Source organism: Osmia bicornis, chromosome 1 (assembly GCF_907164935.1).
Source record: "Osmia bicornis bicornis chromosome 1, iOsmBic2.1, whole genome shotgun sequence".
NCBI classification, from domain to species: Eukaryota; Metazoa; Arthropoda; class Insecta; order Hymenoptera; family Megachilidae; genus Osmia; species Osmia bicornis.
In genome coordinates, this window is record NC_060216.1 from 3691611 (window position 1) to 3835789 (window position 144179).

Sequence of the window (144179 nt, forward strand, 5' to 3'; positions counted from 1 at the left end):
TTAAGCCCGCGTTCTGCAACTTAGACAATTTTACTCTTCCTTTCTTATTTGCCCAGAAGTATACGAAAATCCCGTACTCTAGAACCGAACGAACCAAACCTTTGAAGAGTACGATCATCGTCCTTGGGTTAACCTCTTTTTTAACATTGGCCACGTAGCGTAAAATGTCCAAGCGTTTCTTCGCTTTGTTACAAGTATATTCCACCTGACTATTAAACGACAGTCCCTCATCTAACACCACCCCCAGGAAGCGAACTTCCCTACTACTTTCCACTATCTCCTCCCCAACTTGTATCGAGGACACGAGTCCTTTCCTAGCTCGGTTTTTTGTAAAAGTCATCCATTGTGTCTTATCCATGGCCAAATCCAGGCCTATACCCCTCAGATTTTCTATGGTTTGTTCTATGGCAGCACATAGTCTGCGCTCTCTTTCCAGTCTATCCCGTCCCCAAACATAAATCACTATGTCATCCGCATATAATAGTATTTTTAAATTTTCCGGAATCACCCCCTCACAAATATCTGATGAGTATATGTTGTACAGCAAGGGACTCAAAACCGAACCTTGAGGTAATCCTCTATTAACATTACCCTCCCTTTCCTCGTCGTATGTTCTTTTACATACCGCCCATCTATTCTTCAACCAGTCCCCTATATATCTTTTAATAAGTGTGGGGCAACCCTTTTTTTCCAATATTTCCAGCATTATCCTAGGCACTACTTTATCGTATGCAGATTTCACATCCACAAATGCAGCAGAAATCTCTTCCTTACGAAGGAAGGCTGCTTTTACATCTAAGGTCAAAATCATAATATTATCTATCGTTGATCTACCTTTCATGAAACCACTGTGACGCCGCGCCGGTCCACTATCCTATCCCTTTCTACCCACTCTTGGATTCGCTCCTTTACAAGTTTCTCTAATAATTTGCCTAAACAGTCTATTAAGGAAATCGGTCTAACCGCTTTTTTCCCCGGTTTATCTAGAAATCTTATTGTTACTTTTTTCCACCGGCTTGGGATGCACCCATTGGACCAGATCCAATTGTACATCTCCAGCAGTAACATTTTCATGTTTTCATGCAGTTTTTTCAAGCAAGCATAAGAGATCCCATCCTCACCCGGGGCTGACGTTACTCTTACCCCTTTTAGAGCAAAATCCAACTCCTGCATAACAAATTCCTGGCCATTATTTCTATTTCCATCTAACAATTCCAAGTTCGATTCCTCACAGCCCCCTTCCCTTAGAGTAACCGTATCATTTTCTTCGTCGAAGATTTTACGAACTTCGTCGTCTTCTAATTTCCTTCTTTCATCTATCGAGATAACGTACGCACCCTCTCTCGACACCCCATTTTTAATATTTTTTATTTTCCTCCAGCTTCTTTCGCGCTGGTAAAACAATCTATTGATCCCGCAAAATCGTCCCACGCTTTGCTTTTTTTAGAGTTTACAAGAGTCTTCATATGCTTTTCAGCACCTCAAAGTCTTTCCCAGTTTTCCTGACATGGGCTCCTAATATAATTTCTAGTAGCCACCCTGCGACTACTTTTAGCTGTTTCACATTCTTGATCCCACCACACCTGTTTTTTCCTGCATCTAGTACCCACGGCTACCCCTTTTTGGGGGTTGGGGGCCTTCTTCCCACCTCCTGCCCTAACTATAGCCCTACCTATCGCATCGGTAAGTTCATCGCATCTAGTATCTAAGTTTTCTCCGGACCACGGACTCCCAGCCCAACGCTCCCTTAACTTATTCGCCTCGTCCCCTGAGAAGACTCCAAACATAGCCCAGTTTACATCTTTATCTCGGAATTTCCTAGTCCCTACTCTATTTCCTTCCCTGATCGATACAATGTCCTCTTGCAGATGGAGGATTATCGCTTGGTGATCCGAACCAAGCGTTTCGTCCTCTTGCTCGATAGTCCCTTTCGTCATAAGCAAATGTGAGCCGATGAACAGATCCAGGTTTGACGGGGGGCGCCCCCCCGTCCTTATTCTTGATGACGTATATCTATTCAGCACGAAAAGATCCGCTTCTCTTACTACTTCCTCTAATAACCTCCCCTCCCTACTTTCCACCACGCAATTCCAATTTTTACTTCTAGCGTTAAAGTCCCCTGCGAACAAAACAGGTACGTTAGGCCTTCTATTTTCAAATAGATTTTCCCACTCCCTCTTGCTCCATGGCATCCCCGGTCTCCTATACACTACCAGGATGTCTAACTCACCTAAGTTCAAGAACAGTGTTACCCCCAAAACCTGTCTACCCACCCCATTCCATACTACATCATTCCTAATCCTGTAGACAATATCGTCATGTATTAGCAAAGCAACACCCCCTCCCTGTCTATCCTCATCTAAGTCCACTCTAGTAACGTTATAACCGGGTAATTTAAAATTATCTGATGGCTTAAGCCACGTCTCGGTAATCCCAAATATATGAAACTTTGAAATATATTCTTTTAATTCAGCTGTTTTCCCTCTCACGCTTCTAGCATTCCAAATTCCTATCAAGGTTGAGTTATCGAATTTACCTTAAGGGGATGGTTAACATCCCTGCCTTCCCTTCGACAGGTGATCCTGTCATATATTAAACCGCCCCTCTCTTCCGTCCTGGCGAATGCAAGGTAAAGGTAAACAGCACTCCTACAAAATAATATATCCTTTATTATAATTATAAGAGTTTCTTTTTCACATAGAACAACCTTCCACCTTCATAACCCCAATAAATACACAAAGTAAAACAAAAAGGTGTTACCCTCTTCTCTCCTATAGTATTCTTTAATCGTAGTCTCTAAGTCTTTACGGACCTGTACATCCATCGGTTTTGTGGCAACTTTCATCCTCCAATGCTGCCACTCCTCTAATACATACCAAATCTTATCCATACTCTCGTATTCTAAACAACATTTTATAAAAGTTTCATTAATATAATTTCTTATAAGATTCCAAAACCATTCTTGTTCCATCCATCCAATAAGCAAACATACATTACATTCCACTAACAAGATCTTATACAAAAATTTCCAAGTTCTAACAAACCAATTTTTAAGCCTAAGGAGTAATAAAATTTTCCAAAACAATTGCGCTAGTCCTTTTAAGGGCCAACACTTCAAACCACATTGCCCACTATTCGCCACCCTTATCTGCGTGATTTTCGCCATCCTGACGGAAAATCCAACCCATCGGGCCCTTCTTCATTTCTCTGAGTCTTTCCAGGCACCTTTCCTCTTCTTTCTCCTCCGCGGCTTGCTCCCTTTCTCTTTCACGCCTGGCATACGATGGCCCAGGCAGACTGTTTTCCCATTCCTCTTGTTGTTTCCTTTTTTCCTCCTCCCTTGCCTTATACAAGGCCTTTTTCCTGTGAATTTTGGCCTGCGTTTTGGCCGGGATTGTGATACTCCATGGTGGTTGTTGCGGGGTATTCCACTCCGCAAACTCTTCCTCTTCAGATTTCTTGCTTCCATATTTTTTCTTTCTCAGATGCTGTTCTACCTCTTTTTCAAAGCCTATATCTTCAATGAGGCTTAGCAGCTCTGACAAGAATTCCTCCTCTCTTCTTTTCCTTAGTTTATCTATGAGCTCTCTGTTGGCTCTTTGCTCCATTTTGCTTATGCAATTGATCGCGGCTTCTTCCAATTCCCCGTGTCCGTATGTATATTCCGCCTCCCCATCTTCCAAGTCAGATTCCTGTTGTAATGTACTATATCTATTTTCCCATGTTCTTTTTTCCATTTCTATTAACTTTCTGCGAATTAAACCCTCTCTCGTCTTTATCGGGTCATTTTCTACCACCAAGTTCAATCTACCTTTACCTCTGCCCTTCGGGGGGGCATCCGGGTCCTTTCTGATCCCCATTGCTACTTCCCATCCTCTAGGGTTGTGCGTTGGGGTAGGTGCCAGGGGGACTTCCCCCTTCTCCCAGTATTCAGGATTCCTGGCCTTATTACGTCTGGCCAGGGCAGGGAAGTCTCTATATCTTTCAATTCCATTTGTGTCATCGTCCACAAAGCCTTTCTCTCCCATTTGTTTAGCTACGAAGTCTCTTGCTGTGGCGTAAGCCCCGTTTCTATATGCCATCACTTTTTTAACCGCCTTTTCCCTCTGGTATTTCCAGCATCCTTTTGACAAGCTGGTGTGATCTCCACCGCAATTCATACATCTTACCGGTCTGTCACACTGACCGTGTTCATTCTCGAGGCACTTGATACATCTTCTATATTTGTTCCTACATTGTCTCTGTTCGTGTCCAAAACCGAAGCACTTATAACATTGCTTAACTGATTCCACATATGGGAACACCCTAACACTGACGTGTCCGTATCCAATCCATAACTTTTTCGGTAGTTGGTCCCCCTTGAAGGTCGCCAAGATGGCGACTCCCTCAACCCATTCTATTTTGCCATCCTTATTTATCTTTCTCTTTAATCTCTCGAAAGTTGCTTCGGGTTGTCCTGGCATCAAAGCCTCTTCAAGGGCCTCGACCGGTTCCTCCCAATCTGTGATAACTCCTTTCCTTATTCTTTTCCGTTGTGGTAGATAGGCGTCGAAGCATACATTTCCGGCGTCCGCTCTCCTCAAGATTACATTAGCTGCCGCCATTTCACTGAACACCAGCTCCGCCCTATTAAAAGCAACCATTTTAAACCCTCTCAAAGCCCTTCCCTTGTTCTTAATTTGTCTATATATTTTAATCACATTTCTGCGCTTCATTTTACTCGTTGCCTCTTTTTTTAGCACCACCGTGACCATGTATTCTTTACTGGCTAATTCTTCACTGTAATAAAGCTTTTTTGACTTCACACCTTTTGTCGTGCTAGTCGATACTAGCGGGACAATGGCAGATTCTTTACCTTCAGCGATCCGTTCCCCTCAAAAACTTCCACGTTCTCGATGTCCTTTATAGATTCTAGTCCTTCTTTTTCCACGTTCGTATTGTCCTTATCTATATCATTTAGAGTATTAGGTAAACCTTCCTCCTCCATAGGATGTTTATCATCCTTCTTTTTACCTTGTATAACTTCCTCAGTGTCTTCTTCACTCGTTATCCTCAGTCTTTTCCTACTCGATTCTACCTTTGTTCGTTCAGTTCTTTCCAATACGATTCCATGTGCGACGTTTCCAATTCCTAACGGTTTTCCTTTTTCATTCTCATTGCTGCCAACTTCTGTATCCAATAGTTCCACAGTCCTTTCCATCGGTGCCATGCGTGGCTCCTTTTGATTGGTTGATTCTCCAACTAGTTCTCTATGTTCAAACTCCGCAACGATTTCCGCCACCTTCAGCTCCCACTGAGGTGTTTTTGCATTAACCGTTTTTCCCGCAAAAAATTCTCTTGCTTCAACGTCTTCTTCCAAAAATTCAATTTCCCACTCACCATCACTATTCGGCTTTTCCATGTTTATATTTTTGTCCATGTGCACATCCTCATTTTCACCACAACTCTTGCTTTTACTTCTCTGTCCTTCTTTTGTTTTTCGCCTTCTACTCCCAAGCATGTGGCATGGCCCTGCCACTTGGGAGGGACCCCTCCCTCCGCTGATCTATCCCTGGACCGAGAAAACTCAGCCCAGGAGAGAAAACGCACCACTATCGACCACTCTCCTCCTCTCAAAGTTCGATTATCAACTTTTCCACTAATAAAACACTTTTCTCACTTTTAGGTCAAAATTTCCCCTATGGAAAACCCTATATAAGGCGAAATCCACAGCCGACTCTAGTACTAACCGAGCTGAAGTAAAAATGGCAACACCGCGGGAATCCGGTCTGAATATATCAACATCTAACCCTACTCTATCTACCTCCCGGACTCCCAGACTCCCAGCCAATCAACGTCGTCAGACTCTCGGCTACTCTCTGGACTTCACATAACCTCTTTGGTTTCGTTCCAATAATTTCGCTTATTTCAAGGTTTTTATTCACTTATATACACGTTTATCAATTCTTAAATGTTTCAATTTGATCCAAAGATGGTTTTATTTTGCTTCATACCTAAATTTTCTTGAAACCACTGTAAATATTTCAAATATCATGCTTCACAACACCAAACTACTTCGAAGGAACTTTATATCACATTTATAACAATTTTATACTACCACATCACTTCTACTTGCCATAGTTGCAACGTTTATGTCTTGTTTATACATAATTAATACAAAATAGCGTATATTACTACAGCTTTTAATTAAAAAAGACGGTAATTACAATTCCGAGCACAGGACTCTGTTTTTGAAAATAGGACTCCCGATTGTCACGTGAGCGGTGTTGCCACGTTGTTCAGCATGGCTAGTACTATACTCTGTTCAACGAGACGAGTCACCAAGTATAAACACGTGCACGTGAGCAGAACAGGGCCGACTTACGGGTTCCGGATCCCCAAATCGCATCGTAAGATAAGCCTGAGATTGCATACAAGAGCCCTCGGCAAGGGACCACCATAACTTGGCCCTGAGTTGTAGCATGTGGCAGCCAATGACCGCAGTCGTAGAGCCGATTACGTGAAAACCGAGGGAGTTGTTTGTTTTGACTTGGTGACTCGTCTCGTTGAACGGAGTATAGAGTCGGCTGTGCGAAATCCCAGCTCTCTCACGCTCACCCAACCGCTCCGCTCGACCGCAGAAGCGGAAGTCACAAGCGAGGTTCCCAACAACGGAAAAATCCGTAGAGGTGGCAACACTGAGTCAACATGTCAAGGATGAACAAAAACGTATCGGACGAAAGGTCTGTTCTTACGTGAACACAAATCGTTCATTATCTTTTATTATTGTTTTAAGAAATGACATTAAGTCGTATCCAAAAATATTTCGTGAAAATTAATTTAGTTTGTTTTACAATCTTACAAACTACAATTTGTGAAACGATAAACGCTAATGTTGAATCAAGAATAGAAGGAGAAGGATTTCATAGGTTAGGTATAGTAAAATATTGTATATACACAGAATCTCCATTATTTAATTTAATCATAATTTGATAGATTCTACAATCAATGAATGCGATTTACTACAAAGCAAGTCATTTGATTTATTGGTGTAACTATGATTTTTGTCTGGGTTACGCAGAGTCCCTTTAGTGTTAGCTAAAATATTGTCTAGTGTTATTTAATTCTGCTATAATTTGTATTCAGTGTTTCATGTAGTAATAATATTATTGTATATTTTGTATTTAGTTCCATTATATATTGCACCTTGATTCAAATATTTATTTTGACTAAAGTTTTCTTTGGGAGATCTATAATTATTGACCGTTCCATATATATTCTGATCGTATTTGATAAAAGAAATTTAAATATTATTTTATTTGAACTTTGTAGCACCTAATATCTTAGATAGTGTCTGGAATATATTTTCTCTATATTTTACTGACCTTCAATACTTTTTATGTGAGTAACAGTCAGAGCTAGATAAGTTTTAAGTAAAAAGTATTGGAAATAGTAATTGAAATACTTTTAATTACATAAGATAGTATTTGGAAATTTATAATTACACATGTGAATTTCACCACGAATTGGAACTATAATTTGGGATAATAAATTTCTTAAAATGTAGTAGAAATAATTCTTTTATGCTTCTGAACTTGCATTGATTATTTCATATATTATGTTTCATTATTATTATGTATTAAAAGTGCAGAGAACAATTATGAATGGCAGGACATATTAACAGTAAAGAGAATTTAACACGTTGAATGCCATGGTGGTCATTGGTGACAGATACTGCAAATTACACATGCTTGAATAATTAAAAGAAAACAATAGAAAAACATTATTTTAAGGAATATTGTTATGGTACACATAATGTAAAATGGTAAATAGAGAGCTTGAAATTTGAAAATTAGCTATTTTTATTCTTAATATTTAGAGCTTTAATAAGTCATATAACAAATGGCCATTTTCACAGTGGCATTCAATGTGTTAATTTATATATGAGAATGAACAATGCATCAGGTATGGCTTCATGAAACTAATACTCTAATATTTCATTATGTGTACAATGAAAAAAATATTCATTTCAAATAACTATTACCAGTTCTTGTTAAAAAATACATACTGTGTATACTTGTAATATAAAATAAATATTTCAAACAATATTTCACTTAGTATTCAAATTAATCAATATTATAGTTTAAAAAGTAATCTCTCTAAGTATTATTATCACTATATATGAATAGGGAAATATGATTTCCAATAAGAACAAAAGCTATAAAACAATATATAAGCAGTAAATTTAGGTATATATGTTTATGTTGTTTTTAAATATACTGAACTGTTATTAATGAAGATGAATAAGAAATAAAGAAACAATATAAAAATCTAACATTAAGTTAGATTTGCAATCCATTTTAATTACATCAGATAGCGTCCAAAATAATTTAATAAAATTACATGTTATAAGTATCGGCTCAACCTTTTTAACAGAAAAAACTATAACCTTTTAGTTAAAATTATTTGAAAATGACATGTACCTATAAGTATTTTTAAGTAATAACCTATTCTAAATATTTATTATGATTTCAAATTTTCTTGCAGTAATAAATATTTACTTTAACGTAATTCATATGCAGTGTGGAATTTTGGAAGTTTTGCAGTATGCATTTTGGAATTTGAGACAGCATTATGGATTTTCAGAACCATTATTATGGAATTTAAGAACCTTGGAACCTTAGAATTTTAGAATTAAAAAATTTTGGAATTTTTAAATTTTATAATTCCTTAATCTTAGAACTTTGGAATTTTAGAATGGTAAGGGGGCAGTTCACATTTTTAGTGGACCAAACTCAGCTCTGTCCTTATCTAGTTATGCCAATGCATACATTTTAACTCAAAAAGTGAAAATTTGCACCGTTGTAAGTTTGACATAAGAGGAGCGGTATATTTTATTCTGCCATCATTGTCTACTCAATTATATAAATAAATAGCATAAAGTTGAATAGAATGGATAATGAAGATTCAGATAACACTGCTAAATTATATTTCATAAAATGTTGTAATTTATTTTTAAAAATATTATTTACAGATCCTTAAAATATCAAATAAATTTCGATAATCAAATATTGGGATGTTATGTTTCTATTTATTTGGAACTTCCATCTGGTTTGTACGTCAATGTTAATGAATTAAGTAATTTAAGAAGCCTCAGAGTTGTAAGTTAATAGTACAAAAGTATATTTTACTATACAAATCAATTCAAGCAGAAGCAATGATTCATCACAGTTGAAACTTACTTTATACTTCAGTTTTTAAAGAATGAGAATTTAATTATTAAATCTTTCTGCCCCTTTTTTAGAATACAGCTTGTTTGATTGGAGAAACCAATATTGACATGTTCAGTGAAAAAGCAGAAATTCAGAAAGTTACTGTTTGTTCGTTTTTAAATGATATACAATGTATTATGAAACTACCAGTACATCAACGCTATCAATATGCCAGTAAAAATAATAGATACGTGAATATCACTTTACCAAAACCCAAATTACTTTTAGGATGTAGAAAAAGGATTAAGGAATACAGAATTTCTAAGATAGATCTATGTTCTCCATGTACAAAACTTATACCCAAATGGAGAGAAATTCCCTATATTATGGTATATATTAAATTGCATTAATGATAAAGATATTTTTTTTAATGATTCTGAATAGGAATATATTTTTATTTTATAGCATACAGAACATGTATGGATAATACCAGCTGGTGATACAATGATTCTACCTACAGTAACTTATACCACATTATTATTAACAATTTTATGTACAATTTATCTCATGCAAACAATTTTGAAATCTATGTCGAAACAACATCAAAAGAAAGAATAATACGTTTGAAATATAATGACACCAACATTTTCTATAAAATTCTAACGAAGTAATATTTACTCATTATGTTACATTTTTATAATAAATATTAAATATAATACACACATTATGAGTATTAAATATAATACATAAACATTTATATACAATCATCACACTTTTAAAACATTTTTTATCTACTCAGAAGTTTGAATGAATAGATATAATATTCATATTAATGAATAAGAAATAGGGAAATCTGTATACTTTTTAGTCATATTACAGCAACTACATAATCAATAATTCCTTATTTTGGGCAGTAGAAATGTTACTGTACTTATGATAGTTGTAATGATTTTCATAATGTTACTTATTTTATTGTCATGGTACTATGAATCTCTTTCTATGTCTGTATTTTTATTATCTTTTCGTGTCTCTTCTTTTTCTCTTACATGTTCATTTTCCATTGATGATGTATCTACTGTATTCGAAGATGAGTTTTTTATTTTATTCTGGGGATCATTCCATGGTTGAATTGTACTTGTACCAAATAAGATAAATAATAAATTTCCGACTATGTATATTATAGCTGATAAGAAAAAAATACTCTTCCATTGCGACAGATCAGTCTAAAAAATAAAAAGAATATAAAAAGCAATTATCGTTTACTTTTACTACATTTTCATAATCTTCTATTAACAAATTATTGATGAATATATAAAAAATATAAAAAAATCGAAATCATATCAAAGGCATTGGCGCAACTAGGATCATTGCTTGGAGTGGGCGATATACATTACCACCATCTTTAACCCTTTCGTAGGCGGTGGACATTGTTTTTCCCACCCTCACTAATTTCGCCCCTAAAGGGGCCGGCGTTTTTTGGGGACTAATCTGTCCCCATATTGCCCAATGAACGCTATCATCCACGCGCCTCGGGGATAGGCTGGCAGTACCGCCAATCCCAAACCCCGCGCATTTTTTAAATTTCTCCCTCTTTTCCTTTCCATACTTTTACTTCTATATCCCTGTCCATACTTTTAGAGTCTCATCTTAATCGGTATGTGTGTGTGTGCGCGTTCGTGCGTGTGTAAATGTATGTGTTTGTGTGACCCCCTTTTAGTTGCCTCTTACGGCAGGCAGAGGATACCGTGGCCGTATTCTAAACCCCCCGAGCCACAGGGGGTATTGTTTGTTTTTCCCACGAATTGAAGTCATTAATACACGCAGTTTCAAAGTACAAAACATTGGATTAGGTAATTATAACATCTACCAACCCTAATTGCAAAATACAATACAAAAAAGAATGAATTGATTTTATTGAAGTCAATATATATTTAACTTAATATTCTTTATGTTGAAATTTTTACTTTCTCACGTCCATGAAAGGGTTAAATCTAACTTAATCAGAATATTAATTAATACATTTTGTTCATAGTTTCATGTAATGAGAATATTTATCGTATATATTGTTTTTAATTACATTACCTACATATTGTTTTGTGGCAGGATTGTAAATCTTAATATTTTAGGGTTTTTCAACTTTAGAATTTTAGAACTTTTCAACTTTGGAATTCTAGAATTTCTGAATTCTTAAATTTTAGATATTTAGAATTATGAAATTCTAAAATCTTGAAAAGGTATCGCAGGATAAGATAGTCAAAAGTGCCCTTGAGCCGATTTTACTTCACAATGCACCGTTCGATAGCTTATCCCAAAAAACCATGGTACACCAAGTTTCAACCCTGTACCTCAACCGGGAGGGTAGTTACAGGGTAAGAAAGCAAAAGTAGTTTTTGCCAGATTTATCCTATTTAACAATATGCAAAAAATCTGCAAAAATTCTAAAATATTCTAGACATGTTTCTTTATGATTGTGAATTTTTTCAGATTTTTCGGTTGCAAATCCCAGGCGTGAAAAATCAAAAACGCAAAGAAAAGTCGAAAAATTGAGATTTCGGGTAGAAGCTTTCGAGCGACTAGATTTTTACTTTCACAGTAGTTAGATATTAGCATGACTATTATCACCAATTTTTTTCACATTTTTAGGTATGGTGCATCGTACTTACAAAAATCAAAAACCGTCATTTTCGGAATATTTAGTGCGATAACTTGAGAAATATCTTCAATTTTTACATTTCCTTTATATAGTTAGTGGATTGTGTTATTTTTTATATTTTTGCGTTGGATGGAGCAAGATCTGAATGGAGAGAATAAAGTTATTGTAAATAATTGAAAATCACGCACCTTATCTTCTGAAATATTAGAAAGTTTTTCAACGATGACGGTGGGTGAATGGGTAACCTGTGGAACCGCCTCCGAAAAGGTTGAAATATATTTATTATTCTATTTAACGATTCGGTAGACTGTATTAATAATAGCTGTGGAATACAGATATAAATGAAATAGAAATTATTTTATACTTTTTAGTGCATATCGAAGTCGGATTTTTTTTTTGTTAAAAATTATGTTATTTCACACCTTTTAGTGGAACGACCAGTATTCGAAGGATACAGTATTAGCAACCAATTGGCAAAGAAACTGACGAAGTTTACTTACAGGGACAACTTTGAAAAATCGCGATCGGTATATTCCTTGGAGGGTAACCCTAAAGAATAGGCTTTCTATTATAATAACAATAGTTATTATCAATAAGAAGTTACATAAATTTTGGGAAATGGAATCATCGTGGAATGATCTACGAAATGTGAAAACTTTCATCGCAATCGGTGCATTCCTTGAACCAGAACGTATTTTGCAATAATGAAAACCGTTCGAAATAAAAAAGTGCGAAATGTTTTTATAACGGGACCAATGGGGAGTTGTACTGTACAAGATGCAAAAAGTTTCATTCCGATTGGTCCATCCGTCTCGGAGTAATCAGCGAACGTACATTTAGAAAAAAAAGTCGTTAGGAATAAAAAAAACAATGCAAAATATTTTTTTACGGGACCAATGGGGAGTTGTACTGTACAAGATGCAAAATGTTTCATTCGGATTGGTCCATCCGTCTCAGAATAATCGGTGAACATACACCGCACGTACATGAAATAGTACGTTTTTTGCAATAAAAACCGTTCGGAATGAAAAAATATAGAATGTTTTTTTGACGGGACCAATGGAGAGACATACTTTAGAAGATGCAAAAGGTTTCGTTCCAATTGGTCCATCCGTCTCGAAATATTCGGCGAACAAAGGCAGAAAAAATAACAATAGTTTTTCATGAATATCTCGAAAACTAAAGGTTTCCTTTAATTATGCATAATGAAAAAGTTGTTCAGAATCATGCCCCCGACAATATATTAAAAGATCATTGAAGTCATTCTATGTTGAGATTAGAAACTTCCCGTTTTTTTGCAATAAAAACCGTTCGGAATAAAAAAATGCGAAATGTTTTTATAACGGGACCAATCGGAAGACATATCCTACAAGATGCAAAAGATTTCATTCCGTTTGGTCCATCCATCTCGGAGTAATCGGTGAACAAAGCCAGGAAAAAAAAAATACTGATCGAATTGAGTATCCTCCTCCTTTTCGAAGTCGGATAATAAAATATTTTAAAAACATTTTTCATGCGTTATTAAACGATTATTGTGTATTCTTATGAAATTAATAATTTAAAAAAAATGATTTTATGAAAAAAAAAATTGAACCTGCATGGGGCACGAATCTGCGACAAAAAGTTCCCATACGCTTCGTAGTCGCAGACCTTACCGACTTATCCACCGGCGACGTTGAAAAACTCTTTAATATTTTAGGAGATAAGGTGGGTAATTTTCAATTATTTACAATAACTTCAATTTTTCCATTCAGATCTTACTCCATCCAACGCAAAAATATTAAAAATCACACAACCCACTAATTATATAAAGGAAATGTAAAAATTGAAGGTATTTCTCAAGTTATCGCACAAGATACGCCGAAAATGTCGGTTTTTGATTCTTTTAAATACGATGCACCATACCTAAAAATTAGAAAAAAATTGGAGATAATAGTTATGCTAATATCTAACTATTGTGAGAGTAAAAATCTATTCGCTCGAAATCTTCTACCAGAAATCTGCATTTTTCGACATTTTTTGAAGTTTTTGATTTTTCACGCCTAGGATTTACAACCAAAAAATGTGAAAAAATTCACAGCGATAAATAAGCATGTCTAGAATATTCTAGAATTTTTTCAGATCTTTTGCATAATGTTAAATAAGAGAAATATGGCAAAAACGGTCATTTCTATCTTATCCTATAACAACCCTGCTGGTTGAGGTACAGGGTTGAAACTTAGTGTACCATGTTTTTTTGGATTAAGCTATCGAATGATGCATTGCTAAGTAAAATCGGCTCAAGGGCACTTTTGACCATCTTATCCTGCTGTACCCTTTGGATTTTAGTAATATGGAATTTCGACATTTTTAGATCCCGGAATTGTGAAGTCTTAGAATTTTTGGTGAACTTGTAGGAAAGCTACTTCCCTACTGATTTTGATGATTTTTAAATATATTGTAAAATTCATCATTTTAAGCAACTTTGTTCTTCTATAAGCTACATATCGAACTCAATTAGTTTACAAGATATTCGCGAAAAATTATGAGTACTACTACATTGAATTTCGTCTGTACGTATACGTCCGCGGCTCTGTGTGCGTCGCCAATCGAATCTTATCTACTGTTTTTGTCAACAGCACCACGTGTTCCGGCTACCGCCCATATAACAGGTCAGCTTAAAATCAAAGTTAACTACTAATTTCAATAATTTTGACATTGGACTTGCGTGGCCGGCCGCCCAAAGGCGGCTGGAATATTAATATAACCGTTAATTATCGATATCTCGTTAACCCTACCGATTTGGCTCGTTTTTTAATATATTGTTGGGATGATAATTCTGAGCAACTTTTTCCTATACATATAACCGCCGCTCGGCTTTAGTTTTCGAGATATTTGCAAAAGAAAGCTGCTACTATTTAGTGAATTCTGCGTATACCTACATGTCCGTGGCAGTGTATGCGTCAGTATGGGATAGCTGGGTACTGTAAACACAGCATGGTCAAGCCCGTCAAGCAGTATACATTACGTGTGCAACTTAAAAATCCAATATTAATTTAACCTAACCTAATTTAACCTAATCTAATACAAAATTAAATTGGTGAATTAGGTTAGATTAGTAGATCCCAAATATAAAATGATATTTTCATTAGGTTATTAGCTTTCGAGATATTAATTAAACACTTTTGACATAATACATAAAATTCTGCCTATATAGATGTAATTAATACAATCGTTTCCGTTGTAAGCAGTAGCTGTCATCGTCGAATGTCGAGCAGCTACTGATTCTAGTGATATCGGCTTTTGCATTTATAGGGTATCCCATGTAAAATACATTTTTATAAATTCTTTATAGTTTTTTAAATTAAGCACATTTGATTTATGTCCAAGCTTTCGGGTTAGGTTAGGTTAGGATAGATAAAGGGTCTAGCCGTATAAGCATAGTGAATCGGCCCCAGCAACACTTTCGGTTGATATTTATACCACATAATGCTTTTTGCCTAAACAACAACTGTGTGCAATTTCAACCCCCTACCCCCTCTGATAAGGGAGATATGAGGGTAAAACTCAAAACCTTTATCATTTTTTTTCTCGGAAACTATTTAAGATATATGATCACATTAAAGTGCAAATAGTAGGTATTCATTAGCTGTATATCATATTTTTTTTTCAAAATTTTTATTCGATGATTAAGGGTTGAAAATTAATAAATAAATTTTTGAAAATGATTTTTATAAACAATCCCTTGGATGACACCCACCGAAAAAATTAAGAATAATCCTTTACTATTTAACTATTATCTGTAAAAATTTCAAGAGTGTCGGATTGGTACATCATAGTTAAAAAAAAATAAAACCAATGCAACGCCCTTTCATAAGGCAAAGCCGGCCTGAACGTTAGAGGCGCTCAACCTAACCGACCTACAGGGGAATACGTAGCGCCGACCCGCCACGTTTCTCGTACCAGAAACAGCTCTCAGAAAAGTATGAGTTTTTCTTTCCCTAAACTGTGTGTTACTTAACAGTCATTTATTTAAATAATATATTAACAATTTAAATTTTTTAATTAAGTTTTCTGGTCCTAACTTTTAACGTCCGTGTTTTCACGGTGTTTCTCGTTTTAAGTACGTGGGAGCCCTAAAAAGAACTGATTATGTTGTACGTTACAAATGGCACCCTTTGATAAATGCAACTAAGGTGTTCCTCGTTTTAAGTATGTGGGAGCCCTGAAAAGGGCTGATTATTAAGCCCTAAAAAGAGCTGATTGTGTTATGTATTGTCAGGTTGAAGTATATGATTTGAAACAGAACACTCAAAAACTTTTTTAAAAAAAACACGCTTGTAAATAAGTTTTAATCTTCGTCGCTATTTTCATCAATAACTGGAATAATGTTAGTACATTTCCAGATAGTACTGGTACGCTATAATATAATTAACCCTTTTCAGGGCGACCATATACTTAAAACGAGGAAAACCTTAGTTACAACTATTCACAGGTACCAGCTACAATTTAATTAAAAGTAATACGTACGTGAAAAGGTAAAGACGGAAATAGTTATAGAAGTCTATGTTCTTTACAGCGTTGAATAGAATGATATTGCAGTTATACCTGTGATACCTTCTTCGACTATTAAAAGGACAACTAATGGCATCTAACACAGTGCCATTGTTCAAGACATGATATAAATCTGTGATTTAGGGCTCCCACATACTTATAACGAGAAACACCGTAAAAACACGGACGTTAACAGTTAGGACCAGAAAACTTAATTAAAAAATTTAAATTGTTAATATATTATTTAAATAAATGACTGTTAAGTAACACACAGTTTAGGGAAAGAAAAACTCATACTTTTCTGAGAGCTGTTTCTGGTACGAGAAACGTGGCGGGTCGGCGCTACGTATTCCCCTGTAGGTCGGTTAGATTGAGCGCCTCTAACGTTCAGGCCGGCTTTGCCTTATGAAAGGGCGTTGCATTGGTTTTATTTTTTTTTAACTATGATGTACCAATCCGACACTCTTGAAATTTTTACAGATAATAGTTAAATAGTAAAGGATTATTCTTAATTTTTTCGGTGGGTGTCATCCAAGGGATTGTTTATAAAAATCATTTTCAAAAATTTATTTATTAATTTTCAACCCTTAATCATCGAATAAAAATTTTGAAAAAAAAATATGATATACAGCTAATGAATACCTACTATTTGCACTTTAATGTGATCAAATATCTTAAATAGTTTGCGAGAAAAAAAATGATAAAGGTTTTGAGTTTTACCCTCATATCTCCCTTATCAGAGGGGGTAGGGGGTTGAAATTGCACACAGTTGTTGTTTAGGCAAAAAGCATTATGTGGTATAAATATCAACCGAAAGTGTTACTGGGGCCGATTCACTATGCTTATACGGCTAGACCCTTTATGGCTGTTGGCGGGCGGCTGGCAACGCTATGATAGTCGTCGCATCGTCGAAATTTTGAATTAGGCATCGTATAAATATTCAGGTTCGATCTCCATTGCGTCTTTGGCTAGTCGACACGTCAACATTTGGCGACCAAGACGATTATTCTAGTTACGTGTTGTATAGGCAGGATTCTATATATTATGTCGAAAGTTTTTCATTGATATCTCAGAAACTAATAGGTCGATGAAGATATCCTTTTATATTTGGGATTCTGTATCCCCTCCCCGCCCCCAAATTCCGTATCGATCGGCAATCAAGGACGCATCAGGAAGGGGGCAGACCCACCCTGGACTCTACCCGGCCACGCCAATGGATAAAAGTATGTTTATACGTACCGAATCTGTAACTATAATGCTATGAACCAATGGCGCCAGAATACTGCAGAAATTAGCGATAGTGTTTGTGATGCCCATTAAAGTACCAGCAAAATTCGGGCTAAGATCCATATGATTTATATTATGGCCACAATAAATAGCGATATTACTGGCAACAGCGATTACTAGAACTGCAACTGCTATTTCTGGTTGTTTTTTATCAACGTATGCAAGACCGATTAATGCACCAGCCGGAATCCATTGACCTATGGTATTGCAAATTTTCCTCGACGTCTCAACGTTCAAAACACTCCGCTTGATAAGGAGATCGGAAACATAACTGACGGGGAAACTAAGAATCCATGCAGTCAGATAGGGCAGTGAACTCGTAATACCATTCTGAAACAAATAAAGTGGATAGGTACTTAGAATGAATATAACAATATAAAGCATATACACGCATTCAAAACAGTAATGACAGAGTTTTAATGTAAAATGTTTACTGCTCTACTTGTTGTTAGATATAAAGATGAACTTATAGAAAAGGCGCTCCCTTTCTGATTGTGATGATTTTTAAATATGTTGTTAAATTCGACATTTTAAGCAACTTTTTTCCTCTAACCTATATTGGACTCGCTTAGTTTCCGAGATACTTGCAAAAAAATATCGTTACCACAACAATGAATTCTGTCTATATGTATGCGTCTACAACAGTGTATGTGACCTTCATTTGATTACTATGTATAAATGTAACCTAATGATAGATTCTAAATTAACAAACCAAATGGAATAAATTTTAGTGCCTCCTATTTTGCAGTTATAGTTTGTTGTATGATCCTTCTTGTATGATCAGTCAATTAATAATACATCAACTCCGAATATAATTGATTATTAATTTAATTTTTCCTCTGAGATAATTATTTAAAACTGACACAAAATTCGCACAAAAAATTTATGTCGAATACCGGACAGAAGTCGTATACCGAGCAAAATTTGTCACGTCCAAACAGGACGTATTCCAAAGCAGACGTATACCGAGGTACCACTGTATTACCGATTAAACATAATTCAGTTCAATATCATAATTTATTATAAAATTGTTACAATTACTTCAATTATTTTAAGCGAAAACAATAATTCTGAAACTAACAATAAGTTGTCTGTGGGACGTTACAATAGAACAGGTGTGGATTATTGTTTTGGCTCGGGGGCCATTTTGTGGAAGCGGAGGTTAGCGGAGCGCCGCATCTTTTAAAATGATTAGTTAACTTTGCATTTCAGAAAGGTATCAATTGTACCATAAAAATCAATAAATACAAATTCAATAAAATAGTGGCAGTTTTATTCAATTTATTTAAATACGAGTCGAATCCTCTTTCGCGCACAGGAAGGAAATCTCGGTTCAAGACGGATTTTTCTGACTGTCTTGGCGGGCCACAAAAAAACTCTTAGCGGGCCGCTATTTGCTCACCCCTGGTATAGCCGGATAAGGTGGTCAAAAGTGGCCCTTAACCAAACTGGACTTGCGATGGCTCATTCAGTAGCTTATAAAAAAAACCTGTCCATGCTAAGTTTCAGCCCAATATTTCGGGGGGGGGGGATTTAAAATCATGTTATTGGTTAATTTCTTATATGTTAGTGCATGATAAATTCTGAATTTGTTGAGATTCTTACTGAAAACTCAAGCTGTAAAAAAATTAAAAATCTCCACAAATGCTGAAAAGGCGATTTTATATTGAAGGAGTCGCAGACCTAGATTCATATTATTTTTGTAAGTGTATATTACTGATATTATTATTATCAATTGTTTTGAAATGTTTTTATTAAGTGTGCTGTAGTTAAAAAAATTAAAAGTTACTTTTCTCGCCGGTTTTTCCATGTCAGAGTTACTAATACGGTAAATTTACGTCTGATCTTTATCAAATAAGTATTTTATTCAATGTGTTTACAAGCCTTCAAACTAAATAAACGGGATCGATTAAAAGTACGTCATATGCTATATCCCAAAGTAAGGAAAGAGTTTTCAACGGTGTCGATGGTCCAGCGGTGAAGTGTCTAACTTGTAATACGCTGCAAACTCTTTTCGTAGGTTTGAGTTCACTTAGGTTCGCCTTCTCTTTTTTTTAAACATAAATTATAGTTTCTTTTTCATTTTCAACTATTGTACTACAGTAGATGTTTGTTATATCGTCACGACTTTCATTTGAAGAGAAGAAGGGAGATAAATATTATCATCCTCGTAGGTTATGCGATGATGGAAGGAACAGCACTGGTATGTTTGAAAATTCGTGTGAAGGTCAAATCATTCACGTGACAATATGAGAGTCTACTGTATACTAATTACTTCTTTCAATTGCATTTCTTACTTTAATAAAATTTCTTCTAAAATCAACTTTTTTATTAAAATGAATCATTAATACTTACATGAATTAAATGAATTTATAATACTTACTTGTGTGATATCAAATCGTAAGACAGATGTCATATAGGACGGAATTTTAGTCAAAAGCATCCAGAAACCCCAGGTTTGAGCAGATTGGGCAGCTAGTAGTGCCCATGTTGGAATACTAGTTAACATCGCAATCCATGGTATCGATAGTTTCTGAAGAAGGATAATGAATGTAAACCGGATTGAACGAAGAAAAGGAATTAATATTATATTTGTTTTGGTATGCAACAAGATTATAATTAAATACTATATGAAATTCAATATTGTATTATCAGACATTAGGATAACTCATTTATCTTTGATGAAAATCTTTTTTTAGAGCCCCCCCTCCATCTGATTTTTGCAATGAAAAATACAAGAGTTTTGTATCACATTAAATCCCAATTAGATAAAAGGAAAAAGAACCTTAGGACCAGTAAACACTTTTTTTAATTTTGAAAATTGAAATATGTTACATATTTCTTATTTATGAGGACTAAAAACATGTTTCTTGTAATTTACTTTAAACGCTTGTTTTTAAAAATTTTACGAATTTCATGAAAAATCAGAAAACTGCATGACTTTTGTCACTGATTGTAGTGTTTTAAGAAAACTAATTAAAAAAAAATTGTATTTTTATGTGCAATATACGAATCAAATGGGTGTAAATTAACACAACACAATAATATATATGTATATATGTACACAGTGGGTGATCAAATTATTAGAGCCACAGTATGAAAAATAGGTTTTTCGTGTTTGTGTAGAAATACAGCCACAGTTTTAAGGGTTTTACATTGTAACTTTTAATTAATAATCCTTCACTAATAATATACAAAAAAATACTTATAAAAATAAACAAGTATATCTAAAAGATTATATTTACATATGTATATTAGTATTTCGTAACGCCGTCTTTTGCTGCAATTAGTACCTCAATTCTTTTCGGCATACTTTCGATGCATTTTAAGCAATTCATTTTGATTGTTTCATTTCTGGCCTATACTTCTATCAAACGTTCAACCAATTGACAGTTATTACTAATATTAAGTGTTTCCACAAATTTTCGATGGGGTTGAAGTCCGGAGAATTGCCAGGTCAGTCAGGAACTTTCATTTTTTTCAACTGTGTATCATAATTTTACAAGCATCAATACATCATAAAAAAATAACAAAACCTGTGTTTAACTCGGTTTTTATTTAAGAATTAATGATTTTTATGTAAAATCATCAATTTATGCTAGTGGATCTAATAATTTGATCACCTACTGTATACAGGGTGTCCCAGAACTCATTTTCACTCTATGAAGGGATGGTAGTTGGGGTGATTTTGACCAACTTTTTTCTCTGCGAAAATGTTGTTTGAAGCTTTGATTTTGAATTATTACGGAAAAACACTGACCAATCCGAGCGTGCGAGCTCAGGGACGGCAGCGTCGGCTACGAAAAATGTGCTTGGCCTAGGTCCCGAACGAACACTTTCGGCACCCTGCTGGTATAGTAGGAGTCGTTGGAAAAATAAATAAATTGAACTGATTAAACATTTTTAATCGTTGCTTAAAATGAATACATCACCTAATCTCTCATCACCTGTCATAAAAACGTAGAAAACGAAATTCTAAGCATTTTAAGTAACAGATAAAAATGATTGAAATGGAACAATTAATAAACGTTTGAACTGAAAGGTTCGTTAATGATAAAAAGTTTGCGAAAAAATTGAAACGAAACTTACTCATACGTCCCTTAATTAACCTGCTGTGTTGAAAGCAGGTAACTGCCACTGGGTCACTGTGTCGTTCCCCACCACTTAAGTGGCAGCGCAGAATCACTATCACTGGCCACTAGAGATGTGCGGCCCGACTAATGTGCCGAGTTCCCCACTAATCGGGTCGGTTCGGATGCATTTTTAAATCAACACAATGTAGTTTACAACGAAGTTTTTAATTAAGAATTTCATTTGGTTTAATATCATGGAATTGGAATTTGGGGTGGATGGTGGGCAAAGTCAAATTTATATTTTAACTGATTAATTCCCCGTGCATGAAATGAATTTCATTCCATGTCACCTGTATATTCATTTTATACAAAATAGAGTTTGCACATCCTTATATTAAGTATGTATTAACAAGTGCATGAGAGTTGGGCCGCGGTCCGCGGGAGCTCGTCGAATCAGCCCGACTGAGTCCGACCGAACCCGAAAAAGTCGGGCTACCCGACTGCATGGATGTATCGGACGACCGCCTGAGACCGCCCGATTTTTTCCAAGCCCACCCGAGCCCGTAATATCGGTTTCTCGAACATCCCTACTGTCCACATACTTGAACCTTATTACCTGAATAATAATAAACCATTGTTTGATCTACGTTAGAGAAATTAGTGGCCCCGAAAGGACCGACTTTTTTGATAGAGAAGAGGTTAAAGTACCCCCTTGTGCCTCAAGCCAAACTGATACGAGTTTTAATACACTGGTTTCTTCGCTCCGACACCAGCGATCCGCTGACTAAGTCCGTGTAGCTAGTCTCCGAAAACACTGAGCACTTGGTGTATTCGCAGTGCCACCGTAGGTCTGACCATTCAACGAAACCTTCACAGATTGGAGTACCGTTATGTATTTACGGATTGCTATTTGACCCTTTGGAAAAACCCAGTTTGGGGACGAAATGGGCCCTACGGTGTCACGGTAAATGCAACAAGTGCTCAGTGTTTCTGAAGGCTAGCTACACGAATCCAGCGGCTCGTTGGTGCCAGAGCGAATAAAGCAGTGTAACAAAACGTATATCAGTTTTCCTAGAGGATCAAGGGGGTATGTGCAACTTTAACCCCTCCTCTATCAAAAAAATTGACCCCTTTCGGGGCCATCAATTTCTTTAACGTAGATCAATTCATATATATGAATTGGTTCATTAAAACAATCGGCCCCTTTCGGAGCCACCAATTGTTCAAACGTAAGTGTAACAATGTAAAGTGATAGTGAAAGTCCCGTGAGAGTTTATTGTTCCGACTTTTAAATCAACTGTTCTATCTACACGTGTTTCCTCGTCGAATGGTTGAGATCGATACAGTGGCAGTTACCTGCTTTCAGCATAGTATTTAGGAATGAATGGGTAAGTTTCGATTCAATATTTTCACAAACTTTTCATGATTAACCCTTCAGTTCAAACGTTTATTAATTATTCCGTGTCAATCATTTTTATTTGTTGCTTAGAATGCTTAGAATTTCATTTTCTACGTTTTTATGACAGACAACAAGAGATTAAGTTGTGTAATCATTTTAAGCAACAAATAAAAAACAAACACGATAGCAACAATAAAAATTCAATTAGTTGGATTCATTTATTTTTCCAACATCTCCTGCTATACCGGCAGGGTGTCGAAAGTGTTCGTTCGGGACTCAGATCAAGCCCAGTTTTCGTAGTCAAGGCTGCCGCGCTTGAGCCCGCGCGCTATGCACCTGTATGAAGTTAGCACCCCATTTTGAAAATTTTAGAATTCCAAAAGTTGTTCCAGGTTGTTCTGTGCTCATTTGATATTGTTCTCCATTTTGGTGGCGCTGACGTACTGTCATCGGTCAAAAATGACAAAAAAAGGGAAAAAATATGTTTACTTCCAAGAATAAAGTGCCCTTAAAATATTTGTTCTGGCAAAAATCAAAATTGTTTCAAGTTGTTACGTTAATTATTAGCTTATATATGCAATTCGGTATTCAGAAGACGATACTGATAGCCGTAGATGTAAAAATACTGTTTGCGCGCTCGATATCGTTTTTTTATTATATCTTTTTAAATTCTTTGTTTGGAGAATTACTACTTTGGAACAATGTTTGGAACAACTAGAACAATTTGGAACAACCACCAAAGATTTGATTTTCGAAAAATGGGGTGCCAGGTCAAAAAACTGTTTTTTTTTTATTTTCCGCTAAAATATTTGTTATAAAAATGTTATCTTCTGGAACAATTTAGAACAACTCTAAAACAACCTGGAACAACTTTTAGAATTCTAAAATTTTCAAAATGGTGTGCTAACTTCATACAGGTGCGCTATGCGCGCTCTGATTGCTCAGTGTTTTTTCTTAATAATTCAAAAATGAAGCTTCAAACAACATTTTCACAAAGGAAAATGTTCAGAATCACCCCAGCTACCACCCTCTTAAAGGACTAACACTCTTTTTGGGACACCCTGTATACATAGTACCGAGCATAGATTATTAAGGATAATGGCGCACTAGGCACAGGAGATCCTACCACAAAAAAATTTCGATTTTAGTACTCAATTTGAAATTAAAATTTGAAAGCTTTGAATTTTTAAATTTTGGAGCTTTAAAAATGGATTTTAAAATATTTAAATATAAATTTTTGAATCTTGAAATTTGAAATTAAAATTTAAGAACCTGGAATTTATTGTACATATTAAATTGTATAATATTTAATAACTGAAAATTATAATCATTTTTTCTATATTAATCTTAATCTTAATATCTTCAAAATTAGGAATTTTGGGGGATTTCCATGCCCTACATCGCTATTCTTCCTTAGATAACCTTTTATGCTATTGTAACATGAAAGGAATATAACACATCTTTAGAAGAATTTTCTTCATTGCTTACATACACGCTGTATACTATTGAAGTAAACAATATTATTTTGTTAATGTGTGCAAATTAAAAACTTATCGTTAAACAGACTTTACCACTCTTACAAAAAGATTTTTACCTCATCCGTCTCTACTATTCCAAGGCTAGTTTCAATGTATTCCTTCTCGTCCAGAGGTATACTGGAATGTTCAGTTGGCGAATCTCTTGCAATAATGAAGAAAAGAATACTAGAAATAATAGTTAGAGCTCCCCAAATGTAGAAGCAACTAGGCCATCCTAATGTGGAGGCCGACAGTAGGCCGGAACTCAGTAAACAAATCACGTTTCCGATCCAACCACCGGCATAAACGAAGGTCGCTGTATTACATGTAAGAAACATACAAAATAGCTTTAGTAATTGATAGTATAAAAGTGTTCCTATTGCTACTATCTGTTAAATTTGTACAGAGTGATCAATAAATTCTCGATAAAGATTCGAAATGAAAAGGTAACACTAAAAGATATCAAGATTTGATTAAAAAATGTTTAATAACGTTTAAGAAAATATTCAATTAAAGCAGTTTTCAATGTGTTCATATTCAAAAGTAAATAGTCTAGCCTCAAAATTATAGATTATAGCTGCATTACCCGGCTCTGCCCGGGAATTTTAATGAACTATTATTTTCTATATAACATAAAAATGTGATGTTATATGTTAATACTTGTACATATACTGGAGATGTTAGCGAGAACACTAAGCTACATTATATTTTAATTTTTGGATGCTTGGGGTTTAGATATCCATAATAGAATTTGCTTATATGTAGAAGGGAAGGGGGTCATATTTCGGTGGACTAACAGCAGCGACGTTTGAAGAGTGTTCGGCGGCGTTCTCGTAACGTCGCCAACAATTAAATAGCGTTCTCATAAATTCGCTAATCAACGCTTCGAGAATATTCGACAGCGTTCTCGTAAATTCGCCAACAGTTCTTTTTAAATTGAATGTTAAAAATTAAAAGAAATCAGCTAAAATACACTTTAATACAAATAGAAATACTATTAAATACAAGGCGCAATTTTTTTTTTAAATGACAGATATTTCTTTGTCATCTAATACGACGTGAATAAGGAACGAATGCCAAGAAAACAAAATACTGATTAATCTATATTATGAGTGTAGCATACTGAGGGGGCTTGGTGGTAATGCCGAGTATTACCAAACCAATTCTTTAATGCTTCCTTGTTAATCAAAAACACAATCAATCGCAATATGACATAGCCTATGTCCATCTTGAAAGAATAAGCTGTCCAATAGTGCAAATTTCATTAAAATCCGTTTAGCCGTTTAAACGTGAAAGAGGAACAAACGATCAGACATTTTCACTTTTACATATTAGTACGGATAGGGATATCATGCAAACTTTGCGAGTTCTCTTTTGGGTAGGTACGAACGCGCAGTCATCTAGCGGTTGGAAGCGGTAGTCAGGGAAAAGCGGGCATAGGCATATTATGCGGATGTAATATAATTTTTATTAAACTAATATAGCCTATGTCACTCCAGAGAAGGCAAGGAAGCTACTGTTACAAGGATCTAGCCGTATAAGCATAGTGAATCGGCCCCAACAACAATTTCGGTTGATATTTATACTACATATGTAATGCTTTTTGCCTAAATAACAATTGTGTGCAATTTCAACTCCCTACCCCTTCTGATAAGGGTAAAACCCCAAAACTTTACTATTTCTTTTCTCGGAAACTATTTAAGATATTTGAACACATTAAAGTGCAAATAGTAGGTATTCATTAACTGTATTTCATTTCTTTTTTCAAAATTTTTATCCGATGATTAAGGGTTGAAAATTAATAAATAAATTTTTGAAAGTGATTTTCATAAACAATCCCTTGAGTGACACCCACCGAAAAAACGAAGAATAATCCTTTACTATTTAACTATTATCTGTAAAAGTTTCAAGAGTGTCGGATTGGTACATCATAGTTAAAAAAAGATAAAACCAATGCAACGCCCCTTCATAAGGCAAAGCCAGGCTGAACGTTAGAGACGCTCAACCTAACTGACCTACAGGGGAATATGTTGCGCCGATCCGCCACGTTTCTCATACCAGAAACAGCTCTCAGAAAAGTATGAACTCTTCTTTCCCTAAACTGTGTGTTAGTTAACAGTCATTTATTTAAATAATATATTAACAATTAAAATTTTTTAATTAAGTTTTCTAATCTTAACTTTTAGCGTCCGTGTTTTCACGGTATTCCTCGTTTTAAGTATGTGGGAGCCCTAAAAATTATTTTATTTCACACTTTAGTGCAGGCCTGTCCAAGTAAGGGAAATCCACTCCTGGAACACATATTCCGGTTCCCCTTCCAACGCTGCTCCGTCAAGTAAGATGGGACGGTTCCGACTACCGTCTCTCCGAGGAGACAGTACCGCCGCTAGGAAAGACGGAGAGACCGTAGTCAGAACCGTCCCATCTTACTTGAAGGAGCAGCGTTGGAAGGAGATTGGAACATGTGTTTCAGGAGTGGATTTCCCCTACTTGGACAGGCCTGCTTTATCGTTAGTGGAACGAGCAATATTTGTAGGATGCCGTAACCTGGTTTACCGTTCTTATTGGATAATTACAACAAGAATAGTTATTAACAATAACGAATACCATAAATGTTTGCAAGTGGGATCATCGTAGAAATATCTCCTATCAGATGTGAAAGGTGTTACGGGCAATGTGTTCAACGTGGGCATTTTGTAGAATGATCGGACATTGTGTAGATTGCACATTTTTTTGGGCAATGTATATAATGGGCAGGTATTTCACACATGGCCCGGACATCTCATATAATACCCACGGTTGTTTGACATTAAACTTATTATTATTATTATTATTATTATTATTATTAAAACCATACATACAGTCACTCACAGTGAAAATCGTCCACCCGCAACGGGGCGTATATTAGTCTAAATAAAACAATAAATACAAATAAAATACAATGATTGCGCATATTAAATTATTCTACATAAATAACTACATAATATACTCGAAAAGCAAAAGATTCTGTTGAATAATAATCGAGATATAACATTGTAAATAGAAACATGTCCGAAATGAACCTCACAGTGAAAATCGTCCACCTACAATAACGTTTGATAAATTGCAATAGTTAATTGATTTTGTAATTTTTAATGAGTGGTTCTTATAGATTTTTTTATGCTGAATCCGAATTTCTGAACCATTTTCATCGAACTTTTATAGTTTTCGAGATAATCAATGTTAAACAGAAATTGCAATTATTCAAATTTGGAAATGATTTTATGCCTTTACAGTAGCAGATATTCAGGTTGTTTTTCGCGTAATAATTCTGTGGAATGTACCGAATAAAATGATATAAATTGTTATTACATTATAGAGATGTAAATATATTTAAATAATAATGGAAGTGGAAGGGACGCCTAAATCGCACGAACGTCGGCTGATATTTCCTATTATATTTCAAAAACTAACAATCTAGGAGAAAATCTAATTATATCACACGATAGAGAAACATTTTTGCTAAGTACAACATTAAAGCAATGTGTAAAAATTAGGTTTCTACTTTGAAATTTAAGCCTGATAACTTGGCATAGAAGGAAGGAACATACTCGCAAAACGTACATAACAAACAGGTCGACCGTAAGCATTGAGAACTACTGCTGTCAACGTTATAACGCCATAGCTAATAGATATCTAACAGATGGCGTTATAGCGGTGACAGCAGTAGTTCTCAATACTTACGGTCGACCTGTTTGTTGTGTACGTTTTGCGAGTATGTTCCTTCCTTCTATGCCAAGTTATCAGGCTTAAATTTCAAAGTAGAAACCTAATTTTTACACATTGCTTTAATGTTATACTTAGCAAAAATGTTTCTCTATCGTGTGATATAATTAAATTTTCTCCTAGATTGTTAGTTTTTGAAATATAATAGGAAATATCAGCCGACGTTCGTGCGATTTAGGCGTCCCTTCCACTTCCATTATTATTTAAATATATTTACATCTCTATAATGTAATAACAATTTATATCATTTTATTCGGTACATTCCACAGAATTATTACGCGAAAAACAACCTGAATATCTGCTACTGTAAAGGCATAAAATCATTTCCAAATTTGAATAATTGCAATTTCTGTTTAACATTAATTATCTCGAAAACTATAAAAGTTAGATGAAAATGGTTTAGAAATTCGGATTCAGCATAAAAAAATCTATAAGAACCACTCATTAAAAATTACAAAATCAATTAACTATTGCAATTTATCAAACGTTATTGTAGGTGGACGATTTTCACTGTGAGGTTCATTTCGGACATGTTTCTATTTACAATGTTATATCTCGATTATTATTCAACAGAATCTTTTGCTTTTCGAGTATATTATGTAGTTATTTATGTAGAATAATTTAATATGCGCAATCATTGTATTTTATTTGTATTTATTGTTTTATTTAGACTAATATACGCCCCGTTGCGGGTGGACGATTTTCACTGTGAGTGACTGTAGATGTGATAGGTTAGGATGGGCCACACACTTAAATCCGGCCGCCGCGCCGCACAGTGGGACAAAACGGCTTTCGGCGATCAAAAGTCGATTTTCATGAATTCGTAAATTGAAAAACTATTACATACATCGATAGAGAATAAACTGTAGTTTAACGTAGTGTAATCCGTTTTTTTCATATTTGCTTCCGTTATGCCGTGGTTCGCACTCAAAGTCAGTAGAAATTCGTCGAAACGAAACGCTGATGATACTATCCGTAACTTCAATGTACGATTCTAATGAATTTTACTCGGAAAGATAAAATTCAAATGAATTCCTAAGTTTGGTAATTATTGAGATTAGGTTACACCTCACCGATTTTCATGAAATTTAAATATGTTGTAAAACTCTACATTTTGAACAACTTTTTCCTATACATATAACCGCCGCTCGGCCTTAGTTTTCGAGATATTTTCGAAAAACTGTTGAAACTAACACATTGAATTCTGGCCATCCGTGTGTGTCCGTGACAACGTACGTATTAATATGGGATCGCCGCTTTTCAACTGTTTTTGCAGGCAGCAGCACGGCGACCGACATCAACATATACATATATTACGGGTGGGCTTAAAAATCAAATTTAATTAATTTTCATGATTTTGAATCACAGTATGTGTGTCTGGTCGCCGTCAGGCGACCAGAATATCACTTTACCCTAACCTAACTTAATTCACTGATTAGCTAGAGTAGATTGAGTTAGGTTAGGCTATATTAAATTTCCAGCTGCCATCATAGCTACGATACATTGAAATTATGAATGCAGAAGTGCACAAGATATATATTGGTCATCGGTCGCCGTGCTGTTGCCTGCAAAAACAGTAGAAAAGCGGCGATCCCATACTAATGCGTACGTTGTCACGGATGCACACGGATGGCCAGAATTCAATGGGTTAGTTTCGAAAGTTTTTCGAAAATATCTCGAAAACTATGGCCGAGCGGCGGTTATATGTATAGGCAAAAGTTGTTCAAAATGTTGAGTTTTACAATATATTTAAATTTCATCAAAATCGGTGAGGTGCAACCTAATTTCAATAATTACCCTAAGTTTACTAGATTAGTATAGATTCTATTCAGTGCATAAAGTAAATTAAAATGTTAACAGCATTTTAAATAATAGGATCTGATTGAAACGAAGTACATTTAACTAAAATCATGTCTTGTCATTTTTTAATTATTACATCCGTTTCCCTTACAGTTATTAATAGTTTTAAGTAAAATTTTTGTTAAATAACATATAATATGTCCAAGTGAAGGAAATTGAACGCGATACACTTTATACATGAATATTTTGACACCCTGTAGTTCAATATGATTTATATTGATACAACTTATGTACCATAATAATACTGAGTTATATACTGAGGGGGGTAAAAATTGCCCATAAAGTTTCGACCGTTTCTCGTTTATTTTCTTTTTCTCCGCAGCCGTTAAACATATCCAAACATTTCATAAACGTAAGTTGTTTATCTTAATGTATAGTGTTTTTTATGTTGAAACAAAAAATTCTTTAAACAATTACAAAAAGTTATACACAAAAAAATTAAAAACTATTGTAAAGTTCCAAAATTTGTTATGAAAATAAGAAATTGCGTGTTCTTTAATGCGATGTAACGTTTATCATTTGCTATTTTAAGAGAGCAAGAAATATTATTGAATATAATGATATGTTTCATGTTTAGTTTATTATTTGCAAACGGTAACTGATATAAAAAGATCCTTTGGACAATAATTGTTGTTCTTGATCCCATCTATAATTTATGATTTAAAAACAGAACACGGAGTTACCATTGTTTTGTGTTAATCTCTATAATGGTGGAACTCTTCACAAAACTGTTTAAAACACAAAAATTTATTGCGCCATGAACAACGTATTATAGCATAGCTGGAACATATGGAACAAGATGGTGGGTTTATAGAATTTTGTTGCGTAAAAGCAAAATCTACTGGATTTTCAAAATTACTTGCATATGAAAATACATTGTGATATTTTGGTGGTAATAGCTGAATATGTACTGACGATTGAAGTTTAATAACATTATTTCGAAGATGCAAATTAATGTCATAATTTTTAATATTACGAGGTGAGAAAATTTTCTGACAAAGGTTTTCCATTTGCGGAAGCCGTGTACATCTACTGGTTGTATAAATCCTGTCGTTTTTCTTGGTATTGTGTAAATTTCCAAATCTTTATTTGGCGGCACATTTTTTTTTTAATAATTCCGGACAGTTACCTGCTCATGAGTATATTAACAAGACACTTTCTGATCTTGTATTGAGTAGATACATGTTCACTAACCATTCATTAAATAATTCTTCTGTTAATTTTCCAGATGTTGATGCCACCAAATAAACATTCCACGGTTTAAACAATGACTCTAGTACCTTTGGCCCAAAATTACCTAGAAACTGACGACTTGAACAATTTTCCGCAACTTCTTAAAAGTGTAGTAAAACATGTTTTCGCAAAAGTTTCGGATAACGTATATCTTCACAAAAGTTTCGGATAACGTATATCTTGTCTTATCTTCGCTGCACTCCGTCCTCTGTTTCTGTTTAAATTTAAAGATTGATACTAGGGGACACAAATCACTAGATATTAAATTGTTATGTTATTATATTATTATTGTGGGTGGTAAAAAATTACCCACAATGTATATATTATAGGTAACGGATAATTGTTAAAATTATTTGCATTCAAAAGTAACTTATTTTAGTTATTGTGGATTACTAGTAGATACAAATGTTAAAAGAATATAATGTAGAAGTAATTGTTTATAATAATACTAGGTATAACCCGCTCGTTCCTCACATATCTAGAGCCCGTGTCCGAATAAAGAACAGCGAATGAAAAAGAAAGAGAAGCCGCGATCCTGACAATCGGCAAAGATCAAACCTTGATCGCTTCTTTGTCTTTTTAACCGTCTTCGAAAAGGAGGAGGTTACTCAATTCGATCAGTATGTACATATTTTTCTTTCTTTTTTTTTGTGTGTTCACCGATTACTCCGAGATGGATGTACCAATCGGAATGAAACCTTTTACATCTTGTAGGGTATGTCTTCTGGTTGGTCCCATTGAAAAAAATTTTTTCATTTTTTCATTGTTATTGCAAAATACAGGAAGTTTTTAATGTCAAGATTGGACGATTTCAATGACCTTTTAATATGTTGTCGGGGACATGATTCCGAACACCTTTTTCATTATGCGTAACTAACGGAAAGTTTTAGTTTCCGAGATATTCGTGAAAAACTATTGTTACTACTGCATTGAATTCTACGTATGCCTACGTGTCTCTACCGGTGCTGATTCACAGCATGCAGTCGCCGATTCTCTACTGTTTCAGTAATATGTATATGTTACTGTGAAACACCGAAATTAATGAATGTCAACATTTTCCGGCGAATATCGACACATGCCAAATACGTCGGCGAAAGACCGAATATTTCTCAATATTATTATACATTCGGACCTTCGCCGGTAGATGTCGACAAATACAGATGAACTCTGGTGAATGTCGGACAACACGTCTGAATAGGATTATCCCCAGGCCCTCTAAGCTCCACTCTTGTGAAGTTGATGCAAATTTTAACTCACCCCCGGACTTCCAGGCAGCGCTGATGTCGCTTTTCTACAATATCGTGACGTCATGTTCCCGCGAAAGGGTCTAGCCGTATAAGTATAGTGAATTGGCCCCAGCAACACTTTCGGTTGATATTTATACCACATAGTGCTTTTTGCCTAAACAACAATTGTGTGCAATTTCAACCCCCTATTCCCTCTGATAAGGGAGATATGAGGGTAAAACTCAAAACCTTTATCATTTTTTTTCTCGGAAACTATTTAAGATATTTGATCACATTAAAGTGCAAATAGTAGGTATTCATTAGCTGTATATCATATTTTTTTTTCAAAATTTTTATTCGATGATTAAGGGTTGAAAATTAATAAATAAATTTTTGAAAATGATTTTTATAAACAATCCCTTGGATGACACCCACCGAAAAAATTAAGAATAATCCTTTACTATTTAACTATTATCTGTAAAAATTTCAAGAGTGTCGGATTGGTACATCATAGTTAAAAAAAAATAAACCCAATGCAACGCCCTTTCATAAGGCAAAGCCGGCCTGAACGTTAGTGGCGCTCAACTTAACCGACCTACAGGGGAATACGTAGCGCCGACCCGCCACGTTTCTCGTACCAGAAACAGCTCTCAGAAAAGTATGAGCTCTTCTTTCCCTAAACTGTGTATTAGTTAACAGTCATTTATTTAAATAATATATTAACAATTTAAATTTTTTAATTAAGTTTTCTGGTCCTAACTTTTAACGTCCGTGTTTTTACGGTGTTTCTCGTTTTAAGTATGTGGAAGCCCTAAATCACAGATTTATATCATGTCTTGAACAATGGCACTGTGTTAGATGCAATTAGTTGTCCTTTTAATAGTCGAAGAAGGTATCACAGGTATAACTGCAATATCATTCTATTCAACGCTGTAAAGAACATAGACTTCTATAACTATTTCCGTCTTTACCTTTTCACGTACGTATTACTTTTAATTAAATTATAGCTGGTACCTGTGAATAGTTGTACCTAAGGTTTTCCTCGTTTTAAGTATATGGTCGCCCTGAAAAGGGTTAATTATATTATAGCGGACCAGTACTACCTGGAAATGGCTGCAATTAAGGTGACCCTCGTTTTAAGTATATGGAGGTCCAGAAAAGAGTAAAGGCGTTTTATGATACAAATGGTGTTATTTACAAGCGTGTTTTTTTAAAAAAATTTTTTGAGTGTTCTGTTTCAAATCATATACTTCAACCTGACAATACATAACACAATCAGCTCTTTTTAGGGCTTAATAATCAGCCCTTTTCAGGGCTCCCACATACTTAAAACGAGGAACACCTTAGTTGCATTTATAAAAGGGTGCCATTTGTAACGTACAACATAATCAGCTCTTTTTAGGGCTCCCACATACTTAAAACGAGAAACACCGTGAAAACACGGACGTTAAAAGTTAGGACCAGAAAACTTAATTAAAAAATTTAAATTGTTAATATATTATTTAAATAACTGACTGTTAAGTAACACACAGTTTAGGGAAAGAAGAACTCATACTTTTCTGAGAGCTGTTTCTGGTACGAGAAACGTGGCGGGTCGGCGCTACGTATTCCCCTGTAGGTCGGTTAAGTTGAGCGCCACTAACGTTCAGGCCGGCTTTGCCTTATGAAAGGGCGTTGCATTGGTTTTATTTTTTTTTAACTATGATGTACCAATCCGACACTCTTGAAATTTTTACTGATACTAGTTAAATAGTAAAGGATTATTCTTAATTTTTTCGGTGGGTGTCATCCAAGGGATTGTTTATAAAAATCATTTTCAGAAATTTATTTATTAATTTTCAACCCTTAATCATCGAATAAAAATTTTGAAAAAAAAATATGATATACAGCTAATGAATACCTACTATTTGCACTTTAATGTGATCAAATATCTTAAATAGTTTCCGAGAAAAAAAATGATAAAGGTTTTCGGTTTTGCCCTCATATCTCCCTTATCGGAGGGGGTACGGGGTTGAAATTGCATACAATTGTTGTTTAGGCAAAAAGCACTATGTGGTATAAATATCAACCGAAAGTGTTGCTGGGGCCGATTCACTATGCTTATACGGCTAGACCCTTTGTCGCCGCGTTTTTCAATTGTTTCAAAATTTAAAGAGACAAAAGAAATATGGCGCACATGGTTGCACATGGTGGCAGCGTAGGTGACTGAATTTCCAGGTTCGTGAATTTCATTATTATAATTATTACTATTATTATTACTATTGCTATTATTATTATGACTATTATTATTATTGAAAAAGATATTTTTTAAAGTTTTTTCTAGGTTTTTCAATAACGTCTGCTGATGAGATGCAGCAACAGGAGAAGTTAGAAAGTAAGTACAGAATTTTTTAAAATTGTTACTGAAAACATAACTGTTTACATTGCTATTTTAGTAATATATTTAATTTTAATTATTAAAATGTATCTTTAAAGAAAGAGGAAGAAAATATGCATCATCAGAGGGTGTATTAACGAAAAGAGCAGGATGTTCTCCTTCCCCTAAGAGAGAAAGGATAAGAAGAGGATGGCACAGTGGGTGGAAGTATGTGACAACCCAAAGTCAATGCTTCCACCTGAAAACGGAAATTCCGGGTGATCTGTAGTAGCTACTTTAAAGAAAAATACTTCATGAGGAAAAGATTAACAACATCAGCAGCTCCAACACTGAACTTACTTGGTAATAACTTTTATGTATACTTTTTATAGCATATGTAAATAATTGTTAATGAAAATATTTATTGCAGTGTCAGAGGCTACCTCTATTAAAATAGAGCAATAAGACACCTGGATGCAAATGAAAAGAAGAAAAAGAAGAAAATTGTAAGTATTCAGTTTACATATACAATATATGCATAAAACCATTAACATGGTATTGATACACTAAGTATACATAATAATACTTCTTGCATGAAGTGTATGTATAATATTATATAATTTTGTTCTTATAGTTAAACCTGACTGCACCAAGGGAGTGGAGAACGTGATTTTCGAGTGTATATTATTATTGTTATATATATATTTATTATATTTTAGTAAAAATTTAATATATTTGCATGACTGCACATATATTGTTGTAATTTTTTCCTTTCCTTTATTTTTATTTTTCAAAGTCTTGAATAAGTAAGACCATGCACACGTATATAGGGACCATGTGCTTGTGTGTGTACCTCACCGATAACATTTATATGTGTTTCTAGCGACACCAGCACCGCCTGGAAGTCCGGGGGTGAACTAATTTTAGTTACAGCATTAAATACGGGAGTTTGGAGGGCCTGATTATCCCGTCGTCTAGCGCAACGCTAGGTGTGTTGTGTTGTTGATGTTCGTCAGTTTCACTAACCTACCCTAACCTTCTCTTATTATTTTTTTCTTTTATAATAAATCATGATATACAAATTTTCATTTTGTTTGAGTTAAAATAGACATTCGTCATCAGTGCATACTGATTGTCGATATTCACCGGTGTAAGTGAAAAATAATGATATTTGGCAAATATTTCGGACATACATAAATCGACTTGGTGAATGTTGACATTTACTAGAAGATGTCGACATTTACCAGATTTCGATCTTACACTGTAACATATAATTACTCTGTACCGATTGCGATGAAACCTTTCACATCTGATCATATCATACTATTATATAAAGAGACAGCGTTTGATTGTATGTACAGAAAAATTTCAAAAACTACTTACCCGATTGATACCAAATTTTAACAGTAGCTTCCTTGCCTTCTCTGGAGTAACGTAGGCTATATTTTTAATAAAAATATTTTAATAAAAATGATATTACAGCCGCGTAAATATACGTTAAAACATATTGAGCGCGCAGCGCTCTGAGCCTATGCCCGCTAATCCCTAACTATTACTCCCAACCGTTATGTGACTGCACGTTCGTGGCTACCCAAAAAAGAACTCGCAAAGATTGCATGATATACCTACTCCTTACTAATATATATAAGTGAAAATGATGATCGTTTGTTCCTCTTTCACGTTTAAACGACTAAACGGATTTTAATGAAATCTATCTATCTATCTTCTTTTTCTATCTTCTATCTCTTCTATCTATCTTCTATCTTCTATATCTTCTTCTTCTATATATGTATATAAAAATGAATGTTTCTTTGTTTGTCCCGTATGCGTTCCTACACCATTCATCCGATTGCGATGAAACTTTGGTGAGTTGTTGTGCGAATGCCCGCGAAGGTTTCTGGTCGTGTACAGTAAATCCTGGATATATGCAAGAGAAATTGGGACCCAAACATTGCATATATCCAGTCGAGGTGTCGAATCTCGGGTTAGATGCGACGCTAGCCAAGCGTGAACGTAGAAAGGGACAGATAGTGGAGGAGAGATCGAGGTCCAATAATCAAAGGAAAGAGCCGAAATGTATCGGTGTAATTAATACCAATTAAATTAAAAAACTTTTTTATTTTATATTTTTTTTTAATGAAACTTTTACTAGCGCATTGGTGAGATTTTTCTTATTAAAATGATACCAAACACGATATAGTTTGAATTATAATTACTTGCTAAAATTGATAAAAGTTGGCGAAAAGTCAGAGAGATTGAATCAAAACATTGCATATACGCACTGGAGGTGTTGAAGTTTGACCGGACAAGAAAGCCAAATGTCCTGACTGATTCATCAACGCCCAGCCCAAACCCCTGAACCTAGAAATATGAAATTCGAGTAGTGTGTTCCTCTTATGACGTAAGCACCTACTAAGAAGGGATTTTTAGAAATTTGACCTTTAAGAGTGTAAAGAGGGTTAAAATTTATTTACACGGATTACAAACCGGATTTAGTTTTTACTTACGAAGGTCACCCATACAAATGATTAAAAACATAATTCAGGATTTCGTTCTAATCAACCTCTAAAGGCGCAAATTTAGATTCAGGGGTGGAGGTAACTATTTAGATTACGGACAGCACCTACGATTTCGATGATTTTTAAATATAGTGTAGAAATCAACATTTTGAACAACTTTTTCCTATCCATATAACCGCCGCTCGACCTTAGTTTTTGAGATATTTTCGAAAAACTGTAAAAACTATTACATTGAATTCTGGCTAACCGTGTGCAATCGTAACAATGTACGCGTTAGTATGGGATCGCCGCTTTTCTACTGTTTCCGCAGCCAACAATACTTTTCTGAAATACTAAAGATTGATCACCAGAAAATAATACAATTATTACTTCAAATTTTCGAAGTTTTTATTTATGAGAGCGGGCGAAGCCGCGACGGGGATGCTAGTAGGAGATATTTCCGCAATATCCCACTTGCAAAAATGTATGGAAGTTGTTATCGTTAAAAAATGATTTGGTAATTATTGAGATTAGGTTACACTATACCGATTTTGATGAAATTTAAATATGTTGTAAAATTGGACATTTTGAACAACTTTTTCTTATACATATAACCGTCGCTCAACCTTAGTTTTCGAGATATTTTCGGAAAACTGTTGAAACTAACACATTGAATTTTGTGTGACATACGCATTAGTATGGGATCGCCGCTTTCCTACTGTTTTTGCAGGCAGCAGCACGGCAACCGACATCAATATTAAAAATACATATATTACGGGTGGGCTTAAAAATTAAATTTAACTAATTTTCATGATCTTGAATCTCAGCATGTGTGTCTGGTCGCCTAACGGTGACCTGAATATCACTTTACCCTAACCTAACTTAATTCACTGATTAGGTAGAGTAGATTGGGTTAGGTTAGGCTATATTAAATTCCCAGCCTCCATCCTAGCTACGATACATTGAAATTATGAATGCAGAAGTGCACAAGGTATATATTGGTCATCGGTAGCCGTGCTGTTGCCTGCAAAAACAGTAGAAAAGCGGCGATCCCATACTAATGCGTACGTTGTCACGGATGCACACGGATGGCCAGAATTCAATGGGTTAGTTTCGACAGTTTATCGAAAATATCTCGAAAACGAAGGCCGAGCGGCGGTTATATGTATAGAAAAAAGTTGTTCAAAATGTTGAGGTTTACAATATATTTAAATTTCATCAAAATCGGTGAGGTGTAACCTAATCTCAATAATTACCGAAATAATTTCTATTTCATTTATACCAATATTCCACGGCTATTAATAAAACCTATTTACTCGTTAAATAGTACACTGAATACATTTCAACCTTTTCGGAGGCAGCGCAAAATTAGAAATACCAGAATAAACGATGCTGCCAATAACCATTTAATTTCAGTAGGATACATTTGGTAATTAATAAATCGTAAGAAAAAATACGAAACGTTATAAATACGGCTGCTAACATCTGTAATTGTAACGATTGCATCAGAAGTTTGCAACATTTCTGATGTATATGAAATTGAATCGACTTCATTAGTATGTGAAAGCCATGGATCTAAGAACCTATGGACGAAGCCCTCAGCGCGTGGGTTGCCAAAAGCAGGGGGGCTTTCTTTTTCTAGAATATACCGCGATCGAGTCTTTTCGTCGCATACTCGATAATTCCAGATAGACCACATATTCTATATGCACTAAAACGGACTCCCCACCGTGTTGTCGAGTTATACATATAAGAAAGAAACAGACATACTCGATTTGTCTATATTTGGCTACTCAAAGTTGGACAAGTTGAAGAAAATTTTTTAATTTTGTGCCACCTCCGAAAAAGTTGAAATGTATTTAGTATACTATTTAACGAGTAAATAGGTTTTATTAATAGCTATTAGGTATTTGTATAATTGAACTAGAAATTATTTCATACTTTTTAGTGCATTTTGTTGTAGAAATGAAGTATAAGTTATTTTACACTTTTTAGCCCATTCTGAAGTCGGTTGTATTTGTTGATAAAAATTATTTTATTGCTATAACAATAGTTATTAACAATAACAAATTGCATAACTTTTTGCAAGTGGGATCATCGTGAATATATCTGCTACTAAATGTGAAAGGTTCTTCGGGATCGGTACATTCCTTGCAAAGTAAACGCCAGAAAATATAATTGAAGCATTAGGTTTTTTGCAATAACAGTCGTTAGGAATGAAAAAATGAAAAATATTTTTTTTTACGGGATCAATCAGAAGACATGCTCTACAAGATGCAAAGGGTTTCGTGCCGAAAAAGAAAATATTTATCGAATTGAATAACCTCATCCTTTTTCGAAGTCGGTTAAAAATATAAAAATTGCAAACGTATATTTTCATAGTTGCAAATATTTTTCATTTAATCTGGAATCATTTTAAAGTATAATTCGGAAGATTGTTATTAGAATATATTCATTGTACAAAAACTTCAACAATTTTCCTTACACAAGCATATTTTAATGAAAATAATGATATTATTTTAAATGGAAATGATATAAACAGCTATTTAACATAGATACTATTCAGAATAAATAGGTATATCAGTTTATTATGTTACAAAAAAAACAAAAATAAAAATAAAGTAGATATTAATTTTCTGTTAATAAGAATTTGTAGTATAATAAAGAGTAACCCCAAATTTCGCCCATTTATTCCCCATTCAAATTTCAAATCAAACTATGTGCCAATCAATTCTATATGATGGTACATTAATCTTACAAGGGAACATCGGGGACTGACACACTCCGATTTTTATGAAACTTTGCATAAATATTTATTAGACCTGTTTATGAAGATAACTGTAATTCGTTGGTGCCCGTTTTGCACTTTGAGGGAGATATCAACCCTTTTATCCGAACCGCCATTTCTACATATGTGCATATAAATCGTAAACAACAAAAGATATCAAAAAATAGTTGAAACAAAAGTTATACCGTTTCTTGAGGTCTATAAAGCTGCGTGTACATTTTTTTTTTAAATCATCTATATACGTGCTTATAAATCGTAAACAACAAAAGATATAAAAAAATAGTTGAAACAAAAGTTATATCGTTTCTTGAGGTCTATCAAGCTACGCGTAAATTTTTTTTTTAAATGATCCTTTTTGCAAAATTGAATTCCCCCTGCACCTCAGTTTTGAAAAACTTTACTTTTTTTTCAATCAATAAAAGCGCCTATTTATTATGAACTCAACGATGTATTATAGTGTATAGTTGTTATTCCGATGTAATTATTCTGATGGAATTTTTTATTTAAGTTTTTTGATCTGTCTGTATTGACCGCTAACTCAACTTATACTTGCAACGTTGATAAGATCTTTGATAAGAACTATTTTTCCATTCGTTTTACATGTCATTTTCATAATTGCAAGATTAATTTCATCATCATATGGTGAAGTACATTTATTTTGTAGATTTTCTACAATATACAGAGTACTTCCGATGTAGTAGTACAATTGAAAAGACGATTAATCTACATTTTCAGCTTATTTTTATATGTAGATTTGTAGACATATAAAAATAAGCTGAAAATGTAGATTAATCGTCTTTTCAATTGTACTACTACATCGGAAGTACTCTGTATATTGTAGAAAATCTACAAAATAAATGTACTTCACCATATGATGATGAAATTAATCTTGCAATTATGAAAATGACATGTAAAACGAATGGAAAAATAGTTCTTATCAAAGATCTTATCAACGTTGCAAGTATAAGTTGAGTTAGCGGTCAATACAGACAGATCAAAAAACTTAAATAAAAAATTCCATCAGAATAATTACATCGGAATAACAACTATACACTATAATACATCGTTGAGTTCATAATAAATAGGCGCTTTTATTGATTGAAAAAAAAGTAAAGTTTTTCAAAACTGAGGTGCAGGGGGAATTCAATTTTGCAAAACGGATCATTTAAAAAAAAAATTTACGCGTAGCTTGATAGACCTCAAGAAACGATATAACTTTTGTTTCAACTATTTTTTTATATCTTTTGTTGTTTACGATTTATAAGCACGTATATAGATGATTTAAAAAAAAAATTTACACGCAGCTTTATAGACCTCAAGAAACGGTATAACTTTTGTTTCAACTATTTTTTGATATCTTTTGTTGTTTACGATTTATATGCACGTATGTAGAAATGGCGGTTCGGATAAAAGGGTTGATATCTCCCTCAAAGTGCAAAACGGGCACCAACGAATTACAGTTATCTTCATAAACAGGTCTAATAAATATTTATGCAAAGTTTCATAAAAATCGGAGTGTGTCAGTCCCCGATGTTCCCTTGTTAGAAAAAATTTAAGTTGAGCATAGGGGTAGTTTTGGAGATACGGAAGGTCAAAGTAACTAAATTCTCACTATTCTCAATATTGTCCAAGCACTGTATAAGCAAAAAAAAGGTCAATACTTCTTTGATAATAGTGGGAATTTTACTAGAATTAGTCAAAACAGTTTTCTGACTCCTCCATTCCTGTTGTTTAGCATTTTAAGGGTTGTTTAATATTTAGAACTATCCTCAAAACAGTTTTTATTGAATTTCTCGAAATCAAATGTAGATACGAAAGAATGTTTTAGATAAAAGTTGTTTTTCTTTAAATTCTACATAAAAAAGGTCTTTTTCATTTTTTCGATAGGACTAATCCATTACTCGAAAATCGCAACCGATAAGATATAGTTTCTGAAAATGTCATTGCAATATAAGCAGCGATTTTTTTTTGTATATGTATTTGATGTAATGAAAAAATTCTAAATTATTATATTTTTTGTCAGTATATACTAGAATAGATAGAACTAATCCTTTAGTCAAAAATTGCGAAAACCATATCTAATTCTATAAAAATATAAAGGATTAAAATAAAGAGTTGCTAGTTGTTATGTTGAAAAACTGATTTTTTTTCTACATCAAATACATATATAAAAAAAATCGCTGCTTACATTGCAATGTTATTTTCAGAAACTATATCTTTTCAGTTGCGATTATCGAGAAAAGAATTAGTCCTATCGAAAAAATTAATGAGACCTTTTTGTGCAAAACTTTAAGACAAAGAACTTTTGTCTAAAACATTCTTTCGTATCTACATTTGATTTCGAGAAATTCAATAAAAACTGTTTTGAGGGTAGTTCTAAATATTAAATAACCCTTAAAATACTAAACAACAGGGATGGAGGAGTCAGAAGACCATTTTGACTAATTCTAGTAAAATCCCCACTGTTATCAAAGAAGTATTGACATTTGTTTTGTGTATACAGTGCTTGGCCAATATTGAGAATAGAGAGAATTTAGTCACTTTGACCTCCCGTATCTCCAAAACTACCCTTATGCTCAACTTAAATTTTTTCTGAGATTAATGTATCACCAGATAGAATTGATTGGCACATAGCTAGATTTGAAATTCGAGTGGGAAAAAATGGGCGAAAAAACGTGTGTTTTTGGGATCACTCTTTACAATGGTTTTTTTAATACCACTGGAAATTCATATAATACCATAAAATAGTATCTAAATTTTAATTATTGTGAAATAAAGTTTTAAAACATAGTCACCTACTATCTTTGAAGTATTTGATACACAAAATACGATTCCAATAGTATGTACAAAATAACTTACACATTCTTCCTCTTTCGTCTGGTGGTACCCATTTTGAAAGTAAAGTATGAAGACATGGAAGCACAGTGCCTTGACATAACCCAGCAATTACTCTTGAAGCACAAACAGCTTCCCAATCAAAATAATGGGCTATTACGGGAAGTAGAAGTGTCGCCAAACCGCAAACAAATTGCGCTATAGCATAAAGCTTTTGAGCTGACCAACGTTGAGCTATTATACTACCGATTACTTGGGTACAGACATAACCCCAGAAAAATGAACTCAAAATGGTGTTCTTAATTGAATTATCCCATGAAAATTCCTGTAACAAATGAAATAATAGAATATTAAAAACACCCTTGTGTTAAATTATTAGGTTGTTGCATACTAAATGATCGATTTCAAAACATTAAAAATTTGACCAGCACTGGCATTAATGAGATTTGTTTTTTGGGATTGGCTAGGTTCGTCAATTTTACTAACAGTATCGATTATTTGATATTGTTTAACACAATACCGTACACTTTTTGTAGGATTTGCCTATACATATACGAAAACATTGACAGCTATAGCCGTTATTTGCGGTAATGTATTAATTCTAACTCAACTTCAATATTACATACTAAGAACATTATTGTATAGTTCTAATAAACGTTATTTCGGCCTAAATACTTATTTTTAACAATAATAAGATCTGTAGGGACAGAATTCTTGGAGGAGTGTCGAGAAATCCAGAATAATATATTATTATACAAGGTAAGGAAAAAGTCTGGAACCGGTAAAATATCTCGAAAATAAGACATTTTAGGAAAAAATAAGTTGTAGGGTTTCAACAAATGCATGAAACGGTGGTACTTATTTGACCTTGAGCGTAAGTATGGAGGAGCTATCAAGGTCAACTTTAAAATTTTAAATAGAAACCCCCACTTTTTATTTAGTATTCTTGTAGTTGACATCGAGAGCTTTTTCAAAACACTATCAATAAACTTCTTTCGGTTGAGTACTTTTCGAGATATGAGTCGATAAAGTTCAAGTACCGCCAGCATTAGCATTAGCCAAGGTGTACCGCGTAAAGGTTGCACGGTCGGATTTACACTTCATTGTGCGTGCGTGCATGTGTGAGTTTATGATGCTTCTTAAAAGGTCACATTTACAAAGCAAAACCTACAAGCGTCGAAGAATTGAGAAGCAACAAATATCTGACGAAATGGGTTTAATAACCGTTGATATGTTGAGAAACGTCATAGATTCTCTTGTCAAGCGGTAAAAGGGAGCAAATTCGAACATCTGTTATAATCATTACCAAATACGTGCGCGTGCACACACACAATACTACAGGAGTGACGAACCTTGGGGTCCTTATCCCTGCTGACACACACACACCCGCGCGCGCACACAATGAGGTGTAAATCTGACCGTGCAATCTCAACGCGGTACACCCCGGCTAATACTAATGCCTGCGGTACTTGAAACTTATCGACTAATATCTCGATAAGTACTCAACTGCAAGAAGTTTATTGCTAGTGTTTTAGAAAACTCTCGATGTCAAGTACAAGAATATTAAATAAAAAGTGGAGGTTTCCATTTAAAATTGTAGAGTTGACCTTGATAGTTTTTCCATACTTACGCTCAAGGTCAAATAAGTACCACCGTTTGATGCATTTGTTGAAACTCTCCAACTTATGTATCAAATATTTTTTCCTAAAATGTCTTATTTTCGAAATATGTTACCGATTCCAGACTTTTTCCTCAATCTGTATACAGGGTGTCCCGTAAAGAGTGTTAGTCCTTTGAGGGGATGGTAGCTGGGGTGATTCTAAACAACATTTTCCTTTGCAAAAGAGTTGTTTGAAGCTTCGTTTTTGAATTATTAACGAAAAACACTGACCAAACCGAGCGCGTATAGCGCTAGGGCTCAAGGACGGCCGCGTCGGTTACGAAAGCCGGGCTTGACGTAGGTCGCGAACGAACGTCTTGGCACCCCGTTGGCATAGCACAATAATAAAATTGAACTGGTTGAACATTTTTAGTCGTTGATTAAAATGAATACGGAACCTAATCTCTTGTCGCCTGTCATAATGTAAACAAGGAAATTACAACTAAATAACAAATAAAAATGATTGGAATGGAATAATTAATAAACGTTTGAATTCGAGGCTACGTTAATGATGAAAAATTTGAAAACAATTTAAATGAAACTTATCCAATCGTTCATAAATTAACCTGCTACGCTGGAAGCACACAATTGCCACTGGGTTACTGTGTCGTCCCAACCATTCGACGAGGAAACACGTTCGGTGGAACAGCTGATTTCATGGTCGGGCCAGTTAACTCGCTTCATTTATTGCACTTAGGTATGAATAATAGGCCGCTCCTTTCGGGGTCGAGTTTTTCACTTAAACGACGGCACAAAATCACTCTCACTTTTCACACACTTCAACCTTATTACCTGAATAATAATGAACAAGTAAACTAATGTTTACTCTACGTTTAATAAATTAAATGATAGTGCAGAATCACTATCACTTTCCACATACCTACTTGAACCTTATTACCTGAATAATAATAAACCAATGTTTGGTCTACGTTAGAGAAATTGGTGGCCCCGAAATGGGCCGATTTTTTTGATACAGGAGGGGTTTAAGTTCCACCCCCCCTTGTGCTACCAGGGAAACTGATTCACGTTTTAATACACTGCTTTCTTCGCTCTGGCACCAACGAGCCGCTGGATTCGTGTAGCTAGCCTTCAGAAACACTGAGCACTTGTTGCATTTACCGTGACACCGTAGGGCCCATTTCGTCCCCAAACTGGGTTTTTCCAAAGGGTCAAATAGCAATCCGTAAATACATAACGGTACTCCAACCTGCGAAGGTTTCGTTGAATGGTTAGATCTACGGTGGCACTACGAATACACCAAGTGCTCAGTGTTTTCGGAAACTAGCTACACAGACTTACGCTAGCGGCTCGCTGGTACCAGAGCGAAGAAAGCAGTGTATTAAAACGTGAATCAGTTTCCCTAGAGGCTCAAGGGGGTATATGGAACTTTAACCCCTCTGCTATCAAAAAAATCAGCTCATTTCGGGGCCACCAATTTCTCTAACGTAGACCAAACATTGGTTTATGATTATTTAAGTAATACGGTTCAAGTATGTAGAAAGTGATAGTGATTTTGTGCCGTCGATTAAGTGAAAAACTCGACCCCGAAAGGGGCCACCTATTCATACCTAAGTGCACTAAATGAAACGAGTTCACTGGCCCGACCATGAAATCAGCTGTTCTACCGAACATGTTTCCTCGTCGAATGGTCGGGACCGACACAGTGACCCAGTGGCAATTATCTGCTTTCAGCGTAGCAGGTTAATTTAGGAACGATTGGGTAAGTTTCATTTAAATTGTTTTCAAATTTTTAATTATTATCGTAACCTCCAATTCAAACGTTTATTAATTATTTCATTTCAAACATTTTTATTTGTTGTTTAGAATGCTTAGAATTTCCTTTTTTAAGGAAAACAGCGCAGAATAGTGCAAACTGGGCTGGAAAGTGCATTTTTAGCTCGGAATAGAGCAAAACAGCCCAAAACAATGCAGAACTGGACTGAAAAGTGCATTTGTAGCACGGGATAGTGAAAAGAGCCCAGAATAGTGCAAAACTGGGTTGAAAAGTGCATTTGTAGCTCGGAATAGTGCGAAAATGCGCAGAATAGTGCAGTACTGGGCTGAGAAGTGCATTTATATCTCGGAATAGTGGAAAACAGCGTAGAATAGTACAGAACTGGGCTGAAAGGTGCATTTCTGGTTTTTAATAAACACCAATAAACAGGGGTTGGATTAAAACGGTGAAATAATACATAACAGCAGACAAGGTACTGTATGGTTAAGTGTAGCTCGCAGGGAACTTGAATAGGGTGATCTGTCCAATGAATGGAGACCTCTTAGTGAATGAAGCCCGTATCCATGATGCCATTTTTTGCTTATAATTTGTTTCACTTTAAATTTGTTTCATTAACAGTTACCTTAACGACATTTAAGGTAAGTATTGCTAATTGAAATCTATAATTTGTATTTTAAGGTGCATTCAATGAAGCTATGTCAAATTTGTTTGTACAATGCAATGGTTTAGAAGTTCCTTTAACGAAAATTATTGCATGAGTAACGATTTGTACAAATTTATCGATTTGGTTAAGTGTTCATGCATTGGGTGAGCGATTACAGTTAATGCCAATGAAGAAACAAAATGTTCATATTTTGACAAACGTGGGTACTTTTTATTTTACAAAAATTATGTAGTTATTTTGTCTCAAAAATGTTGGTTTTCCGTTTTATGCTCTACCACAGCTTAAAAGTATCTCCTACCAGGAAATGAACGACTGGTACGAAAGCCTGTTTCTTCATTCACAGGTGAGCTTTTTGTAGGTACTTTACCAATGAATGAATAGCTTACTCAACTTTTCACTTTTTTAAGTTTTAATACAGCTAACTTAATATCTAATATTTATCACTGAAATTAAAATTATTATAATTATAAATTATATACCTAGTATGAGTAATACAAGTTATCTACCAAGATTTCGTTGAATTTGTTTAGATATCCGACAAAAGAAAAAGTATTGATGCTAGTAAATATTCTGAATACATATAAACGCTTTAGATATTCTGAAGAAAATTTATTGCAAGCGATTGAAGACGTAACACAGGAAAGGATTTCTTTAAATGCAGTATCACGCAAATATACAATAATATACCAAAGAGTACTTTACCTAATAAGATTAACAATAAAATACCATTGAAGAGGAAAACGGCTTCAGCTACCATTCTTATAGAAGGGGAGGAAAACTATATTGAAAAATAAATAAAGCCAAACTAAGATTTCCTATACAAGCAGCAGATATAAAAGATTCAATTTAGAAGGTATTACTAGAATGTCCTAGGGATAATCCATTTAATAATAACAGGTTAGGCAATAAGTGGTTGTCCTTATTTGTAACAAGGCATTCAAAAATTGTGAAAAGAAGCGCGGAAACTATTTCAAAAGCTCGGGTTTCTATTACAAACAAAATCTGGCACAATAGTTTACGAGTTTAATAAACATTTTAGAAAGTTACAACTGTACCGACATTTTTAAAGGTGATAAAAGAATATTAAATTGTGATGAAACTGGGTGTCTTATTTGCCTTAATACAGGGAAAGTTTTAGGTCCAAAATGTTTCTGACAAAATAAATTCTGATAAGGAAAAGGAATCCATTGCAGTATTATGCACTTATAGTGCAGATGATACAGCTTTACCACTCATGGTAATTTATCCATACAAACGTATTCCTCATGAAATAGTACACAACGTGCCAGAAGATTAGGCTATTGACCGATCCGATTTTGCTTTGATGGTATCCGCTGCTTTCTTCAAATACATTACTAAAGTTTTGATGTCTTGGTTGAAGAAAAAAATTCTTTTCCCAGTAATACTATTCTTAAATGCTCACAAAAGCCATTTAATTTTACAGTTATCACAATTTTGTGCCAATAGGGAAATAATTATTTATTACTTATCTCCAAATACCGCACATATGACTCAACCCTGCGATGTTGGTATTTTTCGCCCTTTAGAAATGGCATGGAAAAATATCGCTCGGAATTCAAAACAGCATAATATTGTCATAAATAAAAAGAACTTCGCAAAATTATTTGATAATGTATTTAACTCTGTGAGAAAAGAAGTAATAATAAATAGTTTCAAAACATGTGAATTGTTCCCATTAAATGGTAATGCTATAAATTTTAGTAAATGCATTGTTATGAGCTGGAGGGGACGGCTGTGTAGCCGGAGCTTAATTTCGGATATGGTATTGTTAATGGCTTAACCAGTGCTGTTATTAACACTGGTAGCCTAATGAAGTAGACGCAGAGACGAACCTACGTATGGCTAACGTAGGGAGCTCCAGGAGGTTGGTTGTCGTGGACGAATCTACGTATGGCTAACGTAGGGAGCCGCAGGAAATGTTACTATTAGGTCTCGTAATTTGATTGGTGTACCTCGAGCGGTAAAGGTACACCTTAGTGGGTTTTCTGGACTAGTCAATATAATTGGACAGTAATAGATAAGTTAAGTAATATGAATTTATTCTCTCTGCCGGGACCTTACAATTATTGTGTGTAATTGTCGCGGTGTTCAACGAGTTAAATTCTAATTCACAAGTTTAAATGAGTTGAATAATAAAAGTTTAGTTTCGATTTCGCGAAGCAAGAGTTTAATCCTTCTCGGTTTTCACGAACGCAAGCAAACGGGGACGGACTACAGCAATCAGAATAATGCTTAACAGCAGACAACGTACTATATGGTTACTAAGTGCTTGAAGGGGACTTGAATACCCGATCTCGCAGAGTTTCCTCGTTGCAGAGATTATCCGTAAGAGAAACGTACTGACGTGTATCGAATCCTGTCTAGATTTCAACTAGACCCAAAGTGTCTTCGCCGCCACCCTTTTTATACCCAAAAATTGGAGTAAAAAGAGTGGTGGGTACGGACTCTACGTGACCTCGAGGGACCGCGGCCTTGCTTCGCGTTGGTCTCGAATGTTCTAGAAGACTGTTTATACCGGGTGTACATATCCGACTCCATATAAAGAAATTTCCAAGAAGGGATCGTAACACCAAATAAAATAGTCAGACAAGCAGAGATTAGTAATCATGAAATACAAAAATGTCAGCCGAAACTTTAAGGCTATTATGCGACTAAAAATGTAGTAGAATACACAATTGAAAAACAGATGTTGCACATGTTTGATGATCATTTAAAAAACGCAATATATGAAACTGATGACGATAAAAACTGTGTCTTTCTTTGGAAAAGATGTGTTTTAAAAACAACAGAATCTGAAAAATTATCTAATTGTACTAGTCCTAAACAGCATCCTGACGTAACACAGAATTTAAATATAATGAATATGCCTGTGGAAATCATCAAATATCATAATAACATAATATTTTATGTGTACATTTCATAATATGAATGTTTCAGTGCAAGCTACTGGTAGTAACATTATAGATTACTGCAATAATCTTATTAAAATTGAAATTGAAGACAATTTTATTGATAACTTCATAAATAATAACTTCAATAATAACTATGATATAAATAATTCATTATTAGTTAACTTAGATTCTACTATTAATGATAATGAGACCAACTATATTTATCAAGAAAGTGGAAAAGACCTTGATATCGATTCTAATGATAATGGTACATCTAGTAATGATATTTTCTAATGATAATGATAATGATAATGATAATGATAATGATATTTTCTGGTAATATTAGAAAATCTTCAGGTGGAGGCGGAAATAGAGGATGCTTTCTGGACGAGAAAGAGAAAGAGAGGGAACATTTTCATAGCAAAGTTAAGAAATTGGCAACAGAAAAAGAAGATAATGACGAAGAAGGATAAATTGAAAAGTAAGAGAATTTACATAGATAATGACTTAATAAAAAACGAAAGAGAAGCTCAGAAGGCAATCTTAGGAATCGCGAAAGCGGAGACAGAGCAGGGAGCACTACTGAAAATAGGATACAGAAAGGTAAAAATGAATAACAGGATTTTCAAATGGAAAGAAGGAGTAGGATTTGAAGAGGCAAAATTTTGGAGCCGACAAAGTTCGGTGACTCTCTAATTTCAGAGAGAGAATAGGGACCGAGACAAAAGATAAGGTCCTAAGTACAACTCTTCCCGCGTCTGGAAAGACGAACAGGGGAGGAGAGGGGGAAATTATAATAGTAATAAGAACAAGAAAACAAAATGGAAGGTACAAACCAAGCTGCAGATAATGAATAAGATACTGTTGATAAGTTTCTGGAATATCGCAGGTCTACACAATAAAAACAAGCAGTTTTGGGAATACGTGGAGACATACGATTTCGTAGGACTAACTGGGTAGACGAAAAACAATGAAATGGGTTATAGAACAGGTTGCCGGACAGTTTCAACTGGAAATGTCAATTGGCAAAAAAAAAGAAGAACAAAGGTAGAGCGAGCGGAGGCATCATAACAGGAGTTAAGAAAAGGATAACAGAAAGAGAGACGCAGGAGGAAAATTCAGACCTACAAGAAAGGAGGATTGAGATACAAGGTAATATATGGAGAATAATCACGGTATACAGCAGAAATATGAAAAAGACGAAAGTGAATAATGAAGATGCAATCGGAGATATGAAAGAAGAAAGGCTGGTAATTATTTAGAAGTTGACCCTTCTCACCGATTTTCGTGACCTTGAAATATGTCAAGGTCATCATTTTGAATAACTTTTCGCTATACATGTTACCACCGCTCGGCCTTAGTTTCCGAGATATTCGTAAAAAACTGCAGTTATACTTATGTCACCAGTACTGTGCGTTGCAGCTAAGTTGCCGTCCAATCAAATTCGTTGACCTGCCTCCAGTCACACGTATTATGTTTATTGGCTGAGGCCCTTACATCCACAAATCTATCGCGTGACGAACGTCGCCAAGGACAGACATTGAAACAGAATGAGATGAAGCGATAGCGAGCGGCGAGTTGAATGTATTGGCGTAGAGGTAGATTCGGGGTTTACATTATTAAGAAAACAGGAGAGTTTAAACACTTTCCATAATGTAATTTCCATAAATTTTGCATAATAACAACTATTGTCAAGAACGAGTATTATAAAAAACCCATTAATATCCTGAAAAAATCGCATGTTTATATAGTTAAATGTATCTTCCGCAAATATGGAAATTTTACGCCTATGCAATCTGGTCGCTCACTTCTCAAGTTACGGGCTCCTGGAAGGGATTAGGTGGAGCGAACGCACAGTCCCTTTGCCCCTCTGTCGGTTCAGTTTGTAGGTGCTCGGCAACTTAGCTGCAACGCACAGTACACTGTATTCCGGGAAAAATGGAAACTAAATACTGATTGAAAGAGTGATTGAAGTGGTTTGAGGTTACGGTTGGGGTTAGGGTTAGGTTAGGTTTAGGTTAGGTGGACGGGGCGCTGGGCCTTGATAATTCATCCCACCGACACCAACAGGATGAGGGGGGGGGGGGCATCGGCTTCCCCCCCAAGGTAGATTGAGTGGAGGGAGGCTTCTGCCTCCCTCAGGGTGATAGGATGGGGAGGAGCTTTAGCTTCTCCTCAAAGCAGGTGTAGTGGGGGGAGACTCCGGCCACCCCCAGGGGGATCGGCCGTGGGGGAGGGGCAAGACCCTCGCAGATCTAGCGGTTCCTTTTTGGAGTTGCTGGGCCGCAGGTGACCGGGGCTGGGGCCCCGGTCGCCATTGCACGCGGCCCGAGGTGTGGCCGGCGTCGGGTGTGGCCCCCGGTGTCGGTAGAGTTGGCACTTAGGACGAGGGTCAAAGGTTAGACCCTCCCCCAAGATGGGGCGCTACTGCGTCAAGGGCGGGGGGGTCCCGGTGTGTTCGACAGAGGTCCCGGGGCCTCTTCCTAACGCCCAGTGTAGGTCACCGTGGGGGTTTTAGCCGGTAAAAATCCGGCACTCCTCCCGGCCCCTCCTCAGGGGGGCTGGGGGCGTCTTTGGAATATTACCCCCACGAAAAAAAAAGGTTTAGGTTAGGTTAGATTTAGGTTTAGAGCGTACATGGCGTGATACGAGAGCTAATATTCCTCGTTATGGAACTCGTACGTCTCATTACGTGGGATATATAGCTGAGTTGTTATTCCGACGTCAAGATGATGTTAATCAGCGTATAATGGCATTTTTCAACATGATGGGCGTAATGTTTCCGATTTCTGACAAAACACAAAATGAATAATAGGTATACAAAATATAAAAGGTGAAAGAAAGAATAATTATAACGTAAAAAAATCAAAAACAAAACCCTAACCCTAACCCTAATCCTAACCCTAACCCTAACCCTTACTTCAAACCACTTCAATCACTCTTTCAATCACCATTCAGTCTCCATTTTTCCCGCAATACAGTGTACTCGTAATGTAAATTTAACTAAAGATTTTTGCAAATATCTCGGAAACTAAGGCCGAGCGGCGGTAAAATGTATAAGGAAATGTTGTTCAGAATGATGACCTTGACAACATATTTCAAGGTCACAAAAATCGGTGAGGAGGGCCAACTTCTAAATAATTACCGAAAGGTTTATAATCGGCGAGGATTTCAATGCAAGAATAGATTTAGAAGGATCATTTAGCAATGAGGATAGAAAGGACAAAGAAACGAGAAAATCGAGGGATAAAATAAAAAATATAGACGGAACCAGACTAATAGAAATGGTAGAAGACAACGGATGGGAAATAATAAACGGTAATTTTAAAGGAGACGAAGACGGTGAATATACTTTCATTGGGAGCAAAAGAAACTCAGTAATTGATTATGTACTAATAGACCCAGCAATTAAAGAAGACATCAGAAGCTTCAGCATAGAAGACAAGATAGAGTCAGATCGTTTACCACTGAAATTGGAAATATATGGAGAAACCAGCGTAGAGAAGCAAGAAAAAGAGCTATGGAAGGAGAGACGGCTTTGGACGGAGGAAGGGAAGAGACACTACCACGAGGAAGTGAAACGAATTGAATTCGAAAAGAAGGATCCAAATGAAATGATGGTGGAGATGGTACACAAGAAAGTGGTAAAGGTAACGAAAATGAAAGTAGGGTACAAGAAATGATGGGATAAAGAATGCACAAAGGGAAGAAGAGAAATGCGAAAAGAGCTGAGAAAATGGAGAAGAGGAAAAGAGTAAAAAGAGACATACATTCAGAAAAGAATAGAATTCAAGGAACTGCAAGAAGAAGAAGGACCAACAACAGAAGAAAGAAGAAGAAGAAATAGAACAGATTAAAAACACTAACGAAATAAGGAAATATATCAATTGGGAAAGGAAAAAAAGAATAGGAATAACAAACAAAGTAAGCATATAGGGCTGGAGAAGACACTTCATAGAATTATTAGAAACAAAAGAACGCAAAGACCAAGAAGAAGAGAGGTTAGAGGAAACGGAGGAACAGTAGGATCCAAGTGAAATTACTACGAAACAAAAAGTGAAGAGACAAATTAAGAAATTGAAAAAAAGGAAAACAGCAGGGGAAGACGGCCTAGAAAACGAGGTCTGGATACATGGAGAAAGAGAGGTACCTACTCACCAGAATCATAACACTGATAAACAAAGAATGGAGGGAAGACGAAATGCCAAGGAGATGGAAAATAGGCATAATTAGCCCTATATTTAAGAAGGGAGACAGGGATGATGTAAAGAATAACAGATGGATAACGCTGCTAAATACAGCATACAAGATATACGCGATGATTCTAGAGAACAGGCTAAATGCAGAACGAAAGGAGAAGAAAATCATACCAGAGACGCAAGCAGACTTCAGAAAGGAAAGAATCACAATGGCCAACATTTTTATACTGAACTACGTGGTAAACAGAGAAATCAAAGAGAAAGGAGGAAAGCTATATGCTTACTTCGCAGACCTAACAGCGGCGTTCGATAAAGTAAACAGAAAAATCTGAGCAAGATTATGGAGGAAAAAGTAATAAATAATACTTCAAGAACGAGAATCAACGAAATGTACAAAGAAACAAAGAATAGGGTAAGAGTTAATGGGAAAAGTTTTGGACAACGAAATCATTAAGGCAAGGATGCCCACTTATTCTTGCTATACATATACAGCGAACTTGGAAAAGAAGCTGAGAGAAGGACAAGTAGGAGGAATGGTGATCGGAAAAGAGAAGATTTGGTCACTGTTGTACGAAGATGATGTCGAACTATTGGTAAAATACCCGCAGGACTTAAAGGAAATGATAAGCAGAATAAAAAGATATTTTGAAAGAAAAAAGTTAATTCTAAATGCCGGAAAGTCGAAGATTATAATTCTCAAGAAAGGAAGAAGCCAGAAGAAAAGGAGGAATGGAAGTGAGGAAAAGAAGAATTAGAAGAAGTAAAAGATTTCAAATATGGAGGGTATCACTTCCAGAAGAATGGAGGAACGGAGATGCTCTGGAGAAAAATAGCGAAAAAGGCGATGATAGTGATGAAGCAAACATGGAGAATAGGAGAAAGACGATTCAAAAACAACTTTGAAAGAAGGATGAAGATCTATGTAAGTTTGGTGAAAAGCGTCATGATGTACGCAGCAGAGATATGGGAATGGAGCGAATCGGAGAGACTCGAAAAATTACATATAAAGGTGGGGCCCAAAAGTATTCGCACAGTATTCGTTAAACACAGAATACTTCATTTAAAATTGGACCAAATGACTTGAAGTTTTTTGAGAAGCTATACAAATTAATTTACTAAGATACGTGCTTCTGTCGTTTTAAAAAATTACAATTTGTCGAAATTGTAAGAAAAAATACAAAATGTTATAGACACGGCTGATACATTAAATTGTGTCGACTTGTACCTTATTAGTATGTGATTAGTATTGAAATGTATTTAGTATACTACTTAACGAGTAAATAGGTTTTATTAATAGCAGTCAAGTATTTGTATTGTTAAAATTGACGGTGACCTAAGCGTCCGTGTTCGTCTCATGGTGATCATGCGCTTGCATACATTGGCTCAGGCGAAAAAAAGGGTCCGGTGGTCACGTGAATAAGACCATTAAGGCGATGCAAGCGTCGAAAACTTTACCGACAGTCCCTAGAAAAATCCCTAGAAGCGAGTTTTCGATTTTCGTCATCATTTCTAAACAGAATGCAAAAAAATTTGAGGGACGTGTCCAGGAGGCCCTACAAAAAGGCGCTCTGGTCCTTATTTTACCCAAATCGTCAAAAAATTATAAAATATTGAAATTTGTGTCTGTCCACAGTCAAGAAAATGGCGGATCGGACTCACCTGCATTAATTTATTTGTAATATAAACATTTTTGCGAAACGAATGTCCAAATAGAGACCAGAGCGCCATTCTTTGGGTCGGATAGAGCAAAACGAGCACTCAGGGGATGGTGTACAACCTTTCGTTTAGACAAAAACCGAAAACTACGATTTCGTTGATTTTTCACTCGCGAAAGACGTCAAGAAGGTAAAACAGACCACAAATTTAGTTCCTCGTTTTTTCGGTAGGGCGCAGTTCGTTCGTTTTCTGCGCTCGACCGCGCGCTTATTCGCAGCTCGTATATGTGAATATGTGTGCGTCGACCGAACCGTCGACGACGATACAATGTATCGTGGAGAATGGGAAGTTCGAGTCTCGAAGAGGCGATGAACTCCGACGCGTAAATTTTTTTTTCACGCATCGTTCTATCGACTAGGATAGCGATTTTCAACCCATGTGTCACAAGACGTACTATCATTATTTTTTGTTGCTATTATTATTCTTTTTTTTAGTGAAACTGAAGAACAAATACGTCCTTCCCGATTTCAATGATTTTTTGATATGTTATAAAAATTGATATTCTGAACAATTTGGTGAAATACTGATTACTTATGAAAAGCACCCCGAAAATAAATCTGTTGCCAGAGTTATTAAAATTTTTTTAGACAGATAAGTTAGTATGTTTTTTCAGCATAGAATGTGATATGCTGGACTCTCCTGATTTTGCGTTCCGCCCAAATATTAGATGAATAGGTAACGACAATGTGATGTTGGAAGACCAACACGGCTGGAGCGAGTTCTTCAATGCTGGCGAACGTAGAAAAGGACAAATAGCGAAAGAGAAAGAGGTCCGAGAATTAAAGGGCCTAAGAAAAAAAATTTGAGTGATACAATATTAATTCAACAATAACTTTTTTATTTTTCATTTTTGCTAAATGAAACTTTTACCAATGTAATTGTAAGGTTCGTCTGATTAAAATAAGACCAAACACCATATAATTTGCATTATTTTTACTTATTTAGGTATAAATAAGTAAATAAATAATTATAATTCAAATTATGTCATGTTTGATCTTGTTTTAATCAGAAAAATCTCACAAATACGTTAGTAACATTTTCATTTAAAAAAATTCAAAAATAAGAAGGTTTTATCGTTCAATTAGTATTAGTCACACCGATGTTACGGTCGGATCATATTACACGGTCGGATCATATTACACGGTTTCCTCGTCGAGCGGCTCGGTTCGCCTAGGGGGATCCCCCCAAGTGGAGGGAATAGCGATGTTGCACTTATCCAAGCATTCTTTCGTTGCATTTATCCAGGTTTTACTGTACTATGGTACTATTAGAACTAATAAATGGAGGGACCTCGCGTCTATACAGTAAAAGTTGAATATGTGCAACAATTCATATATTCAGCCGAGGTGTCGAATCTCGGATTACAGTAAAACCTGGATAAATGCAACCAACATTGGGACCCAGTGGTTGCATTTATCCAAGCGAGGTGTCGAATCTCGGGTTACACGCGACGACCAGCCAAGCGTGAACGTAGAAAGGGACAGACAGTGGCTGAAAGAGAGAGGTCCGATGATCAAAGGAAAGAGCCGAAACATATCGGTGTGACTAATACTAATTGAAGTATAAAACTTTTTTATTTTTGACTTTTTTTAATGAAACTTTTACTAACACATTGGTGAAATTTTTCTGATTAAAATGGTACCAAACACGATATAGTTTCAATTATAATTACTTGCTAAAATTGATGTTAAAGGTTGGCGAAAAGCAACAGAGATCGAAATCAAAACCAGTCGCGGTGTCGGCTCTGGTTTCAAAGGTTTCATTTATCCAGGCACGGTGGCGATTCTGGGCATTTAATGTTGCATTTATCCAAGCGAGGTGTCGATTCTGGGCATTTAATGTTGCATTTATCTATGCGAGGTGTCGATTCTGCGTCTGTACAACACATATTTTGTATTCAGCCGACATGCCGATTCTATGTCCGTACACATCTTTTGTATTCAACCAACATCATTTATATTCAGTCGTTTCAATCTTTTTACACCCTGTAGTTCAATATGATTCATATTGATACAACTTATGCACCACAATGTAGGCAAAATCTTCCCAAAATTTCATTAAAATATTTCCAATAGAACCAAAGTTACAGAATTTTGATCGCCGAAAGCCGTTTCGTCTCACTGTGCGGCAGTCAAAACTTAGCGAAAAGGGACAATCTCAACATTCAGAATGAGAGAAGGACAGCATGACTATAGTGCGTCTCACTCAGCGTTCGGACGATGTTGCCTTTTTCGCTTGCCTTCGCAGCACAGTTCGAGTGACGTAATCAAGCTGACGCTTGATTCTGGCTACGATTCCAGATCGGCAGCCTTTCTACTTAGACGCCACCTTATAACTACTAGCTGAACTAAATTTGTCACGTAACTTGCTCTGTAGTATCCAGATAATGGCGGAACTCGTCTTTGGGAATGCTTTTACGGGAATCGGTTATTCGTCCTTATATGAAAAGGTCTTGAGCTGAATAAGGGCTCATTCGAAAGAGGAAGGTTCAATGAAGGGGGCTCAACAAATCGTTTTAGTCACAAAACTGTTATAGTTACTTAAAATGTACTTGGATTCAGCGGGCGTATTTTCTCGATTTTTCCTCTACTTTGGACACTCATATTATGAGATATCAACACAATCTCGTTAAACCATCGGTTGAGCCTCCTGCATTGGACCTTCCTCTTTCGAATGTGCCCTCACCCAGCCCTATGTGTTCTCTTATAAGGACAAATAACCGATTCCCGTAAACCCATTAATAGGCCCATTTTTGCCGGTAAAGTCAACGCGCTACTATTACCCGTGTCTACCCCCTTAAGGGCACTGACTCCTTGTGCCATGACCTGTATGCGTGCACTCACACAATCAACGAAAACCATGCACGTATACGCCATGCGTGAGAGAGACACTCGATTTCGTAGATTTCGTTTTTCGTCTCGATAATTGCAGAAATGAAATTTTCGCGGGTACAGTACCCACGGGTAGACTTCACCACAGGGCGGTCTGGTCCGTTTGAACGCTAACAATAGTAAGAATAGTTCACTGATTCTCCGTCAGAAGCATTGATGGTATATTTGACCACGTTATCATCGGGGTCGATAAAAACACAAATCAGTCGATAAATGTAAATTCTAATTTGACACCACAAACGGCTACGCAAATATAGCCACAAGTATGGCATAGTTGCCGCAACGTATTAAGACTTCTGTCACGCTGTTGCCACATCTGTTACAATTGCAACAGGCTCGAGCCGATTTTGATTCCTGCCAGACATAGAAAAGAATAGGGCGCTCGAGAGAGAAAGAGGTCCGAGAATGAAACAATACATGTACTAATGTGTGCAACCATCAAACTTTTTTATTCATATTTATAATCAAGTTTTTTTATCAATTAAATTACCAATAGAATACTTGAAATGGTATGCCAGAAAAATGAATTATAAAACTTGCACCATATACAGTGAAAACTCGATAAATGTACATAACTATTGCCGGTCCACTCCGCAACTGTTATGGAATAGGAGAATCATTTTTCAAATTTGATTGCCTAGTCAGTAAACACTGATTAGAAAGAGTCAGTTGCTAAAGACGAAAGAGGGACTGAAACCGGGATTTATTGCCTTCATTTAAATGTCCCGTGTCAATGTGACCATACTAATGCACAGAATAAAGTTTTTTATTTTGTACTTTTTGTTAATAAAAATTTCACTATTATGTGGAGAAGATTTTTCTCATTAAAATGAAGCTAAACACAATATAAATCGGTCAACAATTAGTAGCATAATATTGGGTTAAATGTTGTGCTTGCGAGTATTTCTTTCTTTGTTTATCCTTCTTGCGCAATCCTTTTCTATATTCGTAAACATCAAAGAACGACGGATTCGTGGTGCTGGTAGAGGTAGAACGAATGAAATAATACACATAACGTAAGTACGCGACCATAAGACTTATAGGACTGAAAACTACCTGACATAATAATTTCAAGAAGGGAATAAGAAATAAAGAAATGAATAATGAATTTTAATATAATTCTGTCACACTTAGACTGAGACACCCTGTATATGCAGATACAATTATATTAAAATTCATTATTATATTTCAGATGAAAAATATTTCAATAATACGTGGCTAGAGTGGCTGTCATGATAATCGACGATGTAGACGTCGCGGAGAAAGAAAAGGCATTATATTTCAATCAATAAATAAGGTATATTATAGATCAATTTACATGTCTTTATTTTTCATTCCTTTCCTGAAATTATTAATGCCATATAGTTTTTATGTGTATTACAGAGTTTCGTCGAATCTGTCGTAGCGTGTGACTATATTTACGCCGATCGGCCCTACGTTGTTTCATTCATTATACTCCTTCTCTTTCTCTCGAGCTGTCCTTTTCTATGTCCGCCAGGAATCAAAATCTTGCTCGGCTCGAGCAAATTCATTTTGGTAGATGGTCACAGATGCGGCAACACCGCAATAGAACTCTCAAATGATGTGATTTGACAACTATGCCACCTCACTTTCGTTTCTTATTCTGCATAATGACGTTAGATGTCACACCGTCAAATGTCGAATTTCGCAATTATGTGTTTTCACGATTGCCCGATTCTTTCCAATGGAGCTTACATCGATTCGGAGGAGGCCTCGAAGGAGTCTATGCCCTTAAGGGGGTAGACACGGGTAATGCAGCGAGGTGACATTACCGGCAAAAATGGGCCTATTAATGGGTTTACGGGAATCGGTTATTTGTCCTTATATGAGAACACATAGGGCTGGATGAGGGCTTATTAGAAAGAGGAAAGTCCAATGCAGGGCGGTAAAGTCGCGGTTTAACGAGATTATGTTCATATTTAATAACATCAGTGTCCAAAGTAGAAGAAAAAATCGACAAAATGCAGTTGCGGAATCGAAGCATTTTTAGGCCACTAAAAGAGTTTTGTAACTCAAACGGTGAGTTGACCGCCCTGCATTGAACCTTCCTCTTTCGAATGAGCCCTTATTCAGCTCAAGATCTTCTCATATAAGAACGAATAACCGATTCCCGTAAAAGCATTCCCAAAGACGAGTTTCGCCATTATCTGGATACAACAGAGCAAGTCACGTGACAAATTTAGTTCAGCTAGTAGTTATAAGGTGGCGTCTAAGTAGAAAGGCTGCCGATTTGGAATCGTAGCCAGAATCAAGCGTCGGCTTGTTTGCGTCACTCGAACTGTGTTGCGAAGGCAAGCGAAAAAGGCAACATCGACCGAACGCTGAGTGAGACGCACTATAGTCATGCTGTCCTTCTCTCGTTCTGAATGTTGAGATTGTCCCTTTTCGCTAAGTTTTGACTGCCGCACAGTGAGACGAAACGGCTTTCGGCGATCAAAATTCTGTAACTTTGGTTCTATTGGAAATATTTTAATGAAATTTTGGGAAGATTTTGCCTACATTGTGGTGCATAAGTTGTATCAATATGAATCATATTGAACTACAGGGTGTAAAAAGATTCGCGTATAAAGTATAACGCGTTCAATATCCTTCACTTGTTAGACATATTTTATGTCATTTAACAAAAATTTGACTCTAAACTGTTAATCATTATAATAAAAACGGATTTAATAATTAAAAAATGACAAGACATGTGTTATTATAATATATTTATTTATATTTATTATGATCTATACCAAATCATTCGTGAAAATAGTTTCGACAATTATGAAAATTTATTATGGCATATTGCAAGGCCGAAATAAAGTTTTGGATGACGAATATACACGTCGAATGCAGTTAACTAGTTAATAATCGTATCTGGTACTGCTTTTCCATCATCGTGCGCTGCGGCCAAGATTGGTGTAATTTATTTCAATCGCCATTTTTTTGTGCAGTGACAGGTTGGGGCAGCCATTTCTTTCAGATTCTGATAGAGGAAGGTTCACTCTTTACTACAGTAATGATCAAATCCTGCACAAGTGTACACATTTTTTAAAAATTAAACGCAAATTTGAGATTTTAGTTAAATGTACTTCGTTTCAATCAGATCCTATTATTAAATAAAAAGTTGTTACATTGAACACTTTTATTGAACCGAAATAAAGTTTTGGATAACGAATATACACGTCGAATGCAGTTAACTGGATAATAATCGTATCTGGTACTGCTCTTTCATCATCGTGCGCTGCGGCCAAGATTGGTGTAATTTACTTCAATCGCCATTTTTTTGAGCAGTGGCAGGTTGGGGCAGCCGTTTTTTCCTGATTCTGATAGAAGAAGGTTCACTCTTTACTACAGTAATAATCACACCCCGCACAAGTGTGCACATTTTTTTAAAATGAAACGCAAAGTTGAGATTTTAGTTAAATGTACAACACTATTGTCTTAGGAAAGTGATGCCGGCCGCCTTACGGCGCGCCGCGGCGTGTATTCTGTATAATGATCGGACATTTTATAGATTGACCGAAACTTGTTACGGACGTTTTGCACAATGTCTTTTCGAACGGGCATTCTACACAATGCCCGGTCATTTTATAAAATGCCCACGTTAAACACATTGCCCGTTACAAACGGTTTCATCGCGATTGGTTCATTCCTTGCAAAGTAACACCAAGAAATAAGTTTTTTGCTATAACAATAGTTAGTAACAATAACAAATTTCACAAATATCTCCGATTAGATGTGAAAGGTTTCATAGCGATCGGTACATTCTTTGCAGAGTAGCGCTAAAGAATAGGAGTTTGCAATAACAATAGTTATTATATATGTACAGGTAGATCTCAATCAGTGCGAGTAATAAATCCCAGAAATTGTTCGCATTATTTGAATTCGTACTATTCGAATATTTGGAATATAGGAATTGATTATTAGTTAAAGAAAATATACGATTAAAATTTTGAAATATACCTTTCATACGTATATTATTAAATTATAATAGCATAAACATGTTTAGTATTTTAATAGTGTTGATTGCACTTTCTTCTGCTTTTTCATATCTCCGTATATGTGATGTTAAACCCGCAGTATTTTATCCAAGTCTCTGGTAACTTGCATGCTTCGATCCATGTCTGGATCGAAAAAAGCCTCGCAGACCTCGCATTAACTGAACTTTTGTTCACATTAAATGCGACCTGGTATCATTTTAAAATTCGCACTATGTAAACTAGCATTAATCGAGACCTACCTGTATACTGGTTTTTGGTCGACGCGATATGTGTATAGAAACAGTAGAAACAGGCGATTGCATTCTGACCCATACACCGCCAGAGTAGGCGGTAGAATACACGTAGGCATACGTAGAATTCAATGCAGTAGTAACAATAGTTTTTTACGAATATCTCGGAAACTAAAGCTTTCAGTTGATTATGCATAATAAAAAAGTTCTTCAGCATCATGGCCCAGACAACATATTAAAGCGTCATTGAAATCAACCTATGTTGAGATTAGAAACTTCCTGTTCTTTGCAATAATAATCCTTGGCAATGAAAAAATGCAAAACATTTTTATAACGGGACCAATCGGAAGACATATCGTACATGATGCAAAAGATATCATTCCGATTGGTCCATTCACCTCGGAGTAATCGGTGAACAAAGCCAGGAAAAAAAAGAAAAAATATACTGATCGAATTGAGTATCCTCCTCCTTTTCGAAGTCGGATAAAAAGGCCTTGCCTTGATTCGTATTTCGAGGCGAAGGGCTCTTCATGGTGGTCTACGTGCCGAGCCATTTGAGCCCAAAAAATTCCTTCGATCGCGACAAAAATATACGTTCGCGGCCGAACATTAACTATAGATAAATATTCGTTGTGCTTCGTATCAACTGAAAATATCCCCAAATACTGTTTAAAGAATACTAAATTTCACTAATACGTACCATTACCTATTACAAACATTACAATACCTATTAAAAAATAACTTTTTCCAAAAATTGAAATTTGGTCACATAATGTTTTAGTTATACAGGGCGTCATGTAACGTATTTTCACCCTCCTAGATGGTGGTGGGGATTCTGAACAACTTTTTCCTTTACGAAAAAGTGGTTTGAAGCTTTCTTTTTGAATTATTAAGAAAAAACACTGACCAATCCGAGCGCGTATAACGCGTGGGCTCGAGGACGGTAGCGTCGGCTACGAAGCGGGGCTTGACGTAGGTCGCAAACGAACGGCTCGGCACCCCGTTAGCATAGCACAATAAAAAAATTGAACTTAGTTAAACATTTTTTGTTGTTGTTCAAAACGAATACGGAATCTAATTTCTTGTCACCTGTCATTATGTAAAAAAGGAAATTTTAAACATTCTAAATAACAAATAAAAATGTTTGAAATGAAATAATGAATAAAAATTTTTAAACAATTTGAATAAAAAAGTTCAGCTGTACGTAAAGACAATTCAATTGAATTTAGTTATTTACGTACAATAATAATTCAAGTCATAAGGTTAAAGTGCGTGAAAAGTGACAGTGATTTTGTGCGGTCGTTTTAGTGAAAAAATCGACCCCGAAAGGGGCTACGCGAGTGCAATACCTAAGTGCAATTAACGAGGCGAGTTCACTAGCTCGACCGTGAAATCAGCTGTTCTGCACACGTGTTTTTTCGTCGAGTGATGAAGACCGACACAATAACCCAGGATTGACCCAGGTAGGAATTATCTGCCTTCAACATAGCAGGTAAATTTACGAACGAATGGGTAAGTTTCATTCAAATTGTTTAAAAATTTTTATTCATTATTTCATTTCAAACATTTTTATTTTTTATTTAGAATGTTTAAAATTTCCTTTTTTACATAATGACAGGCGACAAGAGATTAGATTCCGTATTCGTTTTGAACAACAATAAAACATGTTTAACTTAATTTTTTTATTGTGCTATGCTAACGGGGTGCCGAGCCGTTCGTTCGCGACCTACGTCAAGCCCCGCTTCGTAGCCGACGCTGCCGTCCCTGAGCCCGTGCGTTATACGCGCTCGGATTGGTCAGTGTTTTTGCTTAATAATTCAAAAAGGAAGCTTCAAACCACTTTTTCGCAAAGGAAATAGTTGTTCAGAATCACCCCCCCCCCCCCCCCCTACCACCATCTAGGAGGGTGAGAATACGTTACATGACACCCTGTATTTCTACATAGTAAATTTTGTATGGAAACTTTTGGGACACGTGAAAAAACTTTTATAATTAGACTAAATTGCTTGATATTTCCATAATATTCAGAAAGATAAATTAATTTGATTATTTTTCAAATTGAAACACTAATTAAATTTAATATTGCTTATCAATGTTATTTTAAATGATTTATGAAGCAAGTGAAAAGGAAAGTTGAACTTTCTTTCTAAGGAAATATTCCATCCGAGAACGTGCATTGATAATACAAATAAATAATTAATACATTGGCTCCCGTGTGGTCTGATGACCGGTGGTTTTCAAAGCCGCGATGCTTATTAAGCGAGAAAAGATACTGTTATAGCGAAATACATAGAAACATAATGAATGTACAATTATTACCGTAACTACAGAGAGACTGGTGTGAGATTGGGCACCAGATCCCCCTCCTCCCTCCAGACCGTCATTTTAAAATCTTTAAATTTTGAAATTCTAGAATTCTAAAATTCTAGTACCTATTCCAAAATTAAAAAATAAGTAATCCTGATATTCCAAATTTCTACGATTCGAAGGTATAAAAAATCTAAGATTCTATTTAAATTCTAGAATTTTAAAAGCCATAGTTTCAAAGTTCTCAAAAGTCCAGAATTTGAAATGGACACTTTGTCTACCGCAAAGAAATATCTAAATTATGCCAGTGGATGTAATATAGTATAATTAACTTCATTAAAATAATTAAGAATTTTTGGGCCTAGTTCTAAACGACCGCGACCCTGATAAATATTAAATAGTATACTGTATACAACGTGATATGGAAAATGAGGAAAATAAGAATGCAATCATACTTCAAAGTCAGGATTTGCAGTGGAAGCGTTGGTCATTGCTTCCAATGTCACTGATGTGGTTACCCTAATTGCATAGCAGCACATGAAGCCCAAAGCCATCAAAATCACTTGTATGTGCCTACATCCGAAACTTGCTGCAAAATTATAAACAAAATTTTAATCAATTTTTACATTTTCATACATTTTGTTTAAATTAATTAGTATCTAAATTATTAATAACCAACGTCCCATTTTTGGAACACAATTTTATGCACAAATAAAATTAATTTTATATAATTCACAGTACAATTAGTTGTTATTTGTTCATATACTTTTGTCTCTAAAAGAAGGCATTAGTCGTTACATTAATGGGTTATTGGTAATAGAAATTCAAGAACAATTTTAACGCTATAAAATACTGTTTCAAAACCAAATAGAAAGTACCTTTACCACTTTGCAATTTGCAGTTTCGAAACGCGCGTTTCGAACATCTGTTAGCTGAATAGATATCTCATCTTCGTTTGTCTTGAGTCAGGACTTGACAAATGTGCATTTTTGTCTTTTCGCGGTGCTCTCTGTTTCGCTATCTGCTTAGTCAACAATTGATATTCTAATTTTCAATTGTTTACATTCCGAAAACAAAACCGCAAATTACAAAATGGTAAAAAAATTTTTCATATTTTCATGAGAAAAATTTATTATTTACGGATTGTACGGTATTTTTGGAACACCCTGTATTCATTATAAATGATATAAATGATTCGTGGCTTTAATCCTCATAAGTTGATTTTAAAATTAGCATCAAATAAAAATATTAGTGTAACTGGGATTTTTTTATGGTAACTTTAATTTTTCTAACAGTGTCAAATCCTTAATATTGATTAATTGTAATTTAATTTTATTATCAATAAAAACATTGTCGTGTGTTTTCTTTTAAGTTATATTACGTACTAGCGTCTCCGTCATGACTTCGCCTGCTCTCGTAATTAAAAACTTCGAGAATTTGAAGTAATAATCGATGTATTATTTTTTGGTGATTAATCTCTAGTATTTCAGAACAGTATTGCTGTCTGCAGAAACAGTAGGGTGTCCGATTCAAAACTTTGGAGATACGACAACTGTAGCAGCGTTGCCGGCCGTCGGAAAGCGGTTCTGTATTCATTTTCAGCAACAATTAAAAATGTTTAATCAGTTCAATTTATTTATTTTTCCAACGATTCCTGCTATATCAGCAGGGTGCCGAAAGTGTACGTTCGGGACCTAGGCCAACCCCATTTTTCGTAGTCGATACTGCCGTCCCTGAGCCCGCGCGCTCGGCCAGTGTTTTTCGTTAATAATTCAAAAACAAAGCGTCAAACAACATTTTCGCAAAGGAAAATGTTGTTCAGAATCACCCCAGCTACCATTCTCTTAAAGGACTAACACACTTTTTGGGACACCCTGTATATATTTTTTACGGTAATCTTCAATCGTATTTAATGATCGATTAGTCCCATTTTTATGGAGCTACTTAAAAATTAAAGTTTATTCGTGTTCTTCAAATTGTACGGAAAGAACAAAAGAACAAATAATAGTATATTGCAAAACGATAACCAAAGATCTACTCAATTAGGTTATTAAAACAATTAAAAAGCGTTATAACAGATATTTAGAATGTAATGAAAACGCGTTTGAGCATCTCTGAATAATATTTAAAGTTTCAAGGTTCATATCTACAGTTTTATCAAGTCGAGATACAAAGGTTAAAATTTCAAAATTTTAAAAGTTCCAAAGCTTTAAAATGTCAAAATTGATATTTCAGAATCTTAAAATTCAAATTCAATTCGAATTGGTTTTCAGTAAATTGTATATTTCATCCGTGGTATTTTGTAATACTTGCGCGTCATCAAATTTAATCGGATTTCATTTATTTCAAAATCAGTCATTATTTGTTGTAAATGACAATTAGCCATTTTGTATTAAAAATATCGATAAGAACTTAACATATTCCTTTTTTTTTAATTTTAATCTTTTATATTACACATTAATATATTACAAGTGCCATTCTGCAATATTTTTTTAATTATCCAATATTGTATGAAGAGTATTATTAATAACCTTACATACATTAATTTTTCATTTACAAATTAATATGGCTTAGGTAGTTTTCTGCGATACCTTTATGATATCAAATCTTATGTCAAATTTTTGATGTTTCAAAATTAATCACTTAATATTCTACAAATAAGATACTAAGTTGCATTTGACATTAAAGTGCTTCTCAAATCTTGTTTATAAATATTCTGCTTAATTCTTAAATATTGTACAAAAACTTTTTTTATAACATTCTTTTTGCATAGCTTAATCATTAACAAATTAATGTAAAACATTTCTTTCCATATTAATAATAGAGGTTTTGGAATATTATTTATTTACTACCAACTCTAATAAAATTATGAAACTTTAAATACATCTATTTCTTGAGTTATTGTGATGCTGGCAGGGCCGTGTCTAGAATATTTCGAACCCGATACAAATGAAAATCGGGTTCTTTATACAAGCAAGAATAAGAGTGATATATTGTTTAAAAAAAACTACAATTTTTAAAGTTGTAGTAATTTATATTACTATTGTTTGTGATTACAAGAAAATGTAAAACGTAAATAAAAAATCAATTGGTATTAAGTTATTTTAAGAAATTGAAAATTGAAAACCGTTGTGATGCCTGTAAACTTATTAATAATGTCTTCATAAATGAAGATTTTTTAAAAAATCTTTAATGTACGGTATTGTCAGTGCATCAGACTTTTGTTCCGAAACAGTATTTGTGTAAATAATTTCTTATTATTTTCAGTAAGAAAAATGAACGTTGGCATTGCAGTAAGAGTATTTGTTTTATGCAGTTATAACATACACATCTCTGTGAGCCCCTCCTTTCAGTAGGTCTTAAGTAAGGCTGAATTATGAGAAGGTCTAAATAGGATTACAGCCTCGGGGCCTATATTCCAGGGAGCTCTGATTATAAACCTTCCATTTGCTATGTCAAAAAACATTGAATGAAATTTTATTTACCGTTGTCCTTTTTCTTCACGATTAAATGTTATAGTCTCGGGCCTCAGAAACCTTAACTCGGCCCTGGTCCTAGGCATGTGTCTACTTTGCCTAGTGATAAACGCGGCCCTGGATGCTTGTAGCAAAGGTATTGAGTTGATATCATTGACTAAGCTAACGATATAAACATTTAAATTACTTCTCCTTTTTATTGTTTATAATTTGTAATTATTATGTTTGATAACTCAATATAAAATTAATCAGATGCAACGTGTCATACATTTTTTCTTAATGATATTTTCCTCTTCTCTACTGTTGAGAGATGACATTCTCTACTTCCTTGCATACCACAATACTCGCAATGCAGAAAATGCCAACGAGTAATTCGTTTGTTTCACATTTCTAGGACATCACGAGAAATCTGACATTGACGAGCTGTGTGGCGTCACATCTTGGAATTCAAAGCGATTCGTCACGTATACTTATACACACTGCATGCATTACTTAAACAAAACTACGTTATCTCATGGTACGACGATTACAACCACGTGAAACGTGTTCTTAATACATCCTTCGTAATTTGATGTGCCTCGATCGAATAAAACATTTGGTCCAACTAACAAATTACAAATAATGGTCACAATGTTTTAATAAAGTATCAGAATGTTAAAATGCTATTATGTTGTAATAACATTTAAAAAAAATTATATATATATATATATATAGAAAGAGTAATACTTAATTTATTTAATTTTATATGTATATTTATATCTTATATTTCTTATGCATAAGTATTATTCTATATTATATATTCTTATATATTTTCTTTTTGTAATGTTTATTGTATGTGATATTCTCTAGACTGCTCCTATTAATCACTGCCAACTGTTGTATCAAGGAGTAGGTATAATTCAAGTATTTAGGTGTAACAAAGTATATACATATGTATACATAACAAAAGGAGTACTCATAGAAATATAGAATTCATACTAGATTAAAATGACCCCTGAGTTCAAAGTTATTTAATCTTAAAACTATAAAATTTGAAGTTTTTAATTAAAAAATTTTGAAACTTCACAATTTTGGTAACTATGCCAGTTGAATTTCCGAATTTTGAAACATTGCGTTCTAAAACTTGAAAGTTTGAAGTTTGAAACCTTAAAATTTGAATTTGGAAACTTGACAAGTTTGTAATCTCAAAAATGTGGACTAAAAATGTTGTTGTGAAACTTAAATCTGCCGAATATTAGCTCATTTTGACCAAATGTGTGTTGTATGCTCTGCATTCAAAGTAATGACTCACAATCAGTTAAAACGACTCTGTATTCGTAGCGCGTAGATTAGGAATAATACAAGGTATGAATATTAATTTATTGAAACTTCTTAGCCTAAAAGTAAATAAATGCTCCTTTTTTCTTGCAAGTATTATTATAATTAATTAACAGCTGTTATTCAGAAAATTTTATAATTAATACTTTCAGACCTTCTGGATTCTAAATTTACAAAACTGTAATTATAATATTATAATTATAATAGTATTATAAATTTATAAATTATTATTACAAATTATAATGTTTTTTAAATGAATACTTTCTCAATAATAAAGCATTAAAATCTTATAAATACATAATAATAACAATTAGAACAAGAATCTTAAGCATTAATAATTTTTAAATATTGAATTTAATTCTATAAAACTAGTGCATCAAAATGAATGTAATTTAAAATTCACAGTACTCTAAAAAAGATATTTTTCATCCCAAAATAAATTAATTAATAAATAAAAACTTGTTCGGTTGCTTACAAATTTTCAAAATTCAAATTAAACATCTGAAGTATCTTATTTCTGATTGCAAGTATAATTGATGCAATTTTAGTTATTTATGTTAAGAAGAAGTGAATATTCATTTCAGCGTTCAGCGGTATGTGATGTGATAGATTGTTAAAAAGGTATTTGTATAACAGATTAGAATTAGTAAATCTGTTACATGATATCTTGTATTTTATAAACAATGGTAACTATAAATTATGTTGTGCGAAATATTAGAAGTGAACTGATTATTTAAAATCATAAATTTTGCACACATAATTATGTAATTTTTTTAAATAAATAAAAAGGTACTTTTTTATTGTTTAAAACTGTATTTCCTTCCAAATTAAGAAAAAGGTCATACAATGAGAGATTCGTTATAGAAAATACATATTTACATTATTTTATACTTATTTATCACCGAGTGTTTATACGAAAAGGTATTAGAAATTAAATTGCTGTTGTTAGAGTAAAAAGAAATTAAAAATAAACATTTTTAAGTGCATTGACTTATTATACATAAATTAATGTTTTTTTAACAATTCAATGGTATAAGGTCTCAAAAAAGTTTATAAAATATTTGAATAAATTGTTAAATAACAATATTGATTTTTTAGACTGTACTAATTTTTCTTATCAAATGGATTGCACAATTCATGAAAAGAAAAGTTAAACGCCACGATGTATCAGTACGATGTATCTTGATAGATATGAAAAATGAGTGGTTGAAGCAATACACGTGAGAAGCACAATTTTAAATGAGGGCGAACCGCGTCAATCTCTGCAAAAATCAAGACAAATAACACTCATCTTGATATCATCAAAACCAAATAATATTAATCTTCTGAAATAATCCACCCAATTATTATATTTTAACTCAAATTTTTGACATTTCCTCTGTCAAAACATAATAACATTAAAAAAATTCAAGATACAGCACAGAGAAAAAAACACTGTTAAGTGGAGAGCCTATCTATCAAACAATTCTGTCTTATCTCAAACTCATTCTCTATCATTATTTTTCACAATATTTAAACAACATAGTGGAAAATACGTTTCTGTAGATATGACGTCTACCAAAATCAAGATCAATTTTATTTTCACTTAAGATATAAATTGATTCACATATGTGTATATATATATATATATATTATATATACCTTTTGGTTTCACTGTTGGTAGTTGCATCCGTTCCGAAATGGAGATGATAGAAACTCTCTTTCTCGTATTCGAGTACGTCATGTTGATAAGTATTATTCAACTAAGAAATTTGTTAAGTGTTACTTGGTAAATCGCGAAAACGACACTACGATTCATCAATCGTTCGATCGTGGTTTTATAGTCCACGCCGAAAAGGGTTTCTCCCACTCTTTATTTTTCAACTTACACGCTCATGACGAGGAAAATCTCGGACGATGATAGCTGATGTTTGTACTGACAAGTATATTCAGCTTAATATCGTTTTATAAATATTATTGTATAAAATTATTACCAAAATTATTTTAACAATGATTTTGCTACTGTCCTTTGAAAATAAATTGCATATATAATACTGAGTTTATTATTTATTTTATTATTTTGTAAATAATAAATCTTAAAACACTATGTAACAGGACCGAATTAAGATTTTTGGGACCTGGGGCTATCAAACCTTCGAGGGTCCTCTCGGTTGATAAGCTTGGTTTAAAACTTGAAATTTATTGTTAATAAAATCCAATAACTTTTAATCGTAAAGAAAATGAATGAACTACAAATAAGCAATAATAAGGACAAACATTGAAAAGATAAATGTTTTAATAATTAGTAAATGGAACACTTAGTACAAGGTCTTTTTTAGGAAGTGAGGCCGGGACTATAACAATGCCCCTTACACTCCCCTTCTCCCTTCTTTAAATAAAATAGTATTTTTAAACGATAATTGAAATTTTGACAAATAAAGTAATTTTATCTTTTACTTTCGATTATTAGAATAACGTTACTTTATTTGTTGAAATTTTCCTTTGTATTTGAAATATCATTTTATTTAAACTTTTTCATCTATTTTAATTATGCGTTACAAATAATTGTCGACAATGAAAGTAAACTTACAAACAAAATGGCATTATAATTTAAGAAACCACGATAAATGCCAAAGTACATTTATTTATAATTGTAATTCTGCAATATTATTATTATTATTATTATAAGCAGTATTGTCTATTAATTCCTCCATAAAGAAGATGTGTGTCACTGTATTGATCAAAATGTTACAAATACAATATTTCTAGAACTGTCAAAATGATGTATTTATTACAAAATTTTTTTGAATAAATTTTTATTAACAATTTTGACAGCGTAGTGAATTACTTTTCACTTGAAAAAAGATTTCGTATATAATATTGAATCATAGTATCGTTTTGTAAATAATAGATGTTACAAAAGTATACAACGTCTTAAGTTTTGAGCAAAACATATACTTTTGATGACGCTTTGTTTAATTTCATTTATTGTTTTTTCGCAAATATATAAACTGTGCAAGATTTGTTCTGTTTATTAATAAGGTCATAATTAAACATTTTAGGGTAATGTAACGTCCTGTGCGTGTTAATGTGCAATTTTTTAATGATTATTTAATGACTGATTGGACATATTTTGGTAATTGTGGATCGGTGATACACATGGTATTCGGGTAAATGACATGTATTTCAAAATAATTATACTTTATTTCAACAATTGATAAATTGTTATATTTTATTTCGATATATGTTTAGTAGAAAGATTTCTAACCAAACATAAACTTAACTCGAGCCTTTATCTTCACAGTGGTCAACGATTGTGTATGTACATGGACCTGACAACTCTCGTGGCGCGGGTTATAGCATACTATGATAGCAGCGCTGTATGGCTGACGGAAGATTCACGAAACTTCTGGACTTCGGCACTGGCTTTCAGTAAGGAAATAACTTCCATCATTCGAGAGTTTCTAGACTTCTGTATACGACCGTGCTGAAACCCTAAACATAATCTTATTCTAACATGACCCAAACCTAATCCGAGTCTAATATAATTTAATCTTAACCTAACCTGAATCTAACACTGAAGTTTACTGTACTCTTTTGGATGTACTGAATACGAATAATAATTGTCGTTTTACGTGAATTACAAGTTCCCGAGATATACGCAAAACATTTTCTTACTAATATATAGAATTTTACTCATCCGTATATGTACATCTGTGACACAGTCACAAGCATAGTTGAAAGTGGAAATTACGCCACTCTATACAAACCAAAGGTAACACTTATCGTTAGGTTCGTTTACATGTTGTATCCGACCACTGTACCAAAGGTCATGAACAGTGAGGATTCTGTACGTATGATCATTTTTCGTGACCTGAGCTTTCAAACGAATTTCGGTTAGGTTAGGATAGGTCTTGCTGGGAGGCGATGCATTTACGTGTTCAGTTACTTATAAAAATTGAAATCATTTTATCCTACTTACCAAAAATGCAATAAAGCGCTACAAGGTAAACGCCAACTGAATACACTTTATTAGATCTTCAAATGGGTCTACATTTCGGTTTCTCGAAAAGTCACGTAAGAAAAAGTGACAATGAAGGACATACTGAAGATAGTCAAGTGGGCATTTGAAAGGAACGTATGTATCTGTAATACAAGAGGTCAGTCATGCTGACCTCTTGTATGCGATGTGTGCGTCTGTGTCACAGATGCACACGCTTGGATAAAATTTTATGTATTAGTAAGAAACTTTTTGCAAATATCTCGGAAACTTGTAATTTTCGCCAAAAACGATAATCATATTCATATTCAGCACGTCAAAACGAGTAGAATGACGTCTGACTGGTACAAAAAAGGAGAGGCGGCGGGGGGAGGGGGGTTAAAGTAAAATCGTACCAAAAATTTTACCTAACCTATTCCTAATCTAAAGTCCTAACTTTGATCTTCGTCTAATCCAGGGGTGGCCAACACGAGGCCCGCCGAGAGTCATGTTGCGGCCCGCGGAGCTAGCTTGCTTGTTTACTTTAACTAACAAAAAAAAAATTAGGATCGTGGCCCGGCAGGAAATATTATTTCTGAAATTTGGCTCGCCTGCTGAAAAGGTTGGCCATCCCTAGTCTAACCTAACCCTAATTTACTATTATATTTCATTTATATATGCATAAGATGGAAAACCTAACGTGCCTAACCTAATTGAACCCAACGTAGTATATTTAGTGATAAACTAATCCCCATGCGCCATTTTCCATACCTAATTCAACTCCAAATATTTGATTTCCCCGATTTTTGTTCTAATAACCTATCCATATTTTATATATTCAACAATAAATTAAAAAAAGAATAATAAATGATGAATATCACACCATAAAATAATATTGTCTTTGAGTTTCGTACAAGCTTCTTACTTTTTTAAGCTTCTAGTTCAATAGCATTGACTTTCCAAATTATCAGGTCAATGTTTCACGGTCTACAGAAGGTTGTTTATCATTAAACTGTCATGAAGCGTGAGTGAAATCATTCCTGAATGATAAACCAAATATACAACGTATCGATTGTCAATTAAACACTTGGAGTAAAGATTCAATAAAATTCTTATATTTAATCGATCCAATGACCTCAGTCGCATATTAATTATATATTGAAATAAATTTTATACACTACGTTTTTTTAATATTAGACATATGTATGTAAGTATGTCAATTTGAATATTAACTTATTATAACTTTACAAAATGTACGAAGGAATAACAGAAATGTTACAACATATAATACACAGGGTGTCTCATAACTGGTAGTACAGCTGGAAAGGAGGTTATTTTATCTGTAAAAATAAGTTGTAAGCATATAAGTTGTAAATATGAAGTGTTGATTTCAAAAAAGTCGACTTAAAACATTCTACTCTTTGTATTCTATTAACACTTATCGTTAATGTGTTTTGTGCTTTATTGTATCAAACACCAAAATAATCTTATATGTACTTAATTCAATTAAATATATATGTACATAGCGGGCAAATATTTGAAGATGATTTTCTCTCAAATAATGCTTCATATGAACAAATTTTATTCTATAATTTCAATTTATTTTTTCGTGTACTAGAATCAGTCACTTTCCGATTGTATCACCAGTTATGAAATATGTACCTTGCATGTTTTAGGAACAATTTGTTAGATTCCGATGTTTAATAAATACTTTATTAAACTTAGTACACGAAATTCTTGCATTATGTAGACACTTAAAGTTATTTTGTTAGTTTGTATTACTAGCGATTCTTTCTTACGTGATCATACAACTCCAGTTCTGACTCTGATTCTTATTCTTATTTTTATTCCTATTCTGAAGGAAAAGTGTTCTGGTACAGCTTTTAAAGGGTCGGAAGTCTGATTTTGAAGGTGGTGGGAATGAGGACTAATAGGAATTCTTGGATATTACTGATTGTGAGGTTCAAAGGGTCAAGCGTATGATTCAGGGATAATACGTAAGGAATTTAAGGGTCGTATGCGTAATTGTACATAGAAGATAAAGCGGCTAGTGACAGAATTTAGAGTTTACTTATCTTAACCAAAACCGCGAAGAGTAAAAATATTTGTTTAGACGGTAATTATGTAGATGAAATATGTTGTCAAGGTCACTATTCTGAACAACTTTTCCCTATACATGTTACCGCCGCTCGGGATTAGTTTCCGAGATATAAGTAAAAATAAATTACACTGTGTATTTAGTAATACACTGCTTTATTGATAATTATGTAATTGGAAATACCTACATCTGCCATAATATCAAAAAATGCAATTGCATTTAAACATTATTGTTCAAACCACCAAATATTTTGGTTGGTATATAAGATATGGTTGGGCTATATTTCTTGGGGCGGGAGTCCCCCGCCTTAAAGTACGAAGATAATTATTTAAAACTAATTACCTCCACGCATACAATTTCCACGTGAAACGATTATATTAAATTATATTATATTAAAAATGGGTATCGGTATTAGTTAGTGTAGTTGTCAGGGGGGGTCTGGGGGGCTCAACCACAATTGTATATCTTATAAGATATACAAATGAATTCAGTACATTGTACATTATCCTTCAAATACCGCTACTATTTAAATAATTAAAGATATTATGACTTTTTAAAAATAAATCTTGAATTAAAAGAGGCTTAATTTCGGTTATGGTATTTGTTAATGTTTTGACCAGTGTTGTTATTAACACTGGGAGCCTAAGGAAGTAGACGTGGAGACAAACCTACGTATGGCTAACGTAGGGAGCCGCAGGAAATGTTAGAATTAGGTCTCGTAACTTGATTGGTGTACCTCGAGCGGTAAAGGTACAACTTAGTAGGTTTTCTGGACTAGTCAATATAATTGGACAGTAATAGATAAGTTAAATAATATGAGTTTATTCTCTATGCCGGGACCTTACAATTGTTGTGTGTAATTGTCGCGGTGTTCAATGAATTAAATTCTAATTTACAAATTTAAATGAATTGAATAATAAAAGTTTAATTTCGATTCCGCGAAGCAAGAATCTAATCCTTCTCTGTTTTCACAAACGCGAGCAAACAGGGGCGGACTACAACGTACTGTATAGTTACTGAGTGCTTGAAGGGGACTTGAATACCCAATCTCGCAGAGTTCCCTCGTTGCAGAGATTATCCGTAAGAGAAACGTACTGACGTGTATCAAACCGATTCTAGACTTCAACTAGACCCAAGGTGCCTTCACCGCCACCCTTTGTATACCCAAAAATTGGAGTAAAAAGAGTGGTGGGGACGGACTCTACGTGACCCATAGAACCGCGCCCTTGCTTCACGTTGGTCTCGAATTTTCCAAAAGACGGTTGGTGCCGGGTGTGCACATCCGATTTCATATAAGGAAATGTTTGAGAAGGGATTGTAACACCATATAAGGAAATTTCCGAGACGGATACGTATCAGAGAAAAGGAACATATAGACCTTTATAACCTTGATATTAATGCATCGCATCATCGGTGACGTAGCTCCCTCATCGCTACAGTAATTGTATGCTCACCTCAAATTTTAAAGAATTTGGATTCAACTAAAATTCAGCAAGTATTTTCATATGTTTTAGGAAACTGAAAAACATAAAACTGGAAAGAATTGGACTTCTGACATTATGTAGAAGTTAGGACACTTTGATACAAAGGGAATAATGGAACATCAATATTGGTTAATCAGTATCGTCTCGATATCTATAAACACTTAGAAATTCGAAACATTATAAGTCCGAATTGACCTTCGACTCAGGGATGAATTGGATTACAAACACCTTTCGTATTTCTAGATTGTTATCATAAAGAAGTAAAGGAACTTTTGGACTATGCCGTGACCAATAACGACAATTTACCATCACTTTTTACCATAAACGAAATTAAGTTTAGTTAAATTAAAATTATTCAACTCTACCCTAATTAGAGTGTGATAACATCAAAAGAAGTACAGACGGTATTCTGAGCATTAGAACAAGTTTACATTCGGTAAATAATTTTTGCCATGTCTAAGAGCGAAAAAGGGGCGAGGAGGAGCCTATCAAATAAGCTATTTTCCTTACCCCTAGTTACTGGTAAAGACACTAGGCTCAAACTTGGCTAGTGTAAATTCAATCCAAAGTCAAGCTGACATTTAGAAAACAGCCAAATTTTCCAGAAAAAGGGAAATACGATATTGGTACTGGCCAATCTTCCTTTGCCAGCTATTGGCCTAGTCTAAACGGTACTTTAGACTTGAGCCCATTTATTTTTGTTTAATATTACTATTCTATAGTTAATCTGGATATAAAGAAGTGTAGACATAAACCACAGAGTGCGAGTTATTTTACGTGATAATAGTGGAACACTCCAAATGATGTCGTTTATGTTCAATATGAAAACACGTACATACAACCCGCACGCCGGTTAGGATACAGCTCAATGATGAGAACACTCTCATTCTCAATGGCTAAAAAGGTGTCAAACAGTTCCCTCTGCTAGAAAGGTGATTCCTTTTCTTCGACAATGAAAGCGTTGTGAATACTGATTTCATTCCCAAGGGTGATGCGATTAATGTGACAACATATTGTGAAACTCTAAAGAGAATGGAAAAGTCAATTAAAGATCGATGGCCAAGTCAACTGACTAAAGGCATTGTTCTTCTCCATAATAATGCCACATCTCATTTAGTACGTGTCAATACCACCTACTTACAAGGAAACACCGCGAATCGTCATTCACGGATTCGAATGAAACTTTGTGGGTTTATAGAGTGTTCCAAGACAAAAATAACGGTATGCTTCATTCGTACCCAATTGCCCCTTACGGTGTGGAAACTAACCTTAAAGTCAAATCGGTACTACCACTTTTTTGCGTATATCTCTTAAAGTACAAGAGGTAGACAAAAACGTTTTAAGTAAAAGTTTAATGGTACAATGAGCGCTATAAACTTACGCAAAGAAAATTTATAAAAACGTCTTTCTTTTTGAAAAAAAAATTTTTCTTGATATTTTTAAAAATTTGTACATTTTTATAATAACTAAAAATATTACGTATTTTATTCTGAATTCAACCGTGTCTATTAATTTTATTATGCCATACCGGTATAAGCAGATATACGACGAAATGTACACCCTGCGATTGCACGCTGATAACACATGGTAAGTTACATATTCAGATTTCTTCTTTTCATTGCAGATCATAATATATGATGATAACAAACACAATAACATATTTAAAAATATTAAAATATGTTAAATATCTTAACTGTACTTTGTTTTATACATTTAATCATTCGATTGTGAGTTTCAAGAACCCTATCGAGTTTCCCCAATGTTTTACCATGAACTTTCAAAACTGCTAACGCAACCTCACTGGTACTCTTTCTAGCATTAGTTATCGATGGAATAATGAACATAGATCTGGTAAACGTAATTAATTTACTGGTAACAGCTCTGCATATATCCAGTATACCACCATTTCCTGTTAATCATAGGGAAATCGAACTGTCGGAAATTATACATAGTATGATACCTGATGCTATGAATGACATTTCGTTTACAGCCGACTATGTTACGACCCTGGAATATGAAGATCTAACGCGATCTCAAAAATGTGAGTGTGTTCAAAATGATAATATCCAGGAAAACGAAGAATTTACTAGCAATGAATTTAGACTTAAGTAGACTTAAGTTATAAAACTCGAGCTGTTGAGTTTTGGAGAAGTGGCCAAAAAGCACGTAGGACTCTCGACAATGTGCAACATAAATTCACCAAAGTTAAGTCAGTTAAACAACTGTATCGATGGGAAGAATCGTTGACAAGAGGTGGTATGCATGTATTGTCCGTTCAAGACAAGTTGGCGAGGCATATTGTTTACTTTCTCACTCTGTTCCTCCTCTCCTGCTCCGTGTGCTATGTCGTTATTGGCTGCGGCCAGTGACAAAGGACGACGACGAGCATATCTGGACAAAGTGAAATAGAATGATAACTTTGCAGCATTGACGTAGCCTCCCAATTGCCGAGATCTAACGGCAATAGATAGAAAGCAAGAAATTGTATCTTTTTATAGCTGACGCTTTAATTGGGAGGTTACGCCAATGCTGTGAAATCATTCTATTTCACTCTGTCCCGATATGTTCGTCGTCAACCTTTGTCACTGGCCTCAGCCAATAAGGAACATGCGTGGGGTAGCTAGGTGAAATAGAGTGAGAGCATGACCTTGACTCGCCAACTTGTCGTGAACGGACAATACGCTGACAAAGTTCCATCGAAGTTGTCGCAGTGAAGTTGGTTACACATTCACTAACACATTCACGCCGCGTCGTCGGTGAGCCGATGCGGCATGAATGTATTAGTGCGTCAACTTCACTGCGACAACTTCAATCCAAGTGTATGTACATACATATGTATGTACATACGCGCAGTGAAAAGATATTATCAATCGTGAAATATGTATGTACTGGACAACTACATCAGGCTACTATCGATCAGGGCTCATTTGTGCACAACACGGACATAAAACAATGAGCGCTAGAAGCAAAGGAATGGTCACAGAAACCGATACCCATGTTAAGGGGGTAGACACAGATAATGCAGACAGCTGACATTACCGGCAAAAATGGGCCTAAAATGGGGTTTACGGGAACACACTTTTCGTCCTTATATGAGAAAATTTGGGGATGGGTGAGGGTGCGTTCTAAAAAGGAAGGTCCAATGCAGGGCGTTCTGGTCATAGTTCAACAAATTTTGTTGAATCGCAACGGGGCACCCAAACGCCAAGTATAAATATTTTGAAAAATATATATAACTCAATACCTGGCTGGTTTTGCATCATATCCATTACTTTTTTAGAAAATTCACAAAATATGTACCACATAGTGCCTAAACTACTTGGCGTTACCTTTTTTTTACATGTAATGTGCTTTTTGTGGGATATCACGACGTTTTCAGAGCCACATTGAAATGCATTGTGTATTAGTGCAGAGGTGCTCCGCTTATAATGCCTAAAATACTTGGCGTTAACTTTTTTTTACATGTAATGTACTTTTTGTGGGATAACACAACGTTTTCAGGGCCACACTGAAATGCATTGTGTATTAGTGCAAAGAGGTGCTCCGTTCATAATGCCTAAACTATAATATTTGACCTCACCTTTTTTGTACATGTAATGTACTTTTTGTGGGTTAATATTTATTTTTTCAATTACTTTATATGTGTGAAATGTAGTTAGAATTAATCTCTGGAGCATTGAGTGTCATGTATTTTTGTAGCCATGGAATGGTTTCCTACGTTACTTCTTTCAAAGAACATCATGTATACATCTTTTGCACCTCTTGGTCACTGTTTCTTATATTCAATTGTGTCATCAATAATGTATACGAACGTCTTTTTTGAATGCTTTATATAGCATGTGTAATGTTTCTTGCCTTTACTATTACTATTAATATACAATACAGCGCTTGTTGCCCTATATGTATTTTAGGCAACGTGTATGCTTTCTGTATGTGCGGCTACGAAGTTAGGTCTTTTAATGTCCACAATTTTACCATTTTTATTGTGAAATAACGGTAATTGTATTATGAAAACATTTTCAGCTGACGTAATATCACTTTTTGAAAGTATACCCTTCTATCCACAATGAATACATACAGCATCATCCACTGTGTTCCATTCCGAATAGGTGTTAATGATATCCTGGAATGTTATTCTTTTTCCTTCCACCTGAAATAAGGGTAGTGTTAAAATTATATTATCCTCTGTGTTAACAGACGTTTGACGACAACATTTACAACGTATTGTGTGAGTTAACTCATGTTTCACAATCGCTCGGATATCAGTATAAATATTTATAATATGCAAGAAAAATTCAGATGCGTCATGTGGAATTTCTTGTACGAAAGTACCACCCGTATGTTGTCTAACAGCAAAAGAGTTAATTATATATTGAGATGTAATTATTTTTATGTTTTGTTTGAATGAGTGGGCATGTCGTGCCCCTGCCTGCGCGTCATTGATGCGCGAGAAGAATATATTTGACCGTTAAGTTTTTTATGTTCTATTCTATGATCTCGGCGCATATGGCGTATATATTTCTTTTTGTTTTTTTTGTTCCTATTATAAATTGCTTTGTTTCATTTTTGTGTAATATTAAGGATAATAATTAAATACAGTCATGAGAAAGAAAACGTTATAAATTAATTCATACACACAAAACATCGTCGGCTATATCTATAAGTATAGTATTTAACAGGTTATGGGCCCAGGCACGTGCCCACGTGTGTATGAAAATTTGTATCAGACTTTGAATATAAAATATCACGAAGTGTATGTGCAATGGAAATTCCAAATTATTGAACGATGTTTAACTAAGCGTTCGAGTTGTTTAAACAACGAGATACCGGAAGAGAAAAGCAGGTGTTTTATGTATATATCGTAAGTGCAATTATTGGAAAGTATAAATCCATCAGAATAGAAAAACGGGATCAAGATGGATACTGTCAAGTCGCAACTGGAGATGCTAACCGAAGATTCACAAGGAAATACAAATTATGAATCTTGGAGGTTTAAATTAAACCTGACCTTAAAATCAAAGAAACTGTTCGGTATAGCTACTGGTGTCGATGTAAAACCAGAGGGACCTGATGAGAATAGTGCAGTCCTGACATGGATAACGAAAGATCTTGAGGCACAGACTCTTATAGGTTTGAATTGTAGCAGCTCTATTGCTAAGAAAATATCCAAATGTACGTCTGCGAATGGAATGCTTTGTAAGCTGGATACTTTTTATGGTAGGAAGTCAGATGTATCTATTGAAGGTTTACAAAGACAATTTTTTGGATACAAATACAATGATTCAAAGACAGTTATAGAAAACTGCTTGCAAATACAAGAGTTTGCTGATAGTTTGTCTGCAGAGGGTGAAATCGTCAAGGAGTCTTGGATTATGCAAAGAATCTTGGGAATACTGCCTTCTAAACTTCATCATTTCAGAACTGCCTGGGACAATGTGGGTGGAACGGACAGGACTCTGGAAAATTTGTTTGATCGTTTGAGATTAGAAGAAGATCGACTGAATGCAGGCCAGAGTGAATGCAGTAAGTCAACTTCTCAAAATGCCTTCATTTCAAAACAAGGGAATAAGTCAGTAAAATCCTCAAATCAGAAAAGTAACCTTGTTGAATGTTTTAAATGTGGGAAAAAGGGACACATGAAATCCCAGTGCCATGGAAAGCCTTGTCAAAAATATCAAGAGTATTGTAAGAAAAATTATGGCTGCAACATATGTAAAAATAAGGGTCACTTTGCAAATGATTGTCCTAATAAAAGCTCTAGTCATAGTAAGTCTGATCAAAATGATGCCAAAAATACAGGAAACAGACGTGCCCTTGTTACAGTAAGTTTATCAGCTGCAAATTTTGACTGTAAAGTATTGGAAAAGGACTTTGAAAACTGTTGGTATCAAGACTGTGCAGCTACCCAGCATATGAGTTCTCATAGACAATGGTTCACAAACTATGTCGAATTGGAACAGCCATGTATGGTTGTCATTGGTGATGCAACCGAACTGGAAGGCATTGGTGTAGGTGATATTGAGCTTGAAGCCTTTGATGGCCAAAAATGGAATAAGATAGTTTTAAGGAATGTTTTACATACTCCCAAAATGCCATTTAATCTCTTTTCTGTAAGCAATGTATTGGATAAGGGTTATAAGCAGTCAGCAGATTCAGGAATGTCAATTTTCAAGGACTGTAGTGAAGACATTGGAGCGATAGCAGTAAGAGAAGGAAATTTATATAAAATGCAATTTCGACAAGAATCGTCTGAGACATGTTTGGTAAATGTTTCTCTCAGGAAATGGCACGAGAAACTAGCACATCAAAATATTGTGTATGTGAGAGACGTATTGAAGAAAAATGGAATTAACTTCCAGGATGATTGGAATGATTATGTCTGTCCAGGCTGTACCTATGGAAAACAACATAGAGTGTCACATCCATTGAATCCAAAGATATCTTCCAAAACATTGGATTTAGTTCATGTAGATTTATGTGAAATGAACACTTACTCTTTAGGAGGAGCAAAATATTTTTTGCTTTTCAAGGATGATTACTCGCACTTTAAGACTGTATATTTTTTGAAAAATAAAAATGAGACTGCTGCCAAATTGGAAACTTTTTTAAAATTGGTTGAAAATCAATTTGACAGGAAAGTAAAAACGTTAAGGTCGGATAATGGTACAGAGATAAAGAATAGTGACACAAAACAGATTTTGGACAAGATTGGAGTTTTTCATAGTAAATCGAGTGCCTACACACCTCAGCAAAATGGTCGTATTGAGAGAGAAATGAGAACTGTGGTTGAGGCAGCAAGGTCAGTGATACACGCTCGAAATCTAAATGAAAGTCTATGGGGCGAAGCTATCAACTACGTTGTTTTCACTTTGAATCAAACTGGTACAAGCTCAACAAAAGGTAAAAGCCCAGCTGACCTGTGGTTTGGACGGAGGGTAGATGTCAAAAAATTAAAAGCTTTTGGATGCGACTGTTATGTGCTAATTGAAGAACACAAGCGGGGTAAAACCGGGAAAAAGTCAACAAAAGGTATTTTTGTTGGTTATGATACAGATTCTCCAGGTTTTAGAGTCTTTATTGATAGTACACGTGATGTAGTTAGCTCAAGTAATGTAATATTTGACGAGAATGTTGGAGTAGAAAGTTTTACACAATTGGAAACTCCATCGATTGAGAATGAAAATTTACCTCTGGAACTTGAAGATTCAGAAAATGAAATTTCTGTACAATGCAATTTTGAAAGTGAAAGCTCTGATGATGAAAATCTTGAAATTGAAATCCCTCGTACACGAAATTTAAGAGACCGTCGAAAATTAAAACCGCCAGCAAGATTAAAAGACTATGTTACGAATTCAGCCTTGATGATGCAGGAAATGGAGTCAGCAATGATTGGTGAAGTCAGTAATATTTCTGTAACAGAGGCTCTCAGGGATAAAAATTGGAAGAGGGCTATGTTCGAGGAGTTTAAATCACTGTCAGATATGCAAACGTGGTCATTGACTGAGAAGCCGAAGAGTGTCAAACCTTTAACCTGTCGGTGGGTCTTATGTCAGAAAGATAATGGAAAGTATAAAGCGAGACTTGTCGTCAGAGGGTTTGAGCAGAAGGAAGGTAAAGACTATTTCGAGGTTTTCAGTCCTGTTGCTCGACATATGTCAATTCGTCTGATTCTCAGCATAGCAGCGTCGGAGAAAATGAAAATTATGACTTTTGACGTAAAAACCGCCTTTTTACATGGTGAGTTAGAAGAAAGCATTTATATGTATCAACCGGAAGGATTTGATGATGAGTCTGGTCGAGTGTGCAAATTGCTGAAAAGTCTTTATGGCCTGAAGCAAGCACCTAAAAATTGGAACAAGAAATTTTCAGATTTTCTAAAGTATTTGGGTCTTGAATCGTCGGATGATGATCCTTGTGTTTATTATAATAAAGGCAGAAGTATAATAATGGCTTTGCATGTAGATGACGGTCTAATGGTTGGAAAAGATGAAAATAGTATGATCGAAATTCTGGAAAAGCTGAATGAAAAATTTCAAATAACATATGATGTTGCAAGAAAAAATATTTTGTCTTATCTTGGAATGCAAATCGAACTCAGGCAGACTGGAATTTTTGTAAATCAGTCGAAGTATGCAAAAAGAATTCTGGAACGTTTTCAGTTTGACAGCTCAAATCCAGTGTATACACCTATTGAACGTGGAATGGTGACTGAACCAGAAAATTTTATGAATGAGACACCGTTGAAAGAATCAGAGCCATATCGAGAAGCTGTTGGCAGCTTGCTTTATTTGGCCACCATATCACGTCCTGATATTAGTTTTTCAGTGAGTTACCTGAGTAGATTCAATACCAAACCTATGACTAGTCACTGGAAGATGATTAAACGTGTTTTCCAGTATATAAAAGGTACTGTTATGTTTGGAATCTTCTTTGATGGCAACAACAAACTGACGGCGTATAGCGACTCAGATTATGGTGGTGATTTGATGACTAGACATTCAACCAGTGGAGTTTTATTAATGCGTGGAGGTCCTGTAGTCTGGTTAACTCAAAAGCAACATATTGTTGCAAACTCCACTGCTGAAGCAGAGTATCGTGCTGCGATATCTGCCATTGATGACATTTGTTGGATACGAAGACTTGCAAGTGAATTGAATCAGTTGGATATTGGAAAGCCAACGACACTGTATGTCGACAATCAGTCTGCGATACATATGCTGCAAAATACTCATGAAGGGAAGATCACAAAAGGAAGGAAACATATAGAAATATCGAGAAAATTCATTCAGCAGCATATTGGATCAACAATAAAGCTCCAACACGTCAAGAGTGCTGATCAACTTGCAGATATTATGACCAAACCTATGTTACGAAAAAGTTTTGAAAGACTTAGATGTAAAATAATTAAGGAGGAGTATTGAGATGTAATTATTTTTATGTTTTGTTTGAATGAGTGGGCATGTCGTGCCCCTGCCTGCGCGTCATTGATGCGCGAGAAGAATATATTTGACCGTTAAGTTTTTTATGTTCTATTCTATGATCTCGGCGCATATGGCGTATATATTTCTTTTTGTTTTTTTTGTTCCTATTATAAATTGCTTTGTTTCATTTTTGTGTAATATTAAGGATAATAATTAAATACAGTCATGAGAAAGAAAACGTTATAAATTAATTCATACACACAAAACATCGTCGGCTATATCTATAAGTATAGTATTTAACATTATATCTACATCAGTGCCTAGGTAAGCTTGGACTACAGCTATCATAGCATCTGAACTTTTACGTGTCAATAACTTTCGGCGCATACTATCACAGCAAAGTATACATTGCAATATAACATTAGCATATCCAGAGACGTGGTCAGCATTTATAAATCCTTTAACCGAGACATCTGCATGGATTGTTGTCGCATTATCTGTACCCACTGGTACAAAGAATGGACGAGTTTTGGAAATTGAAGTCCATTGTACATCATGAATTTGCTGTCTTCGTACCGGCTTACATTTCAGTGCAACTAAATCTGGCCTATAAATACTTCTCAATCTGTTATATTCTTGTATAACCAATGTATTTGCCTTTACCATGCGCGGATTGAAATTAATTATATGCAACCTGTTTAAAGTCGTTACTCGAGATAAAGCCACGTAAGCCTGGCCGCAACTGAAAATACTATTACCTATATCGACTACAGCTGTCTTTACGCTTAATCCCTAGCATTTGTGAATGGTGATTCCATAACTGAGAGATATTGGAAATTGATATCGAAGGACATAAACTTTATCCATTATTTCAAACTTGGAAGTAATTCTTTGTAACGAATGCACAGTACCCGTTGATAATCGAAACTGCACTGTGTTGATGTCTTCAGTATCCGGTGCTCGTAAGAATCCAACAATTTCTCCAATAGTACCGTTTACGAGTCCCAATGTAACATCTATATTACGCCTTAACATCACCTTGGCACCAAGTTTGACAGTGATAATTCTATGTAAGCCAGCTGTTTGCGAATTATCCTCCTGGTATTTATCTAAGAGTTTGTGCACACGTTTCTTTAAATATTTAACACAATCAAGACTGTCACATGACACTAGTTTCACTTCTTCGCTGTTAATTGTTGTAAGCATGGCTGTATTAAATACATCACACATGTAACGCGTAGGAAACATACAAATTGCGTCAAACGGCAATTTTGGACATAATTGCATAATTCATTTAATCTGTCTTCACTACGTTCAGAGTGAAAAGGAATTGTCCTCGATTGTAATATGGCAATATCTTGTTCCGTAAAAACACCAAAACGAACTCTCGATAAAAGCTCGCGGTAAACATTGTCTTCTCTTTGCCACATATTTATGCATAGTTCATTATAGTGAAATAAATCGATTCACAAATTCGATACTGCCAATGATCCCAAGTATTTCTCATTTTTATCCGACGTCGAAAAGGAGTAGGATACTCAATTCGATCAGTATATGTTTCTTTTTCCTGGTTTTGTTCGCCGATTATTCCGAGATGGATGGACCAATCGGAACGAAATTTTTTGCATCTTGTAGAGTACGTCTTCCGATTGGTCCCGTTAAAAAAACATTTTGCATTTTTTCATTGCCTAGGATTATTATTGCAAAAAACTTTAATATGTTGTCGGGTGCATGATGCTGATGAACTTTTTCATTATGCATAATCAACTGAAAGCTTTAGTTTGCGAGTTATTCGTGAAAAACTATTGTTACTACTACATTGAATTCTACGTATGCCTACGTGTATTCTACCGCCTACTCTGGCGGTGTATGGGTCAGAATGCAATCGCCTATCTCTACTGTTTCTATACACATATCGCTTCGACCAGAAACCAGTATACAGGAAAGTCTCGATTAATGCTAGTTTACATAGTGCGATATTCGGTTTAGTGCGAATTTTGAAATGATACCAGGTCGTATTTAATGGGAACAAAAATTCAGTTAATGCGAGGTTTACGAGACTTTTTACGATCCAGACATGGATCGAAGCATGCAAGTTAACAGAGACTTGGATAAAATACTGCGGGTTTATCATCACATATACGCAGATATGAAAAAGCAGAAGAAAGTGCAATACTGTTAAAATACTAAACATGTTTATGCTATTATTATTTAATAATATTCGTATGATAAGGACCAATTCCTATATTCCAGATATTCGAATAGTACAAATTCAAATAATGCGAACAATTTCTGGGAATTATTACTCGCACTAATCGAGACCCACCTGTACATATATAATAACTATTGTTATTGCAAAATCTTATTTCTTGGTGTTACTTTGCAAGGAATGAACCAATCGCGATGAAATCGTTTGTAATGAGTAATGTGTTTAACGTGGGCATTTTGTAAAATGACCTGGCATTGTGTAGAAAAGACATTGTGCAAATTGTCCGTAACAAGCTTCGGTCAATCTATAAAATGTCCGATCATTATACAGAATATCTAGAGGGTGGTGGTCAATGTATCGAAACGCTCTTGTTATATAGATGTGATAGGTTAAATTAGGCTAAATTAGGTTAAATTACGCTTTGCGGCGGCCGGATTTAAGTGTGTGGCCCATCCTAACCTATCACACCTATGTATGGTTTTAATAATAATAATGATAATGATAATGATAATGATAATGATAATGATAATGATAATGATAATGATAATGATAATGATAATGATAATGATAATGATAATGATAATGATAATGATAATGATAATGATAATGATAATGATAATTTTAATGTCAACGAACCGTGGGTATTATATAAAATGTCCGGACCATTTGTGAAATACCTACCCATTATATACATTGCCCAGAAAAATGTGCAATCTACACAATGTCCGGTCATTTTACAAAATGCCCACGTTGAACACATTGCCTGTAACACCTTTCACATCTAATAGGAGATATTTCTACGATGATCCCACTTGCAAACATTTATGGTATTCGTTATTGTTAATAACTATTGTTGTTGTAATTATCCAATAAGAACGGTACACCACCTTACGGCATGCTACAAATACTGCTCGTTCCACTAAAAAGTGTGAAATAAAATAATTTTGAACAAAAAAAAAAAATCCGACTTCGAAATACACTAAAAAGTGTAAAATAATTACTATTTCATTTATACCAGTTTTCCACTGCTATTAATAAAATCTACTTAATCGTTAAGGGGGCAACCTCATGTAAAATTGAAAGTTTTTCGCAATTTTTTTTTCCGCTGAAATCGATAGGAAATTTCCTCGGGAATGCGATAAAAAAAGTTAGAAAGTGATCAGAGATGTTCTTGTATGTTATTTTCAAAAACAAGTGAACGGTTGTATTGGGCGATTTATCTGTTACTCAAGTTTTAAACGCATTTTTCTCGAAACGCAAAATTTCGCATGCCGTGCAACGTAGCTCAAGAAATAATTACTCGATCTTTATGAAACTTGGCATATATATTCTATAAACAATTGGCCTCAGCATGACGAGCTCTGATTTTTTTATTTTTTATTTAAAATACTGGTATTAACAATTTTTCATAATCGAAACTACGGGTTTTTTTCAAAACTTTGCCATTTTCGCAATTTTGAAAATTTTAATAAAAGAAAAATGCCATGCTGAGCGTTTTTGCATAAAGTAGCTATTCCATTTTGATTTTTTTGTTCCAGATCATTTTTGTGCATTGTACGCTGCACGGCGAATTTACAGGATGCCATTTTCTTGGGCCTCTTTGTCTTCGCTTTCCCTTTCCCCCGGACTGCGACTTTGCGCAACATGGAAGCTATTAGCTGCGACGTCCCAAACGTCTTGACTGCGTAGCAAACGAGAAGAAAAAGAACATTCGGTCTTGAGCCTGAGACAGTTGAAGAAACTTTTTTCTACATACCACGACGTTCTTCAATAAATAAAATAAGTTCAGCTGTACGTAAAGACAATTCAATTGAATTTAGTTATTTACGTACAATAATAATTCAAGTCATAAGGTTAAAGTGCGTGAAAAGTGACAGTGATTTTGTGCGGTCATTTTAGTTGTTGTGCCCTCAGGCGATTTTTGGGATTTCGGGTTCTGGAGCGGTTGAAGAATTTGAATTCACCGGTGTCCGAGTAACAGTCGAGTGTTTATTACCAAAACGAGCTTCTTACAATCTGTCTGCTTTTACAATTGTTCGCTCTTTTATAATATATCGCGTTGCGTGTGGATGACCAAAATAGGTCGTGCTCTGCTAGCTTGCAGAGTTTCGCTATCGGTATGTACTGCTGATTCGGACATTCTTTAGCCGGGCGATGATCGTACGATGACCCTTATGCTCGTTGCCGGGCACAACATCCCTCCCCCCGTGGAAGGAGTGCGCTTACATTTATTCGACTTACACTTATTCGACTTACAATTACTTACTTATTACTTATCGTATATATGGTTTCTCTCTTTTTTTTTTATATATGACATTAAATAGATAACAGTGTTTAATAATATGCCGCTTTAACGTGTTATTAATATTTATAATGTTCGCTTCTGATCCGATTTATTGCGCTTCGCTGTGATGACGATTTGTGATTCGTTGAGGGATGGATCTGGAGTTTGTTCTGTTGTTTTTATTTGCGAATTGTTAGTTTGTTGGTTTTTACCTTTACATTTCATTTTAGGAACGTATTTATAAAAAATTACTATACTTGCGATAATTACAATTATTCCGCTTATTGAAAGCGATGAAATGAGGCTATAATGGTATTCTACAGGTATAATGTTATTATTTGCACTGAGATCGGCTTTTACATTTAATAGACTTTTACTAATCGCACGCAATTTTTGGGGGTGTTTAATAATTTTATCGTAGTTTACAACTGTTGGACGTGTTGGAGGTGTGCTATGTCTAATACTTTAGGTAGGTCGGGTACTGTTAAATTATAAGTAGGTAAATAGCTTATTGTTTTTTCGGATTTATAAATTTTTCCTGTTTCTATTGTAAATTCAGTCGTGGAAATCGTACATTTTGCTTTGATCGCTATAATACCAGAGTCTTGTAATTGAATTATCTGAGTGGTGTGATGCTCGCATGTGATAACTAACTGGATCGGTTTTGGAGTTACATAGATCCATGTGCCGGGGTGGTGCAGTTCGATTAGGATTGTTTGATTTAAGGTTATGAATCTAATGTTGCAATTTTTTGGGTGCTGAACTACTTTTATGAACATTTGTACTTCGCATGGGCCTTGCGGGATGGCCTTGAAAACGGGATGGTACATTTTGCACAAGTAATCGTTGTTTAAACTTTTACATTTGTCTAAATCTTTGTCGCTAATTCGTATGCAATCTAGACTCGATATATCAACTGCAATGTATGAATCGGAAGTGTCCAAGTACGCGTATAATGATTCGTTTATCTTTGTCAGGACGGGATATACTTTGCTTAATCTATATACTTTTGGATGTAATAAGGGAATTTCGATTATTGTGGTGATTGAATGGGAATCGGAATAGGCCGCTAGATTGACCAGTTCGTATAGAGAGTGTACGTGTTCGGTGGAGAGTGGCAATGGAAAATTTAAATCCTTAGGTAATAGAGGCAAGGCCGAATTAAGGTTTTCAATAATCTGTGTTGGCGAAATAACTAGTGGATTGAGAGTTCCCTTTCTTATTTCTATGGCGAAGTCTAATAAATTTTTTACGTCTCCTGCGAGATCCTTTATTATGTTTTCGATGATTATCGCATTTTCGGCAATTGCAGCTTGGAAATTTTGATTGCCTGTCTCTGATATTAGTAATTGTCTGAGAGTATTTGTTGCGTCTAGTAATGTGCGTTCGTTATAATTTATGTTGGAGATTCACTCGTTGTAGAGTTTGATGTTGACGTTTACCACTTGTATTTGGTCCAGTAGTGAAGTCCGTAGTGTACTCCCTTCTTGTCTCAAAATTTGAATTTGTTTGTTAATCGTTTTCCTGTCGTCGGCGTCCATTATTTCGAATAGTGTTTTTCCCAAATAACCTATTCCGTCTATTAGACCACGGCGTGTGCGGTTAGATGTACCGATAATTTGGAATACAATGTTAAGGTTGGCTTTTATTTGTTTTAGTAGCATGTTAGAAATTGTGGAAAACTTTCTGCAGAAGCCACTAAGTCTATGATCGTGTTTGTCAATACACTGTCTCAGGATGTCGGTTAGTGCTGTTTGGATTTTTTCATGGCGCTCGGCCAGTGGGGTTGTGTTCACGTGGACTACCAACTTCCAAGTATCCTTGTACGCATGTAGGTTTCCTAATTCTTCAAAATAGATGCCAGGGTGGTGTGAGAATTTCGTGATCTCTTGGGGGCTACCTTCCGATGACTCGCTCGTCGCTATTTGGAACAGGAGAGCTATCCTGAAAAGCAGTGTCAGGAATAGGTTTTAATTATTTAGTTTGAAGTTAAGTGGTGTGTTTTTTTTTTTATATGTTTGCTCGCATTTCAAGCCGCAAGATGTTTTAGTCTGTTAGTATGGACACGCATGTTCCGGCGACCCTTTTTTGTAGTGTAGTTTTCGTTGTCGTGCGTCTGCATTATCGTGTAAGGACCAATTCAGACTGGCGTTAATTTCTTCGCTCGTCCTCGTCTAACTGTATCGTCACGAAGTAACACTCTGTCACCTAGATTAAATTTATGACTCCTTAACTTTTTATCGTAACAGCGTTTAGATTGTATCTTACTGTTTTTTAGGGCGTCTCGAGCTATTGCGTTAGTTGATCTTAACCTTTGTTTTAATTCATGCGCGTAGTGATCGTAAACGTAGTTTGGCTCAGGTGCTCGCGAAAGGGATGAGGGTAATTCCGCTTGTCTTCCAAATAGTAATTCGTAAGGGGTGAAACCGGTGGAAGAATGGGATGTGGTGTTATAAGTGAACATCGCGGAGGGTAACCATTCGTCGCAGTTTGATTGGTCCTCATTTATAAAATTTTTTAAGTATTCTGCCAAGGTTCTATGGCTCCTCTCGAGAGCTCCGTTTGATTGCGGGTGATAAGCTGTCGTTTGAATTTTATCTATTTTTAGCAATTTACACGTGTCTTTAAAGATTTGACTAAGGAAATTTGTTCCTTGGTCAGTAAGTAGTATTTTCGGAATTCCGTGTTCGCAGACTATTTTGGTTACAAATGCTTTTGTTACCGTGCTTGCCTCTATTGGTTAGGGTATGTTAAATAAAATATACTCGGATATTTTAATATAATATTCTTTATTACAACGGCTCAGAAAGGATGTCTTTACTAAGCGAAGAACGGTTACGGACTAACTAAGAGACCCCCAAAAGGAAATCGGAGTCCGTTTTCCTCTGACAGAGTTTACAACATTACCTCTAACTGAAGGACCTCTTAACTTGAGAAAACCCAGATACATCTGGCAGCTTTCTCTTCCCTTTGTTATGAACAGAGGTTCTCCATGCAGTGAGGCATTTTTATATTAAATTATAATTATATATTTAATTAATAATTCAACACGCCCCCTCAAAAATGAATCAACTGTTCTGAATCTAACTAACGAAAAATTATCTATATTTATTTAATTTTATAATATCATAATTAATGTCAGTTCTTTATAAAACTTTAATAAAAACATTTCTTTCCTTGCCGTTTCCTGGGAGATTACACATGGTCCAACATTTGTTGCAAAGGATTAGGAAAACCCAGGAAAACCTAATCAGACCATATAAAAAAAACTGTTAAACTAAAATACTAAAATATTCTTTACATATATGTATCTTAACATTTAGCACCATTACTCCAGGCCCATTCTTGCCCTGAATTCCACAAACTTAGGTGCCGGTAATGGTTTTGTCAGCACGTCAGCTACCTGTTTTTCTGTAGAAACAAAATCAAGTTTAATAACACCTTTTTCTATCTGCTCTCTAGAAAAATGATACTTGATATCGATATGCTTTGATTTCTTGTGATTGCTCGGATTGTTTGCTATACTTATACAGCCGTTATTATCCTCATAAATTTTAATCGGCTTTAAAACATCTATATTAATACTTTTTGCTAATGATTTTAACCATAAAGCTTCTCTAACAGCTTCAAATAGCGCCATATATTCAGCTTCTGTTGAAGAAGCAGCTACCGATGCTTGCCTTTTAGTTGCCCAACATATTGTACATCGTTCGAAAAGTTGAAATAAGTATCCCGTTGTACTTCTTCTATCATTTTCATCATGACCACCCCAATCAGAATCTACATATCCACTTATAATTTCTTGATAATTACCTCTTACATAATTCAATTTAATAGTATTTGAACCTTTGAGATATCTTAATACACGTTTTAAATATATCCAAAGTTCCTTATTATTTTTATTAGTATATCTACTTAGTATGTTCACAGCCGTACTTAAATCAGGTCTTGTACATACCATTATGTACATTAAACAACCAATTAAGTTTCTACACGGTGCTTCATACTTTTCATCTGAATTTAAAGCTAAATAATCTAATTTACTTGGCAAAGGTGTACTAACCGGATTACACTCATGCATGTTAAATTTTTCCAAAACTTTATTAATATATGCAGTCTGATCTAGGGTTGTCGTTCCATTATTACTTTCAACTTTTATTCCTAAGAAGAATCTGATACTATTTAAATCAGTCATTTTAAATTTATTCATTAAATAATTTTTAAAACTAGTCATAGTCTCCATATCCGCAGTAGCAATCACAAGATCATCCACATATAGAACTACATATATATTTTTAAATATATTTCCTCTATCTAACGTGGTATTCGTATAGTATACGTTTTTTTTCGTCCTCCGTGAGAGTGTTATTTGTAGTCATTGCTGAGTCGTCAGAGTCTGTTTCTGCGAGCGGTTCGTCGACCTCTGCGTCACTGTCGTCACAAGCTTCGTCTGCTGTTTTATCGACACGCTGATCTACCTCCGGCTGATCTACCAGCTTTCGCGGCCTTCTTCTTCCGCGTTTGACTAAATACATTCTACTCAGAGCATCCGCGTTTTGGTTATTTTTCCCTCTTTGTAACGAATTCTGTAGTCATATTCTTCCAATTTTAACCTCCATCTAATTAACCTAGACCCGGGGTCCTTAACACTGAACAACCATGTTAGCGGTTTATGATCGGTCACTATTTCGAATTTTGTCCCGTATAAATAGGGTCTGAAGTGCTGTGTTGTCCATACAATTGCTAAGAGCTCCTTTTCGGTTGTACTGTAGTTAATTTCCGCCTTGTTTAGTATCCTACTTGCATAAGCTATCGGTAAATTCTTACCTTCGTACTGTTGGGATAATACCGCGCCTAACGCTTTACCAGATGCGTCCGTCGTCAACGTGAAAGGTTTAGAAAAATCAGGGTACTGTAGAATCGGTGCTGTTGTTAGTTTTTCTTTTAATATTTCGAAAGCTTCGTGCTCCTGGTCCGTCTATCTGAATTCTGTGTCCTTCTTTAATAATTGGGTTAGTGGTTTTGCAAGGTTAGAAAAATGCTCTATGAATTTACGGTAATAGCCTGCCAACCCCAAGGACTGTACATCCTTTACGTTCTTTGGGACTGGAAATTTTTTAACTGCTTCTAATTTTGCAGGGTCTGGTTTAATACCCTCTTCGGTAATTACGTGACCCAAATAAATGGTTTCCTTACGTAAAAACCGGCATTTGGAGGGCTGCAATTTTAACCCGCTATGTCATCGATGTAAACGAAACACTTTATGCCCCGTAATCCTCCCAGTAAGGCCTCCATTGCTCTTTGGAAGGTTTGAGGAGCTCCCTTTAAGCCGAATGGCATCCGGTTAAATTCAAAATGTCCGTAAGGTGTAGAGAATGCAGTTTTTTCGCGATCGTCGGGATCCATGGCAATTTGATGGAATCCGACGGCTAGATCTAGCGTAGTAAAATATTTGGCACCGCCGAGCTGGTCAAGAATTTCTGTTATATTGGGTAGGGGGAAGGAGTCACCTACCGTCAAATCGTTCAACTTCCTAAAATCAACCACTACCCTATATTTCTTTTTGCCCGAATCATCGGATTTCTTGGGCACGACTAACAATGGGGCGTTCCATTCACTCGTGCTAGGGCTCACTATCCCTTGTTTGATCATTTTTGTGACTTGTTTTTCTACTTCTTCATATATTTGCGGAAGTCTGTATGGTTTAACTTTCGCAGGTTTCGCGTTTGGAATGAGCCGTACGTTATGTCTGACTTTGTCCATATAACCTAATTTGTCGCCCTCTAAATAAAATATGTCGTTAAATTTTTCGCAAAGTTCCATTAAACTCGACCTTTCTTCTGTATTTAAATGCTCTGTTTTTACGCTGTCTCGCAACGTTTTCATTCTGTCCATTCCGACTAAGGCTCTAATGTCATAAGTCAGCGTTTCTTCGCGGTCCTTGTCCCCTAGATCGGGTAGGTCAGTGTCGAGCGCTATCGGAGTCATGTCCAGCTGCACCGTCGGCGGACGTAACTGTATCGTACAGTCGGTTAAGTTTACTACGGGTACGGGGCACATGCCATCTTTAGCATCTGTCAGGCAGCATCCAATATATACCCCTTGACCTATTGTTTGTTTTTCAACTACCCCTTGTCCATTCCTGTCCGTAAGTGCCCGTATTATCGTTTCTGAACGCGGTTGAAGTTGAATTTCGTCGTCCTGAATTAAAGGCCAGTGTGTTCCTAATACTTCTACTCACATTCCCGGTCTAATGATGGCCCTATGCTTTGTTATGAAGTCGTACCCTAAAATTCCATCGGCCCTTAACGGGAAATCATCTTTAATTACGCGACATGGGTGTTTAATATATTCATTTCCTATTTTTATATGTAAATCTATCTTACAAACTGTTGGGGTTTCCGTGCGACCGATGCCCCTCAGGGTTACCACTTCTCGAGTGGTGCGCACTTCGCCACGAATTCTACTATACTTTAGGAGGGTAATGTCTGCTCCAGTATCCACTAACATTCGTACTTTGAGAGATTTTAATTCCTTTGCCTCTATTTCTACTATATTTTTTAACCTTGAATTCCGGTCTGTGCAATTTACTTCATAGGATCGGAGCGGCGTTTCTTGATTCGTTTCTGATTCTTGCGGTCTGGTCGCTTCGTCATTTCTCGGGTTTTTTTCTCTGTTTCTGTCCGTGACGCGCTGTTTTACGACTGCTAGATTAATATTACTATTTCTTAGTTGACCTCCGTTGTCTCTCATTGACGTTCTACAGTCGCGTTGAACATGCCCTGGTCTTCTGCAATACTTGCATATCACAGCAGCTCGATGAACCTCTCGTTTAATTCCGAAACTTTGGCCACTAGTCGCGTGTCTCGACGGTAGTAAGGATGACCGTGGTACGCTCAGTTGCTCATAACAATTTTTTGCCAGATGCCCTTGCCTGTGGCACCTCTCGCACTGTAGCGCGCTGGAGTTTTGCCCTACTCTTCCCCTCGAATAACTGGAGTTTCCTTGATTTCCGAAGCTACGCGTCGTATTTAAACCCATTGCCTGCTCTTCTTCTATAGCCGCTGAGATTGCTGCTTTAAGCGTGGTAAACTTCCTAGACCTTATGATCACCCTCAATTTTTCTTTCAACCCTATAGTAAATATATTTAGTGCCTGTTCGTTTACGGAATCCGCCAAAGCCATGTTTACTTCGTTACTGTTTCCTGGTTTAGTCATTAATTCAGTCAATTCTACAGTTAGTTTTTCTATTCGCGTTGCAAAAGACCTAACGTTTTTGCTGTCCCTCTGCCGGCAGGCGTTGAATTCTGTCTGTACCGCACACAGGGAGCGTTGTTCCGTGAATAGTGCAGTCAGTATCGTCTTCAATGTGTCAAAGTTGTCTATGTCTCGGTAACTCAATTCTGTAGCTGCTCTCCCCTTTAGTTTTGTACCTAAAATTGTTCGCAGCAATAGGGGTCGTTCAACCCCGGAGACCAATTCCGACGCAATATCGCATGATTTTAAAAACGTAGTTACCTCACTAGTGGATTCTCCCCCGAATTCCCTTACTAAGGAAAGTGCTTTGATTACGGGAAATGCCATGTTTTGTGTTTCGAGTAAACTAAAATCGTGTTCGACGATAGGGAACTCTCTTTCTACAGTTATTTGTTCGAAATTTACACTACCGCTCGGTGAATCGATGTCGAAGTCTATGCGTGGTGCGCGTATAAGTCTACGCACTGGTAATTCTGAGTCGGAAAAAGGTGTATTTGAAACAACGTTACGGTCAAAGGATAAATAGTTGTCAAATATTGATTCAAACGATCTTGAAAAGGTTCTAGTATTGGGTAACCAGAAACGATTTATATCGACACCTTGCTCCGACATTCAAGATACTGGTTTACAATTTCGCTTTCAAGTGAGATTGGGACTTAGAGGATTAGTCGCTTGCACATCCTCGTTGTCTTAGGTCGCTCGTTATGGAATCCTTCGAACTTGCTGCCAATGGCCCTCGGGTCGCTGCTGGCTGCCTTTACTCGAACTCCTGTTTGCTCCTGGCGTCGATGGAGAAGCAAGGTCTGGATTCGAGCCTTCTAGAGTGCCTTTTCCAGCATGCCTCCTTCGATATCGACGGTCCTTTGATCGGTTTCCGAATGCTTCCTAGTCGTATGGTCCACACCAGACCTGATATTGACTTGCCGTTTTATGGAGCTGGTGAACGTCTCCTCAGAGTCCGTCCTGGGTCAGCTCTTTGATGCCACCTCAGTAGCTAAACGGTAGTCTCTTTTCGTTTGGCGATGCCAGCTACGAAACAGTGTCTACGTCGGTGTTGAACCACGGCTTCGTGATTTTCACTGGATTTGCACTTTCAACCCGATATAATTAACGGAATCCCACCGCTGCCACCAAATTTGTTGTGCCCTCAGGCGATTTTTGGGATTTCGGGTTTTGGAGTGGTTGAAGAATTTGAATTCACCGGTGTCCGAGTAACAGTCGAGTGTTTATTACCAAAAAGAGCTTCTTACAATCTGTCTGCTTTTACAATTATTCGCTGTTTTATAATGTATCACGTTGTGTGTGGATGACCAAAAAAGGTCGTGCTGCCCGGCGCGTGCTTTGCTAGCTTGCAGAGTTTCGCTATCGGTATGTACTGCTGATTCGGACATTCTTTAGCCGGGCGATGGTCGTACGATGACCCTTATGCTCGTTGCCGGGCACAACATAGTGAAAAAATCGACCCCGAAAGGGACTACGTAAGTGCAATACTTAAGTGCAATTAACGAGACCAGTTCACTAGCCCGACCAGGAAATCAGTTGTTCTGCACACGTGTTTCTTCGTCGAGTGATGAAGACCGACACAATAACCCAGGATTGACCCAGACAGGAATTATCTGCTTTCAGCATAGCAGGTAAATTTACGAACGAATGGGTAAGTTTCATTGAAATTGTTTTAAAATTTTTATTCATTATTTCATTTCAAACATTTTTATTTGTTATTTAGAATGTTTAAAATTTCCTTTTTTACATTGTTACGCCCCGGCGGAAAATTTGAAATTTATCCGCCTTGCGTCCCTTATGAAGCCCTTTTGAGTTACGAGTGTATCTTATGTGAGGGGCGTGAGGTGGGGGTTTCACTTTTCCGCCAATCTTTCCATTCCTCCTCGACTTTGTACATTCTTGTCAAGCCTTTCGAGGTTACGAGGATTTCTCATGCAGGGGTGTACAAGGAAGAGTTTGAGTTTAATTCTTTTCTATTTTTGACTTCTTCTATCACTTTCTTTTCTTTATCTGCTCTACCCTGGAATCGTGTATCTTGTCAAGCCCTTCGGGGTTCCGAGGATTTCTCATGCGAGGTACACGAGGAAAGGTCGTTTCTATTTCCTTCTTTACAATAGTTTACGTGACCCTCCTTGAAACTATCGTCGCCAACCATAGTAACACAATACAGTTTAAAATCATATAGCGCACAAAAACTCGGGTTTAGCTCGAGAGAGAGAGAGAGCTGTAGCATAACACCAGCGCTACGCAATTAGTCAGTGCTTCGCATTTCGGGAATTCCCCCTGCTAACTGTGTAGAAACAGGAAAACCGTAATAACTTCTTTGTTAAGAAACCTCTTTCTCTCTCTATTGCACAAAGCGTCAGCCGGTCCAATAAGGATCATTATTACCTGGTAGGAACGATAGTGTGAAAGAGTGGACGAATGAATATCTATTTAAACGATGAAAATGAGGAATGAGAACCCTTATGAATGCAAACGCCGCGAACGTTCGACCGCCGTTCGAAAATCAAGGGTCGTTTGAAGCAATAAACACTATTGTATTGAAAATTCTAAGAACTGCCTAGCGACAACGGCAAATTTTGAACAAAGGAACGTTCTCGAAGGAATGTTCGCCACATTGAAATTGTTTAAATTCATTAGAAAACGAATGCCGAATTCACCGAAACAAATATGCAAATAGATTGTTTAATGAATGCATAATTTGCCACGGCATTACGATTACCGTAAGCGCATCGTCCGCTTTTAAAAACTGTTAAAATTGACCATCTTCGTTGCAAATCAGGAAAGCAAATAATTTTGATCCTGTTAAGGGAGAATATACGGATGATGGTTTCATCTATTAAAACTATATATTTTAATCTCAAATCTCATTCTACATTTCAACCAAATCAATAGTATTTAATAGTTAATCATTTAATAATCAACCAGATCAATCATTTAATAATTATACATATAAAGAGAAATACTGCGTAGTTTCTGAAAACCGTTGAAACTATCATGGCGACGAAATAGAAAAGAAAAGGAACACCAAAGAAAGGGGATGAAAGATCTTCATCTAGCTCGTGCGTCTTAACCAATCACCGGGCACGCGACACTACCGAAAACGTGCCACGATTCGTCAAACCGTTCCCTCCAAGGACGATGATCGCGCGACGGGCCCTTCGACCGTCGATCTCGCGTAAAATTCCTCACTCTTGATCGATTAATCGTAAGTACGTGATCGGGAGCCCGTGTGTTCGAGAGACAGAGTTATGTATTCGGAATTCGTGATAGTTTTCCTCTGCGGTAAAGACCTCCGCGTAGCGAGGCAGAGTGCCGTAGTAGTTGAAATCATCCGTTTCTTAACAAGGACTCATAGACGCGCACGTAAAACCTTCCTTCTACCTAATTTCGTATCTTTTCTTTCTGTTTTTAAATCGTTGCTCGCGTAATTTTCCGTATTAACTTCACTTCGCGTAATTAATTATTGATTTTTCGTATTCTTTTAATGTTTGTCTCTCGTTGACGTACTCGTCCGATAATTCGTTTTCCGCCGCGACAAGTGCAGTGTTCTTTGGTGTTCCAGATCATCAAGCGAATACACATAGCGAACTACAAGCGAATATATTATCTTGTATTTATAAAACAGCGTTTCGGTAAGTCGATCCTATTACCATTTTTGAACACGACATTTATACATTGGCAAAACGGGCGATCTGGTCCAGCCCCTCAGGGTTACGAGAGTATCTCAGGTCAGATCGTTCCCTCAAACGAGGTATCGATTAAAAATCTATTTATTTTTCGATTATTGCGATTTCGTTTTCCAATTTTGTTAAAAAGGGGCACCTTAGTCCAGCCCTTTCGAGGGTTACGAGAGTATCTCAGGCTGGGGTGTACCCTCACGGGCGAAAAACCGCCGATTTTACGTCTAATCAAACTTCGAATTGAAGGTGAGCGAAATAGTAATAATCATCTCGCGCGACCGATATATTACTCAGAGAGTTTCAATTGTGATATCAGAGCGTTGGCATATTATTATATTTTGTTAATTAATACTAAGCATCTTTACACTTGTTAAAAACTTGCATGAACTGGTATTTTCAATAATAACGAGTTTTCCAAATTAATTCAGATCTCAATTTTGGCATTTCTTGTATTCTGTTATTCACTTGACTTTTCTTTCAAAATTAAACCAGTTTCATTTAGTTAAACAGTTTCAAAATTTACTTCAAACACACCTAACACTTTTCAGTTAAAACACGCCTACCAACGCATATAGATTCAAGGAGGGTCCCGTACGGGACCTAAAGCGTTGAACGAACCCAACGAAAGGCTAATAATCTAAATTCTAATCTAACATCTTATTAACTTTGTCTTTCGTCTTTTAATTGTCGAGAGCGCTAACCAGCTCAAGACTGGTGGCAGCGATACCAACCATCGCGTCAGAATAGGGGAGAAAGAATAGGGAATTGTATTTCAACTATCTAATTGAAATTCATTCTTCAATAACTACATTCATCTTTCTCTTTCCTTTTTACGTTGCGCCGTCGCACGCGCAATGTAAAGCCGGGTATCCACCAGTATCAAACGCCCGTATCGTATCACCGTTCCGAACCCTTTTGAATAGGCAGACGTTGCCTCGTTGCATACCACGGCGTGCTACGGCTCGGACAATAGTTCTTCGTGTCTTGAAATAAACTCCTATAGGCGAGAAGTTTCGATTTGCTGCATGCTGTTTCTTTAGTGTAATTATCCAAACCATATCGTGTTTGGTATCATTTTAATCAGAAAAACATCACAAATATCTTGGTAACAGTTTTTTAAGAAAAAAATGAAAAATAACAAAGTTCAGTCGTTGCATTAGTATTATCTCACTGATGTATCCAATTCCAAATCATATTATCTCGTGCCTCAAGTGTCATGTTTCCACTTGACATAGCATTTCGGGCCTTCGCCTGGGTATGTTGTTTTTACGTTTCAAGTGGTTTCCGAACCAATCCTTTGAACGACAAGAAACCGACAATTTTCGGATCGGCCCGTTCCTTCGCCTCCGTACCACAGACCAATAGAACTTTCGATACTCGGCAACGGAAAAATCTCTGGAAAATTAACATTGTCCTTTTTCAATAATCACACAGGTGATTATTAACATTGCTCTTTTATGTACAGCGTAGCACCGAAGATAATTGATCTGTTTAAATATATTTAGACGATAAAATTTGTCTAAATTAAATTAGATTAAATTCATAAATAATTTCATCGCTTTTGAAATGAATCCAATAATACCGCAAGATTTCAAATAAATTGAAACCCAAGTGACGGCACGAAACACTATGTCAAGTGCCAACGCATGAACCTTTCCTTCGATGTAACAGCAAAGAATCGACAAATTTTTTGGATGGATCCGTTGCCTCCGTTCCTTTGGAACGCCACGCAGCAAAACGAAACTCCTCGCCTGTAGTGGCCCAGTCCTATTGCCTAACCGTTTATATCAAGAAACGAAGAAATGTTGTCCGCGCCGCAGCATGCCGTTGCATGCAACGAGGCAACGTCTGCCTATTCAAAAGGGTTCGGAACGGTGATACGATACGGGCGTTTGATACTGGTGGATACCCGGCTTAACATAATGACAGGCGACAAGAGATTAGATTCCGTATTCGTTTTGAACAACAACAAAAAATGTTTAACTAGTTCAATTTTTTTATTGTGCTATGCTAACGGGGTGCCGAGCAGTTCGTTCGCGACCTACGTCAAGCCCTGCTTCGTAGCCGACGCTGCCGTGCCTGAGCCCGCGCGTTATACGCGCTCGGATTGGTCAGTGTTTTTGCTTAATAATTCAAAAAGGAAGCTTCAAACCACTTTTTCGCAAAGGAAAAAGTTGTTCAGAATCACCCCCCCCCCCTTCCACCGTCTAGGAGAGTGAAAATACGTTACATGACACCCTGTATACATAATTCACACTTTTCCTTTTTTGGGGGATATAGGAAAGGGACGGGTACTAAAATAACTGTAAACAAAATATATAATAAAGAATAAAATATTTTATTTGACTGACGGCAGTACACAGGATAAGGAATATGAGAATTGTACTCTGAATTCCTAGAAATCGAATGCCTAAGGTTAGCTTTTTTTTTAAATAATGTCCCGATATTGTGCTCCGAATTCCTACAAATCGAATGCCGGTTAGTTTATCCATCTAAAGAAAATCGTGAATGTACCCATGTACTTCGTCAGTACACAGGATAAGGAATAGGGGAATAAATGACTACAACATAAGTAGCGGAAAATATTATATAATTATAAGATAGAAAAATATATATAAAAAAATATAATTAAGATATAATACAACATAATAATAATAACAATAATAATAATAATAATAATATTACGGCCGCGGGTCCGGAGCGGCTCGGACGCACGCTACCGTGAGAAGGGAAGAGGTATGTAGGAAGATTAGATGGATGAATCGATTTTAATTTACGTCTCATTTCGGATGGGTCCGCCAAATCATCAAAGGGACCTGGTAGACGAATACACGTCCCTACAGGGTTTGTGATTCGGTAAGGGCAAGGAAAGGCGAAATGAAAGTATGTCAAGTAGCAGATTGTTAAGTTTTATTCGATTTCGCCATACACCTCTGAGGCTTGCTCACGCCAGTGGTATAGTGGAGCAGGTATGAGATTGTTCTGTATGTTAGCGTATTCGTTAACATAAAGATTCAGTATATCGTCCGGAATCTCGTGATGGTTATTCACTTTGATTGCGTCGTCGGTATTGAGCTCGGAGAAGGGAGACGGTTCCCGTGAAGCGGTACTTGGATCTCCGACTTCGTCTCCCGACTCGGTCGGTAGGTCGATAACTTCTGGCGACGGAGGGCCCTGACGGATGGTCGGGGCCTCAGATAACAACGAGTAGCAAGGCTCGTCGGGGTTGGCGGACGAGCTTGGAGGCGGAGCGTTCAACTCTTCTATCAGTTCGCGAACGCGACGTTTAAAGGCGGCTCGAGCTCGGTGTTTAACTCCTCCGCGACGTTTCCTTTTATTGGGGCGCTTAGTGCGCATAAACTACAAAGACCGCAACGTGTAATAGAATAAATCATAAATAAAATGAACTAGTCATAAATCATCTAGTTACTTACTCGATTCTTACTCATCGCACAATATAGCGCAATAATGGTGTTGTACAGACGACGGTGCGACTCCTGCGAGCGCTACCAGTTCCAGGGTGGAAAGCCGACACGACTCCTGTGAGCGCTGCCAGGCAGGCGATAGAAGCCGGTGCGACTCCTGCGAGCGCAGCCAGGTTAGACTGTAAAAGCCGGAGCGACTCCTTTGAATGCAAGAGATGGAAGAGTATAGAAATCGAATAAGAATCAAGTAGTTGATATAATAAAAATAATAATTGAAGTACGTCGGGCCTTATTGTAGAGTACCGCAAGTAATCGGAAACGATTTAAAGGATGATAGTAGTCGCGAATAATTTAAGGTGTCCGAGATTCCGTACGTAGAATTGGAGGTGGAAATGTATGGTCGGAATAAAATCCATAGAGTACAATAATGGACAGTTAATATAATATAACGACTTACATATAGTTACAAGATAGTGAGACTCGTGAAGAACTGCGGGAGATCACCCTTTAGGATTAAAGATTCGTAGAGAACTACTGTAGATTACTTTTTAGGCTTGATGTGCACAAGATGAACGGCTCTGGTAGGACTACCGAGAGTGGGCTCTAGGCCCTCTATTTGTATTAAAAAGGATGCTGAGGTAAGTAACTGATGGGCTTATCGGCCGTCAGCGTTCTTAGAGCTGGTCATCTTCTGATGCTAACTCATCAGCTATAGATACTGCACATGAGTTTATTAGTGGCAGACGTTACTTGAGGAGCATGGGAGCGGATGTTGATTATGCATAAGAAAATTCTAGATGCTCCTCTCAGGGTTCTCTATCTACAGTGGTTCCCTTTACAAAGGTGAGTATAATGTGGCAGAGCTACCCAGTATCAGTGAGTGCAAATGTATATATATATAGTGTTGTATCAAAAGTAAGTATACGTGTATATACGTGTAAAGCTTGGTTAATAATAGAGAAATGTAAGTATAATATAATGATTAATGTATGGGTGAGAGGAAAAAAAAAGGTTTGTACCGGGGGAGTGGTTATTAGTATGTAACAACAACAACAACAACAACAAAAATAATAATAAGAAAAATAAAATTAGAAATAAAATGCTATGTTGCGGCCATTACAGCCGCGACCACGACTGTCTCCATTGCCATTCCCGCGGCCGCGGCTGGACCATAGCGCTGTTTCACGCCGCAGCCGATTCATTTTTCGCCTGTACTGGCGAATTAGCAGCTGTTTTGCCCTGTATGACTGGAAAAATAAATATTATGTTATTATTCATAAACAATGAATACCAGAAAAATCGTACGAACAGGAAAGTAAAAAAACTACTTACGTTTTGCTCTTCAGGCTCGTACAGCTCATTCAGTTGTGACTGGTGCGGCTGATACGGCTGCGGCTGTGGCGGTTGCTGTGGTACTGGATGCGGCTGAAAGAATAAATATTATGTTATTTATATAAACAGCAGAAACAACGTCTAAACAGGAACACAAAAAAAGGACTTACTGTATATCCTGCCGGTTGTACGTGCGGCGGTTGCTGTTGCGGTTGCTGTGGTACTGGGTGCGGCTGCAAAAATAAATATTATGTTATTATATATAAACAAAAAATAGTAGAAATAACGTATAAACAGGAACGTAAAAAAACGACTTATGATATACTGAGCATATTGCTGCTCCTCCTGCCGCTGCTGTATCTTCTGCAGCAATTGATGCATTTGCAGCATTTGCTGCTGCTGCGTTTGTAATACCTGCAACAGCGGCTCCGTCTGCGGTTGTTTTACATCGCAGTTTTCCATGTTTTATAGACACGCGTCTAGAGAAGGCAATTTTTTAACTTTTTTATTTGAGCCTGTGATGAAAATGTAAAATATGACATGTGTAAAAAATATGTTATGTGTATGCTGAAAATGTCATTGAGATCGGTCAATGCACTGAGAAGTTACAATTTCTGAAAATCGTGGCTTTTCATTTAAGAACGTGACTAGTTATGTTCTTAGATTGCGATCCTCGGAAATTACTTGTAACTTCTAAATGCATTGACCGATCTCGATGAAATTTTAACCATGCACATAACTCATTTGAATCTACGAAAGACATGTGTTAAATTTTCATTATAGGCTCACATAAACCCACTGTATATGAGAGAAAACAAAATATATTTTTGTTACAAATGGTCACGTAATGTAATTGTCAATGACACTCTCGAAGTAAAGATCAAAAGAAACACTTACTGTCGTTTTTAGAACCCATGTTTGCTGTGCTCTTTTCCCGTTCGTTGCACTAATTGAACTGTCGATGCCACTGAAATTTGAAAACGCGACAGCGTTGGCGTGGTGGGGGGAAAGGACCGCGTTGCCATCTACAGGATTGCCTCCAAATAAGCAACTCGCTCAGGACTCCTAGAAGCGACTTCAAGCAAAGAAGAGGGGATACCGTGTTGCGTATTTTGAAGCAGAGACCACTTGGTTAGTTCGAGGCAATCCTGCACTACTTCTTTCTTAGACGTAGAAGATCTTGAAAAACTAAATTTCTATCGATATTTTCAATCATTTGTGCAACAAATAAGCACAAATGGCAAATAAAAAAGGTACAAGTCAAAGGTTTCTGGGTAAGAGAAAGCTCCCCCTCAAAAGAGTTTATAGAAAACTGTAAGTGCTTACAAAATACATTTCAGTAATTTATCTGCAAATATTTACAAATATTTCTGACCTCATTCGTTCTACTTTGCAGGCGACAGAAACAATGGCAATCGTCCACATTGACGAGTGAACCTGCTGCAGTTTTCAAAGAGAAAAATTCTCTCCCCGGAAAAGCTTGTATACCCAAATATTATAATAAAGATCCTTCATTTATCCCAGTGGATCCTAAAGATGTGGGGCGCATCTCATCAGAAAACGCCCTTCGCGAAAATAACGATGTGGGACGCATCTTATCAAAAAACGCGCTTCGCGAAAATAACGATGTGGGACGCATCTTATCAAAAAACGCCCTTCGCGAAAATAACGATGTGGGACGCATCTTATCAGAAAACGCCCTTCGCAAAAACGATGAAACTGTCGTTGTAAAATGCGAATGTACAAGTGAGAAACCCACTGTACAAAACGTCCTGGACAATAACGACGACAATCTCGTCGCAGACGTCGGACACGTAGATGTGGGACGTATTTCGGAAAATATGCCAGAAGGCCGCCGTATTGTTGGCGTTCAGTTCTTTTGGAATGAAATACATAGAACGTTCGACAATCATGCGCGAGGTATTGAATGTCATTTTCGCGATTGGATAAAATAATTTTTAACAAAAAAAACATCCGACTTCGAAATGCACTAAAAAGTGTAAAATAATTTGTATTTCATTTATACCAATATTCCATAGCTATTAATAATATCTACTTAATCATTAAATAGGATACCAAATACATTTCAAAGTTTTCGGAGGCGGCGCAAAATTAAAAACTTTTCCTCTACTAGCTAGATCCTAACTCGGGCGTCGGCAACGAATGATAAATGACCCATTTGATAATTTCAAGTAAACAATATTCAACGGGAATCAACAAACAAATTGCGAATTAACTATACTACAGTTCACGAGTGACCGCACTTATCTTGCGCAGCTCCCTAGGTCTAGGGAGATTTTTAATAGTGCGTGTGATTCCCCTTTACAGCTTGCTTCTTACTTTGCGTTCACATCATTTTTTTTTGAGAAAAATAATAGGAATTTCATTGTATCGTGAAACTTTACAATATCACCAACGGTTATCAGTTATCGTACGTCGTATATATCTGCTCACCATTTATATGATCGCAAAGTATAATAAGAAGCAACCTGTAGAGGGGAATAACACATTATTAAAAATCTCTCTAGACCTAGTGAGCTGCCCGAGTTAAGTATGGTCTCTCGTGAACTGCAGTATAGTGCTGCCAATTTCTGATAAAATCGTTACAGTTACAAATGTTTTCAGCCGGACCTATAACGTTCCGCTTTCCCCCTTACGACTTATTAATTACCAAGTTTGCCATACCGCAATCAAATCGTTATTGGCAGCATCGTTTGTTCGGGTATTTTTAATTTTGCGCCGCCTCTGAAAACTTTGAAATGTATTTGGTATCCTATTTAACGATTAAGTAGATATTATTAATAGCTATGGAAAATTGGTATAAATGAAATAGAAATTATTTTACACTATTTAGTGCATTTCGAAGTCGGATGTTTTTTTTTGTTAAAAATCATTTTATTTTACACTTTTTAGTGCATTTCGAAGTCGGATTTTTTTTTTTGTTAAAAAATATTTTTACACTATATATGGAATTTCTCAGCAATACTCCTAAAGTTATGGCAAGCAACGAAAAGAGGTCGTGGTTACAGAAAGTATTTTACATGTGTAATAGTAAGATGATCTTGGGTTATGATACGCGTGTAAAATAAATAGACGGACTGTTCATGATTTTCATAAGGTATAATCAGAGTTGGATATTGTTTGAAATAATCTTGTGATAATTTGTGGTGTGAATTAACATTTACATTATTTAAAGTAAAATAAATTGTTACTGCTCTTCTGTTCCTATGAAATAAAGAAGATTACTTATATAAATTATAATTTGTAAGTGAAGAAAATATTTGGTAATTATTTAGAGATATGGACCACCCTCCGATGACCTGGACCTTGACATATGTTGTCAAGGTCACCCTCCTGAGTGACCTTCAGAAGGTTTTAGCCGTCGCGTCGCTCGTTTTTCATTAAAAAGTTATTAACCAAAACAAATTTGTAAGAATTAAGGTGGAAATGTCCATTAAAACTCAATTAGAAGTGAATATTATTGATGTATTAGGTTAGGTCAGGTTATATATTTATATCCGGCCGCCGTAAGGTGACTGGCAACTCTTTCGTTATTATTTAAACAACACTATCATTTGGAGAAAGCGTTGCCGGCCGCCGTACGGCAGCCGGATTTAAATATATAATCTAACCTAACCTATCACATCTATGTATGGTTTCAATAATAATAATAAATTTAATTCATTTATTCATTTATATTTTCCGTTAAAAGGTACATAGTAGACATTATTTCAAAAAATGCATCCAACCGTTCGTTGAAATCGTATGTTTTTTTAAATATAAATTCTGCTAAATAATGGTGAAAATGGTATTCTATACGACCATATTGTGGAATACCTCCGCGAATATCTCTCCATAAGCGTTCTATGTTTTGGGTATGGATACCCGTATTTGGATCAACAAAATTTTCAGAATGGTTGACTACGCTATGTTGATATATTTTTTTGTCGATTTTCTTATAAGCTTTCCAACAATCGCTGTAGATTATCGACCCAGGAGCAATGTATTTTTCGATTAAGAGTAGTAGCACTTCTGCACTACGAGATACAACTGGCACGACAAACATATTTTTCGTGCCCCGTTGTATACCACCAAAGAGCCATTGTCCTGTGATCAATCGTCCACGATGGTATTTTCGACGTCCAAAAGCCTCATCAATTTCGACGATGATTCCATTTCCACCAATTGGATTTTGTTTGCACATCAACCATTTATTCATGAGCTAAAATGCCACATTGTTGTATTCAAATATTATATATGTAGATTTACGAATAAAATCATTAGGAAATAAATTAACTACCTCTCGGCAAAAGTTCACCCAATCAACTGCTGTGCATGATGAAATATTCAGCTCCTTTTCCAGAAATCTTTGTTGAGGGCAATTCATCATCATGACATAGCATATTAATCGACAACTTACGGTAATATTTATAACGCTTTGCGCAAACCATGTCCCGGTTAAAGCGCTTATTTTAAAATTACAAATTACTCTCCTGCGTTTGCGTCCTTTCACTTGTTTATAATAATGTTGTGTACAATGTATAATTAATGACTGATCACCTGTCAATTCTACAACATTATTGCAACGCGGACACTTCACTTTTGCGCGAATAACATTTTTCGTGCATAAATACTTTAACAATTCATTAAAATTTGTTGTTAATGCGAGAAATTCGTAAAATTTCATTTTTTGATAGTTGAACAAGTTACTTCTCCAATAATCTATCGTATACTGGCTCATTGTCGAAGCGTATAATTGAAATTTATAAGAAATATCAACAACAGTAAGGAGGATATTCAATGGCTCACTTTCGAAGAGTACAGTTTGAAATTGGTAAGAAACATCAACAACAGTAAGAATGATATTCAAAGATAACTTACGAATCTACACACAATTAGTGAGGAATGTAATAGGGGTGGAGTAGACTTCGCTTTGCATGGAAATACGTTAGTCGTTTATGCGTTTTAATACTCAAAATAACTGCTATATTTTCGAAACTTTATTGGTTAATAACTTTTTAATAAAAAACGAGCGACGGCTAAAACCTTCTGAAAGTCACTCAGGAGGGTGACCTTGACAATATATGTCAAGGTCAAGGTCATCGGAGGGTGGTCCGTATCTCTAAATAATTACCAAATATTTTATTCAAAATAATTTGAAAAAGTATTGTCATTTCTGTCGCAGTTTTGATGATTACCCAGCATCGTTAAACACATATGTAGATGCATAGGCGACCGATGTACTACCGTTTTGAGTTTGGTACGCGCCGCCTTGACGCGGCTAATGCCGCGCGCCGTCGCAATACGATCTTAACGTGGTAGAGTATCGTACGCCATGATGTTGAACAAACGCGAATATCAGTAACGGCGCATGTACACTGAGTTGCAATGAACTTGTCGCAGTGAAGTTGGCTCCAGATTTACTAACACATTCACGCCGCGTCGGTGAGACGATGGGCGAGATCGACTCACCGACGCGGCGTGAATGTGTCAGTAAATCTGGAGCCAACTTCACTGCGACAAGTTCATTGCAACTCAGTGTACGTAACGTAACCCACAGCGCTAACAGCGCCTCTAGCAGCAAAAATGTGTAATCCACGCTGACGTAGACATGACGTAGGTGTTAATGAAACTGATCGAAAATCGATACTGTAACGTGAAATGTTATCACGTGAATATGTTTAGAGTGGTACGGGAACACTGCCAAGGGAATATTTATCGATAGTCTGAATATTTATCGATAATGTCTCGAATATCAGTCGAGGACCTTTTGTATCGGTGGTTATAAATCAAGAGCGAAATCCAAACACCATCTGCGCGTATGTACACTTATATAAGTAGACAAAGCCTAAATTGTAAACCCTTCGACGTGGGTGATCGAGCTGATAGAAGGTCGGAAATCCAAAGAATGGAATAGTTTCACTTCTAAAATTCCTAAAAGATTAATTTATGATAGACCATAGCCAATTCGTTGTTTTCGATCAAGTCACGAACGGTCCTTAAAAGCTACGAAGTCTTTTTCGATATCCTGTCTTTTCATGCACTCTAAGAGGGTCGTAAATTTCCTCAAGAGTTGCCTTTGGCAAGTACTTACGTCGGGCATGGTGTTGCCTATCTGCAGGGGCTTCGCGCGCGGTCCCTTTTAGTCGCCTTTTACGACAAGCCAAGGAGGCTGGAGACGTATCCTGTAACCCCCGCCTCCAGGGAAATCTGTTTTTGAGCCTGACACTGGCAAACTGCGAGCTCGAAAAAATTCCCTCAACTCGTTGATAGTGTAATCCTTTGACATCTTCGGTGGTCAGATTAGCGTCGCTGAGATTGCACAAAAATTGCGCCAACACGTTTGATCTTCAGCTGCACAATCCACTAATCCACCCTCAACAATGTGTTACAACACCGGATTTACCACCAACTCAATTGGTTAAACATAGCAATTACAATCGAGCACAGCACAACAGTAAAATAAAATACACAACGTCCAACTTGCTCTCGCGACCCGTACTCGTTTCCAAATCAATAGTTCTTTATCCCACTTCTGAATTATAGGAGAGGACGATCTTTAGGAATTTGTCAGGATCTAAATAAAACTCCAAGTCCTACTATACTATAGTTATCTGTATATTTTTAAAGGTCGCACAGCTCGCTGAAGAGCCGACCGTTCATTTCCGTATTTGCGCTGTAATTGCCCAAGAAACGTTCTGCCTTGCACCCCCTAAAACTCAGGGGTACTGGCCGTCGTCGCCTGGCCACGAGTCCCGCTATTTTATGACTCGGCCACGATTGAAAAGTAACGAACCTATAGGCCCGAACACATGGTCGGATGGGACTTTGTCCAACCTCGTGCCTTCATGGGCTCCAAATGTCGTTAAAAAGCCTACAAACGCTCTGTAAACTCGATTTGTTTGAAAATTAAATCTCGGTAATTACATATTTAGATTACGGACGGCACCTCCGATTTCGATGATTTATAAATATGTTGTAGAAATCAACATTTTGAACAACTTTTTCCTATACATATAACCGCCGCTCAGCCTTAGTTTTCGAGATATTTTCGAAACACTGTCGAAACAAATACATCGAATTCTGCCCATCCGTGTGTGTCCGTGATAACGTACGCATTAGTATGGGATCGCCGCTTTTCTATTGTTCCTGCAGGCAACAGTACAACGACCGATGTCCAATATATACCTTGTATATTTCTATGTTCATGATTTCAACGTACCGATGGCAACCGGAAATTTTATAGCCTAATCCAGAGCTCGGCAAGATTTGCACTTTTCAGCCGATTTTCAGCTGGCTCCGTCTACCGCTATTCTTCTTGTCCCGGCGTTCAGCGCACAGCCGACGAACCGTTCGAGGCTCAGGAGCGTAACACTTGTAAATGTGCGCTGGTAATAGCTTTCCACATCACCCGCGAGATATTATTGTCGATGCGCTTTTGGAATTTTTTAGGAGGAAGATCAGAAACATCTATTTGCATATTGCACCGCATCTTATGCGGCTTAGTACGTGCAATATGCACATAGATATTTCTGAACTTCGTCCTAAAAAATCTCAAAAACTGCTCTAAATTATCTTCCTTTCTTATTTAATTTTGTTTCCGTTTAGTTAAAGGGTTCTTTAAGTCATCAGTAGGATTAGGCCTAATGGGGATACCACTTAAAAAAAAGTGCATCGACAATAATATCTCGCGGGTGATGTGGAAAGCTATTGCCAGCGTATGTTTACAAGTGTTACGCTCCTGAGCCTCGAACGGTTCGTCGGCTGCGCGAGGAACGTCCGGGCAAGGGGAACAGCGATAGGCGGAGCCAGCTGAAAATCGTGCGAAAAGTGCAAATCTTGCCGACCTCTGGCCTAATCTAATCCAATCTACTCTACCTAATCAGTGAATTAGGTTAGGTTAGGCTAAAGTAATATTCTGGTCGCCGTTAAGCGACCAGACACACAAACTGAGATTCAAAATCATTAAAATTAGTTAAATTTGATTTTTAACCCTACCCGTTATATATGTACACTGAGTTGCATTGAACTTGTCGCAGTGAAGTTGGCTACAAATTCACTAACGCATTCACGCAGCGTTGGTGAGCCGATTTGTAGCCAACTTCTCTGCGACAAGTTCAATGCAACTCAGTGTACATATATATTGGTTTCGGTCGCCGTGCTGCTACCTGCAAAAACAGTAGAAGAGCTGCGATCGCACACTAACGCGTAAGATGTAACACGGACGCACACGAACACGCAGAATTCAATGGATTAGTCTCGACAATTTTTCGAAAATATCTCGAAAACTAAGACCGAGCGGCGGTTATATGTATAGGAAAAAATTGTTCAAAATGTTGATTTCTACAACATATTTAAAAATCATCGAAATCGGAGTTGCCGTCCATAGTCATTACCGGAAGATCTTATGAATATTATCAGCAGAAGGTTACAATGGCGCGAAACTTATCATATAATGTAATTAACACATTCACAGCCACAACCGTGAATTCACTAATTAAAGCACACAATATCCTGTGATTGGTTGACGGCATCATATTGTGCGCCAACAAAAATGTAAATAAATATAGTACAAGCTACATTTATAGAAAATAATGAAAGACAATGTGTAGTTCTTGTTCTTGTCGTTTACGCCATTGGCGATTCTTTCCTGGTGCTAAGTTCATAAGCTTCGGGTTCGTTCCATGGTTGAACTTCAGCTTGACCGAAGATAATGAAAATTAAATTTCCTAACACGTAAATTGCAGCGGATAAATAAAACACTATGTTCCACAGCGCTGCATTTGTCTGAAAATAAAAATTTTCAATTTACATTAAATGTTGCTAATAAGTGTAAGCCATGTTTTCCTTTTTTTTGAATATGTATAAAAATCTCATCAACATTATAGTTAGCTTCTCCAGGATCTGCTACAGAAGCCTGCTGTTATATTGCCACGTGGGCAAGTTGATTTTTACACAGATCTTCAAGCATACTAATTCCGCACTTCGCCTCTCACAGTCTTCAAAGATAATGTATTTACTTCTATTTCCCCTCCAAATGAATGCTTGGAAGCTTGACAAATTTTCTATTCTTGCAGCCCCCTCTGCGGCAATATAATGAAAATCTACTGTGTTTAACTACTATAAATATAGCATGAATCCCGTAGAAATTGCTCGTATTTAAGAGCAGGGCCTTGCTAAATGAGAGCCCGCAATAAAGTAGATATAAGCGTGCATAGAGGCCGGTGCACATCAGCACCCTACGGACAATTTCATGTGCGCGCTGAATGTACAGAAACTATGGTAACTGATCCATTGATTCATTAATAAACGAAGCAAACGCACTCCAAATGTACTTTCCATTTTTCATTATTTTAATTATTTCGCTGTAGTTTCTTGAACAATATGCTTTAACTATATTTGGTGAACTTGTAGAAAAGTTACTCCCCCCCAATTTCAATGATTTTGAAATATGTTGTAAAATTCGACATATTAAGTAACTTTTCTCATCTGAGCTATATGTATATCGCACTCCATTAGTTTGCAAGATATTCGCGAAAAACTATAAGTACTACTACATTAAATTTCGCCTGTACGTACAGTTAATCACGAAATTCTTCGTACATTGTTTAAAACAGAATATCTACATTTAAAATTGGACCAAATGACTTGAGGCTTTTGGAGAAGTTATCAAAATAAATCTACTAAGATACGTGCTTTTGCTGTTTTAAAAAATTACAGTTTGTCGAAATCGTGAAAAGAAATAGTGAAAGGTAATTTTTTCAACTTTTTTATGTGAATCTATAATGCAAATTTAAAACACGTTTTTCGTAAATTCAAATAAGTTATGTGTATGCTGAAAATTTAATCGAGATCGGGCAATGCACTTAGAAGTTATAAGTAATTAAAATTTTGCAAAGAGTATTCTGTTTTAGAAGGTGTCCGGATACTTATGAACGGGGGTGTACATAATTTTAACAACGAGTCATTTAACCCTTTGGGGACAGAGCATTCTTAAACTTGCACAAAGAATTATTAATTTAATGTAAACAAAGTACTATTTTCAACCGCAAAAACGTATACTATAGGTAAATCTTTGCTGTCTACACCTAGAGCTGTGTTTTGTATCAAGAGTATGTACGGAATTGTAAATACTATGACAATTACGTTTGGATACACTATGCGACGATCGTCTATAAAGGGTTAACCCTGAAGAACGTAACTATAATGTCAGTAACACATCATTATCCAAAAAATAATTTAAACAACAAGAGACTGACAACAGTCATTAGCACTAAATAATTAAAATAACGAGTGACATACGTCTTCATAAGCGATGGCACCACAGACTAATGGTGCGATAATTGCAATCACAGAAGCAATACAGTTCGTGATGGACATCATGGTACCAGCAAAATTCGGGCTCAGATCGATGTGGTTGATTTGGAATCCGCAGAGAGATCCAGCATTTAATCCAACAGCTACTACTAATATACCGACAGCCACGATAGCATTATCAATCGACAGGGCGGCCAGACAACTCAAAGCGACTGCAGGTCCCCAGTGAGCGATGGTGTTGCAAACCTTCCTCACAACCCCTCTTGAAACACCCTTTTTCAAGGCGTAATCAGCTAGCCAACATAATGGAAAGCTTAATATCCACATCACCAAGTATGGCAGGGCTGACAACATACCGTTCTGTGGAATAAAAGTTTTCATTAACATCATTGAAATGAAAAATATCAATGCTAATAGAATGTTAGCTAGAGGTGTCAACTTATAAAATCCCATAAAAAATACATCACATGTAAAAAAAAGGTAACGCCAAGTAAATTAGGCACTATATGGTACACATTTTGTGAATTTTCTAAAAAAGTAATGGATATCATGCAAAACCCGCCAAGTATTGAGTTATATATATTTTTCGAACGAACCATCACCCAGCCCCAAATCTTCTCATATAAGGACGAAAAGTGTATTCCCGTAAACCCCATTTTAGGCCCACTTTTGCCGGTAATGTCACCTGTCTGCATTACCTGCGTCTACCCCCTTAACATGGGTATCGGTTTCTGTGGCCATTCCTCAAGGACACCACCGATTTCTGATTTTATTCTATATAAACACTCATAGTGACCACTTTGATCAGCTTGCAAAGAATGGTCAAAATTGATAATCCAGTTTTTACGTTAAAAAGTCACAAAAAATGCCTATCAGTCGTCCAATAGAGGAGCTTCGCTCCAATAAAGTCGATGATGTATTCACAGGTTCTGAATAACGTACAACAAATTTTGTTGAATCGCAACGAGGCAGCCAAACGCCAAGTATAAATATTTTGAAAAATATATATAACTCAATACTTGGCGGGTTTTGCATGATATGCATTACTTTTTTACAAAATTCACAAAATATGTACCATATAGTGCCTAATCTACTTGGCGTTACCTTTTTTTTACATGTAATGTATTTTTTGTGGGATATCACGACGTTTTCAGGGCCACATTGAAATGCATTGTGTATTAGTGCAAAGAGGTGGTCCGCTCATAATGCCTAAACTATAATACTTGGCGTTACCTTTTTTGTACATGTAATGTGCTTTTTGTGGGTTAACATTTATTTTTTAAATTACTTTATAAGTGTGAAATGTAGCTAGAATTAATCTCTGGTGCATTGAGTGTCATGTATTTTTGTAGCCATTGGATGGTTTCCTACGTTACTTCTTTCAAAGAACATCACGTATACATCTTTTGCACCTCTTGGCCACTGTTTCTTATATTGAATTGTGTCATCATCAATGTATACGAACGTCTTTTTTGAATGCTTTATATAGCATGTGTAATGTTTCTTGCCTTTACTATTACTATCAATATACAATACAGCGCTTGTTGCCCTATATGTATTTTGGGCAACGTGTATGCTTTCTGTATGCGCGGCTGCGATGTTAGGTCTTTTAATGTCCACAATTTTACCATTTTTATTGTGAAATAGCGGTAATTGTATTATGAAAACATTTTCAGCTGTCGTAATATCACTTTTTGAAAGTATACCCTTCTGTCCACAATGAGTACATACAGCATCATCCACTGTGTTCCATTCCGAATAGGTGTTAATGATATCATGGAATGTTATTCTTTTTCCTTCCACCTGAGATAAGGGTAGTGTTAAAATTATATTGTCCTCTGTGTTAACAGACGTTTGATGACAACATTTACAACGTATTGTGTGAGTTAACTCATGTTTCACAATCGCTCGGATATCAGTATAACTATTTATAATATGCAAGAAAAATTCAGATGCGCCCTGTGGAATTTCTTGTACGAAAGTACCACCCGCAAGTTGTCTAACAGCAAAAGAGTTAAGTATCTGTACATCAGTGCCTAGGGAAGCTTGGGCTACAGCTCTCATAGCATCTGAACTTTTACGTGTCAATAACTTTCGGCGCATACTATCACAGCAAAGTATACATTGCAATATAACATTAGTATATTCAGAGACGTGGTTAGCATTAATGAATCCTTTAACCGAGACATCTGCATGGATTGTTGTCGCATTATCTGGATCCACTGGTACAAAGAATGGACGAGTTTTGGAAATTGAAGTCCATTGTACATCATGAATTTGCTGTCTTCGTACCGGCTTACATTTCAGTGCAACTAAATCTGGCCTATAAATACTTCTCAATCTGTTATATTCTTGTATAACCAATGTATTTGCCTTTACCATGCGCGGATTGAAATTAATTATATGCAACCTGTTTAAAGTCGTTACTCGAGATAAAGCCACGTAAGCCTGGCCGCAACTGAAAATACTATTACCTATATCGACTACAGCTGTCTTTACGCTTAATCCCTAGCATTTGTGAATGGTGATTCCATAACTGAGAGATATTGGAAATTGATATCGAAGGACATAAGCTTTATCCATTATTTCAAACTTGGAAGTAATTCTTTGTAACGAATGCACAGTACCCGTTGATAATCGAAACTCCACTGTGCTGATGTCTTCACTATCCGGTGCTCGTAAGAATCCAACAATTTCTCCAATAGTACCGTTTACGAGTCCCAATGTAACATCTATATTACGCCTTAACATCACCTTGGCACCAAGTTTGACAGTGATAATTCTATGTAAGCCAGCTGTTTGCGAATTATCCTCCTGGTATTTATCTAAGAGTTTGTGCACACGTTTCTTTAAATATTCAACACAATCAAGACTGTCACATGACACTAGTTTCACTTCTTCGCTGTTAATTGTTGTAAGCATGGCTGTATTAAATACATCACACATGTAACGCGTAGGAAACATACAAATTGCGTCAAACGGCAATTTTGGACATAATTGCATAATTCATTTAATCTGTCTTCACTACGTTCAGAGTGAAAAGGAATTGTCCTCGATTGTAATATGGCAATATCTTGTTCCGTAAAACCACCAAAACGAACTCTCGATAAAAGCTCGCGGTAAACATTGTCTTCTCTTTGCCGCATATTTATGCATAGTTCGTCATAGTGAAGTATGATGGTGTATGGGTCAGAATGCAATCACCTGTCTCTACAGATTCTATACACATATCGCGTCGACCAGAAACCAGTATACAGGTAAGTCTCGATTAATGCTAGTTCACATAGTGCGATATTCGGTTTAGTGCGAATTTTAAAATGATACCAGGTCGCATTTAATGTGAACAAAAATTCAGTTAATGCGAGGTTTGCGAGGCTTTTTTCGATTCAGACATGGATCGAAGCATGCAAGTTAACAGAAACTTGAATAAAATACTGCGAGTTTATCATCACATATACGGAGATATGAAAAAGCAGAAGAAAGTGCAATCAACACTGTTAAAATACTAAACATGTTTATGCTATTATAATTTAATAATGTACGTATGATAAGGACCAATTCCTATATTCCAAATATTCGAATAGTATGAATTCAAATAATGTGAACAATTTCTGGGAATTATTACTCGCACTAATCGAGACCTACCTGTACATATATAATAACTATTGTTATTGCAAACTTCTATTCTTTAGCGCTACTCTGCAAGGAATGTACCGATCGCTATGATCGGAGACGGATCATAATCGGAGATATTTTCGCGATGATCCCAATTATAAAAATTTGTGGAATTTGTAATTGTTAATAACTATTGTTATAGCAAGAATCCTATTCGCTGGTATTACTCTGCAAGGAATGTACCGTTCGCGATGAAAGTTTTCCAATCTAATTGGAGATATTTTCGTGATGAGCTCGCTTCCAAAAATGTATGGAATTTATTATTGTTAATAACTATTGTTATAGCAAAAAGCTTATTTCTTGATGTTACTTTGCAAGGAATGAACCAATCGCGATGAAATCGTTTGTAACGGGCAATGTGTTTAACGTGGGCCTTTTGTAAAATGACCCGGTATTATGTAGAAAAGACATTGTGCAAAATGTCCGTAACAAGTTTCGGTCAATCTATAAAATGTCCGATCATTATACAGAATATCTAGAGGGTGGTGGTCAATGTATCAAAACGCTCTTGTTACATAGATGTGATAGGTTAGATTAGGCTACATATATCAATCCGGCCGCCGCGGCCGCGGCGCGCCATAAGGCGACCGGCAACACTTTCCTAAGACAATAGTGTTGTTTAAATAATAATAAAAGCGATGCCGGCCGTTTCACGGCGGCCGGATTTAAGTGTGTGGCCCATCATAACCTATCACATCTATGTATGGTTTTAATAATAATAATAATAATAATAGTAATAATAATAAGTTTAATGTCAACGAACCGTGGGTATTATATAAAGTTGTCCGGGCCATTTGTGAAATATCTGCCCATTATATACATTGCCCAGAAGAATGTGCAATCTACACAATGTCCGGTCATTTTACAAAATGCCCACGTTGAACACATTGCCTGTAACACCTTTCACATCTAATAGGAGATATTTCTATGATGATCCCACTTGCAAACATTTATGGTATTCGTTATTGTTAATAACTATTGTTGTTGTAATTATCCAATAAGAACGGTACACCACCTTACGGCATGCTACAAATACTGCTCGTTCCACTAAAAAGTGTGAAATAAAATAATTTTTAACCAAAAAAAATTCGACTTCGAAATGCACTAAAAAGTGTAAAATATTTCGTTTATACCAGTATTCCACAGCTATTAATAAAATCTACTTAATCGTTAAATAGGATACTAAATACATTTCAACCTTTTCGGAAGCGACGCAAAATTAAGAATACCCGAATATACGATCCTGCCAATAACGATTTGATTGCGGTATGACAAATTTGATAAATAATATGTCGTAAGAAACGGAACGTTATAGGTACAGCTGAAAACGTTTATAATTGTAACGATTGTATTAGAAGTTGACAGCACTTTTGATGTACATGTAGTTAATTCGTATTGTTAACTTGAAACTATCAAATGGGTCATTCGGTAACTGGCGTGTCATCGGTTGCCAATCCCTGAACTAGGATCTTCCGAGTAGGAGAAAAGTTTTTAATTTTGCGCCTCCTTCAAAAAGGTTGAAATGTATTTCGTATCCTGTTTAACGTTTAAATAGATTTTATTAATAGCTGTTGAATACTGGTATAAATGAAATAGAAATTATTTTATACTTTTTAGTGCATTTCGAAGTCGGATTTGTTTTTTGTTAAAAATTATTTTATTTCGTGGGTTGTCAACTTTTCGAGATAAACCATTAAATATTTAAGAGGATGTGATGGGTAAAAACACGTATAATTTTCAGTAAACATTTTGCCGATTTTATGACATAGAATTTGCTATTAAGGACGAAGCGAAAATTAAATATCCTAAATACGTTGTATAGAAACGAAAAATTACTCTATTGCCGGCAATACCCGTAAAACGATTTAACTCAAAAACAGCTTTTACATTGCGAATCTGTCATAAACCAGCAAACAAAATCCCTACGTATTGTTCCGTCGAAGGGAACAAGCTTGTTTCTTTACATAAGCCGACTGTCGATTTTTACTAATGAGTCAGGAACCTTGGTAAATAAACTTTTATCTACTACACAATATGTAATAAACCAACTTAAAGAAGGCGTTGAAGTTGGTGTTCAACACTTTGAGCACTTTTTTAAATAATAAATAAAAATGTTTGTTGAAAATTATGAAGCGATTATAAATACAATGCTCCTTATACGTGTGTGTCCCCATCACATCCTCTTAAATATTTAATGGTTTATCCCGGGAAGTTGACAATCCACGAAAAAATCTTTCGGACAAAACTTACCTATTTTCTCCTACAGAATATGATAGTATAACAAAAAATGGGGGGTTCCAGTTAAGAAAATAAAGTTGACATTCATATGACCTTCAGGACCGCCCACTGAAAAGATCCATTCTGACCATCTAATTTGCCCCCTGACACATGACAACTTTTGTCCGAAACATTTTTTCCAAAACTGTGTTGTTTAGAAGATATTGACCTGACTCAGGATATGTGGACCACCCTGTATATTTACATAGTTTTAGTTTAACAGATTCTGCAATAGTTAGGTTTTCAAAATTTTTAATCAGTGCAGTAGTTGATTGTGTGTATTTCTCTCTCCCCAGGAACCCGGCATTCAGACTATATTTATACGATTATCGACCCATTTTCAAAGTTTATATACATATATTTTTGGCGAGTTATTTTCCTTTACTCTTCCAGTTATATTTTTATGAATATTTTGGCAAGTAATTTCCAGTAGTCAGTATTTGACTGTGGGATTGCCCTAACTGAAAATTTATGAATTTTATCTTTCTAATAATCGTTTTCTTCTGTAACCATTAATTGTGTGTCTCAATCATTATTGTACACGAGCTAAATTTGTATTCATATTTTGTTCAAAATTTATTATTGTATACCACATTTCATTTATTATCTTTATAATATACTATTTTTCATTTATTCTAATCAATTTTCATTTTCTTTAACATAACCTTTGTATTAGCCTCTGTTAGTATAAGACAATAAAAATTCAAATAATAGCGCCAATTATATAGTGAAGATAGTCTCGCGCGTACGTACTTCTGGTTATTAGATAGAGAACAGTTAGAGAGTACGAAGAGAGATTAGAAATAGCGTTAACTATAAAAGAGAGTTTATCATTAATATTTAGTTAGATTATATCATAAAAGAGGTCCAATTTATGTTACATTTTGTTATTGAACAGTCTAAGAATAAAACATTATCAAAAGGTTATTCATAGTGAGTGTAAAATCAACCTTCTCCGCAACCCACTGTGCAACAGCCTCCATTATTATTTCTGTAATATTAGCGATCTGATGAAAGGACCCGTATGGGACTAGCGTACCTCCGAACCCACAACATTTTTAGACCCAATAGCAATAGAAATTGTTAGGATAAATTTTCTGACTTTATGGCGTCACACGCGCGTTACGTTCACCCGTTTTACGTAGCCGATCGCTAGGCAGCGCGTGAGGCTAGCGGAAGCTTTCGGTGTGTGGTTGTTTAGAATGCCAAATAGAAACACAGACCGTACTCACGGATTCTATAAGGTTAACTTTGCTCGAAGGGGACTTCAACCCGATCTCACTAAACAGCAACCAGTTCACGGTCGCACACGATGTACTCAACACTAGATGAACTTCGGTACTGCCCCAAAACGTTGGTACGAACGGGTTTATATACTAATTAGAAAGGGGTGATCTGATTACTATTTAGATGATCGGGCTGGGCCCATCTGTTTCTGTGACGGTTTGAACTGGTTGCAGTTGTTGTGTGATTACGGTGGACCTAATGCTTTCCCAAAACATTTGGTTTTGTTATCCCTTGGCTTTCTGTTTATTTCAAGAGCAAGCGGCCTGTTTGCCTGAGAGTTTCCTTTACAGATGTTAAAGGTTTATTTCTTAAAAGAGGCATGTTTGATAAAACGATCTGCCTACGTGACACCGGCAGTCACATTGTTCGACTACCACACTACCACATTACACACTCTTACACTCATACACTACATACATGTTACATTTACACCTCGAAACGTTCCGAATACACGCGCGCGCGCAGCACTTAACAGTGCAAACCACGTGTATTCACAGGTTCCAAAAAGTAGTTGCCCTGCGGGCATAATATTCCTCTCATTGATAAAAGTGAAAGGATGGATGGACAACACTGGATGGATGGGCTTGATCTGCTCAACACGTTATTAATCATTGGTAGTAATAGCGACAGTTAACTTTCAAGGCACAATCACGGTCAATTTTCAGGGCATTACTGTATAATAATAAATTCGTTACCTGTTCATAATTGAATTTCAACACCTTGTCCATGTAATTCGGCAATTCATTAACTAGAGTCCAGTATCCCCAATTTTGTCCACAATGTACAATTATGAGAGCCCACATCGGTACCGAAGTGAAAATAGCTTTCCATGGTGTTTTCTTTTTCTGTAGTAAATGTAACCATAATGTTTAAAATTAGTATTATTTAAACAATCTTTTAAATTTATAGTTTCAGAAATAAGACACTTTAGATTTTCCAATACAGAAAAACCTAGATAAGTACAAGAAAATTGGGACCCAAGCATTTCGTTTATACAGGGTGTTTCAGAACTCGCGTTGGTCCCGTGAAGGGGTCGTAACTGGGGTGATTCTGAACAACATTTTCCTTTGCGAAAATGTTGTTTGAAGCTTCGTTATTGAATTATTAAGGAAAAGCACTGGCAAATCAGGGCGAGCATAGCGCGCGGGCTCAGGGACGGCAGCATCGGCTACGAAAGCGGGGCTTGACGTAAGTCGCGAACGAACGCCTCGGCACCCCGTTGGCACAGCACAATAAAAAAATTGAACTGGTTAAACATTTGGGTAGACACGGGTAATACAGCGAGGTGACATTACCGGCAAAAATGGGCCTAAAAAGGGATCCGGGATTTTTTGCCTTTCGTCCTTATATGAGAATATTTGAGGCTGGGTGAGGGCTCATTCGAAAGAGGAACTCTTTCATGATTGAACGAGATTTTGTTAATATCTAATAATATGAGTGTCCAAAGTAGAGGAAAAATCGAAAAAATACATCCGCAGAATCCAAGGTATTTTTAGGCCACTAAAAGAGTTTTGTGACTCAAACGATGACCAGAGCGCGCTGCACTGAACCTTTCTCTTTCGAATGAGCCCTCACCCAGCCTCAAATATTCTCATATAAGGACGAAAAGCGAAAAATCGAGATTGCATTCTCACAGACGAGTTCCGCCATTATCTGGATACTACAGAACAAGTCACGTGACAAATTTAGTTCACCTAGTAGTTATAAGGTGGCGTCTAAGTAGTAAGGCTTGTGGCGGCGTATAGAGTACCTATTTTACCGACGCGGAAAGTGCATTTCCGGTAAGTTTGCACAAGACAAAAAAGGAGCCACATACTTCCGGGGCGCGCAAGGTTTTTCCCAGAGATGGAAAATGCTTTCTTCTCACGCGAACCGTCGAAGTGGAAACATCGGATTTCTTTGAAATCTTGATAAAGTGCGCATAGTTCCGCAGTTTTATCCGACTTCGAAAAGGAGGAGGATACTCGATTCGATGTGTATATATATATATTTTTTTTTATTTTTTTTATGTATGTTCACCGATTACGCTGAGACGGATGGACCAATCGGAACGAAACCTTTTGCATCTGGTAGAGTATGTCTCCCGATTGGTCCCGTTATAAAAACATTTAAACATTTTTTCACTCCGAACGCTTTTTATTGCAAAAAAACGTACTATTTCATGTATGCACGGCGTACGGTCGCCGATTACTCAGAGACGGATGAACCAATCGGAACGAAACCTTTTGCGTCTGGTAGAGTATGTCTCCCCATTGGTCCCGTTAAAAAAAATATTTTGCATTTTTTCATTCCTAACGACTTTTTTTTCTATATGTATGTTCGCCGATTATTCCGAAACGGATGAACTAATCGGAACGAAACCTGTTGGATCTTCTAAAGTATGTGTCCAGATTGGTCCCGTTAAAAAAACATTTTATATTTTTTCATCCCGAACGCTTTTTATTGCAGAAAAACGTACTATTTCATGTACGTGCGCCGTACGTTCGCCGATTACATACTCCGAGACGGATAGACCAATCGGAACGAAACTTCTTGCATCTTGTAGAGTATATCTTCCACTTGGTCCCGTCAGAAAGGCATTTTGCATTTTTTCATTGCTAACGATTTTTTTGCAAGAACGTAATGCTTGATTTACATTTTTCACCGATTACCGCGAGACGGATGGACCAGTCGGATCGAAAATTTTACATCTTGTAGAGTATATCTTCTAATTGGTCCGGCAAAAAAATTTCTGTATTTTTTCATTCCTAACGACTTTTATCGCAAAATACGTAATACTTCATTTATATCTTCCGGCGTTTATGCTGCAGGGAATGTACCGATAGCGATGAAACCTTTCACATTTAGTAGGAGGTATATCCCCGATGATCCCACTTGCAAAAATTTATGAAATTTGTTGTTTATTAACAACTTAAATTCGGTCAATTTTTTTCGGTTTATGGTTATTAGCTAAGCAACAGAAATCTAAAATCACCTTACACTATCCTACAAATACTACTGGTTCCACTAAAAAGTATGAAATAAAATAATTTTTAACAATAAAAACATCCGACTTCGAAATGCCCTAAAAAGTGTAAAATAATTTCTATTTCATTTATACCAATATTCCATAGCTATTAATAATATCTACTTAATCGTTAAATAGGATACCAAATACATTTCAAAGTTTTCGGAGGCGGCGCAAAATTAAAAATACCCGAACAAACGATGCTGCCAATAACGATTTGATTGCGGTATGGCAAACTTGGTAATTAATAAGTCGTAAGAGGAAGAGCGGAACGTTATAGGTCCGGCTGAAAATATTTGTAATTATAACGATTATGTCAGAAATTGGCAGCACTCCTGATGTACGTGCACTATACTGCTTTTCACGAGAGACCATACTTAACTTGCGTAGCTCACTACGTCTAAAGAGATTTTTAGTAACGTGTGTTATTCCCCTCTACAGCTTGCTCCTTGTTATGCTTTACATATAAATGGTGGGCAGAAATATATGACGTACGATAACTGATAACCGGTGATGATATTGTAAAGTTTCACGATACAATGAAATTCCTATTATTTGTCGCAAAAAAAATGATGTGAACGCAAAGTAAGAAGCAAGCTGTAAAGGGGAATCACACGCACTATTAAAAATCTCCCTAGACCTCAGTAGGTCACTAGCTGTGCGAGTTAAGTGCGGTTACTCGTGAACTGCAGTATAGTTAATTCGCAATGAGTTTGTTGATTCCCGTTGAATATTGTTTACTTGAAATTATCAAATGGGTGATTTATCATAGGTTGCCAACGCCGGAGTTAGGATCTTCCTAGTAGAGGAAAAGTTTTTAATTTTGCGCCGCCTCCGAAAACTTTGAAATGTATTTGGTATCCTATTTAACGATTAAGTAGATATTATTAATAGCTATGGAATATTGGTATAAATGAAATAGAAATTATTTTACACTTTTTAGGGCATTTCGAAGTCGGATGTTTTTTTTGTTAAAAATTATTTTATTCTTTGTGCGAAGTCAAACATTTAATAACTAGTTAAGTTTGTTCGCAGTTTGAGTTTAGTTTGAAACAATTAATTATAAGAATTTGCAGCTAGTGCACTCTGAAATAAACTAGTTAAAACATTACCCTGTTGATTCTTTTTCCTCGACGGATAAGACAGTTTAGTTCCGCGTGAGAGTGTAGTCAACGCTACAGGCTGCCGATTTGGAATCGTAGTCAGAATCAAGCGTTAGCTTAATTACGTCACTCGAACTGTGCTGCGAAGACAGTCATGTTATCCTTCTCTCATTCTGAATGTTGAGATTGTCCCTTTTCGCTAAGATTTGACTGCCGCCCGCCTGGATTTTTCACAGCGCCCCATAACAAACCTCGCCCCATTCATACTATATCGTGTTTGGTGTGCGCTAGTAAAAGTTTCAGTAAAAAAATGTCAAAAATAAAAAAGTTTTATAATTGAATTAGTATTAGTCACACCGATACGTTTCGCCTCTTTCCTTTGAACATCGGACTCTCTCTCTCTCCGCCACTGTCTGTCCTTTTCTATGTTCACGCTTGGCTGCTCGTCGCTTGTAACTCGAGATTCGACACCTCGGCTGGATATATGCAACGTCTGGGTCCCAATGTTTGTTGCATATATCCAGCTTTTACTGTACTAGGCGTTCCTCGGACAGAGAGACCGCGCACCTCGCGACTGTGTGGCCGACTGTGTTCGTTATTGCCCGTAATCGGTTTTTTATTATGGCCGAAAATGCTGATTTTGCATGGGTTGAGAAAAGAGTTCACTATTGTATTGACCTGTTGGAATGTCGGTGCATTGGCATATCTTTTCGAAGCAGTGTTTCGAGAAGAAGAAAGAATTCGTTGACGCTGGTGACTCCAAGGAGATCAGTAGATGAACTGATTTCATGATTGCTAATGCTTTCGTAATTTGAAATCAGAGATAATAGAATTTTCTTTGTCGGGACGTAACAACACTAAACAACAAATAAAAGTGTGAGAATTATCTGCTTTTAGCATAGCAGGTTAATTTAGAAACGAATGGGTAAGTTTCATTTAAATTATTTTTAAATTTTTATTAATTATTCCATTTCAAACATTTTTATTTGTTGTTTAGAATGTTTAGAATTTCATTTTTTACATTATGACAGGAGACAAGAGATTAAATTCTGTAATCATTTTGAACAACAACTAAAAATGTTCAACCAGTTCAATTTTTTTATTGTGCTGTGCCAACGGGGTACCGAGCCCTTCGTTCGCAACCTACGTCAAGCCCCGCTTTCGTAGCCGACGCTGCCGTCCCTGAGCCCAGGCGCTACATCCGCTCGAATTGGTCAGTGTTTATCCTTAATAATTCAAAAACGAAGCTTCAAACAACTTTTTCGCAAAAGAAAATGTTGTTCAGAATCACCCCAGCTACGACCCCTTCACTGGGGGAAAATGAGTTGTATGACACCCTGTATATAAATAAACATTATAAATCATTACATACATGTCTTTATTTCTTATTCCCTTCTTGAAATTATTAATGCCATGTTGTTTTTATTCCTATAAGTTTTATAGTCGCGTACGTTATGTGTATTACACTGACAATGAGTCTCATTGAATCTGTCGTGGCGTGTGACGCTAACATATTTCCGCCGATCGGCCCTACGTTGTTTCATTCATGATACTCCTTCTCTTTCTCACGCGCTGTCTTTTTCTATCTCCGACTGGAATCAAAATCTCGGCTTGAGTCGATTCATTTTGGTAGATAGTCAGTATTGTCACAGAATGCGGTAACGCCGCGACAGAACTCTCAAATGCTGTGATTTGACAACCATGCCAACTTACTTTCGTTTCTTATTCTGCATAATGACGTTAGATGTTACACCGTCAAATGTCCAATTTCTCAATTATGTTTTCACGATTGCCCGATTCTTTCCAAATGCGCTTACATCGATTCGGAGCAGGCCTCGAAGGAGTCTGTGCCCTTAACATCCTATTTTAGCAAGTAAATATAATTCAAACTATATCGTGTTTGGTATCATGTTAATCAGAAAAATGCGACAGTAAAAGTTTTATTAAGAAGAAGTGAAAAATAGAAAAGTTTGGTAATTATTTAGATTACGGACGGCGCCTTCGATTTCGATGATTTTTACATATGTTGTAGAAATCAACATTTTGAAAAACTTTTTTCTATATATATAACCGCCGCTCGGCCTTAGTTTTCGAGATATTTTCCAAAAAACTGTCGAAACTAATACATTGAATTCTGCCTGTCATATCGTGTGCGTCCGTGTTACATCTTACACGTAGTGTGCGATCGCCGCTATTCTACTGTTTTTGCAGGCAGCAGCACGGCGACGGACACCAATATATTGTTGGGATCCGGGTGAGAAACGAGGAGACCGATTTATTATACGTTTCAAATATGTATATGTACACTCCGGATACAACTAACAAGGGAACGTATTTAATACATATGTATTAGTTTCGATAGTTTTTCGAAAATATCTCGAAAACTAAGGCCGAGCGGTGGTTATATGTATAGGAAATAAAATAATTTTTAACAAAAAACACAACCGACTTCGAAATGCACTAAAAAGTATGAAATAATTTCTACTTCATTTATACAAATACCCAACAGCTATTAATAAAACCTATTTACTCGTTAAATAGTATACTAAATACATTTCAACCTTTTCGGAGGCGGCGCAAAATTAAAAATACCCGAATATACGATGCTGCCAATAATGATTTGATAGGTTGTCGACGCCTGAATCTTCCTAGTAGAAGAAAAGTTTTTAATTTTGCGCCGCCTCCGAAAAGGTTGAAATGTATTTAGTATACTATTTAACGAGTAAATAGGTTTTATTAATAGCTGTTGGGTATTTGTATAAATGAAGTAGAAATTATTTCATACTTTTTAGTGCATTTCGAAGTCGGTTGTATTTTTTGTTAAAAATTATTTTATTTCACACTTTTTAGTGGAACGAGCAGTACTTATAGGATGCCGTAAGGTGGTTTACCGTTCTTATTGGTTAATTGCAATAACGATAGTTTTGAACGATAACAATTTCCATACAAGTTATCACAATAGTTATTAACAATAACAAATTGCATAAATTTTTGCAAGTGAGATATCGCGAAAATATCTCCTATTAGATGTGAAAGGTTTCATCGCAATCGGTACATGCCTTGTAGAGTACACATGTATGTATATAAGAAACAGTAGAGAATCGGCGACAGCATGCTGACTCATACACCGGTAGAGACACGTAGGCATACGTAGAATTCAATGTAGTAGTAACAATAGTTTTTTACGAATATCTCGGAAACTAAAACTTTCCGCTAATTATGCATAATGAAAAAGTTGTTCAGAATCATGTCCCCGACAACATATTAAAAGGTCATTGCAATCGTCCAATCTTGACATTAAAAACTTCCTGTATTTTGCAATAACAATGAAAAAATGAAAAATTTTTTTTCAATGGGACCAATCGGAAGACATACTCTACAAGATGCAAAAGGTTTCGTTCCGATTGGTCCATCCATCTCGGAGTAATCGGTGAACACACAAAAAAAAAAAAAATACATACTGATCGAATTGAGTAACCTCCTCCTTTTCGAAGTCGGTTAAAAATTGTTCAAAATGTTGATTTCTACAACATATTTAAAAATCATCGAAATCGGAGTTGCCGTCCGTAATCTAAGTAATTACCAAAAGTTTTATCGTTGAATTAGGATTAGTCACGCCGATACATTTCGGCTCCTCGTTTTAAATCATTGACCTCTCTCTCTCCTCCACTATCCGTCACTTTCTACGTTCACGCCTGGCTGGAGCCGCATGTAAACACAGAATCGACACCTCGGCTGGATACATATATAGGGTATCCCAAAATTAGGTTGAATCCCGTGGTGGGATGATTGCTGAGGTGATTTTAAACAACTTTTTCCTTTGCCAAAATGTTGGTTAAGGCTTCATTTTCGAATTAGTAGCGAAAAACACTGTCCAATCAGAGCGCGCGTATAACACGGGCTGAACGGCGAGAGTGTTGGGTATCCTCTGCGTTCGAACCGTGGTCGTAATCAAGTGTTGTTCGAGCGAAAACCGAACGTTTCAAATTCGAAATGGGTAAATCTAGTTAAAACCGGTTAAAATGGGTTAAAGACGCATAACCGCTCATCGAATCTATAAATAGCCTAAAATAAATCAATTAGATTATCTTACAATAAGCCTTATACAAAACCTAAACCATTTAGCGCTATCGCAACAGTCTTCCCTTTTGTGCCAAAAGGGAAACTTAAACTTGTTCAATCGTCTAAATTGACGAGTATAAATACATTTTGTTCATTTACAACAACTGCATTGTCTTACCGTCCGGCACTTCTTCAAACTGCGGTGATTTCTAATCGCCTTTTATTGCTTACAGCGACGAAACGCGCAAAGAAGTGTATTGACACTACGTCAGCATAATAGGACACGTTGAGCAAAAGTTCTACTGAATAATGAATAAAAAAATAATAATAATAGTCTCGAATTATTGGTTGCTCATGAATAACGAATAAAGTAATGAATCGTTATTCATGTAGAATGAAAAAATTGGATTGATCTAACACTTTTATTCGTTGTTTGATATGGATTAAAAAAAATATATCTTGTAGTCACTTAAAAAAAAATGCGTAAAAACGAATACACGTTTTGAAAAACAAAATAAGTTTGCAAATAATAAAAAAAAAGGGTGAACTTGTAGATGAGCTACTCCCCCTCCGATTTTGATGATTTTTAAATATGTTGTAAAATTCGTCATTTTAAGCAACTTTTTTTCCTCTAAGCTATATGTCGGATTTGATTAGTTTACGAGATATTCGTGAAAGAATATGGTAATTATTTAGAAGTTGGTCCTCCTCACCGATTTTCGTGACCTTGAAATATGTTGTCAAGGTCATCATTCTGAACAACTTTTCCCTATACATGTTACCGCCGCTCGGCCTTAGTTTCCGAGATATTCGTAAAAAACTGTAGTTATACTTATGTCACCAGTACACTGTATTCCGGGAAAAATGGAGACTGAATGGTGACTGAAAGAGTGATTGAAGTGGTTTGAGGTTTGAGGTTAGGGTTAGGATTAGGGTTAGGGTTTATTTTTTTATTTTTATACGATATAATTACTTATTTTATGTTTCGTCAGAAATCGGAAATATTTCGGCCATCATGTCGAAAAATGCCATTATACGATCATTAACATCATGTTGACGTCTGAATAAAAACTCGGCTATATATCCCACGTAATGAGATGTACGAGTTCCATGGCGAGGAATATTAGCTCTCGTATCACGCCATGTACGCTCTATATTCTGCGTGTGTGCTCCAGTGTTTGAATCGACAAAGTTCATTTTGTGGTTAACAATTAGATGTTTATAACCTTGATGTTCTAAACAGTTATAGGCTCTCCAAGAATCCGATATTATTGTTGTTCCCGGTTTGATCCACTTTTGAATAACACCAAGTAACGTTTCAGCATTTCTGTTTGGAACTGGTTCAATAAATAGTTGCTTACTTGATCGTTCAATACCAGCAAAAATCCACTGACCAGTAACTAAACGGCCTTTATTATATTTACGTTTTCCTATTTTAGCTTCGTCAATTTCAACAATTGTATTCTCGCCTCCTATTTGGACTGAGCGTTTTTCAATCCATAATGTGCATAATTCACGACAGAAGCTAGCCCAATCAACTGCTGTAGTTGAAGATATTTCCAATTCACTCATTATAAATTGCTGTCGAGGAGGCCGGAGCATTATATAATAAGCGACAAAACGGCATATAGTCTGAAGTGGTAAATGTACATGTTCAAACCACGTATTATGGAATGCACTTATTTTGAAATCACACTGTTTTTTAACACGTTTCTTGTTTCGATTTTTCACATAGTATGTGTTGCGACATTTGAACAGTAGTAGTTTACAATCAAATTTCATTATCTTATTGCACTTTATACAATTCATTGTGGCATGAATTACTTTTCGTTCGATTAAAAACTCTAACAACTTATCGTAATCATTGCACAAAGTTAAAAATTCATATAATTTCATTCTGGGTGAATGTCTTAGCACTATAACGACTTTAACAGCTCTAATACTTGTGAGTTTGTCAACAGCTCAGTCGTAAACTAATGACAAGACATCACTTGGAAGAGATACGTATGAAATACCCAAACAAACGCTGTTAAGCGATAGCCTATGCCGAAATGAAGTGTGGTCGTAATCTAAGTTTAACTAAAGATTTTTGCAAATATCTCGGAAACTAAGGCCGAGCGGCGGTAACATGTATAGGGAAAAGTTGTTCAGAATGATGACCTTGACAACATATTTCAAGGTCACAAAAATCGGTGAGGAGGACCAACTTCTAAATAATTACCAAGAATATTGTTACTACACAGCGAATTCTGCCTATACGTGTGCGCCCGTGGCCATGTGTGCGCCGGCTCCCTTACCTACCGTTTCTGTAAGCAATAGCGTGTGCTCCGGCTCCAAATAAACAACGGGTGAGCTTAAAAAATTAAATTATAACATTTGACTCACGTCAAGGCAGTCGGAATATTGCTGTAGCCTAATCTAACCTAACCTGAACATATAAATAACAGAAAACAAAATACCGCCAACATTAATACGAACAGCAGATAATCTTGTGATGCACAGTGATTAATACCAATGTTGGAATATAATTTTTTTCGTTACTTGTATGTCTAGAGTAGGTTAGGTTAGGTAACGCTAATATTCCGGCCGCCTTTAGGCGGCTGGCCACGTAAGTCCGATGTCGAAATTATTGAACTTACTAGTTAACTTTGATTTTAAGCTGACCCTTTATGTGGACGGTAACCGGGACATGAGGAACTGTTGACAGATACAGTAGATAAGGGAGGGTCTCTTGGCAACGCCGACACAGCCGCGGACATTAATTACAGGCGAAATTCAATGTTAGCAATACTTACAGATTTTCGCGAATGTCTCGCAAACTAATTCAGTCCGACATATAGCACAGAGGGAAAAAAGTTGCTTAAAATGTTTAATTTTACATCATATTTAAGAATCATCGAAATGGGCGGGGAAACGTTCACTATGTATTTATATTATACAGTGTAGCCATACTTAATTGAAATACAAGGAAATCTGTTGAAAAGACGTAGGTGTAGGATACGTATTCTTATTTATTTATTTGTACAGAAAACATTCTGCCATGTTTATACTCTTCCCGTCCGATAGGCGTCCAGGTATTATCGCCGAACTCTCCATATCGAACGGGCGTTTAGAAAACTAACTCTACTAGGGCGTCCAGGAGATGCTCTGTACTCTCTCGACCGACAGGCGTCCGGGCATTATCGCCGTACTCTCCATATCGGTCGAGCGTCCAGGAACAGGTCTCCCGTACTCTCCCTTCTTCCGGTAGGCGTCCAGGTATTGTCGCCGAACTCTCCTACCGGGATCTCTCTCTCTTTCTCTCTTCTCCGGCAGGCGTCCAGGTATTGTCGCCGTACTCTCCTGCCGGAGTCCCTAACCTGCTGACCAAGAGCGGCCGATGGTCTTACCTCGTCCTTTCTTTCTGTTTAACAGCAGGCGAAATAGACCGAGGCAGTTGCGAGCCCTTAATTTATATCCGCTCGTTGCTATCCGCGGTCGCCGAAATCAACGATCTCGTCGTCAGGAATGAATTTGGCGTTTTCCGCGCTCGCGTTCCGCGTCTCCGCTCGCGCCTCGCGACTTTGCTCGCGCCTCGCGTCTCTGCTTCCCGCGATGCTCTATCATCGACTTTCTCGAAATCGTCTAGACGTTTCCAGACTGCGTCGCTTTCGCGAAGCTTCTTTTTTACTGATGTTACAACAGGATGTTACGTTTAAGTGCGAATAGTCAAATATCTCGTAAAGGGTTAAAGCTATCATAAAAATGTTTCTACAAAACTTGTTTGATTTAAAGGGACACGTTATATGGTGCAAATGATGTTTCGATAGGTGAAGTGGCGGGGAAGATTTTGAAACAAAAACAATTTTCTTAAATGGCACCCTATATTTTTCTATTTATAATATTATAGTGGGCGTTGAGACGAATTCAACGACCTACTACATCGCATCATTCCATTAGTTAGAACCATAAATTTTTGCGATTGAAGTCGCTTCAGTGTGCACGGAGAACGTTGGCTGCAGCGCGCGCCGCCGCCTCGAAGGGGAGTTGCTGAACATCACGCGACTGAATTTTATTTGAGAAAGCAAAAGCCACAAAATTTTAAAAACAGTTGAAGCTCTTGATAAAATACAGTTTTTTTCGGGGTGATATTCTGCAACGTCCTTGAAGGCAGTGCATATGAATTACGTTCAGGAATTGTGATTGCGATAGAAAAAATATCAGACATAATATTAAAAAGTGTAGAAAAGGAGTTTGTAAGACGACTGGAAAAATGTATTTTCAACGACGTCAGATAGGTTGAAGGATAAGGTAAATAAAAAACTATTTAATAAATAATTATTACTACAAATCAATCAATAATAATGGATTACGGGATTATATTTAAAAAACTCAGTCAATTCTTTAAACTAGATGTTTTATTTTGAAAGGTTTCGAAGGAACGTCTTTACTGCTCTACGAATAAACAAGGAATGAATCCTCCTGAAAATGCACGCGGAAAACTGGCACTCACTTCCAGAAAAGAAAATAACGACTCCGGGCCTTCAATATATTTATTACTCAGACCTTTACGTCTGACACGGCTAGAGACCCATCGACTCTGGTGACAGAGCTAGGCCTTTGTTTAATGGGCAGTGCCTCTCAACGTAAAGATTCGTTTTTGTACAAACCAAATAATATTATTCCAACAAATAAAAAGAGAAAATTAATGTCCATTAATAAGTGTTTCAACTAATTTTTAATTTTTTTTTCTATAGCATCAATATCCCCCCACAATATATGGGTAAAATCTGATTTCGCCTAACACAAGAAAATAATACTCAAACGATATGAAGCAACCCCCCTTTGAGGCGGCGCGCAACTTCAATCGTAAAAATTTATGGTTCTAACTAATGGAATGATGTGATGTAGCAGGTAGTTGAATTTGTCTCAACACCCACTACAATATTATAAGTAGAATAAAATAATTTTTAACAAAACATACAACCGACTTCGAAATGCACTAAAAAGTATGAAATAATTTCTACTTCATTTATACAAATACCCAACAGCTATCAATAAAACCTATTTACTCGTTAAATCGTATACTAAATACATTTTAACCTTTTCGGAGGCGGCGCAAAATTAAAAACTTTCTTCTACTACGATGATCCTAGTTCAGGCGTCAACAACCTATCAAATCGTTATTGGCAATGTCACGGGGACCGGAACACGAAATAGGTGTATACGCACAAACACTCCACTCACGAGGTCCCTAATTCCGTGGATAGGAGGAAATTCGGGCAGAGGTTCGGTACAGTACTACTTTTCGGTACATTAAGACTTTATTCGTGTGCCCACAGGGCCTTTTATACATTTTGATTTGGTGGAGGGGTCTTATCGGGTCCAAGGGTTGGCGATGCGCAACAAGGCGAGTCCAAGAGTTGGCGGTGAGCAATAGGACGGGTCCAAGATGCGTTGGCGATGACTAGCGGTTATCGGGGGGTATGAGGTTCAAGGGTTAACGATGACTAATTGTTATCAGGGTATGACATTCCCCTCTTCTTAGATTCGCTTTGGTCATTCAAAGCGCACCTGTTTGAGCTTGGGTTTGATGATGATAGGTTTCGACCTCCTCGAAACATGTAGTTTATCGAAAAGTTCTTAAAGCGATAGTCATATTGAACTGTCTTGCCCTGACCTCCTATTTTCATAATGTTGTCATTATATCTTAGGATACATTCTTCTTTACTCGCGAGTATCGCGGGTCTGTCGATTGTTATTGTCGTAGATTGTTTACAAAGTGTTTGTACGTTGATTGGTTCTTTCGGGATGGCAATAAATTGGTTCTTAGCGTATAACGGTATAAAAATAATGTCATGAATTCTGAATACAGCGGTAGGGCATGTATCTAATTCAATTCCCTGATCTAAAATTCGAGACTGACAGTCGCGTGTACCTGTTTTGGAATGACTGGGTTGTATTCTTTCGCATGCAGTAAATGATGTTACTAGTTTACATTTGTCCTTTAAATACTCTGAATCTATGGCAACGTATTGTTCTGCGGATTCTAATATGATGTTATGTTCTATGACTGGGGCTACAAAAATGCTCTGTTGTTTATGTGGGATTGGATAAATCCTATTGATTTCCCATTCTTCGTCTTCTAATAGGGGTACGCTAATTTGGTAAATGATTTTGTTATTTATGGTCGCTAAGGTTAACATGCTGATATCTAGTAGAAGTTGGTAGTTTTCTATCTTTGGTTCTATGTGACTGATGAAAAAGTTTTCGGTTATCACTTTGGATAGTTCTAAGAAAAATTGTTCTGGTTTGATGAATTGCGGGTTGATGATACCCTGTTTACCTAACATGATGGCATTATTTAATTCATGAATTTGTTCTAGAGTTTCCGAGATGATGGATTCTATGATTATAAGTTCGCTGGTTATGTGTACTTGTTTATTGGTAGTGTACGCGTTTTTCTTTAGTTCGAATTTAAGTTTGGTGAGTGTTTCCATTTGAGTGCTGTCTAAAATATTTCGGATCATATTGGTTTGGTTAGCTATGATGTGCGTAAGTTTGTTCTGACTGTCAAATAGTTTGTCTATATTTTGATTTATGAGTGTGAGATCGCTGTCGTCTAGGGTTCCGAATAAAGTTTTAGATATTGATCCAACAAAGTTTAGTAATCCGCGTCTATTTTTGGTGTGCATCGAATATGTTAATTGTTTGATCGCTTTGCTGAGTCGTTCACTTTTCCGTGTTAATGTCTCTATATCCGTATGAAATTCACACGTATTGTCACAATATTTTCCTAGTTTGGTAAGTAGTTCGTTAATTTCTGAATCGTGTATCATAATATCCTTTGGATCAATAACTATTACAATTTTGACTTTATTATGATACGTAAAGCAAGTTCCGGTTCTCTCTGAGAAGATGCTTGATGAACCTATCGGTGTTAAGCTTATAGAGTTTGCCATATGAGTACCAATGAGTATGGCTATAATCGTCCTGGAACAAAAGTTTTTAGTCTCTTACCGTGTATTCTTTGTGTTTGTCCATTGTCGTATTCTATCATGTATGTGGGTGGGGAAGTTTCTGTTATCGTCACTGGCCCTAGCCATTCTCTGTCTAATTTGTTAGATTTGTGATCATTATGTACTAGAACCTTGTCGCCAATGTTAAATATTGATTGTGTTCGTATTATTTTACGGTCTTGGTCGCGTTTGTAGCGTGCTTTGTTTCTGTCTAATGTCTGTCGAGCTTTTCTAAGGTATTCATCGTGTCTATTTCTCCAAATTCTAAAAAGTTCTTCTTTGGTCATGGAGGGAGTTGCGGCTATGGTAGATGGCATATTGGCTTTATGTCCGAAGGTAAGTTCAAATGGCGTTGTGCCTATTGCTTCGTGTACTGAGGTGTTGTATCCCATGCAAATTAAATTTAGGTTTTCGTCCCATTCATTTTGTCGGTCGGATGTACATGTTCGGATCAAGTCTTTCACTGTTGCATGCGTTCTTTCTAATGGTCCGTTAGATTGCGGGTGAAACGAGGTAGTTTTAATGTGTTTAATTTTAAACGCCTGTTCGAAACGCTCCATGAGTTTACATACAAAATTGGTTCCCTGATCAGTTAGAATGTGTTTCGGAGAAGAGAAAATGTATATGTAGTGATTTAGCAAAGCGGGGATAATCGTAGTGGCTTGTTGGTCTTTGAGAGGTATTAGCAGGAGGTACTTGGTCAATTGATCTTGTATTGATAGGATGTATTGGTTTTTATTTTTAGTTCTGGGTAGGGGTCCGAATATGTCGAGAGAAATTTTGTCGTTGGGTTCCAATGGCGTGTCTGTAAGAACGGCTTCTTCGCGGGCTCGTATGCGTGTTAATTTTTCTTGTTGACATGTTCGGCATTGCGAAATGAATTCATGAACATCTTTTTCTAATCCGGGCCAATTGATTTTCCTGAATTCTGGCTAGTGTTCTATTTTCTCCTAGATGTTGGGTACTGTCGGCGTTGTGGTTTTCAAGTAGAATCTGATTCTTTTCGTCTTGAGTATATTCTCCAGGTGGTTTGTTGGCAAAGGTTAGCGTGGCGTTGGGAATCGTCGAAATTAAGAAGCGTAGCAGAAGTTGGATGTGGATTGTCTCAAGTTGGGTGATCATTGGGTCGTTAATGCCGAATTTAAGGTTCTGATTGTTAGATTTAGAGGTTTCTAACCTCACTAGTTTCTTTAATTCGCGTAACCATTTGCGTTCGTCAAATTCGCCTAATGTCTTCTTATTGATTTGTGTCCATTTGGGATTATTGGCTCTGTGTTTTATGGGAGATGGGGTAGGGGTGTACTTCCAATTTTCATAATCATTGTATAGTTGTTCGTCATTGTCTGAGGATGTACCGGGTGAGGGTGGAGTTAGATCGTTCGTCGTGTCAGCCATTATCTGTTCTGTTATTTCGTCAATGATGGGATAGAGTCGGGACAATGCGTCGGCGGCTTGGTTTTCTTTTCCCTTCTTATACTCGATATCATAATCATACTCCTCTAGTCGGAGTCTCCACCGCATAAGGCGTGAAGACGGGTCTTTAACGTCTTTCAACCATGTGAGTGCTTGATGGTCGGTTTGGATGATAAATTTCCGTCCAAGGAGATATTGCCTTAGTCGTTTGATAGCCCAAACGATAGCCAATAGCTCCTTTTCGGTTGTGCTATAATTTTTTTCAGCCGTGTTGAGAGTTCTGGATATGTAGCAACAGAGGTGTCCGTCTTGGGAAAGGATAGCTCCTAGTCCTTCGTTCGATGCGTCGGTTGTCAAAGTAAATTGTCTCGTAAAGTCGGGGTATTGGAGTACAGGTGCGTTACATAGTTTGTCTTTGAGATTGTCAAAAGCGGTTTGTTGTTCATTGGTCCAATGAAAGCGAGTTTCTTTCTTTGTTAGTTCGATTAGGGGTTTGGCAATTTTAGAGAAATTACGAATAAAGGGTATAGCCGGATAAGATGGTCAAAAGTGCCCCCAAGCCAAATTCGACTTGCTATGAACCATTCGATAAGTGATAAAAAGAAACTAGTCTGTGCCAAGTTTCAACCCTGTATCTCATCTGGGAGGGTAGTTACGAGTAAAAATGTGATTGCGAGGTTTTTGGCCAATTTCTCCTATTTAATGACATTCGAAAATTCTGAAAAAAATCAGAGACATTTCTACTTGTGAGGCACATATTACAGAATTTTTTCAGATTTTTATATTGAAAACTGAAGCCGTGAAAAATCAAAAACGTCGAAAAATTCTGAAAAATGGCGATTTTGTATTGAAGGAGATGAGGTCCTACGATTATATTTTTTTATAAGTGTATATTATTAATACTATCATCCTCAATTTTTTTCAGATTTTTGGCAGAGGTGCGCCATAGTTAAAAAAATTAAAAACCGATTTTTTCGCTGTTTTTTGCGTGTTAGAGTTACTTATTCGACGAATTTTCGTCTGTTATTTATCAAATACATGGTATATACACTGTTCAATGTTTTTACATGCAGTGGAATAGAATAGGAATTAAACTAAACAAACCTAATTGATAAAAGTACGTTACGTCCGTTATATTTCAATAGATTGAAGGTATTTTCAACGGTGTCGGTGGTCCAGCGGTAAAGCATCTAACTGCTAAACCGCTGGAAACTTCTTTTCGTAGGTTCGAGTCCGCTCAGACTCAATCTTTTTTACTTTTTTACAGGCCGCCTCCGAAAAGGTTGAAATATATTTAGTTATATTTAGGTATATCCTATTTAACGATTAAGTAGATTGTATTAATAGCTGTGTAATACAGATATAAATGAAATAGAAATTATTTTATACTTTTTAGTGCATTTCGAAGTCGGATTTTTTTTGTTAAAAATTATTTTATTTCACACTTTTTAGTGGAACGAGCAGTATCTGAAGGATAGCGTATTAGCAACCAACTGGTAAAGAAACTGACGAAGTTTACTAGCAGGGACAACTTTGAAAAATCGAGATCGGTATATTCCTTGGAGGGTAACCCTAAAGAATAGGCATTTTATTATAATAACAATAGTTATTAACAATAAGAAGTTACATAAATTTTGGGAAATGGAATCATCGTGGAATGATCTACGAAATGTGAAAACTTTCATCGCAATCGGTGCATTCTTTGAACCAGAACGTATTTTGCAATAACGAAAACCGTTCGGAATAAAAAAATGCGAAATGTTTTTATAACGGGACCAATCGGAAGACATATCCTACAAGACGGAAAAGATTTCATTCCGATTGGTCCATCCGTTTCGGAGTAATCAGCGAACGTACATTTAGAAAAAAAGGCGTTAGGAATAAAAAAATGCAAAATATTCTTTTTACGGGACCAATGGGGAGTTGTACTGTACAAGATGCAAAAAGTTTCATTCCGATTGGTCCATCCGTCTCAGAATAATCGGTGAACATACACCGCACGTACATGAAATAGTACGTTTTGTTGCAATAAAAACCGTTCGGAATAAAAAAATGCGAAATGTTTTTATAACGGGACCAATCGGAAGACATATCCTACAAGACGCAAAAGATTTCATTCCGATTGGTCCATTCATCTCGGAGTAATCGGTGAACAAAGCCAGGAAAAAAAAAAAAAAATAACAAAAAAAATATACTGATCGAATTGAGTATCCTCCTCCTTTTCGAAGTCGGATAAATAATTTGAAAAGGTCGCATTTCTGTCGCAGTTTTGATGAATACCCAGCATCGTTAAACACATATGTAGATGCATAGCCGACCGATGTACTACCGTTTTGAATTTTGTACGCGCCGTCGCAATACAATCTTAACGTGTTAGAGTATCGTACGCCATGATGTTGAACAAACGCGAATATCAGTAACGTCGCATGTGCGTAACGTAACCCACAGTGCTAACAGTGCCTCTAGCAGCAAAAATGTGTTATCCACGCTGACGTAGGCATGACGTAGGTGTTAATGAAACTGATCGAAATTTATCGATACAAAACAATTAATATCTCATAAATAAATGCACCAATTGAGATGTTATTGGGTTGAAAAGAAATAGAAAGACAAGCCGAAGCAGATTGTGTTATTAGAATGAAGTTCAGTTGCATACTTTTTCGGTAACAGGATATTATTTTTTGCATAACGCTCAAAACGCTCTGCTTCGGGATAATATACTCGGTAGAGTGTCGCTGTCGCCGGCGGACCAGACTTCGGCCTAAACTACTTGGCGTGGAGACTCTACCAAGTCTCCTGATGTACTGGGTGATCCTCTCGCTACGCTACCCAAAGGAAGTGCCGCCACAATAGAATGTAGAAGTCGACATCCCATTTCTGTCATCGCTTACTTCACCCCTGCAGCGAAGACGGCTGTGTGCGTGAAAATGTGTGTAATGAGCAGAAGAGTCCCATTTAAGCGCTGCGGAAAACAGAATATTTTCTTAACACATTTTCACACACACAGCCGTCTTCGCTGCAGGGGCCACCTCGGTCAAGTAAGCGATGACAGAAA

General features: G+C 36.2%; 8 protein-coding genes across 15 annotated transcripts in view; 1 reads left to right on the forward strand and 7 right to left on the reverse strand.

The window, feature by feature from the left end:
- Positions 1 to 2649: 2649 nt before the first annotated feature.
- Positions 2650 to 4790, reverse strand: LOC114881614. Its single transcript, XM_029198444.2, has 2 exons — positions 4701 to 4790; positions 2650 to 4626 (listed from the first exon to the last, which is right to left on the reverse strand). Coding segments are annotated over exons 1-2 (1497 nt in total). The 5' UTR covers positions 4703 to 4790; the 3' UTR covers positions 2650 to 3131.
- Positions 4553 to 5751, reverse strand: LOC123987874. 2 transcript variants are annotated; one of them, XM_046286138.1, is made up of 2 exons: positions 4856 to 5751; positions 4553 to 4779 (listed from the first exon to the last, which is right to left on the reverse strand). In XM_046286138.1, the coding sequence occupies exons 1-2, from the start codon at positions 5498 to 5500 to the stop codon at positions 4777 to 4779; spliced, it is 648 nt and encodes a 215-aa protein (XP_046142094.1). In that variant the 5' UTR covers positions 5501 to 5751; the 3' UTR covers positions 4553 to 4776. The 2 variants fall into 2 exon arrangements, with proteins under 2 accessions (XP_046142094.1, XP_046142096.1); XM_046286140.1 differs by lacking the exon at positions 4553 to 4779 and having other exon boundaries at positions 4829 to 4947; positions 5014 to 5751.
- Positions 5752 to 6351: 600 nt separating this feature from the next.
- On the forward strand, positions 6352 to 9911 carry LOC114881164. 2 transcript variants are annotated; one of them, XM_029197861.2, is made up of 4 exons: positions 6352 to 6722; positions 9014 to 9140; positions 9284 to 9580; positions 9657 to 9911. In XM_029197861.2, exons 1-4 carry the CDS (start codon positions 6688 to 6690, stop codon positions 9807 to 9809), a joined length of 612 nt encoding a protein of 203 aa, XP_029053694.1. In that variant the 5' UTR covers positions 6352 to 6687; the 3' UTR covers positions 9810 to 9911. The 2 variants fall into 2 exon arrangements, with proteins under 2 accessions (XP_029053694.1, XP_029053693.1); XM_029197860.2 differs by having other exon boundaries at positions 6359 to 6908.
- Positions 9912 to 10000: 89 nt separating this feature from the next.
- On the reverse strand, positions 10001 to 74429 carry LOC114881165 (putative inorganic phosphate cotransporter). Of its 2 annotated transcripts, none has more exons than XM_046286555.1 (7): positions 74290 to 74429; positions 65991 to 66124; positions 43239 to 43539; positions 24731 to 24969; positions 20048 to 20197; positions 17617 to 17994; positions 10001 to 10414 (listed from the first exon to the last, which is right to left on the reverse strand). In XM_046286555.1, the coding sequence occupies exons 2-7, from the start codon at positions 66087 to 66089 to the stop codon at positions 10175 to 10177; spliced, it is 1407 nt and encodes a 468-aa protein (XP_046142511.1). In that variant the 5' UTR covers positions 66090 to 66124; positions 74290 to 74429; the 3' UTR covers positions 10001 to 10174. The 2 variants fall into 2 exon arrangements, with proteins under 2 accessions (XP_046142511.1, XP_046142507.1); XM_046286551.1 differs by lacking the exon at positions 74290 to 74429 and adding an exon at positions 71970 to 72129.
- Positions 74430 to 105121: 30692 nt separating this feature from the next.
- LOC114880855 (ataxin-2 homolog) lies at positions 105122 to 107738 on the reverse strand. Of its 4 annotated transcripts, XM_029197310.2 has the most exons (5): positions 107300 to 107738; positions 107156 to 107218; positions 106986 to 107078; positions 105663 to 106900; positions 105122 to 105588 (listed from the first exon to the last, which is right to left on the reverse strand). In XM_029197310.2, exons 1-3 carry the CDS (start codon positions 107445 to 107447, stop codon positions 107011 to 107013), a joined length of 279 nt encoding a protein of 92 aa, XP_029053143.1. In that variant the 5' UTR covers positions 107448 to 107738; the 3' UTR covers positions 105122 to 105588; positions 105663 to 106900; positions 106986 to 107010. The 4 variants fall into 4 exon arrangements, with proteins under 4 accessions (XP_029053143.1, XP_046142541.1, XP_029053142.1 ...); XM_046286585.1 differs by lacking the exons at positions 106986 to 107078; positions 107156 to 107218; positions 107300 to 107738 and having other exon boundaries at positions 105663 to 105832; positions 106111 to 106900; XM_029197309.2 differs by lacking the exons at positions 106986 to 107078; positions 107156 to 107218; positions 107300 to 107738 and having other exon boundaries at positions 105663 to 105853; positions 106111 to 106900.
- A 2524-nt stretch (positions 107739 to 110262) lies between these two features.
- LOC114880853 lies at positions 110263 to 112388 on the reverse strand. Of its 2 annotated transcripts, none has more exons than XM_029197303.2 (2): positions 111304 to 112388; positions 110263 to 111207 (listed from the first exon to the last, which is right to left on the reverse strand). In XM_029197303.2, exons 1-2 carry the CDS (start codon positions 111724 to 111726, stop codon positions 110671 to 110673), a joined length of 960 nt encoding a protein of 319 aa, XP_029053136.1. In that variant the 5' UTR covers positions 111727 to 112388; the 3' UTR covers positions 110263 to 110670. The 2 variants fall into 2 exon arrangements, with proteins under 2 accessions (XP_029053136.1, XP_029053135.1); XM_029197302.2 differs by having other exon boundaries at positions 111286 to 112388.
- Positions 112389 to 115497: 3109 nt separating this feature from the next.
- The window catches only part of LOC114880854 (putative inorganic phosphate cotransporter), a 64464-nt gene continuing 35782 nt past the window's right edge, over positions 115498 to 144179 (reverse strand). Inside the window, exons 5-7 of the mRNA XM_029197304.2 lie at positions 125237 to 125386; positions 117288 to 117662; positions 115498 to 115772 (exon numbers count right to left, since the gene is read on the reverse strand). Coding sequence (XP_029053137.2) covers positions 115614 to 115772; positions 117288 to 117662; positions 125237 to 125386 — 684 coding nt within the window. The 3' untranslated portion in view covers positions 115498 to 115613. The remainder of the gene's footprint in view (positions 115773 to 117287; positions 117663 to 125236; positions 125387 to 144179) is intronic.
- On the reverse strand, positions 118396 to 120595 carry LOC123987994. The gene is made up of 2 exons (XM_046286565.1): positions 119777 to 120595; positions 118396 to 119625 (listed from the first exon to the last, which is right to left on the reverse strand). Exons 1-2 carry the CDS (start codon positions 119815 to 119817, stop codon positions 118617 to 118619), a joined length of 1050 nt encoding a protein of 349 aa, XP_046142521.1. The 5' UTR covers positions 119818 to 120595; the 3' UTR covers positions 118396 to 118616.

Excerpts from the sequence above, each read along its gene's own strand:
- LOC123987874 (XM_046286138.1), bottom strand. The coding sequence starts at position 5,500 with ATGCTTGGGAGTAGAAGGCGAAAAACAAAAGAAGGACAGAGAAGTAAA.
- LOC114881164 (XM_029197860.2), top strand. The coding sequence starts at position 6,778 with ATGACATTAAGTCGTATCCAAAAATATTTCGTGAAAATTAATTTAGTT. Across the intron at positions 6,909-9,013 it reads GAAGGAGAAGGATTTCATAG|ATCCTTAAAATATCAAATAA; the intron begins GTTAGGTATAGT and ends TATTATTTACAG. Across the intron at positions 9,581-9,656 it reads GAGAAATTCCCTATATTATG|CATACAGAACATGTATGGAT; the intron begins GTATATATTAAA and ends TTTATTTTATAG.
- LOC114881165 (XM_046286551.1), bottom strand. The coding sequence starts at position 72,051 with ATGACGTACTCGAATACGAGAAAGAGAGTTTCTATCATCTCCATTTCG. Across the intron at positions 24,970-43,238 it reads AGACGAAAGAGGAAGAATGT|CGACCTTCGTTTATGCCGGT; the intron begins GTAAGTTATTTT and ends CATGTAATACAG. Across the intron at positions 17,995-20,047 it reads TACGATTTGATATCACACAA|AATGGTATTACGAGTTCACT; the intron begins GTAAGTATTATA and ends TATTTGTTTCAG.
- LOC114880853 (XM_029197302.2), bottom strand. The coding sequence starts at position 111,726 with ATGAGCCAGTATACGATAGATTATTGGAGAAGTAACTTGTTCAACTAT. Across the intron at positions 111,208-111,285 it reads GGGTGAACTTTTGCCGAGAG|CTCATGAATAAATGGTTGAT; the intron begins GTAGTTAATTTA and ends GTGGCATTTTAG.
- LOC123987994 (XM_046286565.1), bottom strand. The coding sequence starts at position 119,817 with ATGCTAGGGATTAAGCGTAAAGACAGCTGTAGTCGATATAG. Across the intron at positions 119,626-119,776 it reads GACAGCTGTAGTCGATATAG|GCCAGATTTAGTTGCACTGA; the intron begins GTAATAGTATTT and ends AAGTATTTATAG.